At 51.1% G+C, this 126,680-nt stretch overlaps 4 protein-coding genes across 4 annotated transcripts; 2 read left to right on the forward strand and 2 right to left on the reverse strand.

Moving 5' to 3' along the window:
- Positions 1–32,032: 32,032 nt before the first annotated feature.
- LOC128972516 (BTB/POZ domain-containing protein KCTD12-like) lies at positions 32,033–36,358 on the reverse strand. The gene is made up of 2 exons (XM_054388548.1): positions 36,296–36,358; positions 32,033–33,456 (listed from the first exon to the last, which is right to left on the reverse strand). Exon 2 carries the CDS (start codon positions 33,421–33,423, stop codon positions 32,548–32,550), a length of 876 nt encoding a protein of 291 aa, XP_054244523.1. The 5' UTR covers positions 33,424–33,456; positions 36,296–36,358; the 3' UTR covers positions 32,033–32,547.
- Positions 36,359–57,335: 20,977 nt separating this feature from the next.
- Positions 57,336–82,333, forward strand: LOC128972575 (exocyst complex component 1-like). Its single transcript, XM_054388627.1, has 17 exons — positions 57,336–57,444; positions 59,473–59,605; positions 65,463–65,617; positions 66,489–66,682; positions 70,054–70,281; positions 70,723–70,855; positions 71,432–71,541; positions 72,270–72,419; positions 72,947–73,040; positions 75,775–75,887; positions 76,101–76,218; positions 76,726–76,780; positions 77,643–77,883; positions 78,425–78,608; positions 78,937–79,136; positions 81,900–82,094; positions 82,178–82,333. The coding sequence occupies exons 1-17, from the start codon at positions 57,336–57,338 to the stop codon at positions 82,331–82,333; spliced, it is 2,568 nt and encodes an 855-aa protein (XP_054244602.1).
- Positions 82,334–84,916: 2,583 nt separating this feature from the next.
- On the forward strand, positions 84,917–85,902 carry GLOD5 (glyoxalase domain containing 5). The gene is made up of 3 exons (XM_054388869.1): positions 84,917–85,075; positions 85,395–85,550; positions 85,750–85,902. Exons 1-3 carry the CDS (start codon positions 84,932–84,934, stop codon positions 85,900–85,902), a joined length of 453 nt encoding a protein of 150 aa, XP_054244844.1. The 5' UTR covers positions 84,917–84,931.
- A 7,039-nt stretch (positions 85,903–92,941) lies between these two features.
- LOC128972763 (cis-aconitate decarboxylase-like) lies at positions 92,942–98,318 on the reverse strand. Its single transcript, XM_054388870.1, is given in 8 exon segments — positions 92,942–93,860; positions 94,536–94,741; positions 95,142–95,234; positions 95,503–95,690; positions 96,343–96,421; positions 96,423–96,453; positions 97,463–97,521; positions 98,298–98,318. Coding segments are annotated over 8 exon segments (1,596 nt in total).
- Between the last annotated feature and the right edge of the window lie 28,362 nt (positions 98,319–126,680).

Raw genomic sequence — 126,680 nt, forward strand, 5'->3', positions numbered from 1 at the left:
CCTGAATCCAGTTCCCATCTGCTGCTGAGTCCGGGCTGGGACTTGCCCAGTGCCTGCCCTCAGTGGTGCCCATGGTGACATCATTGCCATCAGGGGTTGGGTTTCATGTTGGTTTTGGTGTCTCTCTCTCTATTTCATAGGATTGTTCTTCTTTCCATCCCAGCTGGTTTAGTTTCTTTCCCAGTCCATCAGTCTCTCTCCCTTCTTCCCTTTCTCTTTCCTTTGGGAAGGAGAGGGGTTCATGGAGACCCTCTGATGTTTGGTGGCCAGTCCTGCCCTGCCCCTTGAAGCCACCAAACCCTCCTGGAAATCCACTGCCCCATGAAAACCAAAAAGCTTTGACAAACAAGTAAGGATTTCTCTCTAAGGTCTGTCCATCCCTGCCCTGCTGGTGGATCTCAAAGCCTATCTGCAGGCAGAGATGGACAGCAGGGTCAAAAACTATTTCTGCTTTCAATTCATCACCCCACACTTTGTCCCCTTACAGAAGCAGAAAATGTCAAGGTGGATTGGCTTGGTTTTCTTTTTCCTTGACAAGTTTTTGTAATGACAGTTTGGTGATTGTTTGTTGGGGTGTTTCCCCCTCTTCCTATTTTATTTTATTTTATTTTATTTGTTGGTTTTTATTATTTTATTTTATTTCAGTTTAGTTCAGCTATTTGATTATTTTATTTTATTTTCACAGAATCACAGGATCAGCCAGGTTGGAAAAGACCTCAGAGATCATCAAGTTCAACTCTTCAAATCCAACCCTTTAATTTTATTTTATTTTATTTTATTTCAGTTTAGTTTAGTTATTTGATTATTTTATTTTATTTTATTTTATTTTATTTTATTTTCACAGAATCCCAGGATCAAACAGGTTGGAAAAGACCTCAGAGATCATCAAGTTCAACCCTTCAAGTCCAACCCATATATTTTATTTTATTTTATTTTAGTTTAGTTTAGTTTAGTTATTTTAATATTTTAGTTCTTTTCTTTTCCCTTTCCTTTCCTTTCCTTTCCTTTCCTTTCCTTTCCTTTCCTTTCCTTTCCTTTCCTTTCCTTTCCTTTCCTTTCCTTTCCTTTCCTTTCCTTTCCTTTCCTTTCCTTTCCTTTCCTTTCCTTTCCTTTCCTTTCCTTTCCTTTCCTTTCCTTTCCTTTCCTTTTCACAGAATCCCAGGATCAACCAGGTTGGAAAAGACCTCAGAGATCATCAAGTTCAACCCTTCAAGTCCAATTCTGTTATTTTATTTCAGTTTAGTTCAGTTTAGTTATTTGATTATTTTCTTTTATCTCATCATTTTATTTTATTTTATTTTACTTTAGTTTTATTTTATTTTATTTTTTATTTTATTTTTTTCTTCTTTTTGTTATTTTGACATTTACTTGAGCAGCTCCAGCAGTGAAACAAGGAGAGGTGGGAGGCAGAGACGTCACCCCTGGCGGAGCAGAAACCTCACAGGCTGGATTTGCTCTGGCAAATCTCTCAGGGAAGCTAACAGGGATGTATCTTTGCCCCAAATTCCTTGAGTGATGGAATAAAGTCTCTGAGTGCTTACTGCTGCTCTTAATCATCTTATCTGTGCTTCTCACAGCCATGCTCCTGCCATGGGGAGTGTAAGCTGATGCTCCCAAATTCCTGCCAGGAGCCTATGGCTTAGCAGGAAACTGACTTCAAAATTTCTTCTTCTCTAGCATCTTAGGTCCTGGACTGCAGGTTTCTTGATGCAGCACTTCCCCCCACCTCTTCCCCTCCCCCCACCTCCAGCTTTCAACACTTTTTACATCACATTATTCTCATCTGAGGTGCAGAGAAGGGAACTCACTTGTTAAGGTCACCAGGCTGAGAGCAAACCCAGGTCTGCTTCCTGCATGCTTTCCATACCAGCCCACACTGATCTCCTTTGTGTGGCTGCCACCTCCCTGCTCCTGCAATCTTTGCTCTTGCTAGGTTCCCATCACATCTGGGTCTACCTGAGATGTGTGCTAGGCTGCCCAGCTTGAGGAGAGCCTCACAGCAGTGTGGACCCACTCCAAAATAATCTCTTTCCAGAGTACAGGTTTGCTCAGGCATTATTTCTTTGCTTTGAAGCCATCAAGATCTTCAAACCATTCTGGTGCCTCTCCAAGTGACATGTGTCAGTGCACAGCTTGGACCAGAACTTCTCCAGGTACTAGAAGTGCAATTCTGCTAATTTAGGTTGGACATCAGGAGAAATTTCTTCACTGAAAGGGTTGTCAAGGTCTGACCCAGGCTGCCCAGGGCAGTGGTGGAGTCTCCGTTCCTTGAGGGGTTTCAAAACTGTGGAATTGTGGTGCTGAGTGCCATGGTTTAGTGGTGACCTGGCAGTGCTGGGTTAAGGATTAGACTTGATGACTTTAAAGGTCTCTTCCAGCCTGAATGAGTCTATTTAAGTATGAGGAGGGAGTTTAGGCCATCTCCAGGTAGCCAAGAAACTCTGCATCAAGGAGCTAATGAGCCTTAATGACTTGTCCTTGGAAATACTCATTAACTGCCCTTAACGATTCCCTTTGTTCCATCCCATTCACCAAGGACACTTTCTCTCAGCCTGTTCTGGCTGCTTCTCACACTAACATCTGTAGGCAGGATCTTGCACTCACTGAGGAATGCAGACCTCAGCAGGTTTGCATTTCCCCCCGGTGTGGTGCTGAGACAAACAACTCCTCCTGGCCAAGCATCCTGGCCCAGCATCACAGCCCAGCAGCCCACCTGCATGAGCACATGGCTTTCCAAACAGCATAGGGCTGGAGAGGACCCAAAAGTAATGTGGATTTGCAGAAGAAAAGCCAGCTCCAGGCTGGAATTTGCAGGATCCAGCATCAGACACGTCAAGGAGTGGATGCTTGTCTTGGCTGCTCTGTGCTGGCCAGCAGTAGATATCCCACAGCTGGTAGGAGGTCCTTAGGTCTAGGGATCTGTGCTTAGCCCTGTCATAGAATCATAGAATGGTCTGGGTTGGAAGGGACCTCCAAAGGTCTTCTAGTCCAACCCCCACTGCAGTAAGCAGGAGCATCCTCAACTAGGTCAGGTTGCCCAGAGCCCTGTTGAGCCTCACCTTGAATATCTCCAGGCCTTCAACCACCTCCCTGAGCAACCTGTTCCAGTGTTCCACCAACCTCACAGCAAAGAACTTGTTCCTAACATCCAATCTAAATCTGCTCTTCTCTAGTTCGAAGACCTTGTCCTATCCTCCCAGGCCTTTGTAAACAGTCTCCCTCCATCCTTCTTGTAGCCCACTTCAGGTATCCTTTAGGCTGCTATTTGGTCTCCCTGGAGCTGAACACCCCCACATCCCTCAACCTGTCTTCATAGCAGACGTGCTCCAACCCCCTGATCATTTTCGTGGCTCTCCTCTGGACCTGCTCCATCAAGTCCATGTCCTTTCTGTATTGAGAGCAGAGTCCCTCTGAGGGCAGTTAAAAGGTGGGGCTGTGCTGAGGCTGAGAGTGTTTTCTTTCTGTGTCTTTGTGGCTTAAGGAGCATGGAGACCATGTTAGCTCAGCTCTGACGTGGACCAACCCTGCCACTGAACACCCTGGACTGCCAGGCACTTTGGGACATGGTTTAGTGGCCATGGTGGTGTAAAGTTGATGGCTGGATACAATGATCTTAGAGTTTTTTTCCAACTGAAAAAAATTCTCTGATTCTAGCTCTGCCAGGGTATTCTCTTGCCAACGATCTTCTCTGCAGCTTTGGACAAAAAAACTTCATTTTCCCTTGGGCCATTTTTACCTCACAGAATGCATTGGGTTGGAAGAGAGACCCTTGAAGGTCATCTTGTCATCTCACATTCGTGTCTTTTGTCAGTGAGAGCTTCTGTGGAGCCTACCTGTGCCTGGCAATATTTGGTGTAGCTCCTGACATGAAAAGAGCAGGCTGAAGGGGGAAGTCATCAATGCTGATCAATACTTAAAGGGTAGGTGTGAGGAGGATGGGGCCAGGCTTGTTTCAGTGGTGCCCAGTTATAGGACAAGGGGTAAGGGGCACCAGCTTGAGCATAGGAAGCTCCATCTAAGCATGAGGAGGAACTTCTGTAATTTAAGGGTGGTGGAACGCTGGAGCAGGCTGCTCAGAGAGGTTGTGGACTTTCCCATCTCTGGAGAAATTCGAAACCCACCTGGATGTGTTCCTGTGGGGCCTTCTCTAGGTGAACCTGCCTTGCCAGGGGGGGTTGGACTGGATGATCTCCAGAGGTCCCTTCCAACCCCTACCACACCGTGATGCTGTGATGATACTTGGACACCTCACTGCTCCTTGGTGCTCTCCTCAGTTCCTCTGAGCTGGGAGGTCTGCTCTGTAGACTGATTTTTCTCATCCTATTTAATGGTTTTTTTTTTAGACTTTGCTTCTTCTGTGATGCTTTTCTCAGCTTCAGAGCATCAATTAAGGGCAGAAGTGGCACTTCCGAGGCAGCCCCATGGTGCTGATGGGAGCCCTGCTGAGTGCAATTAACAGGCATGAGCTGGTGCTTTGAGGGGGGAGCACACACTGTCCCCACCCCTTGCTGCTCTTCTGGAGAGCATTTCATTATCCCAGAGTGTTTGAGTCCTTATCTCCATGGGGAAGAGCTCACTGTGTGCCAGGAGCTCAGGCTTAGGTTTGCATTGCTTGGTTGGCTTCTCCATGTTGGAGCTTCCAGACGAAGGGGGATGATGAGAAATGTTTGACACTGAGGGGGGTGAGAGCCTGGCCCAGGTTGCTCAGAGAGGTGGGAGATGCCCCATGCCTGGCACCATTGCAGGTCAGGCTGTTTGAGGCTCTGAGCAAGCTGCTGTAGTTGCAGATGTCCCTGCTGAGTGCAGGGGGTTGGACTGGATGAGCTTTGAAGGTCCCTCCCAACCTAAAGCATTCTGTGAAAAAGTCCTGACACAAGCAGGTGAAGAGCAGCAGTTCATTCCTGGGGGGGTCTTCAGCTCAGACTGCTTTGGCCCCAAAGCATTTTTCCTTCCCCACCATTTGCTGTAGAGACCCAAATTTCCCCAAAACAGAAAAGGAAATTCTTCTCCTCTCTCCAAAGAAAATCCTTCTCTGAGCCTGTACCAAGGCAGCCAAGGAGAGAGCTGGCAATCAGAGAGAAAGCCTCACCATGGGTAGAAGCTGAACTTTGTGCATCTCAGATTGTTTCTGTTCATAGAATCATGGAATTATGGAATGGTTTGGGTGGGAAGAGACTTTTAAATGTAATCTAGTCCAACGCCCCTGCATCTGCAACTAGAGCAGGTTGCTCAGAGCCCCAGACAACCTGACCTGCAGTGGTTCCAGGGATGGGGCATCTCCCACCCCTCTGGACAGCCTGGGCCAGGCTCTCACCAGCCTCACAGGAAAGAACTTTAGTTTGCATATGTGTGTGCCCTGTAGAAGGGGCTCAGGGACTTAAACGCTTCCCTTCAAAGGTTTTCTTGCCCTAAAAGTGTGTTCAAAACCCAGATTTGCTCTTCATCAAGAATATTTCTCACTAACTCTTACCTGAGAGCCTGGGGGTTGCCCTGGGGAGGTGGTGGAGTCAGCATCCCTGGAGGTGTTCAAGAAATGTGTAGACATGGCAGCTGGGGACATGGCTTAATGGCCATGGTGGTGCTGGGTTGATGGTTGGACTGGATGATCTTAGAGGGCTTTTCCAAGTGAAACAATTCTATGATTCTGTGCTGCAAAGCAGCTCCTGGACCTCCATCCATTCAGGTCATCCTTAAGTCAAACTGAGCCCAAAACCTGGGCCCTGCTCTCCTGGTTAGCTCTAATTTCCCTTATTTCATCAAAGAAGGTCAAGACCTGGCACAGATAGAGTGTCTTGGACTCCCTCTGCCCTCAGCAGTTCTCTGCATTCCCAAGAGCCTCAGTCACAGTGGCTGTGCCAGCAAAGGCTGCTGCTAAATCTGTGGTGTTGGGGATGGATTAGCTGCTATGGCAACCCCAGCAGGACCTGGACAGACTAACAGCCTTTGATTTGCAAGTCCCCTGCTCAGACCTGAGGCCCTCTCTGTACCCTGTGGAGCAATATGTAGATGTTTATCAGCAGAGATGATGCTCTTGCTTTGCAGAGGATAAAAATGTCTCCTGAATGGTGTTCATCCAGCTGGAGAGCACTGGGAGCTTCACGTGCCACTGTGCCAAAGCAGTTCTGGTAATGCCCATCCATGCTGAGCTGGCTCTCCAGGGAAGCCTGGATCCCTTGGGTGGTTGGACTCAATCCTAGAGGTCTTTTCCAACCAATACAGTTCCATGATTCTAAGGGACCAAGCTCATCAGGGAGCTCCAGCTAGGCTGGTTAGCTGGGATGTGCAGGTGCAGAGAGTGGCTTGAGCCCAAAACTCATTGCATGGCTTGGCTCTCCCTCACTGCTGCTTTTAATGGCAATTTCTGCTGCTGCAACATCTCAGCAAGAACCAGGGAAAACAACAATCTGAGCAGTAAGGTGGACCTCTTGAGAGACCCAGCTCTGCAGCCTTAAAACATGGAATCCTGATTTCTGACATCATTCAGGATGTCAGAGGGAGGCAAGGGTGGTTCAGGGGACATCTCTCTCTACCACTCCCTGAAAAGGGGTTGGAGCCAGGTGGGGGTTGGACTCTTCTTCCAGGGAACAACGGACAGGACAAGAGGAAAAGGCCTCGAGTTGAGCCAGGGGAGGTTTAGTTTGGACATGAGGAACTATTTCTTCCCCTTAAGGGTTGTCAAGGGCTGGCCCAGGCTGCCCAGGGCAGTGGTGGAGTCCTCATCCCTGGAGAGGTTTCAAAGCCATGGAGATGTGGTGCTGAGGGCCATGGTTTAGTGGTGCCCTGGCAGTGCTGGGGTCATGGTTGGATTTGATGATCTTAAAGTTCTCCTCCAACCTAAACTATTCCCTGACTCTGTGCTGCAGAGCAGCTTTACTGGGCCAGGGCTCTGCATGCCTGCTTCATCTGCTGGTGCTTTCTGAGGGCACCAGCTCCAGCTGTATGGCAGGGAGGGGAATTCTGACACGTTTTGGTTTGGCAGAGCTGAGCCTTCTCAGACACAAGAGGTCACATTCCAGTGGTGCTGCAGAGCCAGGCCTTCAGCTGGGAGCTGCTGGCACTGAAGCCATCAGAGCCATGCTGGCTTCCATCAGCAACACATCTGGCCCAGGGTAGATGTTTTCATACCACACGAAGCAAAAGCAGTGCAAGATGAGTTTGGCCAGGCACTGAGGAGAGCAAACCTGGGGGGTTCTCACCTGCAGGTGCTTCTGTCGTGTCTGTCTTGAGATCCAGGATGGGCTCAGAAGAAGATATGGGTCTCTTGGGGCTGTTCTCCATTTCTGAAGGCTGAGGGATAGGCAGGTTTAGCCAGGAGCTACCTGCAAATGAACACCCAGAGAAGAAAAGGCAAGTGAGTGTGAGAAGAGGTGGGGTGTGGTGGCCACTCCCCACAGCTGGTTGCCCACAGAGTCTAAAGCACCTCCCTGAGGTTGGGGACTGGTCTGGGCAGCAGCTGCTCTTCCCAGTTCCTCCCAGAGCCCTTCTCTGGCATTGCAGCTCTGGGCAGTGCCTGTAGCCACCTCCCACAGTCTCCCACCATGTGTTGCCTTTCTTTGAAGCTCTTCTTCTGCCTCTTTCTGAAACCTCTCCATCTCTGGCTTTCAAGGTACTGCTTCATTTGCACTGAATATGCAAACATGAGGCAATACAAGGAGTTTCTCCTAAGCCTAGAGCTCCAGCTCCTCCACCTTTGTCCCTCCTGACATTTCTGTGCAGACTCTTCAAACTGCCATGTGGCAGAGATGTAGCTTTGGAGCTAACTGCAGCTCCTGCCCCATACAAGGGGTTGTCCTTTCCATGGCTGAGCCTCATTGCTGGATCATCCTCTTGGCATGCAGTGTGATAAAGCAGGAGTGCATCCAGAATGTGCTCCACCTCACCATGGGGACAAAGGGCTGTAACTAGGTGCCCCAGTCTCTGACAAATCAATGGATGATGGCTTGTGGTTGCCAGAAGGACATCAGGATCCTGCCTTGTGGGCAGCCTGGCCATGCTGAACTCCACCATCCAGGACTCCTGGGCCAGAATAAGATGCTGCCTCCAGGAGAGGGCAGCAGAATCCCAACCTGCTCCATCCCTGTTGCCACCATCAATAATTGTGGTTTCTGGCTCTTTCCTAAGCTGTAAGCATGGCCTTCTACTCCCCATAGCAGTAATCTTCACACAGAGGCTCTGGAAAAGTCTTTGTGGTCACCATCTGTCAGTGGCTCTACCAAAGGTTCTCATTAATGTCCCAAAGGAGTTATTTTTGCTCCCCAGTTAGGCAGAGGAAGTCTGCAATCCCAAAGTGAGATCTGGAGGAGGAGGTCTGAGCCAGGTTGAGTGCCACAGGACCTTGGCAAACCCTGTTGGGACCTGCGTGGGATAGACAAGGCAGACCTCAGCCACCAGCAGTGGTGGTGAGCAATCTCAAGTTCCTCCAGGGGAGGTTTAGGTTGGACATGAAGAACGATTTCTTCCTGGAATTGGCTGCCCAGGGCAGTGGTGGAGTCCCTATCCCCTGGAGGGGTTTCAAAGCCATGAAGATGTGGTGCTGAGGGACGTGGTTTGGTGGTGACCTGGCAGTGCTGGGTTAATGCTTGGACTCAAGGAGCTTTAAGGCCTCTTCCAACCATCAGGATTCATTGATTCTCTGATGTCCTGTGTTGGCAGACCTGTCCCCTCTCTCCTGAGGCTACAGATGACCTCAGCCACAGGGATCAGGGGCCAGAAGCTGCCACCTCCACATGGGGCAAAGGAACATGGCTTTTAAATTGAGGGCTTGGCACACAAGGGAAGAGCTTTCCATGGAGTAAGAACCACAACACTGACACATCTCATAGAATCACAGAATGCTTTGGGCTGGAAGGGACCTTAAAGATCAGCTTTTTTCCAACCCTGCTGCCATGGGCAGGGACACCTGCCACTAGCCCAGCCTGCTTGAGGCCTCATCCAACCTGGTCCTGAACACCCCCAGGGAGGGACAATCCATGACCTCCCTGGGCAGCCTGTTCCAGTTCCTTCCCACTCTCACTGGAAAGAATTTCTTCCTAATCTCCAGTCTATCTCCCCTCTTCCAGCTCAAAGCCCTTGCCCCTCATCCTGTCAGTACCAATGACTGCTGTCCTATCAGTTCAGCTGCTGACCCAGCCAGTAACAATGGCTGAGTTTCCCCAGGTGCCCAGCACCCAGCAGACGTTTCAGCACTCCTGCTTGGAGTCACCATCCCTGGAGGTATTCAAGAAGTGTGTGGACATGGCTCTTTGGGACATGCTGGTCATTATGGTGGACTCAATGACCTTAGAGGTCTTTTCATAGAATCAGAGAATCCTCTGGGTTGGAAAAGCACCTCCAAGGCCATCGAGTCCAACCCCCACCCCAACACCACCATGGCCATGAAACCATCTCCCAAAACGCCACGTCCACAGGGTTGTCCAACACCTTCCAACCTTCCTGACTCTGTTCCATGAATCAGCAGGGGCCAGGCCTGTGGGTTGCTGGCCTCAGAGGCTGGCAGGCAGCAGATGCCAGCGAGTGGCTGCACATTAAAGCTTTAAGAGTCAAGCTGCCAGCACTGTGGCGAGGGCGAGCCCTTCCCCTTATAGCTCCAGCCCTCACTAATGCTAATAGGATTGGCAGGAGCAGGAGGAGAAATAGCACCAGCTGAGGAGGGGGAAGGGGATTTCTCTGTGCAAGAAGCTGTGTGCAGCTTGGGGCATCTATCAAGCACAGAATGTTAGAATGGTTCTGGCCAGAAGGGACCTCCCAGGGTCATCCAGTCCCTCCTCCCCACAGCCAGCAGGGACGTCCCCAACTAGAGCAGGCTGCCCAGAGAGCCTCACCTTCAGTATCCCCAGAGGTGGGGCCTCACCAGCCTCCCTGGGCAACATGTTCCAATGTGCACCACCCTCATAGTGAAGAACTTCTTCCTGATATCCAATCTAAATCTGCCCTTCTCTAGTTGGGAGCAGCTTGGTTGTTTCCCAGCACCTCTCCTGGGTTCTCGGGGGGGATGGGTGAAGTGCTCCTCATCTGCAAGGGGAGGTGCTGGGGTCCTGCAGAAGGTTGCCCAGAGAGGTTGTGGAGTCTCCTCCTCTGGAGAGATTCCAACCTCAGTTGGCCATTGTGATCCTGGGCAAGCTGCTGTGGGTGGCCCTACTTTAGCAGGGGGTTGGACTGGATGATCTCCAGAGGTTCCTTCCAACCCCTCCATGCCAGGATTCTGGGATTCTGCTCCAGTCTGTGCTCTGCTCTGTGTCCTCTGCCAGAAGAACCACATCAGTCCCTGTTTTGTTTCTAATCACAGCTGAGTTTCCATTTTAAAAAAGATTTTTGAGGATCAGAAGCCTGGATTGGGTCCAGACTGGCATAAACCCAGAGTCTCATCTCTTCCATGCAAAGGGAGATATCAAAATCTGTGCCAGTGTCACTTCTTGAATCCCAGAGTCCCAGCATGCTGGGGGTTGGAAGGCACCTCTGGAGATCATCCAGTCCAACTTCTGTGCTCAAGCAAAGCATCCACAGCAGCTTGCCCAGGATCACAATGGCCAGCTGGGTTTGGAAGCTCTCCAGAGAAGGAGACTCCACAACCTCTCTGGGCAGCCTGCTGCAGGGCTCCAGCCTCCTCAAACCAAAGTTTCTCCTCATCTGCAACCTCTTGCATTCCAATTTGTGCCCATTGCCCTTTCAGGCTAAACAGAATCCTTCTGGTTGGAAGAGACTTTTCAGTTGCTGAAGTCCAGCCATGAACCCAGCACTGCCAGGTCACCACTAAACCATGTCCCTCAGCACCACAGCTCCAACAGCTCTGAAACCACTCCAGGGATGGAGACTCCACCACTTCTGTGGAGAGCCCTCAACCTCCCTCTTCACCCACACCCTCACCCACCCCAGGTGTACCCCAGGACATCCCTTGTGGTGTTTTTACCTGGAATGCTGCAGTGCCTGGACAGCTGCCTGGAGAGTTGGCCTCGCACAACAGGACCTAGAAACAAAGGAGAAGGTGTGGGTCTGACTCTCTGCTTTCAGGTGGCCTCTTGTCACACGAGCACACCCATTTGGTTCACCAGCTCAAACCCATCCTGCTATTTCAGATAGAGCTGTCCTTGCACTAGCAGAAACGCATGGGTTTTGGAAGGGAATCTTTCCAACATGTCCTGTAGATGCAGGGAGAAGGTAATGAGCTGATGAATCTCTTCCCCTGAGATAAGGAAGATTTTGGAGTAGACCAACTTCTTGGTTTAGGATGTCTGTCTTGTTTCTCTGGAGGAGGTCACAAGCTTGAGGACATGACTACAACCATGTCTCTACTCATGTTTATTTCCACCTGCAGAAGCAAAGGAGCTGCCTTCTTGCTCCTTGGAGAGCTGGAGGACATCCTTTAGCTGCCCCTCTGCAACCCTGTGCTGTAGAAGGGTACAAGCAACTTATTTTCTGCTTGCAAGGAGAGAAGAAATCCTGAGGAACAAGCCCAGATGGTTTATTCCTTCATTTGGTTTCACTGCAGAAGAACAGTGGGCTGGGAGATGACGTCCCCCTCCCTTTCTGCTTTCAGCTGGTTGCTATTGAAATCTTTCCCTAGAAACCCATTAATGTGAGAAGCAGGTGAAAATTACACTTAATCCTGAAATATTGTTTGAAAGGGGGAAATTAGACCATTTCATTTAAAAGCTGCAGAAGGAAATGTATTTTTCACATGCAAAGACAAAGAAAAAAAGGGGGAAAAGAAAGGATTCATTTTTTTCAGCTCTATTTCCTTCACTTCATGAGAAATTTGCACCTTGTCTTAATTAACCCCAAACCTGCATTTTTTTTTTTCTTTCAGTGAATAAATGGTTCACCTGAGCACGCTTGGAAAAGTCCATTTAGGATTTGTGGTTGGGTCTGTAGCTAGGGAGCAAATTGAAATAATAATTAAAGGCAGAATTTAAGTCTACCTGGAAGAAATAAAAATAATAATAATAAAAAAAGTAAAAATCCACTCATCTTATGTTAAATCAACAAATTCCCAGAGAATGGAGAAGAGTTAAATACATTTTCCTGAGGGCTTCTTGATAAAGGCCATCAAAGAGGCTTTTAAGAAAACTCAATAGCCAAAGGGGGGTTGTTTAACTTCCATGGAGTATTAAGAGCTTATTAAGGCAGCCAGGAGAAGAAATGGAATCAAAGGTTCATTCTCCACACATAAATAATACAATAATGGGACATCCCCCAGGGTCCATCCGAGGATGAAAGAATTTTATTAGGGGTAAAAAAAAGGGCAAACAGCCAGGTGGAGAGAGTTTTGCAGGGAACAGAATCATAGAATGGTCAGGGTGGGAAGGGACCTCTGGGGATCATCCACTCCAACCCCCTGCTCAAGCAGGGGCACCCACAGCAGCTTGCCCAGGATCACAATGGCCAGCTGGGGTTGGAAGCTCTCCAGAGAAGGAGACTCCACAACCTCTCTGGGCAGCCTGCTCCAGGGCTCCAGTAACCCTCACGCCAAAGAAGTTTTTCCTCCTGTTCAGATGGAACCTCCTGGGTTCCCCTTTGTGCCCATTGCCCCTTGTCCTGTCGCTGGGCACCACTGAGAAGAGCCTGGCTCCATCCTCTTGCCCCCCACCCTTTAGCACTTGCTCAATATTGATCAGATCCCCTCTGGGGCTGCTCTTGTCCAGGCACAACAGCCCCAGGGCTCTCAGCCTTTCATGCCCCTCACACCTGTCACAGCTTTTCAGTTTTCCTCCAGCACCACTCAGGTCTGATGTGACTACAGAAAATGTCCAGTGCTGAGTTCATATCTCTGAGAAAAGAGGAAAACTTAGATGGCACAGGAAGAAGTTCTTCACTAGAAGAGGTTGCCCAGGGAGGTGATGGTGGCCTCAACCCTGAAGATATTCAAGGTCAGGCTTGTTGGGACTCTCAGCACCCTGCTCTAGTTGGGGACAGTCCTGCTGACTGCAGGGGGGTTGGACTAGATGACCTTCAAAGCTCCCTTCCAACCCAATGCATTCTATGATTGTCATGCAGCCTGAAAGATGCCTGGGGAAGAGAAAGGGCAGGTGATAGGTGGCAAAGTTCCAGCATCAGCACAACCCTGTGCTCCAGCCTCTCCTGCCCCTGCCTGTCCTCACAGGCTCCCTCCCTACAGCTTTAGCAGGAGCAGAGTCAAGGCTGGGATGGTTTTTGTTATTTTATTTTGTGTGTGTGTTTGTGTGGAAGAATTAATCAGAAAATTGCAGCCCACCAGGCTTTAGGCTTGGAGCTAAATCCCTTGAAATCAGTGTCAGGGAGCAGCAATCCACCCAGCATTTAAATAATGGCTTGGGTTGGTGATTTTATTTGATCCTGGTCTTCAGGAGAATAAAAAAAAAACATCCTGGGGTTTGTTTCAGATCAGAGTAAAAGGGTCTGAAACAGAAAATGTGGCTTTGCTGGGTTACTTCTCCTTGCAGGCAGGGCAAAGCCAGGCTGTTAAAATTCACTTCCAGGCTGAGTTTGGTCTAGTGGTTGGGTGAAGGGCAGCACGATGCTGCTGGTCATAGAGGGGTACCCTCAGGTGGTTTGGGTTTGGTGGTCCTTCTCTATGGTGAGCTTCTCTGCAGAAATAAGGGCCTGGGTGGAGAAAATTAAGGTTATATTGCAGTTATAACCTTGTTTTGTGAAGACATGAAGGAGAAAGTGCCTGGCTCAGAAGAATTCCTCCTTCACTGCTCTTTCTCATGGGCTGCAAAGACCAGCCCATGGTCTTCACAGAAAATTTCTTCCCTAGACGGGTTCTCAGGCGCTGGAACAGGCTGTCCAGGGAGGTGGTGGAGTCATCATCCCCTGGAGGTATTTAAAAAGTGTGTGGATGTGGTGCTGAGGGACATGGTTTAGTGGCAGCTTAGCAGCAGTGGTGAGATTGTGAGCTCTAGGTGAGAGGCTGGATTTGATGATCTCAAAGGTCTCTTCCAACCTCAGTAGCTCTGTGGTGCTGGGTGCTGGGTGGTGGTGAGGTTGCAGAAGATGCACAGAAGAGGGGACACCATCACTGTCCCATGCTGTTCAGCACTTGTAGCCCAGGCTGAAGGGCATGGGGGCTGAAAAGCCAGGACCATCTGTGACTCCTTGAAGAGTGCATGGGTGGAGGCAACCCCACAAGTTCACTGATAAACATCAAGACCCTCATTTAGGTGCTTTCAGCTGCCTAGAGAGTCCTCCATCCTCTGTTTATCATGTGGCAAGGTGGTTAAATTGAGGTGCTGTGCACACCTCCCCAGCAGCTCCTTTCCTGCAGGAAGCCAACAGAGATGCCAGTTCAGATAGGGTTGTGGGTGGAGGTGTGGGCTAATGAGAGGACCTCCTAGGAAGCAGCAGCAGCAGGTGGGTGGGGGAGTACAGGTAGAGAGGAAGAGAAGATGATGTGAAACAGCAAGATCTGAGATAAGGCTGAGAAAGGAGAGAGTAGCATCTTCTCGTGGGTCCTGCTGCAGGCTGGCCTAACCCAGCAGGGTGGTGGTGCAGGCAAAGAGCATCCATCAGTGCTGGCTCTGATGGGAAAGCATTTGCATTTCAGCTGCTGGACCTGCTGCTTCTCCTGTGGCAGCACTCAGCCATGGCAGGAGATTCAGACTAGATGTTAAGATGAAATGGTTGACCCTGAGGGTGGGGAGAGCCTGGCCCAGGTTGCCCAGAGAGGTGGGAGATGCTCCATCCCTGGCACCATTGTAGGTCAGGTTGTTTGGGGCTCTGAGCAACCTGCTCCAGTTGCAGATGTCTGCAGGGGGGTTGCTGACTGCAGGGGAGTTGGACTGGATGAGCTTTGAAGGTCCCTTCCTACCCAAAGCAGTCTGGGATTGTGTGATTGATTTCAGGCTGGGGCTGGCCTCCATTGATAAAATATTGCTGATGCTTCTCCCCTTGGGACACAAAGATCTGACCCCTAGTTTTAAGGCCAGTAACTCCAGGCAGCGGGATTGGATGGCTGGCTGGCTGGCTGAATACTCCCTTCCTCAGTTCACAGATGCAGGATCCTGAGGGATCATCTCAGATGGATGTTTGTCTAACCTTCAATCTTGCAGGCAGGAGGTAGCAGTCCTGCCCCAGGGACCTGCCTCACTGGGGCTGCTGATTACTCCTGAAGCTGACAGAAAGCTTTCAGTAGTGTCCTACTCAACCCTTCACCACAGTGAGTTAATTGCTTTGATCCTCATCCTCTCTCCAGTGGCCTCCCAGTACAATTGATTAGCGTTTAATGATTAAACTTTGCCTGACTGTTTGCACATCCTTTGCTTTCCAGACAAAACAAACCTCTCTTCTTCGACATCTCCTAACAAGCTGCAGTTGCTGAACCTCATTTTATTATTCTTGCTTCCCCTCTGGACTTCCTCTAGTACATCAACATCTCTCTTAACCCATCACCCCAAAGCTGCAGGGTGTCCCAGCCTGAGGAGAACAACCTGCCCCATGTCTCAGTGCAGGCTCCTGCAAACCCATCTCTGCTCAACAGACATCTTCTTGCAGAGCCTCAGGTCCTCACTCAAGCATGTTGTTCCTGTCCTGATGCAGGAGCCTCTAGCTGCCTGCCCAGCCCAGTTTAGAGCAGGGACTGTTTGGGGCAGGAAACCTCAAAACAGCAGCAAGACAGCTGGGGAGAAGTGGTGAAGAGTGAGGTCAGGGAATGTTTGTGTGAAGAAGGCTGCAGAGCCTGATGCTGGCATCAGGATGGGGTTTGATCTCATCTGCTGTGTGTGCTCTCAGCTCCATGCTGGGATGTCTTGACTGGGATGGGGTGGGGTGGGAAATGATGGCTTTTCAGCTGGCACACTTAGAAGGCTGATACTCATGGGAGGAGGAGTATGGAGCAGCTTAGAGCAAGATAAAATCCATACTCTGGACTCATGAGAGAGGAGTGCCTGCTCCAGCTCTGGACATGGCTCATGGAAGCATCTTGGCCCAGCCAGGGGATTAAAGATCACACCTGAGAGCAGGGAGAGCCTGAGGATGCAGTGATCTGCTCTTACCAAACTTAAACTAGAGTCCATCTGGAGTACTGTGTCCAGTTCTGGGCTCCCCAGTCCAAGAAGGACAGGAAACTACTGGAGAGAGTCCAGCATAGGCTATGAGGATGATAAAGGGACTGGAACATCTCTCTCATGAGGAAAGGCTGAGAGCCCTGGGGCTGTTGAGCCTGGAGAAGAGCAGCCCCAGAGGGGATCTGAGCAATGCTCAGCAAGAGCTGAAGGAGCCGTGGGGGACAAGAGGATGTGACCAGACCCTTCTCAGTGGTGCCCAGGGACAGGACAAGGGGCAATGGGCACAAACTGGAACCCAGGAGGTTCCACCTGAACAGGATGAGAAACTTGTTTAGTAGGAGGGTGCTGGAGCCCTGCAGCAGGCTGCCCAGAGAGGTTGTGGAGTCTCCTTCTCTGGAGAGCTTCCAAACCCACCTGGACACTGTGATCCTGGGCAAGCTGCTGTGGGTGTCCCTGCTTTAACTGGGGACTGGATGGTCTCCCTATTTATTCTATGACTCCAACGGGTGAACAAGGAGTGAGGAGCTGTTATCAGACACCTTTATCTTGGAGGAGCATGTCAACAGTCTCCTCTATCTGCTGCAGCTTGGTGTGGCTGGACAAAGAGCCAGGGACTCTATTCTTGCTCATAAAAGCTGGCCCAAGCAGACAGTGTGGTGTGCACTTGGCTGGTGGCCAAAAGTTCTAAAATGTCTGTGCCAAACAGTTTTCTGGGCATCTGCACAGCCCCAAACCAAAGGGGTTTAATTTGACTCTGTGGTGTGGGATGGCTCCAGGCTGCAGGGACAGTGATAGAGAAAGAGCAGTGGTGACTCCTGCCAGATCACCCTGAGAAGCCACCCCCCTCTAGGTGCCATTTTGTGTTCAATGCATAAATTTAGCTCTGCTCTGCCTCGTTTGGGACTTGGTTTGGCTGGCAGCAGGCTGGCAGGCTGCCTGGGTGAGGGAGCCACATGTGCCATGCAATGAGACACACCTCGGGCAGAAGGCAAGCCTGGAGCAGTCATCCTGTCCCACTCCATCCCATCCCATCCCATCCCATCCTCCTCAGAACCACATAAATCATGAAGGTTGCAAGAGACCTTTAAGCTCATGGAGTCCAACCATTAACCCAGCACTGCTAGGTCACCACTAACCTCAGCACCACATCTCCAGGGCTTTGAAACCCCTCCAGGGATAGGGACTCCACCACTGCCCTGGGCAGCCTGGGGCAGGCTTTGTCAACCCTCACTGAGAAGAAATTGTTCCTCATGTTGAGTCTAAACCTCCCCTGGGGCAACTTGTGGCCATTTCTTCTTGTCCTATCACTTGCCTCTTGGCAGAAGAGCTCAACCCCCAGCTAGCTTTAACCTCCTTTCAGGGAGCTGTGGAGAGCCAGAGGGTCTGCTGTTGTGACAGGACAAGGGCTGATGGTTTGAACTCAAAGAGGGAGATTCAAACTGGAGAGAAGGGAGACATGTTTGACACTGAGGGGGGTGAGAGCCTGGCCCAGGTTGCTCAGAGAGGTGGGAGATGTCCCATCCCTGGAACCATTACAGGTCAGGTTGTTTGGGGCTCTGAGGAACCTGCTGTAGTTGCAGATGTCCTTGATGAGTGCAGGGGGTTGGATTGGATGAGCTTTAAAGGTCCCTTCCTGCCCAAACCAGTCTGGGATTCTGTGATTCCTGCAGCAGGGATGAGCCCCACAAACTCATTTCCCCAGTGGCCCAGCTGCTGACCCCAGGGTTTCCATATTACCCAGGGCTGAGCTCCTGCTGGAAGCTCCCAGACAAAGCAGCTCTCTCAGGAATTGGCGTGCTGGAAAACGGAGCCAGAGAGAAAATAAACTCCCCTGAGCCACAGCAAAAGAGCCCCAAAGCTGCAATTTCCTCCTGGCTGGCTGGAAAGGGCTGGGGCTGTGCTTTCCCAACAGTTAAAACCACAGGGTAGGGATCTGAGGAGGTTATTTTAGTGAAGGGCTGAACCTCTTCAAACCTCCCCACATGGATCTGTCCCCCAGTCCTGTTTGTGCAGATGAAGCTCTGGGCTGGGCTCCAGCTCACGTCCTCCCCCCGCAGGGAGGGCTCCAGCCTGTGGAAAAACTACTCTGGGAGAGTGGAAGAGAGGCTGTTTGGCAGGTGGTGCTGAGTGCTTCCAGGCACAGAATCACTTGGAAAAGCTCTCTAAGACCACCAAGTCCCACCTCAGACTACCATGGCCATGTACCCGTGTCCCCAGGTGCCATGGCCACACGTTTCTTGAACACCTCCAGGGATGGTGACTCCACCACCTCCCCAAGCAACCTGTCCAATCCCTGACCACTCTAGCAGGAAAGAAATTGTTCCTCACATCCAGCCTAAACCTCCCCTGGGGCAATTTGAGGCTATTTCCTCTCTTTCAATCAGCTGACAACTAGTGAGAAGAGACCTACCCCCGCCTCACTCCTTTCAGGGAGCTGTAGAGAGCCAGGCTGGACATGAGGAACAATTTCTTTGCCTTGAATTGTTTCACCACTAAACCATGTCCCTCAGCACCACATCTGCACACCTTTGAAACCCCTCCAGGGATGGGAACTCCACCACTGCCCTGGGCAGCCTGGGCCAGGCCTTGATAACCTCCAGTGCTTTACAATCGAATAATTCTTTTCCTGCTGGAGTGTTATGTGGAGAAGGCAGTGACCAAGCACCTGGGACTCACTGTTTCCTGCTGCTTCCCACCTCTCCAGTCCACCTGCCAGCTTCCAAGGCATGCTCCCTTCTTTGGCATCTCAAGACTGAACTCAACAGGCATGGTCCATTCTTTGGCATCTCAAGAACTCAACAGGAACACATGTCACTCTGCAGCTGTTCTTGGCCCCCCTCCCAGCTCTTTATCCAAGATCTTGCTAATTATCTGAGGTACACAGAGCTACTGATCTTATCACTTCTACATCTGTGCAGAAGGTCATGGTGACCATGGGCTAGCTGGGAGATGTTTAATTTTGGCCATGAGCACATGAGGAACCTCTTCTGCCCTGGAGCTGTTCAAGGCCAGGTTGGATGAAGTCTTGAGCAACCTGTTCTAGTGGAAGCTGTCCCTGCTCATGGCAGGGGGGTTGGAACCAGATGATCTTGAAGGTCCCTTCCAACCCAAACCATTCTATGAATCTATGATGGGCTGCAGGAAACCTACAGCCCCTCTGTGGTGACTGGCACTAAACCCCTTCCTTCCCTCATGTTGTAATCAAAAGATAATTTGGGGGTAAAGAATTGCTTTTGGTGGAATTTTTAGTGGATTTTTAATGGTCAGTCATTCAGAGAACCCCAAAGTTTCTGGAATAAAAAAAAAAAAAAAAGAGAAGGTTTGAAGAAAGGAGGGAAAGGAGGGAAAAGCTAGAGCTGATAGTAAGTAGAGGAAAGCTTTTAAGTTCATGGAGGCTTCAGTGTTCCTACATCTCCTGCAGGCTCTGCTTGTGTCCTTAAGTCACCTGAAGCCTCCTATAGGTTTCTTTCCAGCAGGTCCCAGTGTCACAGAGGGCCAGGGCTGGGATTTCTGCCCTCCAGGAGTGGCTGAAGCTATGACACAGGGCAGGTTAGACGTTGAGTGTACTCAGGAGCCTTCTGAAGTTGGGTCAAAGCAGCAGAAGCCTGCTGCTGCAGCATTCCATGACTGCAGAGAGCATGGCCAGAAAGATCAGGGCAGGTGAAGGTCAGTGGAAGACCCCTGTGTGTGGAGGAGGAGATATCCAGCCAGCAAAATACCCTGCTCCAGAAGGAACCAGCACTGTTGGGTGTCTGCCAGTAAAACTAAGAGGAGGAGAAGATTTCCTGGCTCCTGCCAACCCTCTGCTTGACAGGAGAGAGAGCAGCTTGTCCTTCATCACTCTGATGGATGACCTCAGCTCCTGCAGAGGGAGGAGAACTGCCTACAGGTCCCTGGTGCTACGACCTCATCACTCTTGGAAAATACAAATAGAACTCTTCAGGGGGAGGCACCTTGGCTGCCTATGGTCAGCCAAAGCATTTGCTAGGAGATGGATTTAGCAGCAAAATGAAATTGAGGGGGGCAGGTGGGATGTGAGCATGGAGATGTGGTCAGATACTGGAACAGGCTGCCCAGGGTGGTGGTAGAGTCACCACCCCTGGAGGTGTTCAAGAATGTGTGGGCATGGCACTTGGGGACATGGTTTAGTGGCCACGGTGCTGTTGGGTTGAAGATTGGACTCAGTGTTCTCAGAGGTCTTTTCCAACCCAAATATGATTCCACACTTGGCAGGAGGCACAAATCCCTTATCACAGCCTCGATGTGCTTGGTGTGCCTTCAACTTTCCAGCCAGCTGAGGAGTACTTTCCTGGCCTGTTTTTGCTAGTGTGACTCCTAGAAGACTGGGAATCCTTCCAAGCTAGGACCTGGGGACTTCAGTTCCCCTGGAGCAAAGTGACAGTTAAAAAGCTGCAGCCTGGGGAGTTTGATTGCAATTTTTTTCTTTTTTTTGTTCCATTCAGCTTTTGTCCCAAATCCTCCCCAGGCCTGCAAAAGAACAATGGTCTTTTGGCAACACCCATCAGGAAATGTTGGCTGGACCTTCGATATCTTCAGGTTTGGAGTTGCTCCATTCAAGTGAAGTCCAAAGAGAGGTTTCCATCTGGAGAAGCTGTAAACCCAGCTGTACTGTATGTGAATTTACAAAAAAAAAAAAAAGCAAAAACAACCAAAACCCAACAAAAAAAAAAAAAAAAAAAAAAAAAAAAAAAAAAACCCAAAAGTTGTACAGAAAAAAAAAAAAAGGAAAAAAAAGAGCCCAGAATCATAGAAGCATAGAATTGTTTTGGCTAGAAGAGACCTCTAAGACCATCAAGTCCAACCATCAACCCAACACCTCAATGGCCATTAAGCCATGTCCCCAGGTGCCATGTCCACACATTTCTTGAACACCTCCAAGGATGGTGGCTCCACCAACTCCCCAGGCAATGAAGCTGAATGTCTCTGTCTGCCTGCTCCAAAACTGCAGGATTGCTCCTGGATGGCTCAGGAAGACCTGGGCAGCTCTCCTCCCCATGCCAAGCCTGCTGTGAAGTGTCAAGGAACAAGCTGGCTCCCAGCTGAGCTCTGGCCCAGAGTTTTCAGATGCCAGGCTCATTTCTGCCATGGCCACATGAAGGGCACTTGCCAACCACATCCTGTGTGACCCCAGACAGCCAGGAAGCCAGTGGAGACATCCCATCCCTGGGGAGACCTCAGGACAGGCAGTGGCAAAGGGCTGAGTAGCTGAGCAGTGTGGGGATGGGGGAAGCTTTGGTACCAGAGGGTTGTGAAACAGCTTCCTGTTTACTTCTCTCCTGCTTTTCTCTGCCTGAACTACAGACTACCTACCAAACCTCAGCTTCCATGCTGCCCTGTGAGCCCCATGTCTCCTCCCTGACCACAAAATCCCAGAATCCCATCGTGGTGGGGTCTGCAAGGGACTTCTGAAGATCAAGTTCTCTTCCCCCTCTATTTTGCCCTGGTGGGACCTCGAGTATTGCATCCAGTTCTGGGCTCCTGAGTTCCAGGGGGGTTCCCCAGTTCAAGAGGGACAGGGATATACTGGAGAGTGTCCAGTGGAGGCTACAAGGAGCATGAAGGGACTGAAAATCCTGTGAGGAAAGGCTGAGAGAGCTGGGGCTATTCAGTGTGGAACAGAGGAAACTGAAAGAACATCTATCAATGTTTATGACTATCTGAAGGGTGGGTGTCAAGAAGAAGGTGCTGGGCTCTTTGCAGTGCTGTCCTGTGGTAGCACAAGGGGCAAGGGGCATGGACTGGAACACAGGAGGTTCCACCTCAGCATGAGGAAAAACTCTGGTGTGAGGGTGCTGGAGCTCTGGAGCATGCTGCCCAGAAAGGCTGTGGAATCTCCTTCTCTGGAGACTTTCAAGATGTGCCTGGACCTGTTCCTGTGTGACCTGCCCTAGGTGATCTTGCTCTTGGCAGGGGGAGGCTTGGACTTGATGATCTCCTGAGGGCCCTTCCAACCCCTTAACATTCTCTGATTCTCTGATCTAGTCCAACCCCCCTTTGCAAAAGCAGGGTCACCCAGATTGCCCAGGTTGGCTTGGAAGCTCTCCAGAGAAGGAGACTCCACAGCCTCTCTGGGCAGCCTGCTCCAGGGGTCCAGCACCCTCACACCAAAGAAGTTTCTCTTCATCCTCAGCTGCAACCTCCCAGGTTCTAGATTGTGCCCCTTGTCCCCTGTCTGTCCCTGGGCAACACTGAGAAGAGTCTGTCCCCGGGCACCACTGAGAAAAGTCTGTCTGCATCCTCTTGTCCCCCACTCTTCAGCTCTTGCTGAGCACTGAGCAGATCCCCTCTGGGGCTGCTCTTCTCCAGCCTCAACAGCCCCAGGGCTCTGGGACCATCCCCGCCCTGCAAGGACACCACTGCATGCATGTCCCCATCCTCAGCATCCCTGCACTCTCCACTCACAGCTGTGGAAACTCCATCCTCCTGGGTCCTTAATGACACTTAATCCTTTGGGTTGATTAGAACAGTCTGTTAACTGGGAGCCTGGGATGTCATGGGAATCAGGGATCCGGGCCGGGCGGAAGCGGCCAGAGGGAGCTGCCGGAATGAGCTGTAATCCCTCCTCCTCCTCCTGCTGCTGCTGCTGCACAGGGCAAGGATTACAGCATTAGCCTGGGGTTTTTCCTCTTGCTGGAAGCCTCAGCTTTCATCTGAGGAAATGATCCCCAGCTGGGGCAGACCTGTGCAGCTCGGTGGCTTTCTTGTGTACGGTGTGGAAACCTCAGGGTGGGTTGAACCAGGCTGACTCCAGGGATTGCTGGCTCCAGGTTGCCAAGTGGAGAGCAGATGTGGGGGAGGCTGTGCCCTGCATTCCGAGGGACCAGGCTCAGAAGTGAGGGAGGTGTTCAAGAAATGTGTGGATATGGTACTTTGGGACATGGTTTAATGGCCATGGTGGTCTTAGGTTGATGGTAGGACTCCATGATCTTAAAGGTGACTTCCAACCAAAACAACTCTTTGATTGTATGATTCAATGGATTTGTGAATCATAGAATCACAAAATCATAGAATGCACTGATTTGGAAGGGACCTTTAGAGGTCACCTAGTCCTAACCCTCCTGAAGTAAGAATCATAGGGCATTAAGGTTGGAAAAGACCTCTAAGATCATCAAGTCCAACCATCAAATTAACACCACCATGGCTGTTGAACCACGTCCTCAAGTGCCATGTCTGCATGTTTTTAAACACCTCCAGGGATGGTGAGTCCAGCACTGCCCTCTTCTAATGTTTGACCACACTTGCAGGAAAGAAATTGCTCCCTCTGTCCACCCTAAATCTTCCCTGGTGCAACTTGAAGCCATTATTGGTCCTGTCAGTTGTTCCTTGGGAGAAGAAACCAACCCCCACCTCACTCCAGCCTCCTTTCAGGGAGTTGTAGAGATGTCTCTCCTCAGCCTCCTTTTCTCCAGGCTGAACAACCCCAGTTCCCCCAGCTGCTCCCCACCAGAGCTGTTCTCCAGCTTTGTTGCCCTTCTCTGGTGTGTCCAACAAAGAACAGAATCATAGAATGCCTTAGGTTGGAATGGACCCTGGAGGTCATCCAGTTCCATCCCTGCTGCCATGGGCAGGGACACCTCCCACTGGCCCAGGTTGCTCAAGGCCTTGAACACCTCCAGGGAGGGGGCATCCACAGCCTGCTTGGACAAACTTGCTCTTCCCCCTTGCCTTTTTTCCCTTGCTCCTGTTGCTTTTCCCTCTGCAGTGTGCCCTGTGGGTCAGTGAAGAGGTCAGCAGCAGAAGCCCTGCTTTGGGGTTGCAGGACCTTGTCTCCTTGAGCCATAGAAGCCACCAGCTTCTCTGCTGCAAGCATCTGCTCCCTGGTGCTGATAAACTGAGGCTGCCTGGCCAAGCCTGCAGCATGAGGCTGGGAGGAGGGGAACTGGAGAGATTTCATTTTGCAGTTTTCTTTATTTACTTTTTGTTGGCTCTTGGAGCCTTAAACATTTAGGCCTGTGTTTGGCTGTTGGTTCTGAGCCCTGGTCTCTGACGGAAGAGGACCTTCAGCTAAGAAACCAAACAAACTCCACAGCTCAACTCACAGCTCCCAGCAAACTCAGGAGGGTTTGAGGCTAGCAGAGATCCTTGAGGACATCAAGGATGGGCAACACATGGGTTTGTGACCATGACATGTACCCCTGTTGTATTGCTGCATGGGTTTGGGAGTTGGTGGGACAGGACCACGAGCTTGTACCACCACAGAGGAGTCCTGAGCTGGGGCACAGCAGCAGCAGCAGCATCTTTGCAGATCAAGGAGGCTGAGCTGCACCCCATGGCATTGTCCTCTCTTTAGGGAGTCTCTGTCTTTTGGGAAAAGAGAATCCTGGCTGTGACACCTCTGCCTGGTCCCTGTCCCTCAGGGAGAGCTTTGGAGGAGGAAAACCATGGCTTTAGCTGGAAGAGACTTTTAAGATCAAGTTCAGCCCTCAAATGAGAGTGAAGGATGTGTGTGTGTGTGTGTGTGTGTAAACTAATTGTGAGAGCCTTTTTGGGGAGGGAGGTGGTGGTTCCCCTGCCCTCTGTGTCCATTGGTGGGATGCAGTAATGGGAGGGTGGTGGTAGCCACCAGCAGGCATCTCTCCCCAGGAACAAGGATGTTCCTCCTGCCCTTTAAGGGTGTAACCAACCCTGCAGCACCCAAACCTGCTCCTTGTTATGTGGTTTGGAGTAGAGATAGAGATAGTCTAAAATGCTGGGGATGAAAGGGTGGTGTGGCAGAGATGTCCACCAGCCCCTACAGAAGAAGGACATCAGCCATACCCCATGCTGAACCCTCTTTCAGGTCCTGCTCTGGGACATGGCTGATGCTGAGTGTGGAGAGGGAACAGCAAAGTCTCAAGCTGGTAATTTTTATTGCTTCTTTATATGGGAATGTTCCCTCATGCTTTGCTGGGAGCTCCCAGTGCTGCTCCTGCCCATCCCTCCTTCATGTCCTGCTCTGCTGGGAGCTCCCAGTGCTGTTCCTGCCCATCCCTCCTTCATGTCCTGCTCTGCTGGGAGCTCCCAGTGCTGCTCCTGCCCATCCCTCCTTCATGTCCTGCTCTGCTGGGAGCTCCCAGTGCTGTTCCTGCCCATCCCTCTTTCATGTCCTGCTCTGCTGGGAGCTCTCAGTGCTGCTCCTGCCCATCCCTCCTTCATGTCCTGCTCTGCTGGGAGCACCAAGGTTTTACAGTCTCCTGCACAGACCATGGACCACGAAGGTCTCTCCAAACCCCCTCAGGCTGGAGGTGGTGCCCAGTGCCAGGCTCTGGTGGTGCTCCTGGCCAGGCTGTGTGGTGGCCTCGTGGCTGCATGCCTTGGAGCTGAGTCTCTGGGAGGGCTCAGCAGCAATGGGATGTGCAGAGCTCCCTGAGGTAGCTCCCAAGGCTCCCATGCCCTCCCATTGAGCTTTACTCTGGATTTCATGTACCCTTGCCTTAAATAAAGGGAAAGTTCTTGTTTGTAGCAACCCAGACAGTTTGTCCCAGGAATTCTCCTGCTGCCTCTCCACTGGGGACTCTCATGGTTTAACTGCCAGCTGACAACAGCACAGGAACTTTCCTCCTCCCAAAGGCACCGCCACTTCCCACTGGATCCAAGCAAAAAGCAGAGACTTGCAGCAGAGTTTTGTGGCTGAAGCAGCTCTTCTGCAGGTCCACAGCTGGTTCTCCTCCCTTAACACCATGGTGTGGTCACATCTGCCAGGCTGCTGCCAGTCCCAAGGTACATTTCTGGCCCAGATGCTGGCCAAAAGCTCTGGGCATTACCCTTAACCTCTCTGATGGTTAACAGTTGGAGTTGATGATCTTAAAGGTCACTTCCAACCAAAAGGGTTCCATGATTCTATAATCCTGGGGGCTACTTGACCACATTTCTTAGTCAAACAATGGTGGGATGGGGAAAAAGCTGGTGCAAGGGAGCTGCCACTCAAGGCAGGGGTGCAATGAATGCTCTACAGGCTCAACAGAGAAGCCTCAAGCACCTCAGCATCCTTAATCATAGAACTGTTTTGGCTAGAAGAGACCTCTAAGATCATCAAGTCCAACCATCAACCTAACACCACCGTGGCCATTAAACCATGTCCCAAAGTACCATCTCCACACATTCCTTGAACATCTCTGGGGATGATGACTCATAGAATCATTTTGGTTGGAGGAGATCTTTAAGGCCACCAAAGCCAACTATTCACCTTCCAACTCTGCTCAGTCCCTCCATCTGCCTCCACAGGGGACCTGTAACTTGACCATGAACTTGACCCTGGTGTCAGCAGGCTGCTTGCCCATGGAGCTTGCAGAGGGCAAGGAGCCCACAGAGTCTGTTTTCTTGGTTGGTTTTGTTACTCTGGGCAGGGGAAAGAGGATCTGAAAAGGTCTGGGAGGGTCCTCATGGTTTAAATACTACAAGTGTGGAGTGAAACTGGCCCACAGGCTCAGATCCTTCAAGAAAAGGGAGGGAGCATGCTGTCTGAAGTCACACAAAGCTTCCTCCTTAAGAAACTGACCTAGGCACTGGGAGCAGGTTCCCCAATGTTGAAGGGCCCTGTGCTATTAGAAAGGGTTGAGCAGCCTGCAAACTGGGCTTACTGGAGGCTGGGAAATGGAGACTGGGCAGCCCAAGCTGCATCTGAAACTTGGCTTTCACTTGTGAAATGACCCCAGAATCTACAGCCCCCTTCTGCAGCTTGTGGTGGGAGGGAGGCTGATCTTCCCAGCCACAAACCCTGTGGTGGGCACCAAGGTGTCCACCATTAAGGTGTCCAAAAGCCCCTGAGTTGCTGTGGCCTGGGCAGGCTGCACCAGTCTATGTCTTCTGCTCTGGTGGCTTTGATATAGTTCCTCCCATAAGGCAAGGGTGGCTTGGACTGAGCTGTAGCATCAGCTGGGGATAACATGCCAAGAACCTCAGGTCTAGAGAAAGAGGGTGCAATGTTCTCCCCCTCTTAGAGGACAGAGGTCCTGTAAATGATGCTGGGAGAGGACCATGACAAGGTGAAACACTGGAACATGTCACCCAGGGAGGTGGGAGAGGTGGGAGATGCCCCATCCCTGGAACATGCCCTGGTTGTGTGGGGCTCTGAGCAACCTGCTCTATTTGCAGATGGCCCTGGTTGGACTAGATGAGCTTTAAAGGTCCCTTGAACCCAAACCATTCTAAGATTCTATGATTTTGGACTGGGTCTAGGAAACCATGGGGCTGAGTAAAGCTTTCTGTGCTCCAGAGGAGTTTTTGTGAAGAGCAAAACCTCTTTCTGCTGGCAAGTTGGTCCTGCTGCCCAGGGGTGCTGGGGGTTGGATGTGCCCTTTGGGGGTCACTTCGAGGACACTGTTGGCAAAATGAACTCTGCACTACAGAGGTGATGGACACAGAGGAAGAGGATTCTTCTCCACAGCTTGGAGGAGGAGAGTAAGGAAGGAGATGGAGCAGCCCTCTGGGATGCAAGGGCTGTGCTGAGGATTCCAGTATGATTTGGATGTGATCTGGCTCGCTCTGCTTGCAGGAACATATTTCAGTCAGACGTGTTCTGCTCAGCTCCCAGAGGAGGTGGGGGATGATTGCTCCCAGCCATCCCTCACCTCCAGCTAGGCAAAACTCTCAGCACTGCAAAAGCATCTGCACGTCCCCAAGTCCAACCTGCTTGAGCTCAGAACAAGCTGTCAGGCCAGGCTGAACAAGCTTCATCTGGCAAAGTGCTCCTGCAGCCCTCCTCCTCCTCCTCCACCAGCAGCCGGAACGTCTCACCCCACCCAAAGCAGCTGCTTGGCTCTCACCACTTCCAGCAAACACAAACACTGAGTGCTCAGTTGTGTTTCCTCTCCTGCTTCTCCCCAGGAAGGAGGCCCAGAGGTCTCTCCATGGCTGGCCAGAGCAGAGCTCTGTGTAGTGTCTCACCTCCTGCACGTTGCAGCCAGCTGGTGTCAGACCCTAAATTGAGCCTAAAAATCTGTGTTTTGTTAAAGCCCTTCCCAAGGGAGCACCCAGGCTGCAGTTTCTCCACCAAGAACCAGAGAACATCCATCTCTTGGGATAGTTCTCAATGGTGGCTATCCCTGTCCTTCCTAGTAGTTTTGGAAGGTAGGTTTTTCACCTTCCGCCTGCTGCTATTTCTGCCCTTGCTGTGCTTCTTCATCAGGAAGCCCTCCATCTGCTGCTGCTTCCTATGCTTCCTCAGCAAGAAGTCCATTATTTCAACACTCCCATCAAATCAGTCTTCATCTTTGTGGCATGCTGAGCTACCTGAGCTTCCCAGGTCTGCCTCCCAGGTCTCCCATGGATGGGATTTCTGGGCTGGGGACAAGGTTTTCTGTGTCTTCTCTCTAGCCTCTCTTATCTGGACCCCACAGTACCCTGCTTGTCCTCTTCCCAGGATTGATCTCCTCTATCCTTGTTGTCTCCTGGCTGCTGGCAGGATGGAGAGAGCTCAGCTTCTGGGCTGGGGCAGGACTTTTCTGCCCCTCAAGGTGGTCCCCTAAAAGGAGGGCTGAAGATAGACCTAGGACATAAAATGTTTTCATATGTTCTCTCAGGGTGGCAGAAGAAACGGAGGCAGATGGGGTTTGGCTTTTCCTTACGAGGGAAGCTTCATTCCTGAAGGTTTTTGTGGAGATTGAGATGAATGCTGAGTGAGCAACCAGCAATTTGTGGGCAGGATGCTCTCCTGGGAACACAGACCCAGCCCAAGTTCATGTTCTGCTTCCCTGGCCTGAAGGGTATGATTTTGGGATGGATGATTTTCTGGAGATCTCTAAATGAGAGGGTGAATCCCATCACCCCTCTGAGGGAAAACAAGCTTTGAAAACTTAACTCTCCTCATGAAAACATTCATAGAATCATTGAATGGTTTGGGTTGGAAGGGACCTTCAAGATCATCCAGGTCCAACCCCCTTGCCATGGGCAGGGACACCTCCCACTAGACTCAAGACCTCATCCAACCTAGCCCTGAACATCTCCAGGGAGGAAACATCCACAGCTTCCCTGGGCAACCTGTTCTGGTGTCTCACCACCCTCACTGTGAAGAATTTCTTCCTGGCAATAAGGTTCCTTGCTTTCTGTGGAGTGCAGCAGCTGCTGAGCTTCCCAGCATGACCAGACACCTTCCCAAAGGACACCCACCTGCACTGTGGTCCATGCACTTCCATGAGGGACTTGCTACCACACAGAGAACCCCTTGGGAGGTTGTGAGCTTCTTACACTGTCCTATAAACCACCTTCAAAGCCAAGGTAGGCAGTGTGGGGATGGTCCAGCTCTCAGACACAATCCCCACCTCTCATTCCCCACAGGACTCCCTCCAGAAAAGCTGATGACTGCCCAGAGCAGGTCAGATTAAAATAATCCTGGCCCTAGGCTTTGGCAGCCAATGTGACTAATCCCCCACCACACATTCCTCCCCATCCTGGGCTCCTACAGGTGTGTCCTGCAGCCTGCCTGCCCATGCACAGTCCTCATGTCCTTCCTGGGAGGCACCAACCTTCCTACACCAAAGCAAAGCCACCCATGGCCGAGCTCAGATGCCCTCCAAAGCCCTGGGCTTCACGGGCACGTGGAGGATCTTCACTTACAGCTCCTAGATAGGAGCAGGCAGCCACCAGCACCTCTACTGCAGGTAGAAGAGGAGGCTGAGGGGAGAACTCACTGTTCTTTACAACTCCCTGAGCTGAGGTTGGACTTAGGTGGGAGCTGGTCTCTTCTCCTGAGCATCAGGCTCCACAAAAAGAATTTCTTCACCAGCTAGCAGTTTCCTGAAAACCATCAGCCCCTCAAATGCTCCAGATGAAGTCCTCTGCTCTGATCCTATTTCACTGGGGGTATTGGGTTTACCAGCCTGGATCACATAACCCAGCAGATCAAACCCACCTCAAGCCTGACTTTGCCATTTTGGTTTCTCCCTCTGGTCTCTTCCTCTGAGATCAGTTTTTCTTTTGGGTCCAGTTCTAGAGGGGAAAAAGCAAAGATCAACCCCACCCCACCCCCCCCCAGCCTTTCTCACAGGGCAGCAACTTGTTCTTCTGATCACCCCTAGTTAATAACCATCAGGAAAAGCATTATTTTAAGAAAATACAAGTTTGTGCCCCCTCCTTCTCTCTTTCAGAGGTTTTAATGTGGTCCTCCAACCTCTCTCTCTCTCCACCCAGAGTTCAAGTTCCTCTTTTTCTTTTCTTTTTTCTTTTTCAAGCTGGTTATCATTTCCTCTCCAAAAAGCCGTTGCAAAGAGGAACAAACCCTCATGAAAACACCAACTTCACCTTCCTCTTCTTCAAACCATCCTCCCCAGTGACCTCCCAAAGGGAAATGTCCCTTTGGCTGCCATCCAGCTGGTGAGGAGATCTTTCAGCTCCCTGCACCAAGAACGTTGTGGGGGCTGCCTGAGAAGCACCCAGAGGTGGAGGATCAGGGATGGATGGTGGCTGGAAGTGGTAACTCAAACTTGTAAAGCAAGAGAGAAAGCAGGCAGGTGGAGTTGCAGATGTCCCTGCTGACTGCAGGGTGGTTGGACTAGATGACCTTTAAAGGTTCCTTCCAACTCAAACCATTCTATGATTCTATCAGGGCCAACTAGTTCTGCAGACATTGGCACCAAGATCTGTAGGCTGACCTCTTGAGCCAGAGCTTGCAAGGTTCTGCCTGAGTGATAGATGGGCAGTTATCTACAAGCAGGGCAGGTCTGCAGGACATGGACCTGTTGGAGCAGTACCAGAGGAGGTCACAGCAATTACAGGAGGGTTGGAACCCCTCTGCTGTGAAGCCAGACTGAAAGAGTTGGTGGTGTTTAGCCTGGCCAAGAGAAGGCTCCAGGGAGACCTTATGATGGCATCTCAGGACTTCAAGGGGCCAGAAGAAAGCTGGGGACTGATTTTAGAGCAGAGCCTGTTGTGACAGGACAAGGGGTGATGGTTTGAACTAACAGAAGGAGATTCAAACTGGAGAGAAGGTAGAAATGTTTGACATTGAGGTGGTGAGAGCCTGGCACAGCTTGCCCAGAGAGGTGGGAGACGTCCCATCCCTGGCACCATTGCAGGTCAGGCTGTCTGGGGCTCTGAGGAACCTGCTGTAGTTGCAGATGTCCCTGCTGAGTACAGGGGGTTGGACTAGATGAGCTTTAAAGGTCTCTTCTCACCCAAACCACTCCATGATTTCAGGACCTGAATCCTGTACTACAGCAGGTTGCTCCCTGGCTGTTGTCCCACTCCAGCATCACCTCTGGGCTCCCCTCACACCTCCTCAGCCCTGCCACCCTTCACCTCAGTGCACCACCATGGAAGAGAGTCACTTTTGTTCCTTTATTACACATTGCCCAGGCGTGGTGAAGCAGCAGCAGCAGCCAGCCCCAGGCCCTAAAAGTGGGGCATGGAGAGCTGTGGTTGGAGAGACCTTCACAAGGGGTGGCCAAAACATCAAAGATTTTGGGCCACAATTCCCTTGAATCTGTGAAGTTGGGGCTGCAGCTGAGCCTGACCCAGAGCAAGGCAACCCCAGCCCACGTCGTTATCATTCTCCAAAGGGCAGGTGGAAGATGAAGGAACTTTCTTCTGCCAGACCTCCAACAAGTCTGAGAGATCTAGAGGCATTTTACAGCCTACAGCATGACAAACCTTCCCACTTCCCCTCCCACCTCACAGCCCTGAACACAGCATCTGTTCACACTCCCCTCCCCAGAAACCCTCCCCCCCCAGAGCAGCAGTGACACCTCAGATCAGGGCTGCAAACGCAGGGCGAGCCTTTCTCAACCCTTCCCAAGCCCTGACAGCCTGAAGCTAAGCTGCTTACATGGGCTAATGGCAAGATAGCTGCGCTGTGAGGCTTCATCCTTCCACCACCCCCACCCCCCTCCCTGCTTCCCACCTTTCTCCATGTCCTTAAACCCCTCAAAACCCCACTTGAACCCCTTAATAGATCAAATAGAGCATCTGCAGCGTGTTCCTGAGGAGAGGCATGGTGTAAAGGGCATGAGAGCCAAGTTCAGTGTCCATCACAGACAAGCTCATCCAGCTGCAGGAATCCCAGCTTAGAGGCCAGCGTTCATCCCTCCCACCACCACCCACCCCCCTCCCTGCTTCCCACCTTTCTCCATGTCCTTAAACCCCTCAAACCCTGACTTGAACCCCTTGAGAGATCAAATAAGAGCATCTGCAGCACGTTCCTGAGGAGCTGCACAGTGTACAGGGAATCAAAGCCAAGTTCAGTGTCCACCATGGACAAGCTCATCCAGCTGCAGGAATCCCAGCTTAGAGTAGAGTCCAGTGTCCATCCCCCCCACCACCTCCCACCCAAAACATGTACATGACAGTGTCCAAGTCCACACATCCAGGGAGGGTTGGGAGCTACAGGTGGCTACTGCAGAATTCGGAGACAGGGGAGAAGGTCGGCGGTCAGCGGCTGCGACAAGGAAGAGCCCAACAGGTTCAACGTGGAGGAAGGAGGAGGAGGAGGAGAAACTCAAGAACAAACTCAAAAGGAGGCAAAAAGAGGGACGCTGGGATTCAGGGGTCGGATGTCTACCTTCTAGGAAGGAGCCAGCAGAGGGAAGGAGAGGGAGAGTCGGTGTTTGGTTGGTGGGTTGGGTTTGGGTTTTTGGTGTCACTCACGATAGAAAACATATTCGGTGTAAGAGGTCCAGATCCTGTCGTCTGTCTGGTCATGGGCGAAGGCACAGGTGCCTGTGGAGTTGCAGGCCACCATGTGGAAGCCAGCGTCGGCCAGTTTGTCAAAGGCTTGCTCCAGGAAGGTGAATTTGAGGTAGTACCTGGAGGTGTACCTCTCCGGGGGCCTGTCTGGGTCCCTGCTTTCGTTCAGGGTATCTCCAAAGACCTCCTTGGCCAGCGACGTCTTGCCGCAGACCATGATCCGCGCCACCCTGCGGAACTTGGCGTCCGTCTGGCTGTCCCTGCCCAGGGTGTAAGAGCCCCGGTAGCCGATGGTGATGAACCCTGCCCTGCGGGCATCGGCGCCGGCGGGGACGGCACCTCCGGGGCCAGCGGCCGCAGCGGCGGGCGGCGCGGCGCCGGCAGAGGTCAGGCTGCGGCCGGCATCGGCGCTGGGGGAGAGCTCCTCGGGGTCGCTTTGGCATGGGTCATCTCCCAGCGAGTTCTGCTTGCTGAGCTTGGGGGCCAGCAGCTTCACCAGCTCGGGCAGCATGAAGTACTCAGCCTCCCGCTGGAGACGGCTCCGCTCCGGGAAGTGGTCGGGCAGCACCAGCTGCTGGTCCCTCATGTAATCCAAGATGTAGCGGAAGAGGAACCCGTCCCGGTCCACGAAGAACCTGCCCTTGCTGTCGCGGGCCAAGGAGCGGACATTCTTCTGGGTGAACATCTCCCAGAGGAGCGACCCAGGCACGCTGACCAGGGTGGGGTGGCGAGTGATGTAGACCTGCCCACCCACATTGAGTTCGATGATCTCAGGGAAGGGGAAGTCCTCGGTGGGTTTGGCACAGCCTGTGTTGTCTGCCAGGGCCATGGTGAGCTGCTGCTGCTGCTGCTGCTTTCCCACCTGCCACAGAGAAAGGTCAGGTGCCAAGGTTGAGATCATCAGCAAATGCAGCCCAGCATCCCACCCCAGCTCATAGAATTAGTTCAGTTGGAAAAGATCTTTAAGATTGAGCAGTCAGGTGCCAAGGGTGAGACCACCAGCCAATGCAGCCCAGCATGCCATCCCAGCTCACAGAATCAGTTTGGTTGAAAAAGATCTTTGAGATTGAATCCAGCCATTCTCTAACTCTACCAAGGCTGGGGCTCAACCATGTCCCTCAGCACCACATTTCTGTGTCTTTTAAACACCTCCAGGGATGGGGATTCAACCACCTCCCTGGGCAGCCTGTTCCAGTCTTTTTGAGAACCCTTTCAATCAAAAAGCTTCTTCTAATGTCCAACCTAAGCTTCCCCTGTGCAACTTGAGGCCATTTCCTCTTGCCCTATCTCTTGTGTCTTGGGTGAAAAGACCAACCCCCACCTGGCTCCAACCTCCTTTCAGGGAGTTGTAGAGAGCCAGGTCTCCCTCCAGCCTGCTCTTCTCCAGACTAAACACCCCCAGTCCCCTCAGCTGCTCCTCACAAGACCTGTTCTCCAGACCCTTTGGGTCAGTGAGCAGTACAGGATGAGGTCCCCGTATCTCCAGGAGCCCAACCCTTGGCTCTTGGAACAAGCATTATTGTCTCATGCCACCTCCCCTGCCCGTGGCCTCAATGCACCATGTCCACCTCCAGCCCTCCCCACAGCCAGCTCCTGGGGCTGGTGCTCAACACCTTTGCTGAGGGAGGTGCAGTGATGTCAGTAAGAAGACAGGCAGGTCTGGTCTGTCACAGCCTGCCCTGCCAGGTGACCTGCCTGGCCCAGTGTCCTGCCAAGCATGCCAAGGGAGGCCTGCATTACAGTGGGGTGTCTCCTGCTGAGCCACTCAGCTGGAGGGCAGTTTATGGTCCTATGTCCCAGGAGGTCTGCCAGCAAAGCAGTGCTAGCTACCACCTTAAAGGATAAAGGGATGGTGCCTCTTGGCATTCCTGCTCCATCCTTGGTCCTGTAAAGTGCTCGAGGCCAAGCTGAGAGCAGGTGAGAGGTGGCAGCACCTCTTCCAAGGATCTGGGAGCAAGACAAACACTGAGCTGCTGGCACAGCTTTGGGCCAGGAGCCACGATTTGGGCCATTTTCCAAAGATGAGCTGATTCTCAAGCATCTCTTGACACTGCAAACCAACACTTACATAAACCTGGCTCAGCAGATGATGGATTTCTGGATTCAGCCTGGCCAAGCCATGCAGGAATCTGGGAGACCACAGAGAGAAAGAGGTCTCCTGTGCCACCCCTAACCCCCTGACAGGGTTAGCATTAGCTCTGTGTGATGTTAGTGCATCCCTGGAGCTGCTTTGAAGTTGGCAGCAGCTGCCTGGACCCCCTCCCCAGGGACTGGTCTCACAGCCAAGAAACATCCCCAAGTCTCTCCCTATCCTTGTGTCCTGCCAGGTGACTTCACAGAGGCAACATGGACAGGTTCTAACACACTCCAGGGAGGTAGTGGAGTCACCATCCCTGGAGCTGTTGAAGAAAACATGGACATGGCTCTTTGGGACAGGGTTTAATGGCCATGGTGGTGTTAGGTTGATGGCTGGACGTGATGATCTTAGAGGTCTTTTCCAACCAAAAAAACTCTATGATTCTATACATTTTGGAGAAGCTGAAGAGCCAAGATCAGACTCAGCAGGCACTTTTGGGTGGTGGGGAGGGCTGAGCTGCATTCCATGGCCACAACCTTCTTCCAGCTCACAGGGATGTTCAAGGGTAATGGGTTTTGAGCAAGGATTGACTTGGGTGAGCCACGGCTGGGACTGCAAAGCTCAGAGCATGGTCCAGCTGGCTTCCAACTTCTCCAACCCCCTCCTGCAGTGGCTTTTACTGGAGATGTGCCCATTCCCCTGCCACAGGGACAGCAGGCAGCAGAACCTCGCCAGGCAGGAACCACCACTCTTTGTCCCTTTGGGTGGTGGCAGCTGGGGACAGCTGCTGGACAGCCCAGGGATGAAGGGGACCCCTAAGAAATCGCACCCACCCCTACACCCCCTGCCATCCGCATCCAGGCTGCGAGCTGGGAGCAGGCACAAAGCCAGTGGGACACCTGGGGGGAGGTGAAGGAGGGACAGGGGACACCAAAGAGGGGGGCAGGACACTGAGGTGAGGGGATGGATGGGGACACCAGGGTGGGAGGACAAATACACACCACGGGGACATGACATACCGGGGTGGGGGAAACACTGACACGCTGGGGAGAGGACAAGTGCTGGCGGGGACATACGCCGGAAGTGTTGGGGGGAGGGAGGGACACGCACTTACTGGGGGGGACAGACACCAAAGGAGGCAGGGGGGACGACGAGGGGGGCACCGGGGAGAAGGGACACAGAACGAGGCGGGGGCGAAGACATGGGGACACGCCGGGGAGTAACGACAGAGGGGGAGACACAACGAAGGGGGAGGATGACGACGGGGGGCAAGACACTGGGGGGGGGGGGGGGGGGTTGTGACAAAAGGAAGAGAACAACGTTGATGGGACACGACACGGAGACACACACTCACCAAAGGGGGACACGACACGAAGGGGTACAACGCACACCGAAGGGGGGGTACCACGTGGAGGGGGACACACACACACACCCCGGGGGTAGACGACATGGAGGTGACACACGCCGAAGCGGGGGTACATACATCAATGAGGGGGACAACACACACCGAGACGGGGGACACGCCGAGTTCCAGCAGCCCTCCCCGGTATTGCGCGGACCAGGGGACCCCCATCCTTATCCTCATCCCAACGGGGCTGGGCCCCCCCGGAGCCCCCTCCGTTACCTTCACAGGGTGGCTCGACCGCTCCCTATCGTCCCTCCCGACCCGTGTCGGTTCGCACCGGTCCACCACGGCCCGCTCCGTGTCCCCGCTCTGCCCGCCGGCTAGTGGCTCCGCCGTTTTATAGCCGGGGGAGGCGGTGCCGGTCCCGACCACGCCTCCCCACCCCCCTGCCCCCGTCACCGACTCGGTGTCCGTCAACCCCCTCGCATCCATCCCAACCCCCCCGCATCGGGGCCAGGCGAGCCCACAAGGGGATTCTGGAGAGGGGTTGGGGGCTCCTCTCCCTCCCCCGGCAAAACAGGATTTGGGCTAAAAGCCATTGTCCAGCTGGGAAAAAGCCTAGAAGCATCTCGGCTTCCCCGGTAGTTACCAGTCTGACCCTCCCCCCCAGCACGTCCCACTTGAACCCTCCAGCAGGTCCCACTCCAACTTCCCCAGTAAATCTCACCCCAATCCCCTCATCAGGTCTCACTCATTCCCCCAGGCAGGTACCACCAAACCTCCCCAGTAGGTCCCACACATCCCCCCCCACATAGGTCTCCCCTCAGCCTCCCTGTAGGGCCCACCCTGACCCCCTCAGTAGGTCCCACCCTGACCCCCCCAATAGGTCCTACTAAGCCCCCTCAGCAGATCCCATCAAGTTCCCACTCAGCAGGTCTCACATTGTCCTGCCCCCTCCCCCCCCCCCCCCCCCCCCATTCCCACCCTGACTCCTCTGGCAGGTCCTGCCCCAATTCTCCCAGTAGGTCCCACTCTGTCCCCATCACATCAGGTCCCACCCCGTCCTCAGCAGGTCTCCCCCAACCCCTTTAAGCAGGTCCTACCCCAATCCAGGTGACCCCAACCTCAAGGTGTCCCCATGCCAACACTTACATAGGTGAAGACAGAGCAGAAAGGGCTCCACCCAGCAGCAACTCTTTGGACAAGGTTCTGTGGTCCCTGAGCACCTTGCCCTGAACCATTTCACCTCCCTCTCCCCCAGGTCTCTGAGCTGGCCAACCAGAGATGGTACATTCTCCTGGAGACTGACCCAACATGGCTGCAAGTTCACTGAAAAATTCCCAGTGAACCTACAGCTCTGTTGGGCTCCAACTAGCTCCAGAAGATGCTGTGACCCCAGCCATAGTCAGAGCTACTTCAGCCCATCATCCTTTTCACCCAGCCTGACCCACTGGGGACTTGCAGAGAAGCAAAGGACATGGAAAAAAGACCCCTCTATACCAACATCCATGCTTGTCCTTGGCCAGCATCCCAGTGGCAGTCTTGCAAAATCTTACCTGATGCCACCATGGAGAGAAGTGGAATGAGAAGCCCTCAATGTGCAGGAAGGGAAAGCTGGAAGGAGTCAGTTGATGAGTCCATCAGCATTTATGTGCTGGAAGCACTTACATTAAAGTTCTCTTCTACCCTGTTCACCATTTTGTCCTGCTCTGTGCTGAGATCTCCGAGTGCTCCATCAAACTTAATTGAAGTTGCTCCAAGAATTCCAAATACACAGGGAGGAGCAGATGCAAGGGCCAAGGTCTCCTTCTTAATAGCCTAGGATTGCTAATGTGTTTGGAAAGCTACAACAAGAAGGCTGCCATGAAGGTGCTCACCAAAAATACTCTGCCCAGGGTCCCTGGCAAGGTAGCATCTCTGCCTGGAGTGGGAGCTGTGGGACTGGAGGGAAGAGGACCTTATTTTGGGGTTAGTGGAGTTTGGAATCTCTTCAGAGACGAAGACTCCACAGCTTCTCTGGGCAGCCTGCTCCAGGGCTCCAGCACCCTCACAACAAAGAAGTTTCTCCTCCCGTTCCTGGGTTCCAGTTTGTGCCTACTGCCCCTTATCCTGTCACTGGGCATCACTGAGAAGAGTCTGGCCCCATCCTCTTGCCCCCCATGCTTCATCTCTTGCTGAGCATTGCTCAGATCCCCTCTGGGGCTGCTCTTCTCCAGCCTCAGGTCTCAGCCTCTCCTCACAAGATCTTCATCGTCTCCGAGGTCAATGGTGATGGTGGTTTCATCATTGCCTGAGATGATCTGCCTGTAGTGATGCCAGCAAACCCAAACCATGATCCTCATCAACTCCCACCTTTTGGGAGGAGCTTGCAACCCTGATTTTCATCCTGTCACTGACTCCTGAGGTCACTTTGCTCAGGAAACATCTAAGCTTCCATAATGAAAAGCCAATTAAAGCACACCATTAAGCAGAGCCTTTTTCCTTCCTTGTCCAAACCTATCTGTCAGCAGGAGGGTACAACAACCCTAGTGCAAGTTGGCAGATGCTGCTAAAAATGGGAAAGATGCAAGTAAATTATTGAATGCCCAGTCTGAAGTCTCCACCAGGACCATGAGAGCTGGGGACACATCTACATGGATCTTTCCCCTCAGATCTGCAAAGCCACCTGAGTTCCTCGCTGAGCAGAAGCTTTCCCCTCAGATCTGCAAGGCCACCTGAACTTCTTGCTGAGCAGAAGCAGATTAACCACTTTTTATAGAAGCCAGCAGTGGCTGGAGTTTCAGGCTACTGATCTGGATGCAGCAAGTCTGGTTGATCAATGGTACAGGGTCTAAGCTGGAAGCCTGAAGCCAGTGGTGCTCCCCAAAGGTCAGGACTGGGTGCAGTCTTAATCATAGAATGGTAGAGGTTGGAAAGGATGTCCAGAGACCATCAGGTTAACCCCACTGCTGAAGCAGGATCACCTAGGGCAGGTCACACAGGAACACATCCAGGTGGGCCTTGAGAGACTCCAGAGAAGGAGACTCCACAGCCTCTCTGGGCAGTCTGCTCCAGGGCTCCAGCACCCTCACACCAGAGAAGTTTCTCCTCATGTTGAGGTGGAACTTCCTGTGTTCCAGTTGGTATCCATTGCCCCTTGTCCTATCACAGGACACCACTGAAAAGAGACCAGCACCCACCCTTCAGATATTGATAAGATCTCCTCTCAGTCTTGTCTTCTCCAGACTGAACAGCCCCAGGTCTCTCAGCCATCTCATTCAGCATCTTCATCAATGACATGGACATTGTGATCCTGAGGAAGCTGCTGTGAGCCACCCTGCTTTAGGAGAAGGGTTGGACTAGATGATCTCCAGCCAGAAGTCCCTTCCAACCCCCACCACGCTGGGATTCCTGGATGCTGTGGAATACCATTTTGGACACCCATTTCCATCCCTCACAAGGACCAGACCCTGCGTAAACATTGAGCTCATTTCACCAGCTGGAGCCAGGAGCTGGATGACCACTTTGAAATGCCTCACCCCTAAAGCAGAGCTCTCTCACATCATTTTTCATGACCTCTTTCCAGATGGCAAATTAAAATCCCAGGAGAATCACAGAATAGTTTGGGTTAGTAGGGACCTTCAAGATCATCCAGTTCCAACCCCCCTGCCATGGGCAGGGACACCTCCCACTAGACCAGGTTGATCAAGGCCTCATCCAACCTGGCCTTGAACATCTCCAGGGAGGAGGCATCCACAGCCTCCCTGGGCAAGCTGTTCCAATGTCTCCCCACCCTCACTGGGAAGAAGTTCTTCCTAATCTCCAGTCTAAATCTCCCCTCTCCCAGCTCAAAGCCATTGCCCCTTGTCTTAGCAGTAGAAGCCCTTTCAAAAGGTCCCTCCCAGCTTTTTACATAGGAGAATGCTGGAGTAGGTCTGGAAATACTTCACCACCTCTTCACTTCTGAGAGGGAAGAAGGGTTAAGAATGGCCTGGCCATGGCAGAAGCATCTTCTGGGAAGCAGCAGAGCAGCTCTGAGCAAGGGAGACATTAGCAAGCTAAACACTCTCAATGCATCTTTGCCTTGAGATCACTCTGGAGGATTTTTTTTGCCTCCAAAGTGAATTCTCTAGACCAAATCCTGCCCTCAGTAGAGCTGACAAGTCAACCAGTAGAACCTTTTGCTGTAGCTTGGCCTTTGCCTTGCCATGATGTCACTCTCCAGTAGGTACCTGGGTACCCACTGCCAAAGCAAACATCCTGCCTCCCCTGTTTCTAGGCTGCAGATCACTTGGACAATGAGAGGGAAACAGCCTGGGCAATAAAACCTGCCACGTACACCCTGGCTGCCACACACAGAGGCTCCAGTAAGCCCCAAGCTTGCCTCATACAGCAGGGAGGTGTGATGAGAAGAGGACCTGAAGTCCAAACCAAGGTGGATAGCAGATGGGCTGCAGGAGGAACCTGTGTCACACTCCCTGCAAGATGGTCTGGGTGTCTGCACCCATTCCTGTACAGCCTCATCCAGGCAAACCTGCTTTAGCAGGGGAGCTGGACTGGATGATCTCCAGAGGTCCCTTCCAACACCCCCCTCCACACTGGGATCCTGTCAGCCTCGTTGCAAACGGTCTGTTCTTCAGGCTCTGCCAACGCGGTGCCCTGGGGTGAAGATGCCATCTGGCTCAGCAGAGCAGCCAGCCTGAGGATGGGGCTGGTGTGAGGAGGATCTACTCCAGCACATGCCTGGTTTAGAGCCAGGATTTCTGCAGACCTGACTGGCTGGTTGCATCCCTGCAAGGGGCTGAGGCTGAATCAGGGTAGGAGAACATCAAATCAGATTGTTTGGGTTGGACCTTAAAGATCATCTAGTTCCAACTTCTACTAGATCAGGTTTTTCAAGGCTCTGTCCAGCCTGGCTTTAAACAATTCCAGGGTTGGAGCTTCCACAACCTCCCTGGACAACCTGTGCCTCACCCTCCTCATGGCAGGGAACTTCTTCCTCATGTCTAATCCAAATAGAGCTTCTTCCAGTTTGAACCCATCAGCCCTCATCCTGTCACTTCATGCCTTTGTACAAAGTCCCTCTCCTGTAGCCCACTTCAAACACTGGAAGGCTGCTCTAAGGTCCTGGAGGTTCTCTTCTCTAGACTGAAGAACACCAACTCTCTCAGCCAACATGGGGTAACCCAGAAATGCCATCCCATCTGCTCTCTGAAACATCTGAGTGTTGTTCTTGAAAGGATTGAGCTGGTGTAGATCTCTGTGGGCCATCAAAGAAGGCTGCTGGTCCAGGGTGCAGAGCAGCAAGTCACAGCAATAAATCCAGGGTACCCCAAAGCAAGCTCCTGTGGTTGCCCTCCCCAGACACTTCTGCACATGGGAAAGGTTTTGACCTCAGATCTCCATGCCTCCTAGCTTAGACAACTTTCTAGTGCTGTATTAACATTGCAGATGAGGGGGAAAATACCCTAGGTTCTTTACATAATATGAGGACACCCTGAACATCACAAAAGGACAAGAGGAGCAGAAAACCAGAAAGCTCACTTTCAACCTGGGATGCAAAGGAAATGGCCCCAACACTCTGAGATCCACCTGGAAAGTTCTTTGTCTACATGCTGCAGACCCTTGGAAACTGGACACTCCAAGGGTTTGGTCTGCCTCTGGCAGAAACATCATCTCTCACATGGTGACAGCAATGCAGTGTTGTAAACCTGCCAGGAATATGACCCCCAAGGTCATCTGGTCCCATCCAGTGCTGTCACACCAGCCTCAGCACTCCAACCTGAAGGTATCAAATTCCACCTAGAGTGGCCAGGATTTTTACCTTCACTAAAAGAGGTCATGTGAGAGCCTTCTCATCTCCAGCTCATGCCACCATCATCCTTTAGCTCAAGCAGGTCTTGTCCCTTCTGCCCCTGTACAAGAGGCCTGATTCACCAGCAGGTCAAAGCCAAGTCAGGACTGAGACCCAGAGTCCAGAGACTTGGAGTATGTTGGTGGTGCCAAGGCTCAGCAGAAAAAGAGGGGTTCAGAAGAGAGATTTCCTCGTGCTTAAAAGCAGAGCACAGCACTGACTTCTCCAGCTCAAGCTCCTCAGATCTAACTCCAGGTCAGGAAAGCTTTTCTCATGAAGCTGGTTTTGAAGACCAGACCCTGCTGAGGACTTAGAGGCTATCACGCAGGGCTTCCAATCACCCTTCAATGGACTGCAGCATGGCATGGGGATAGACTGGTGGAAACTGCCATCTGAACACTCATTTCAGCCTTTCAAAGCTGCCAGGACAGAGGATGGATATGCAGGTGACAGTCAACACCATGGGGCTGCCCCAGCAGCTCAAACCCCAGTGCCAGGAGAAGCCATGCAGGAGAATGCTCAGGAAGAGGGTAACAGAGGACTGGTTCCAGCTCCTGCAGGCTGCTGGAGCCCTCACACCATTCTCTTTGCCATGGCAGGGACCAAAAGCAGACAGGACAAGACCAAAACATCAGCTTGCCTCCCCTGTGGGGTTAAACCATGGAGGAGTTGTGGTTGTTCTCTTGCCCTACCACCATGAACACAAGCAGAGAGCAAAGTGGGATGTGAAGTTCACAGTTCTTTCCCAGAGGTGGTTTCCACCTTGGAACCCCATCTCTTCCCTGAAACCTCATCCTCCTTCAGTGGATGAATCCATCTCCCTTATTTTCCTCTCTGCAAGCCTGGGTGCCAGAGCTGATGAAGATCATGGAGCCTCATGTCTCCCAAGCCCAACCTCAGTTTTAATTCACCCTTTTCTCATCCAGCCTTTGGGTTCTTCTATTAGCAAAGTGCCCCCTAAGAGCTGTTTGATGAGTGGATTCCACTAGAAGTGATCAAAACCCAAAGAGATCCTTTGGCAGCATGGAATTGTTTGTTCCCTGCCATCTCCTGACTGCTTGCCATTGTGTTACCATAGTGAGCATGGTGACAGCCATGGGTCATGCTCCCACTGGAGTAGGTGACTCAGACTTTGCCCTCATGTTACCTGATGGAGCTGCTCAGCTGTCAGCCCTGCTGTGCATTCAGCTTGAACCAGGGCCAGGAATGGTGCCATGGCAATGCCAAGGCAACCTGGAGCCAACCATGAGGGGTAATGACGACTTTCAGCACCTTCATCCCCAAAATGCCAGCAGGTTTTCCAAACACAGCTCAGTGACCTCTTTTGCCCTCATAAACAAGAAAGTGGGGTCACCATTTACACCTCGAGGGGAAATCATGCTTGGCCAAGCTGAGAGCCTTGGACAATGGTGTGAGTGATCTGGCCCAAAGCTGCTCAGTAAAACCCTAACAGGCATGGAGGGCATGAAAGGCTGAGAGCCCTGGGGCTGATGAGCCTGGAGAAGAGCAGCCCCAGAGGGGATCTGAGCAATGCTCAGCAAGAGCTAAGGGGTGGGGGGCAAGAGGATGAGGCCAGACTCTGCTCAGTGGTGCCCAGCAATAGGAGAAGGGGCAATGGGCACAAAGTGGAACTCAGGAGAATCCATCTGGAGATGAGGAGAAACCTCTTGGTGTGAGGGTGCTGGAGCCCTGCAGCAGGCTGCCCAGAGAGGTTGTGGAGTCTCCTTCTCTAGAGAACTCTCAACCCCACCTGGCCATTGTGATCCTGGGCAAGCTGCTGTGGGTGACTCTGCTTTTAGCAGGGGGGTTGGACTGAATGATTTCTAGAGGTCACTCCAACCCTCACCTTGCTGGGACTCTGTAACTTCTCTATATCCCAGTCTGCTGGACTGGTGAAGGAGGACTCGGGAGAAGGCCACCAAAGCTACCAGCATCTCTCTTATACCCACAGCATGCCCATTCCAGCTCTGGCTGGAAAGGATATTTGGTATTTTTCTTATTATTTCCCTTCTTCTGAAAATCCAAATTGTCTCTCAGGCAGAAGCCTAAGCTGACACTTGCAATATTTAAGGAGGCTTGAGAAGAAACACGCTTGCTGGCATCCTCCTCCAGAGGAGAGTGTCAGGCAGCAGGCCAAAAGCACAGCAGCTGCTAAGGCCACAGCAGTGTGACCAAGGAACCATGAAAAAAATGCTGAATGGGCATTAAATGGGAGGCAGGAATTGAAAGGAAGCCAACTGTGATTACCCTGCAGCACATCTGGCTGTAACATCTGGCTTTACCCTCCACCACCACTTAGCTCCTGGCAAACCCTTGTTCTGTGAGCTCTTGTCTCCTCTTGTCCCTCTCAGCTGAAAGGAGGTTGCAGTGAGGTGGGTGTTGGTCATTTCTCCCTAGTATCAGGTGATAGAATGAGAGGAAATGGCCTGAAACTGTGCCAGGGGAGGGTGAGGTTGGAGATCAGGAAAAAAAAAAAATTCTTTCCTGCAAGAGTGGTCAGGCACTGGAACAGGCTGCCCAGGGAGGTGGTGGAGTCACCATCCCTGGAGATGCTCCAGAAGTGTGTGCAGGGTAATCAGGCCCAGAGCCCTGTCCAGCCTCACCTTGGATATCTCCAAGGATGGGGCCTCAGCCACCTCCCTGGGGAACCTGTTCCAGTGTTCCACCACCCACATAGTGCAGAACTTGCTCCTAATATCCAATCTAAATTTGCTTTGGTCTGAAGCCATTGCCCCTTGTCCTGTCACTGCACCCTTTGCAGTCTCCCTCTCCAGCCTTCATGTAGCCCCTTCAAGTACTGGGAGGTCACCATGAAGTCTCCCCAGAGATTGACCTTTGGCATGTGGACAAGGCTAAGCTACAAAATGCACTGATGGTGTTAAACCCAAGTGATTTAGCTGAGAGGATCCCTTTCACAACACACTTCCTCCACAGAGGGTTTACCCTTCCCCTGGCAGCTTTCCTGACCATGAGTCCCTCCCTGCACCTATTTTGTCACTCCTCTTCAAACCAGATCTTATCAATACATTTTCCATCCTTCTACCAGGCATTGGATAAAGAAAAGATTCAATTTGATACAACTCCTTTTAACTTCCCTAGGGCAAGTCAATTAAAAAAAGAAAGCTCAGATACTTCTAATTAGGACTCCCTCATCCTTCAGGGGGTAGTGCTTTGTGATAACAACAACATAGGTATCTACTTGAGCCATAAACATGCTACTTATCTCTTCCTCAGGAGGAAATGCCTACAGTAGCTGCTGCTCCCCCACCATCACCTCCCTTCACCTTCCCAAAGCAGCTCCTGCTCCCCCTACACCATCCTCCACCCTGCCTAAACAGCTCCTGCTCTGCCATCACTATTTCTGCACCCACCCCAGAGCCTGGGGCAAGACCCTCAGCCAACTAATGCACCACACAGATGGACAGAGCCCCAGTAAGGAGGCTCAGACAGCAGCCTTAGAGAACATTGGAGCAACCATCAGCCCTCTCCCTACCTAAACCAGGGGGGCCACCAGGCCCCCCAGCCTTTGTCCCCCACCCAGTGTGCACCACAGGTACTCCCCAGGGATGAGAGGAGGATCCTCCAGCCCAGATGGGCTCAGCTCAGGGCTTCTGCCTTTCCTGGATTAAAAAGGGGAGCGGGTGGGGAGGGAAAGTGGCCACACCTGGGGTGGGAGGAGACTCCAATAGAGCCCAGGTGCTCTGGGATTTGAGGGGAAAAAGAGGGATAATGGGGCAGGTGGGGTGGAAAAGGGGCAGAGATGGTGGAAAATGGGAGGTGGTTCTGGGCTGATCCCCAGCACTGTGGGCAGCAGGGGCAGGGAAGGGATTCTGCTGTGCTCTACTGAGACCCCACCTGCAGTTGATGGGGTAGCTCTGGAGTCCTCAGCACAGACATGGACCTGTTGGAACGGGGCCAGAGGATTCTCCTTTTCTGGAGACTTTCAAGACCCATCTGGATGTGTTTCTGCACAACCTGTGCTGGATTCTATGGTCCTGCTCTGGCAGGGGGGTTGGACTGGATGATCTTCGAAGGTCCCTTCCAACCCCTCACATCCTGTGAGCCTGTGTGTGGACATGGCACTTTGGGACATGGCTTAGTGGCCACGGTGGTGGTATGTTGAAGGTTGGACTTGATCTTGGAGGTGTCTTCCAATCAAAACTTTTCTGTGATTCAAAGTGGTGCTCTCCTCTCTCCCAAACTCTGCTTTGGAGTGACTACAACCTAATGGCCAACCAGGATCATTGCCCTTGTGCTATAAACAGGCACTGAGGGCACACAGAGGTCACAGCTTCAGAGGTTGTGGAGTCTTCTTCTCTGGAGAGCTTCCAAACCCACCTGGGTATTGTGATCCTGGGCAAGCTGCTGTGGGTTGGACTGGGTGATTTCCAGAGGCCCCTTCTGCCCCCCACTGTGCTGGGATTCTGGGAATGATTTCCTCATGGTCAGAGAATGACGAAGGAGGAAATGTCTGGCAGTCCTTTGGGGATTCAGAAATGTTGCAGTTCAGCACTGAGCAGAAGCCAAGATCATAGAATCATGGACTCATAGAAGGTTTGGGTGGGAAAGGACCTTTAAAGGTCATCCAGTCAGCAGGGAGCTCTGCAACTGGAGCAGGTTGATTAGAGCCTCAGACAATCTGACCTGGAAGAGGTCCTTTTCATGGGGCATCTCCCAGGTCTCTGGGTGACACATCCCAGTGTTTCACCATCATGTGTTGGATTTATCCATGCACAAAAGTGAAGACCTTCCCAGCCTGAATGTTTCCATCCTTGATGTGAGGCAGCTATGATAAGGATCTGGGCCTGGCTCTTCTGCAGCTCCTTGTCATGTCCAAACTAGGAGAGGACCAGCTGCCTGCAGGTGGTTGGTGCTGCTCTTGAGCAGTTCTTCCACTCTGAGTCCAAGACACCTTCACCAAGGAGATGTCCCTCAAAACTTCTCCCCCAACATAGAAACCTTGGTGCCTGTGACATGTTTTCTTGAATAAGTCCCAACCATCTCAGAAAATGGACCAGGGCCACCACCTGAGCCACAAGGTTTATCCTCCCCTTCATTATCTCTTCTCTCATAAAGCTCATCCCATGCTGCCAGTGAAGGTTTGGCATCACAACCGACCCCCAGCCATGCTGATGGCAGCAACTGGAGTGGGAAAGCAAGGACAGAGAGGCTGTCCCACTGCAGAGGGACATAGTTTGTTGCCCTCTGGCACCACACAGACCTACTGTCAGAGAACAGCAAAGCAGCTTCTGACAGGGGATCAATGGAAGCTTAAGGAGCAGAAGCAAAACTCCATGGATTGGATGTTGAATATTTCATGTCAGTGGCTGAGCAAAGAAACTCATTCTGCCATGCTGGTGGAGTTATCACCCCTGGAGATGTTCAAGAAATGTGTGGACATGGCACCTTGGGACATGGTTTGATGGCCATGGTGGTGTTAGGTTGATGGTTGAACTCAATGCTCTTAGAGAGCTTTTCCAACCACAAGAATTCTGTGATTCCATGAAGTAGTTTTAAGGTAGATGTTATCTTGCAATGGTTGCTTGGCTGGGAGACACCTTGGGTCATGGCTGGAGCATCTCCATCAGCTCCTGCACATCCATGCTCTCACCTTGACATGTGAAGAGGAGAAAGAACCATCTCTAACATGCAGCAGCATTATGAATGGGGCTTTGCACAGAGCAAACAGTGGTGAAGGACATGTGCTAGGATGTGCAGGTCCAGACATGTCCCTGGGATCCCACCACTTGCCCTTGTGCTGTTGTCATTAATATGATATCAGGCTGGAGCAGACAGCCCTTGGTGTGGGGTAGATCCTGGGTCTCGGGGCAAGATCTGCTTCAAGTACTCTACAAGGACTTTAAAAGCCATGGAGATGTGGTGCTGAGGGCCATGGTGACCTGGCAGTGCTGGGTTAAGGGTTGGGCTCTATGATCTGAAAGGTCTCTTCCAAATGAAATCATTCTGTGAGTCAATGACTAACAATTGCCAGTGGCCAACAGCTGGACGTGGTGCTTACTCCAGTGACAACTACCAGGAAGAGGACAGCAGCCTGCTGTCTCCTAAAGCCCTGGAGCAACCTGCATGTGTGGTCCCTACCACACTTGGCACTTCAGAGCAAAGGCAAGGATAAAAACATGAGGCAGACTCCCTGCAGTCCCCCTGAGGACATCTAGGCATGGGAGACATGCAGGACCTATGAGTCTGTCTTCTAAGATGGTCCAGAGGTAGGTACAAGCCTCACTCTTGCTATTTGGTACTGCTACAGGTCCTGAGGTGGAGAAGAAACCTCTTGATGAGGGACAGGCTCTCATTTTGCTGGGTGTGAAGTGGGGTGGGAGTGTGGCTGCTCTGTAACCTCCCTCCCTCACCTGGACTCCCTTTGGCTCCTTGTGTTTACTCAAGGGCAAAAAGAAGGAGCAGGTCCATGAACTCTGGAGGAGTTTGTTTGTCCTGCTGCTGGTGACAGTCTGTAGCAGTGACACAACACTCACAGTGCTGGAGAGAAACCAGGAGGGAAGGGAAGACAGCAAAGGCAGCAGGGCACCAAGAGCTACCCGGGATGTTTGGAGGCTTCGGAGCAAGCAGAGCCTGCAGGTGTTCCCCAGCAGAGCTGGGCAGCACCCTCTAGTGGGATCTCTGTCGAGGCCAGCGCTCCACAAACAACCTCTAAAACCACAGCTATCCAGGGAGGATGAGGATGTGCAGCCTTTTCACCCACCGGTGGCTTGAAGGTCCACTCAAGAACTCACCAAGGTCTTGCATGGAGCCTCAAGTCAGCAGTGGCTGAAAAGGCTGCACGTCCTTGGCATGGAATGTCCCAACTTCTGCAGCTTCCCCAGATCCCTGGGCATGTTTCTTTCTGGCTGCAGAGCAAGAAATGTGGAGGGCTCAAAAAGCCACCCTACAGGGATTTGATATTGAAGGACATCAGGAGAAGCTTCTTTGGAGTGAGGGTGCTGGAGCCCTGGAACAGGTTGCCCAGAGAGGTTGTGGAGCCTCTTTCTCTGGAGAGCTTCCAACCCCAGCTGGCCATTGTGATCCTGGGCAAGCTGCTGTGGGTGCTCCTGCTTTAGGAGTGGGTGATCTTCAGAGGTCCCTTCCAGCCCTCACCATGCTGGGATTCTCTGACATGGGACAAAATACATCCCCACTCCTCCCACAGCAAACCAGTGCCTCACTTGGCTGATTTTCTCCATCACCAACAAATCATAGAATCCTAGAATGGTTTGGATTGGAAGGGACCTTAAAGATCATCTAATTCTAACCCCACTGCCATGGGCAGGGACACTCCCACCAGACCAGGTTGCTCGAAGCCTCATCCAGCCTGGTCTTAAACACTTCCAGGGATGAGGCATTCACTACTTCTCTGGGCAACCTGTTCCAGTGTTTCACCACTCTCATATTGGAAAATATTTTCCTAATGTCCAATCTAAATCCACCCTGCTCTTGTTCCAAACCATTCCCTCTTCTCTTATCACCATGCTGGGTGCTGTCCTACCATCACTGGATCAGTGTGTCCACTGAGGTGATCTTCCAGGGAAAAGCCTGCCCCTACCTGGATCCTGCCCACCAACTCCATCCCTCCTGACTTATCTGGGACAATTCACAGAATGCTGGAATCAACCAAACCTGGAAAAGACCTCAGAGATCATCAAGTCCAACCTATTGCCTAACACCTCCTGACAACTAAACCATGTCTCCAAGTGCCACATCCAAGCTTTTTTTGAATACCTCCAGGGATGGTGACTCCACCACCTCCCTGGGCAGCACATTCCAATGGCCAACCACTCTCTCTGTGAAGAACTTTCTCCTCACCTCCAGCCTAAACCTCCCCTGGTGCAGCTTGAGACTGTGTCCTCTTGTTCTGGTGCTGGTTGCCTGGAAGAAGAGACCAACCCCCACCTGGCTACAGCCTCCTTTCAGGTAGCTGTAGAGAGCAATAAAGTGTCCCTGGAGCCTCTTCTTCTCCAGGCGAAAATTCAGGAACAATTTCTTTCCCTTGAGGGTTGTCAAGGCCTGACCCAGGCTGCCCAGGGCAGTGGTGGAGTCCCCATCCCTGGAGGGGTTTCAAAGCTTTGGAGATGTGGTGCTGAGGGTGATGGTTTGGTGGTGACCTGTCAGTGCTGGCTTCATGGTTGGACTCCATGAGCTTAAAGGTCTCTTCTAACCAAAACCATTCAATCATTCTGTCTTTAGGGACACTTGTACTGAACTTCCTAAGCTGTGGAGCAATTTCCCTGACCAGAGTGCTGAGGCATCAAGTTCCTTGGGGCAGGTAGAGGTGCCCTACAAAGGTGATGGTTTGTGTCTTTTAATGCTTTGCCTCTTTGTTCACCTTTTGTTCCCAAGTCGTTGTGCTGCCGAGCACCGCTGCCACCATCAACCCACAAATAACTGCTGGAGGGTTTATGGGACAGGGAACAGCCCGAATGGTCTCACCCAAGATACTTTCCATCTGTCATAAATCTCAGTTATGTCCCTAGATCCCTCCTGGACACGGCCAGCTGCTCTGAACCCAGAGAAAAAAAGGCAGTTTTGGTGGCTTTGTTCTTCAGGCCTACATGGAATTGCTCTGTGGGGAAGGGGGTGAAGCAAAGCTGCACCAGGCACGTGGTGGGTGTGCAGGGACAGCCCCTGGCAGAGCTGCTGGTGGTGTAGGGACCTGCTCTGCTGGGTCTGGACATCCATCACTTCAAGGAGTAGAGGAATAAGGGGTGCTGGTAGGGCTGCACCTGAAATCCTGGGCTCAGTTTGGGGCCCTTCACTCTAAGAAAGACACTGAGGGCTGGAGCAGGTCCAGAGAAGGGCAAAGAAGCTGGTGAAGGGTCTGGAGAACAGGGCTGGTGAGGAGCAGCTGAGGGAACTGGTTGTTCAGCCTGGAGAAAAGGAGGCTGAGGGGAGACCTTCTGGCTCTCTATAGCTCCCTGAAAAGAAAGTTAAGGCCAGATGGGGGTTGGTTTATTCTCCTAATGTCACTTCAACCTCCTTTCAGGGAGTTGTAGAGAGCCAGAAGGGTCTCCCGTCAGCTTCCTCTTCTCTAGGCTGAACAATCCTAGGGCCCTCAGTTGCTCCTCACCAGACCCTTCACCACCTTTGTTGCCTTGCTCCAGCCCCTCAATGTCCTTCTTGGAGCTAGGAGCCCCAGACTGACCCTAGGATTGGAGGTGTGGCATCCCCAGTGCTCAGTACAGAGTCAGAATCCCTTGCCAGTCAGCAGTGTGTGTGTCCATCCATCTTCTTAGAGAGACAGTGCCATCTCAGCAGACAGGAGGGTGATGAATTAAACATCATGCCCTGCTTTCCCCCACTGTTCTCACCTCCTGTGCTCTCCTCTCACATTTTTGCTGGGCTGATGGGTTTCTTACATGCCCCAGATAACTCATGGAGTTTCATCTCCCCTGCTCTCCCCACCCGCCTGCTCTTCTTTCATTTTTTATGAAGGCTCTTGCCTGCTCTGCTAACATCCTTTTAATCTCCCTGGTAAATCAAGGGGGCTGTTTGTCTTTAGCTCTCTATTTGCTTTCCTGAAGATGAAGATAAATTCAGGCACTGTGCTGGAGCTAGACCAAGACCAAGAAGGAAGCTGATCTGCTTCCCTTCTTCCCTCCCCAGCTGTGCACCAAGCTGCCCTTGGCATCTAAGAATGCTCCATTTCCTGGGGTGAAATTGTTAAATGGAATGGCCAAGAAATGACCTTTCCCAGGTTCTGCTGGGTGAAACCATGCTGCAGGAGGCTCTCAGAATCATAGAACTGTAGAATTGTTTTGGTTGGAAAACACCTCTAAGATCATCGAGCCCAACCTTCAACCCAGCACCACCATGGCCATCAAACCATGTCCCCAAGTGCCATGGCCACACATTTCTTGAACACTTCCAGGGATGGGGACTCCACCACCTCCCTGGGCAGCCTGTTCTGGTGTCTGACCACTCTTGCAGCAAAGAAATTGTTCCTAATGTCCAACCTAAACCTCCTCTGGCACAACTTGAGGCCACTTCCTCTGGTCCTGTCACTTGTTCCTTGGGAGAAGAGACCCAACCCCCACCTGGCTCCAGCCTCCTTTCAGGGAGTTGTAGAGAGCCAGAAAGTCCCTCCTCAGCCTCCTTTCCTCCAGGCAGAACAACCCCAGTTCCCTCAGGTGCTCCTCACCTCACCTGTTCTCCAGACCCTTCATCACCAGCTTCATTGTTCTTCTCTGGACAAGCTCCAGCTCCTCAATGTCCTTCCTGGAATGAGGGGCTCAAAGCTGAACCCAGGGTTTGAGGTTTGGCCTCATCAGTGCCCAGTCCAGGGGGACAATCCCTGCCCTGGCCCTGCTGGCCATACTACTGCTGATCCAGACCAGGATGTTGTTGGCTTCCTTGGCCACCTGGGCACACCAGAAGCTAATTTATGCTTAAAGCTAAATTACTCATCATGATGATGCACCTTGCTCAACCATCAGCATCCTGCTTGACTCTGAGATCTCTTCAGGATGGCTGAGACTCTTTGTTGAAGGAGGACTAAGGAGACAGCATCTGAGCAGGTTTTGGACCACAGTTGTTCTTCATTCAGCAAGTGGAGTCTCTTTAATGGAACAGAGAGGAGATGGAGGACGGTTTGACCTTGGTTTAATCAAGCCCCACTTCATCTCCAGCTGCTCTCAGCTCTACCTGATCTCCACAGAGTTTGCACCGGGGATTTCCTGCCCTGACCTCAAGCTGGGTGGCTTTGCTCAGGTTTTTCAGGCTTCCTGTTTTGCTCTTCAGGCTTTCATTTTACCAGCCAACTGCTTCCTGCCCCGAGGCTTCTGCGACTGAAATCCCACGCTTCACCTCCCGCAGGACGTGGCCGGTAAAGTCTTGGGATGCTCTTCCTTCATCTAGGGCTCTCCTCCTCACCATCAGCTCCCCTGATGGATGAGGTGAACATTTCAAGGAGGCTTCACTGAGATCTTGAAGGTGTCTCAAGGAAGTGGGGGGTGATTACCCAGCTCTGCTAGTGACATTTTCTCAAGGGCAGTGGTGGGAGGTGCTGTGCTCTCTGCATTCATGTCTTTGGCTCTCAATCATTGTCCTGTTGCTCAGGTGCTGATAGAAAGGAATTAGGGAGATGGAAAGCAAGAGCTGGTCAGGTCTTTGGGCTGGCATCCTGGCGTCTGGAGCTGATGCCACTAGGGATGAGAAAGCAAGATAGAGAGGGACCATTTGTAAGAGTGGTGATAGGATGAGGGGCAATGGGTTAAAAGTAGAGCAGGGGGGATTTAGGTTGGACATTAGGCAGAAGTTCTTTACTCTGAGGGTGGTGAGACACTGGAACAAGTTGCCCAGAGAAGTTGTGGATGCTTTATCCCTGGTGGTGTTTAAGACCAGGCTGGATGAGGTTTTGAACAACCTGGTCTCTAGTGGGAGATATTCCAGCCCATGGCAGGGAGTTGGAACAAGATGATCTTTAAGGTCCCTTCCAATTCCAGGAGAGACCACATCCAGAGAGATACTGCAGGGACAGAACCATTTTAGCTGCCAATTTATTTCATTTTGCTTAACGTTTGGTCACAGATGTGGTAGAAGAAGGTGAAATAACTGCAGATGTGACTTTGAGCTTGGTAATTACATGGCTGAATTGAAAGCCCCATGGCTGTGGGGAGGAGGAGCTGCTGGAGATTTCAGTTGTTGCCAGTAGAGTAAATTTCAGTAACAACAAATTCCTGGTGACAAACTGTTTCAAAGTGCCTCTCCCAAATATCAGTGTTTTCCCACAGGCTAGGTTTTGATTTAAATATTATTATTTTCCACCAGTCTCTGTTATTATTTAAATATTATTATTTTCCTACACTGTATATTGTTACTTGTTCTGAAAATATTTTGGTGTTAAATGCAACCTTGTAGCTGTAGCCACCTGGCTCATTCTGTCAGCACCTGGATGGAAGGCTGCACAGGGACATCAACTGCCATCTCTGCCCTGATCTGACTTGAAGGCCATGGTGTCTAGGTCCAGAACATTGTCTCTAAGTCTAGAGCATGGGATCTATGGCCAGAATATTGTCTCTAAGCCTAGACCATGCTATCTCTGTCCTGAATATTGTCTCTGAGTCCAGACCATGCTATCTCTGTCCTGAATATTGTCTCTTCAGTCCAGACCATGCTATCTCTGTCCAGAACATTGTCTCTTCAGTCCAGACCATGCTATCTCTGTCCTGAATATTGTCTCTGAGTCCAGACCATGCTATCTCTGTCCAGAATATTGTCTCTTCAGTCCAGACCATGCTATCTCTGTCCTGAATATTGTCTCTAAGCCTAGACCATGCTATCTCTGTCCAGAATATTGTCTCTGAGTCCAGACCATGCTATCTCTGTCCTGAATATTGTCTCTGAGTCCAGACCATGCTATCTCTGTCCAGAATATTGTCTCTTCAGTCCAGACCATGCTATCTCTGTCCTGAATATTGTCTCTAAGCCTAGACCATGCTATCTCTGTCCAGAATATTGTCTCTGAGTCCAGACCATGCTATCTCTGTCCTGAATATTGTCTCTGAGTCCAGACCATGCTATCTCTGTCCAGAATATTGTCTCTTCAGTCCAGACCATGCTATCTCTGTCCTGAATATTGTCTCTAAGCCTAGACCATGCTATCTCTGTCCAGAATATTGTCTCTGAGTCCAGACCATGCTATCTCTGTCCTGAATATTGTCTCTGAGTCCAGACCATGCTATCTCTGTCCTGAATATTGTCTCTGAGTCCAGACCATGCTATCTCTGTCCAGAATATTGTCTCTTCAGTCCAGACCATGCTATCTCTGTCCAGAATATTGTCTCTTCAGTCCAGACCATGCTATCTCTGTCCTGAATATTGTCTCTGAGTCCAGACCATGCTATCTCTGTCCTGAATATTGTCTCTGAGTCCAGACCATGCTATCTATATCCAGAATATTGTCTCTGAGTCCAGACCATGCTATCTATGGCCAGAATATTGTCTCTGAGTCCAGACCATGCTATCTATGTCCAGAATATTCTCTCTAAATCCAGAATATTGTCTCTTCAGTCCAGACCATGCTATCTATGTCCTGAATATTGTCTCTGAGTCCAGACCATGCTATCTCTGTCCTGAATATTGTCTCTTCAGTCCAGACCATGCTATCTATGTCCAGAATATTGTCTCTGAGTCCAGACCATGCTATCTCTGTCCTGAATATTGTCTCTGAGTCCAGACCATGCTATCTCTGTCCTGAATATTGTCTCTTCAGTCCAGACCATGCTATCTATGTCCAGAATATTGTCTCTGAGTCCAGACCATGCTATCTCTGTCCTGAATATTGTCTCTTCAGTCCAGACCATGCTATCTCTGTCCAGAATATTGTCTCTTCAGTCCAGACCATGCTATCTCTGTCCAGAATATTGTCTCTGAGTCCAGACCATGCTATCTCTGTCCTGAATATTGTCTCTTCAGTCCAGACCATGCTATCTCTGTCCAGAATATTGTCTCTGAGTCCAGACCATGCTATCTCTGTCCTGAATATTGTCTCTGAGTCCAGACCATGCTATCTCTTTCCTGAATATTGTCTCTTCAGTCCAGACCATGCTATCTCTGTCCTGAATATTGTCTCTGAGTCCAGACCATGCTATCTCTGTCCAGAATATTGTCTCTTCAGTCCAGACCATGCTATCTCTGTCCTGAATATTGTCTCTGAGTCCAGACCATGCTATCTATGTCCAGAATATTGTCTCTTCAGTCCAGACCATGCTATCTATGTCCAGAATATTGTCTCTTCAGTCCAGATCATGCTATCTATGGCCAGAATATTGTCTCTGAGTCCAGACCATGCTATCTATGGCCAGAATATTGTCTCTGAGTCCAGAATATTGTCCCTTCAGTCCAGATCATGCTATCTATGGCCAGAATATTGTCTCTGAGTCCAGAATATTGTCTCTTCAGTCCAGACCATGCTATGTCCAGAATATTGTCTCTTCAGTCCAGATCATGCTATCTATGGCCAGAATATTGTCTCTGAGTCCAGAATATTGTCTCTTCAGTCCAGACCATGCTATGTCCAGAATATTGTCTCTGAGTCCAGACCATGCTATCTATGCCCAGAATATTGTCTCTGAGTCCAGATCATGCTATCTCTGTCCAGAATATTGTCTCTGAGTCCAGACCATGCTATCTATGCCCAGAATATTGTCTCTTCAGTCCAGATCATGCTATCTCTGTCCAGAATATTGTCTCTTCAGTCCAGATCATGCTGTCTATGCCCAGAATATTGTCTCTGAGTCCAGGCCATGCTATCTCTGTCCAGAATATTGTCTCTTCAGTCCAGATCATGCTATGTATGCCCAGAATATTGTCTTTGAGTCCAGACCATGCTATCTATATCCAGAATATTGTCTCTGAGTCCAGACCATACTATCTATGCCCAGAATATTGTCTCTGAGTCCAGACCATGCTATCTATGCCCAGAATATTGTCTTTGAGTCCAGACCATGCTATCTATGTACAGAATATTGTCTCTGAGTCCAGACCATGCTATCTATGCCCAGAATATTGTCTCTTCAGTCCAGACCATGCTATCTATGCCCAGAATATTGTCTTTGAGTCCAGACCATGCTATCTATGTACAGAATATTGTCTCTGAGTCCAGACCATGCTATCTATGTCCAGAATATTGTCTCTAAATCCAGAATATTGTCTCTGAGTCCAGACCATGCTATCTATATCCAGAATATTGTCTCTGAGTCCAGACCATGCTATCTATATCCAGAATATTGTCTCTTCAGTCCAGACCATACTATCTATGCCCAGAATATTCTCTCTGAATCCAGAATATCATCTCTGAGTCCAGACCATGCTATGTCCAGAATATTGTCTCTTGAGTCCAGACCATGCTATCTATGTCCAGAATATTCTCTCTGAGTCCAGAACATTATCTCTATGTCCAGACCATGGTCTCTGAGTCCAGACCATCATCTCTAAGTCCAGACCATGGTCTTACAGCCTTATGTCAGACTAGGAAGCATGTCTCCAGAAGTCACCTCCTTCACCTTTCAGGTTAATTAGCTGATCAGCTTGGAGCCAGGGAAACTTGAGAGAGCAGGAGGTTGGGGGAATCTCCTTGGGGGTTTAGGAGCTGCTGGCTCTTAATATTTGATTTACTACTGAATAAAGTGTGTGAAACCTGTGAGTGCTTTCACAGTCTGTATAGGGTCCTCTCCTGCTGCTGCTGCTGGTGGTGGGCCCAAGGCCCATGGATTGAGGCAAGGGGGTGGGGAAGGCAAGGTTTTGGGGATACATCTGCTGTGATCTGCATGGCTGCAGGAGAGCAGAGGAGGACCCATGGTCCTTCTGGCCTCAGGCCTGCAACAATTCCTTCACATTCTTGATGTCTGCAAGACCAGAGCAGTGTGAGGGTAATGTATTCTACAGGAGGGTGTGTGAGGACCATGTCTCCATCTCTTCTTGAGTTCCACAGGAGGTGACAAGGAGGATCAATAGGAGGCCACTTCAGGTCTCACCATGGCTTCTCTTTGGAGCTCTCTGGAGAAAGATATGTTCAACCAGCTGGAAACCATTCGTGTCTGGAGGGCAGGGAAGAAGAAGAAGATGTTCATTCTTTCCATTGTGGGTGAGAACTCCAGGGGATGATGGGACACAGGTTGGGTTGCAAACCTAGGAAGGTTTTCTGCAGCTCTAGTCAGAGAATTTGGGCTCTTTTTCTGACTTGGGAGAAGGGAAAGGACCACCATTGGAAATCTAGAATGAAATGAAGGAAATTTCAATCCAAAACTAGTTGCTGTGCCAGGTCAGTGTGACATCTCGAGATCTGGGAGCAGAAGCACAATTTCCCTCTTGTGGGGACCTAGAAGAAAGCTGGAGAGGGACTTTTTAACAAGAGCTTGTAGAGATGGGAAGAGGGGCAATGACTTGGAGCTGGAAGAAGGGAGATTGAGACTGGAGATTAGGAAGAAATTCTTTCCAGTGAGGATGGGGAGACACTGGAACAGGTTGCCCAGAGAGGTTGTGGATGCCCCCTCCCTGGAGGTGTTCAAGGCCAGGTTGGGTGAGGCTTTGAGCAGCCTGGGCTGGTGGGAGGATTCCTGCCCATGGCAGGGGGGTTGGGCCTGGATGACCTTGAAGGTCCTTTCCAACCCAATCCATTCTGTGATTCTATGAGTGCTGGATGATTTTGGGTGGCTAGGGAGAGCTGTGGTCTGCAGGATTGCTCCTTCCAGCAGTGTAAGATGACAGGGCTTACCCTTTGCATCAAATCCGTCATTAGAGGTCAGCAACAGCCCATTCTGACAGGACAAAGCATTACAGCCTCGATCTGTCTCTGCAGAGCTTTGGAGACCAGACATTGTCTGCACCCAGACACTTCAGGAGTGTGGAGCTGCTGGATTAGGATCAAAAGGTAGCACTGCTCTGACAAGTTTTCCATTGCTTTTGATCCAGCCTTTTCTCGTTGTTCCCTCACTCCTCAGAAGCTGTTAGCATGGATTGTTTGGACAGACTTGCAGTGGAGACTCCTTCCTGCCAATGAGCTTCTGGACAGGGTAGTCACCTACTGCAGGATTCCTTTCTGACAGCCTTAGCCATAGGATTTAACCCGAATGATGTGCTTCAGCCTCCTCTGTAGTCAGTGGAGGGCAGGAGGAATACCTCCAAGGGATCCCAGACTCCCAGCATGGTGGGGTTGGAATCTGCTTGAAAACAGAGAAGGATTCTCCCTCCTAGGGCAAACATTTACATTTCACAGAATGGTGAGAGTTGGAAGGGACCTCTGGAGATCATCCAGTCCAAGCCCCCTGCTCAAGCAGGGGCACCCACAGCAGCTTACCCAGGGTCACAATGTCCAGCTGGGTTTGGAATATCTTTACAGAAGGAGACTCCACAATGTGCTCCAGCACCCTCACAGTGAAGAAGACTTTCCCTCATGATGATGTAGCCACCTTGTAAGTAGCACCTAAAGCATGAGTTTCCCCTGGAACTCTCCTTCCTGGAGTTGATGTGGAAGACCTAAGTGCTAACAGGCAGAGTGATGTACAGTGAGCACTCTCCAGATGAAGCAGGAGGTGGCTGTGAGCTGGCTGGCACTGGAATTGATGTTTGATGGGATAGCTGAGTGTGGGTATCTGTCAAACAATGCTCTTGGAGCCTGTTGTAGCATCATCAGTGTGGAATGTAACCATCAGATCTTACTGCACCCTCTCTGGAGGTGTTGAAGGCCAGGTTGGATGAGGCTTTGAGCAACCTGGTCTAGTGGAAGCTGTCCCTGCCCATGGCAGGGGGGTTGGAACTGGATGATCTTCCCAACTCAAACCATTTTATGACTCTGTGATACTGCACTGGGTCACCCTGATCCCATCACGTTTGGATCCTGCTGAAAGATCACTTGTCCCTTGTGAGGAGACCTGGTTTGAAACTCATGACATTGTTGGGAAGCCCTCCATAGACTTCAAACTTCTCTGGATTAGAGTCTGGAGAGCACATCCAGTGTAAATGTTCAGTGAAGGGATAGGTCAGGAGAAACCCTGTAGCATCCACCATGCAAAGTGTCTGTGTTCCTCTTCCTGTCCACTCACTCTGCCCTCCTGCCTGCTGGCCTAACAAGAACACTGTGGCTTGTTTGTTCTTTTTTCCCCCTGTTCCCCAGTGCACACCTTTTGGCCAATGCAGCTGCTTCTGGTGAAGTTCAGAATGGAGCAAGGAGAGCAGCACAAGATAGGTGGCTGGTGGCCTTTAGAACAGCTGAAGCTGGTGGATGGCAAAGCTCTCAGTCAGGTAGGGTCGATGCTCCTCGTGTGGCTGTGGCCAGAACTGCTCATGGGAGGTGATCAGATCAGAACTGATCACGAATATGAAGCTGGAGAGACAGGAGCCAGGATCTACAGAGGGATTTGTGTCTTCTGGAGCTCAGCCCACACGTTTAGGTGGTGGGAAGAGCAGTGTGGTGTGTGGGGGGTGTGATGTCTGATATAGAAATGGACCAGCCTGACGTTAAATTCATGGAATCATAGGATGGGTTTGGTTGGAAGAGACCTTTGAGGTCATCAAGTCCAACAATTAACCCAGCACTGCCAGGTCAAAAAGGCTAAAAGCCTTCTGCCCAGGTTAAATGCTCTCTGCTTGCCCTCAGAGCCCTTTTCCAGAGTGAGGTCCCTGGTCCCTGAACCATCCCATCATGGATGGTTCCTCCATCCTTCACCAGTGCTCTCAGGCTTCTCATTTATCCCAGGGAGGTGCCTGTGCCCAGGATGCTGAGGCTGGAGTGATTGTCCCTCTCCTGAGTCAACCCTCCTGAAGTACAGAAGTACCAGGCTGGCCAAATTACTGCCCAGGGTGAGCAGTGGGTGTTTAACCCTGGTGTGGACACAGCTTCTGTCCAAATTCATGTTATTAAGGTGCTGGAGTGAGTCCAGACAAGGGCAACAAAGCTGGAGAGCACATCCCCTGTGTAAATGTTCAATGAAGGGATAAATCAGGAGAAACTCTGCAGCATCCACCATGTAAAGTGTCTGTGTTCCTCTTCCTGTCCACTCGCTCTGCCCTCCTGCCTGCTGGCCTAACAAGAACACTGTGGCTGCTGGAGTGACTCCAGACAAGGGCAACAAAGCTGTGGAAGGGTCTGGAGAACAGATCTGGTGAGGAGCAGTTGAGGGACCTGGAGTTGTTCAGCCCGGAGAAAAAGGAGGCTGAGGGGAGACCTTCTGGCTCTCTACAACTCCCTGAAAGGAGGTTGGAGCCAGGTGGGGCTTGAACTCTTCTCCCAAAGAAGTGATAGGATGTGCATCAGGGGAGGTTTTGGATGGACATGAGGAACAATTTCTTCCCCTTGAGGATTGTCAAGGCCCTGTCTCAGGCTACCCAGGGCTGTGGAGGAGTCTCCATTCCCGGAGGGGTTTGAAAACCCTGGAGATGTGGTGATGAGGGCTGTGGTTTGGTGGTGATCTGACACTGCTTGGGTGCTGGTTGGACTTGATGATCTTAAAGATCCCTTCCAACCAATATGATTCTATGCTTCTATGATTCTGAAACCAGTGGTCACACTCTCCTTGTTCCTCAAAGGACATCCTGAAGCTCTCTGCAGCATCCCTCAGAGGCTAGAGAGATTGAGCTGCAAAGCTCTGCTTTTGTCAGGTCTCCAGCTTTTGCAGAACATGTTGTCAGACCCATCTGTCAATCCATGTTGACAAAGCTTCTTGACAGACATTTGCTGGGGGTATTTCAAGATGAATCAGAGGTGTTTACCAAAAGGAGGACTGGGGAGAGCTGGAGTCAGCCTGAGTCTGAGTTTCTAGGGTGATGTGGAGGTTTTGGGGAAGGAAAGCGTGGACAAGACATTGCCTTTGTGCTGCTGGGGCTGGCAGAGCGTTGTTAAAGTTGTTCTAATGAGGTTTTTTTTTTTTTTAATGAATGTGGATGTTCCAGGGGCTCTGGCAAGGTGCCTGGGCTTTCACAAGCATAGAAATGAAAGAGGAAAAGTACAGCTTTCCACTTCTCCATCCAGGACAAATAAAGTCCATCTGCACAGCATGTCTGAAGGGGAACATCACCCCTGCAGGTCTGCAGAACATCATGATCCTACAGGCAGAACTGAACTGATGGCTCATTGTCCTGCATTTCCATGTCCACAAGGAAACACAAGCTTTGATTCTGCAGGAGCTTGCTTCTAGCAGGCAAGCCTGGCTCCACCAAGTCTTCTAAACTGCTTTGGCTCCTGAGGACTTGGGATTAGAAGATACCTCCAGAATTTTTCAGTCCTTTCCCTCTCAAATCCCATCCTAATGAGATAAATGGATTATGCTCCAGATCCATCCCGGATGGATCATGCTCCATCTGCAAGCATAGTGTATTTTTGAGCCCACTCCTAATGGGAGGCAAAAGAACTTGGTTGTCCCCATGGCTAGAGCTTCCTTATGACCCCCTGCCTGTGTCCTCATCTCCTGCCCATTTGTGCTTAGGTTGTTCAACCCAAGTTCTTCTCTTCTGCAGATATGTTTTCAGATTGCAGTCACCTCCACTATCAACCTTCCTTCCCTCTTGGTCTCCTCTTCTGCATTGACTTCTCTCTTCCCTTCATCAGGGCTGGAGCCCCCTTCTTTGCCTCTTCCAGGCCTAATGTGGAACTATAATCATCCATATCATTCCTAAAACAGGATCTATTCATCAGCTGAAGCTGCTGAAGCTGCTGCCCCAGGTGCCCAGGCAGGGGAGAGGTTGAGCCAGTAGGTTGCAGCCAGGGCATGTTGCCATGTCTCATGGTCCCACCACACAGACCCCAGCAAGCTCCCCAGTGCAATCCAGTGCTCCAGTCAGTACAGTCCTTTAGTGGTGCATAGCTTGGCAGGCCCCTGGGCAGCAAACCAAGGGCTCTCCTGTTGCTTAGCAGACTGTGTTGACTAAATGCTGGAACAGGTTGCCCAGGGACATGGTTGAGGCCCCATCCCTGGAGACATTCAAGATCAGACTTGCTGTGGGACTGGGTAGCCTGATCTAGTGAGAGATGTCGCTGATCCCTGCAGAGGGGTTGGACAAGATGACTTTTGAGGGTGCCTTCCATCCCAATGCATTCTGAGATTCTGTGACTACAGCCAAACCTCTGGGAGATGCCAGGTGGAGCAGAACCCCTGGGAGAGGTGCCAGGTGGAGCATCTGTGATACCACAGTGCTGCTGGAACCATTTCAGGGCAGCTCATGGGAGCCTATTTCTCTTTTTTTTTTTTTTTTTTTTTTCCCTCTGGATGTTCGCAGTTCTGGGGTGGAGAGAAGTTAGAGATTTCAGGCTGGACAAAGATTGCAGGGGGGTCAACATTCAGCACACGCAGCATGGGCTTGGTCACCAGATCTGCTCTGGGGCTCTGGGAAGCTCTCAGCTCCCTGGCACCAGCAAAAGCCTGACACTGCAGGTCCAGTAGCTCTTGGAGCTACAGCTCCCTTGACCAAAACATCATTAATATTTATGAAGCAATTAACAGCTGCCTCCCTGCTTTAATAGCTGCTCATAAAGCACGTTAGGAACCACGCGCCGTAAATTCCCCGGCCCTGCGCCGCTGCAGGGGCTGCAGAGCAAGGCAGGAGGAGGGCTTGGTGATGGATTTCTTCCAGGGGTTTGGAAAGCAGCCCTGGAAGTGTCCTGGGACTGCGTCAATCCTGGTGAGCTCCACGCCTGTTAGGATGATTGCTATAGGAAATTAAAAGCTCAAGCTTCTAAGTTCTCCAGCAGGTGAGATCAGGCTGTGCTGCAGAGCTAACCAGGTGGGGTGGGAAGGGATCAGAGAATCACAGAGTTGTTTGGGTTGGAAAGGTCTCTAAGATCATCAAGCCCAACCATCAAGGAGTTTCTTGCTGTGGGATGATCCCAGTTCAGTCACCTCCCTTATTCTCTCTGCATATATCTCAGGCTCCCAGCAGGGTGAGGGTTGGAAGGGACCTCTGGAAATCATCCACTCCAACCCCCTGCTCAAGCAGGGGCGCCCTCAGCAGCTTGCCCAGGATCACAATGGCCAGCTGGGTTTGGAGTTTCTTCAGAGAAGGAGACTCCACAACCTCTCTGGGCAGCCTGCTCCAGTGCTCTGGCACCTTCCCAGTGAAGAAGTTCTACCTATATCACTTTATATCCATACACTGATGAAGTCTCCTGTGGCTGGAGCTTCCCTCCATGAGGCCACATCCTTTGAGCAGGGATAGATGTAGAGATGTTGACACTTACTATGGATTAAAACAACATGAGGAGATGCCCAGGCTGCTTTCTTCCAGCCCATGCTGCTGTTATCTCGGGTGCCCTTCCCCTGCCAGAGAATGGGGCCACTGGGAGATGTCAGGTGAAGCATGTGTGGTACCACAGAGCTCTTGGGGCCATTTCAGGACAGCTTAGAACCACAAAATCACTTTGGCTGGAAAAGACCTTTAAGAACATTGAGTCCAAGCATTCTCTAAGTCTACCAAGTCAGGTGTTAAACCATGACCCTCAACACCACATCTCTGCATCTTTTAAACCCCTTCAGAGATGAGGATGCAACCACCTCCCTGGTGAGCCTGCTCTTTGAGAACCCTTTCAGTGAAGAATTTCTTCTAATGTCCAATCTAGACCTCCCCTGGTGCAGTCTTAGGCCGTTTCTTCTCATCCTAGCCTGTGGAAGACTCTTTCTGGTTTTTCTCTGGGTGTTCCCAGTTCCTGAGTGACTCAAGGTCCAAGTTTTCAGGTTGCAGAGGGAAACATCTGCAGTGGGAAGCAGGGTGGCTGCTGGGCTTATCCCAAATGCTCAACCCCAGCTGACTGGAGCTTTCTCATCAGCACATCATTACCCTGCAGAGCTTACTGCCACAGGATGCTGTAGATGCCAACACTATGAATAAGTTCAAAAAGCCATTAGAGGAGATCAGGGACAGTAAGCCCTTCAAGGGCTGTTGAACACAGAGCTGTGGATACAACCTCTGGCTAAGCAGGCTGCTAGATCAAGGGCTGCTGGAGGCTGGCAGAAGATCCTGAAGGGAACATAACTCTGAGTTTACCCTTTAAGTGCTTTTTCTCCCAAGCATCTGCCACTGGCCATTGTCAAAACTCATCAGTGCTCAGTCCCCAGGAGCTGCAATAAAAGATGGTGGTGCTTGGGGGGGTGTTACATAATCCAGACAGGAACCAGCATGCTGGAGCAGGACACTGGGACTGGTTGGTGGCTTGGTCTGACTCCTGATGAGTGTTCTGGTGTCCGTTTCTGGGGTCAGTATTGCTGCCCAACCCTTTACACTGTGCTTTCATCCTGTCTGTGATTGTTTGCCAAGTGCCATGAACATGCCACTCAAACCCTCTCCAGTTGCTTTGGAATGGCAGCAGAAGTCCAAGGAGAGGTGATTGGAGTCATAGAATCAGCCAGATGTGGCTTGGGGCACATGCACAAGGCCCTGGAGCACTGGTTGGAGACAGGAGCTGTGTTCCACTGCTGATCATCTGCAACTGCAAAAGCCTTGGTGAAGAAATGATGTATTCATAGAATGGATTTGGCCTGAGTAGACCTTTAAGATCATCAAGTCCAACCATGAACCCAGCACTGCCAGGTCACCACTAAACCATGGCTCTCAGCACCACATCTTCACAGCTTTGAAACCCCTCCAGGGATGGAGACTCCACCACTGCCCTGGGCCAGGCATTGACAGCCTTCATGGGGAAGAAATTGTTCCTCATGTCCAACCTCAACCTTCCCTGGGGCAACTTGAGGTCATTTCCTCCTTGTCCTTTCAGTCTATATCTGCAGGGGGATGAATGACTTGCAGTTATATAGAGAAATCACCTGTCGTCAGGGTGGGAAACCATAGACTCATGAAACTGTTTCAATTGGAAAGGACCTCTGCATTGAGTCCATGGAGACCATGTCAAGGTCTCCATTGATTGAAAGACTCCACATCAAACTTCTGATAAATTGCCCTGGGCATGGTACAGTTGGTGTCCATCACATTAGCAGCTGTGGAGATGTAGGGAGATTTAGCCCATTTTAGCTCTTCATCAGACCTGAGGCACTTGGGGTCATGGAGGTGTTGGGTAGAAGGTTGGACTTGATGATCTTAGAGGTCTTTTCCAACCTCAATGATAATGATTCTAAGTGGTGTCTAGCTGATGTGCCAATTAACCTCTGACTTCTAGGCCAGCCTGGAGTTTGAGCTGCATTTCAATAAGGTCTACCAGTGGACAGCAGGCAGCTTTGATGAGAAGCAAAGCTTTCTCAGATGCTTGTGGAAGCTGAACCAGCACTTCCTCGCCAGCTCTGTCACCTTTGTCAACGTCTCCTCCTGTGCAGCAGAAGGTAACTCATTTCCTTGTCACCCTCACAGGGTGCTTTGGGGTTTTTCCCTCATCAAATTGTTTTGGTTGGAAAAGACCTTTAAGATTATGGAGTCCAACCATCAACTTAAGACCACCATGGCCATTAACCCACGTCCTGAAGTGCCATCACCCACACTGCTGTAGGAACAGGAGGTGAGTCTGTCTCAGCCAGTGAATGTGGATGGTGGGAGAGGCTGAAGTGGGGAGTAGGGGGAGAGAAGCAGGAGGGTGCCTGGTGTGTGTAGCTGGAGGACACAGCCACCTGATTTATCTGCCCCTTGTCACAGAGACATGGTGTGAGGCTGGGAAATAAAATAGATGGAGACTTTATTCTCTCTCCAGAGATGCTGTCTGCACTCTGGGGTGAGGTAGGTGAAAGTGACATGTTGGCCAGGAGAAGTCTGGTGGCCTGCCTGCTGATGTTCCCCAGTGCTGTATCAGGGAACACAGAGATTTGGTTCTAAACCCACATTTGACTCTCCAACACATGGCCATCAGTGGACTGGATCAGGAGAAGCCTCTCCCTCTCTGAAATTTGTCTTAGCTTTGTGTTGCAGACACATCCACATGCCCAAACACATCACCCTGGAGAGGTGAGCAAGCAAAACCATCACCAGAGCCCAAATTAAACTTCAGATGTCCATTCTGTCCCTCTTACAAAGCTCTTCCTTTGGCCCATGCCCATCTTTGCTTGCTCCATGCCATGACCTTGCTCTAACCAACCCGTAGACTCCTGCCTGCACTCATGACATTTGACTCATGTCACTTGGATTCAGTGGGTCCTCTGAGGCTAGTGAAAAGACTTAACTAGAAGGCTTTGGCCATCTCCACATCTCCTTTTGGCCACACAGGGAGGCAAAGCCCCCAGCAAGAAAGGAAGGACACAGTGGAGGCTGAGAGTCAGGAGGAGCTCAGTGCCTACCAGGAGATGACACCAAAGGAAGCTGCTGATGTGTTGAAGCTGATGGAGGAGTACAAGCCCCTTGTGAACAACTCTGTGGCCTTTGCAGAGCAGCTGAGCAATGATCTCCAGATGCTGGATGAGGTAAGAGAGCTGAGAGCTGTGAGTCAGCCACAGAGGAGGTGCCTGGTGTGTAGGGACACTGGGCTGCACCTCTGGGTGTCACCAGCTCTTTCCCTTGTTGTGAGCACTTGGTCTGAGAGAAGGTCATCTCGATGTTGTGTGTCCCCAGTGAAGATGGTGAGTGACCAGCTCAAGGAAGATGAAGACCATTGTCCACAGCTGCAGGGAAGGATGTGGAGCCTAGGGGTTAGCACAGGCATGGGTCAGGGTCTAACTGTGGGGGAAAGTGGAGCTGGCTGCTCTGGATGGTGGATGAGCCAGGGGAGCTTCAGGACCTCCTTCACATTGTGTAAAAGGTCTCTGTGTCCCTCACAGCACGAGCTAGGACCATCATTTCTGTAGTCACCAGTGAAGAAGAAATTTGTCTTAGGGTGTTGCTTCTGGCCCATAGCCCTAGGTCTACAAGCTGTGCCTCCAGCCAGGGTAGTGGTCAGCAGTGATCCTGAGCAATCCCACAGCCTCATCTTCCTCTGGAAATGCTCTACAGGAACTGTCCCAGGGTGGAAAGGCAGTGATGATGATCCCCATGCTGTCTGTCTTCCTCTGCATTGCTGCTGTGCCTTGTGGTGAGGCTTAATCCACCAGACACCTCAGGATTCTGAGAGCTGCCCAGGTCTTCAGCTCATGACATGCTTGCTCCAGTGTGGCCACCCACCAGCAGGAGATGCAGCAGCAGTGGGGACAGGTCCCACCACGTTGCCATGAGGACCACAACATACACACCTCAAATTCCTGTTACTTCAGGTGTTTTTTTTTTTTTTTTTTTAACTTGACTCTGGGATGGGAGAAGAAAGAAAGGTGGGGTAGGAAGGACAAAGGCTGCTGAGCTGGGATGATAGTGGGGGGTGATGAAGAGCAGAAAGCATTATCTGAGAGATGGAGATGCCTGGAAGAAGAAGAAAGGGCCAAAAACGATCCCCATGGAAAGAAAAGCAGCAACAAGGGAGGGGGGAAAATTAAAAAGAAGAAATGGAACTGGAAGGAGCAAAAAGCAAATGAGAAATTTTAGCAGAAAGGGCTGGTGCAGAAGACAGATGGAATTTCTAGAGTAATGAGCTTTATCTGCTGCATTTTGTGGCATTTCTGGGGAGGAGACCTTTCTTTGGGTGCTGGAGCCAGACAACAAGCATTTCTCTTACACCGACACCTTTAGCGATGGGATTTTCTGGGGGGCAGCTGAAGAAGAGAGAGAAATGAAACCCCCAAAGGTTTATCCTAAAGCATATGAGAAACCACAAGCCCTAAATCCTACCTCCTTTAGCTCCAGGATTTCATAGAATTATTTCACATGGAGAAGACCTCTAAGACCATCAACCCACCACCACCATGGCCACAAAACCATCTCCCAAAGTGCCTTGGTTTGCTGTGTTCCCAATTTATATTTCTTGATGGCTTGGAGACTTGCTAAAGACCCAAACTCCTGTGGTCTTCTCCTGCTTGCTTCTGGCACTTGGTGAGTGTTTCCCAGCTGTAAATATGGGATGAGAGTCACCAGTCAGTCCCTGTTAAGTTGCCTGAGATGAGAGGTGCTGTTGAATACATTGCTTTAATGCCCTCTAACGAACAAAAGTCACTCATTGCTAATAGAAATTAATTAATGAGCTGTTTCCATTTCCCAGGTTTAATCTGTGCCATTAAGCACCATTAATCCCAGTGAGCTAGACCAGCACATGAATATATTGAAATGGTTTTCCCTCCATCCCAGTGATCACACCTTGTCCTCCTCTCACAGCTCAAATGACCCTCTGCTCACCCAGCTCTTCTGGGTTCCCATCACACCAGCAGCAAGAAAGCTCTGACCAGCTCTGGGGGGATGGAAATCATGGCCAAGGCACCTGGCAGGCTGCAAGCTCTGATTCTCACATTGGTATTCCCATGGACTTGCAGCATCCTAGCACCTGCTGGAACACCAGCATCTCCCTGAATCTCTGTCCTGCTTCCAGCAGCATGGTTATTACCCACCAGAGGTTCTCCAGAGAGCCCTTTCTGCCAGCACTTTGTCCTCCCAGTGATGTTTGGCTCTGGACAAAGCCCTGTGGGGCTGTTCAGCACTAATGAGATGATCTTCAGGCATGGTGGTGGCAGGCTTGCAGGAGGTTTATGGCTGTAATTGAGGAACATTTAATAAGCTGTGAAGCTCTGGGCAGAGCTGGGGTCACTGGTGTGAGGCTGGAAAGCAGCAGTCTGGGAGCAGGGCTGTTTGCTCCTGCCCAGGTCCCTCTGGGCAGCCTTTGAAGGTTGGTTGGGCTACAGGTGAAAGCAGCATTTGCTTAGGAGGGTTTGGGGATCAAAAGCAGCATGGGCAGCAGGTCAAGGGAAGGGGGCCAGGCTGAGAGATTTGGGGTTGCTCAGCCTGGAGAAGAGAAGGCTCCAGGGAGACCTTCTGGTGGCCTTTCAGAGCTTCAAGGGGACAGAAGAAAGCTTGGGACAGATTTTTGAGCAGGGCCTGTGGTGACAGGACAAGAGGTGATGGTTTGAACTCAAAGAGGGAGATTCAGAGTGGAGAGAAGGAAGAAATGTTTGACACTGATTGCACAGGTCAAGCAAGACTGAGAGTGCCCATGTCTGCATGCTTCTGCAGGGGTGGTGACTCCACCACCTCCCTGGACAGCCTGTTCCACTGCCTGACCACTCTTGCAGGAAAGAAATTGGTCTTCATGTCCAGCCTAAACCTTCCCTGGTTCAGTTTCAGGCCCCTTCCTCTTGTCCTATCACTTGTTACTTGGGTGAAGAGATGAGTCCCCACTGGAGTGGTGCTGGACACGATGTGACAGGCACTTGGCATGGCCAGGATCTGCAGAAATGAGTCAAATCCAGGCAGAAATGGCCAACTCCTCACAGCTGGTGTGTTTCCTTAACAAATACTGTGGAATGGACATCTAGGTCCTATGGAGACTTTCCCAGTTGTGGGGTTTAAGGGCAGGAGACTCCATCCAGTGTCCACTTAGGACTTCCCTAGTGCACAGAGGGCAAATTGGGATGTAGAAGCCAAAAGGGCTTGCTGTGGTCTCCAACCCTACAAAGGCTATTCTGCTCAGGGTCATATTTTCCTGGTGACTCCCCAGTAACTCCTTTGCTGTGGCAGCTGAAAGTCCTCTGAGTGTTCATCTTGCTGAGGGAAGGGTTTTGTCCTGGCTGGCACTTGGGACTTGCTGATGTTTAGCCAAGTGGAAAGGTAAGACATGGACCTGCTGCAGGCAGTGGGGAGGACAGCTTGTCCTCACCTCTGGAATGGGTCTCTGCTTTGACTTGGGTGGGTGCAGGCCAGGCTGTTTGAGCCAGATGGTGATGACCAGTCCCTGCTATGGTGCTGAAGCTCCTCCATTTCACAGGCCAACCTTAGAGCCATCATCTCTTCTGAGAAGCAGGTGACACAGCTGATGACCTTCATTGACGAGGCCCTGGCAGAGGTGGCCAGAGTGGAGCAGACCTTGCAGGTCTGGGATGAGTTGCTGGGAGGTGTGAAGCAGCAGATGGACCAGATCTGCCAAGAAAACTCCTTGCACCACTGCATCATTTCCAACAAGCAGAGGCTGATGGATGAGATCCTCTTCCTCGTGGTACGTGGATCTGCAGAGACAGAAACCTTCAGCCTCTTGAATCTCTTAGAATAAGCTTCTAGTGGGCCTCAAACCCCCTGAGAAGAGGCTACAGAACTTCTCTGGCCTAGAAATGAGGCACCTTGTCTTGATGATACAAGGGTGGCCATACAGCTGGGATGGGCTACAAGTAAATGGGCTACAGCCACTTTGCTGCCAGTTGTGATCCCAGCCCTCTGGAAATTCATGTTGAGGTCTGCCAGGGCTTCCTTGGCTGCTGTTGTTAGTGGGCAGACTTTTGATTTTGGGGGATAGAGCAGGAGGATCTTCTTGATGGACACATGCAACCTGGCAGCTAAAAGTGGCACTTGGTTATTTCAAGCTAGTAGCACTCTGGGTGGGATGAGGTGGGATGAGAAGATGGCTGTGCTTCAACCTGCCCTCCTCTGGCTTTGTTTCTAGACCCACCTGGACCTCAGCAGGGAGCACTGTGATGTCCTCAGCCAGGCAGATCTTTCCAGCCCCAGCAGAGTGGAAGCCTGCACTGCTGCAGCAGAGGCTTTGGCTGCCTGCATGGACATCCAGATACAGCCTGGTGAGAAGACAGCAGAGAGTGCTATCTGCAGACAGCAGAGCCACCAGCTCATCCACAACCTGTGCTGCACACCCAGCACCACTCCCCCCTGCCTAGGCTCTGTAGGTGCCCCCAGACTGGTGAAGCTGGAGGAGGTGTTCCCAGGAATTAGCTCACACTCCTGCTGGGCAGCAAGGGGACAAGAAAGAGCAGGCTGGAAGGTGTGGAGGGGACAAGGGCTGATGGGTTTGAACTAAAAGAGGGAGATTCAGAACAGGGAGAAGGAAGGTATTTTAGACAATGAGAGTGGCAAGGCCCTGGTCCAGGTTGCCCAAAGAGGTGGAACTTGCCCCATCCCTGGCACAATTGCAGGTCAGGTTGTTTGTGGCTCTGAGCAACCTGCTCCAGTTGCAGATGTCCCTGCTGGCTGCAGGGGGCTGGACTGGATGACTTTTAAAGGTCCTTTCCAACCCAAACCCATCCATGATTCTATGATTTGTGAAGATGTCCTGGAGGTAGCTGGGGTGGATGGTGCAGAGCTACAAACACATCTCATGATGCTCACCACCATGAGGCCTTCTCTTTTTCTCCCTGAAGGTTACAGGAAGCTTCAGGCTGTGGCCGAGCAGCTGATCATGTTTGAAACCCTCAAGCAGAACCTGGAAAATGCTTTCATCACTCACATCACCAACATCTTCAAGCTCCAGGTGGGCTTCACCCTTCATGTAGCAGCTCAAAATCCTGGGGAATATTCTGGTAAAACAGTAGCAGGAGTAGGGGGAATGCCACCAGGAGAGGGTTCTCCAGAAGTATCTCCTCAGAGAGGGCTTTCCACATCCCTTCATCCTGCTGCTCCCCTCTCCACAGTTTTGCAGCCATGCAGGAGAAATCCAGGACAATTCTGTGGCTATCAGCTTCCCACCCATGACAGGCATTAATCCTCTCATGTCATGTCAAAAAGTGCTTACACCTGAAGATTTTTGCTTTAGATTTTCTTGGTTTACTTCTCTTGTTCTACTCTGTACAACTCCCTGAGAGGAGGTTGGAGCCAGGTGGGGATCGGTCTCTTCTCCCAAGGGACAAGTGATGGGACAAGAGGAAATGGCCTCAAGCTGCACCAGAGGAGGTTTAGGTTGGGCATAAAGAACAATTTCTTGCCCTTGAATGTTGTCAAGGCCTGACCCAGGCTGCTCAGGGCAGAGGTGCAGTCCCCATCCCTGGAGGGGTTTCAAAGAGATGTGGTGCTGAGCACTGCAGTCTAGTGGTGCTGTGGCGGTGCTGAGTTAGCGGTTGCATTTGATGATCTTAAAAGTCTCTTCCAACCCAAACCATTCAGTGATGCAGGGGTGGTGGAGGTGGTTCACCTGTGTGTAACACCAAGTCCCTGGATCAGGCCAGTCTGGCTTTTTTGACTCTGCCGTTCCTGTTGCTGCAGGGAAACCTTCAGGGGTCTCCTCCCAGCCAGCCCACTGACAAGCTGTGTGCACCAAGCCATGGACTGCACCACCAGGAACTGCTGCCCTACACCCCACTCATGGCCTGGCTGAGGAACACCAACCCAGCTCTGTTCTGGGATCTCCCCAAGGTATGGCTGAAACCCTGAACAAAAGCTGCAAAGCATCCACCAGCAGCAGCAAAGAAATTGTTTGTTAGAAATTATTGTATTAGAGAGAAGCTCTTGGCAGGGAGGGTGGGGAGAGACTGGAACAGATTGCCCAAGGGAGGTTGTGGATGCCCCCTCCCTGGAGGTGTTCAAGGCCAGGGTGGATGAGGATTTGAGTGACCTGGTCTAGTGGAAGGTGTCCCTGCCCATGGCAGGGGGGTTGGAACTGGATGATCTTGAAGGTCTCTTCCAACCCAAACCATTCTCTCATTCTATGAATCTCTGCATTTGTGACGAGAATTTGGTTTCACCAAGGCCACATCACCCCCAGGCTTCCAGCATTTGGCCCTTCAAGGGTCACACATGGCCAGTTTGACCACATGAAGCTGGTCCTCTGTGCTTGACAAAGCAATCTGGGACAGGGTGGCAGATGTTGTGTTGAAGGAGAAGGTCTGAAATGTTAACCTTTGGTCCTTTTGCTTCCCTCTGGCCATTCCTCTACTTTGCAGGTCTATGCCCAGGACCTCAGCAGACTCTATGACCAAGAAATCAAAACTTTCTTTGAGCATGCCCAGACCTTCTTGTTAGGAAGGAGAAAAGGAAGTGAGTGATTTACAGACGTGCCCTTTGTGCTCCTGCCAGTGAGTTGTTTGTAGGGAACATGGCAACCATCCCCTCTCACAGGTATCTCCCCCAGCTTTCCTGCCATGAATGTGCTTTCTCCTCCATGGGCTGGGCCTGCAGCTGGCAGCAGAAGGCCAGCCTGGCTTTGCACCAGGCAGTGTTTGTGTGAGTCTTGGCTCCATGTGGCAGCCAGTTTGGCTGCTTCTCACAGCTGTTAGCTTTTTTGCACCTTCCCTTTAGAGGACTCAGGAATCACAGAATGGGTTGGGCTGGATGGGACCTTTAAAGATCATCTAGTCCAAGACCATAGATAAGATTCTAGGCTGGAAAAGACCATGGAGTCCAACCCTTAACCCAGCACTGCCAGGGCACCACTAAACTGTGGCCCTCAGCACCACATCTCCATGGCTTTGAAACCCCTCCAGGGATGGGGACTCAACCACTGCCATGGGCAGCCTAGGTCAGGACTCAACAACCTTTCTAGGGAAGAAAGGATCATGAGGAGCTGTAAGAGAAGAGGATGTGGGACTGCCTGGCTAAGTCTGGTCCAAATTTCCTGCAAGCAGAGCTCATCATGAACTCCTCAGAGCCACTTTTCCCTGTAAGAAGATGGCACCAAGCCTGACCCTGAAGACACAAGCACATTCACAGGGCTATTTGTGAGAGTAGACTGTGGGGCTGCATGGTCCCAAGGTGATCATTTCAACAGAAATCCACTGCATCTGAGTCCAAATATTCCAGTCAGGTGTTCCTGAAGATAAAAAGAGAAGCTGATCTGTCTCCTCTGGAAGCTTTTGACTGCACAGGAATCACATTTTCCCCCAGCAAAACAAAGCCCTGTAATGGAAAGTTCCATGCCAGCTTGGCCCAGCTTGAATGTCATAAACCACTTCTCCTGGTGTGTTTAGTCTATCAGAGTCCTAGCCCTGCTTCTTCCAGCTTTGCACCTACTTCATCAGTCATGTCCAGACTCTGAAGCCAGAGGATGAAGGAAACAGGGCTGAGGGATCATGGAATCAGAGAATGGTTGGGTTGGAAGGGACACCTTCCACTAGACCAGGTTGCTCCAGGCCCCATTCAACCTGGACTCAAACACCTTCTGGGAGGAGGCATCCATGATCTCCCTGGGCAACCTATTTGAATGTCTCATCAGCCTCATTGTAAAGAATTTTTTCCTAATCTCCAGTCTCTATCTCCCCTCCTGAAGCCTGAAACCCTTGCCCCTCGTCCTATCACAACAAGCCCTTGTAAGAAGTCCCTTCTGAAGGAGCTTGGCAGCAGGGGGCACTGAAAACCAGCAGGACCCCTCCCAACTCCTAGGGACCTTCAGAGACTCCTGCTGAAATATTTTCTGCCAGCCTGGTTGCTCTCAGGCTGTTTTGCATAGGTTAGGTATGATGAAGCTCTGCAGAAACCCCATCCAAGGTCTTCCCTGACGTTTCACCTGCTCACTGGGGTGAGCTGCTGCATGGATGAGAGCCCAGGCTGCAAGGACACTTGCTTCAGAACATCTCTCATCCCCCACCCTCCCTGCTTCTTTCTTTCTCCTGATCATGATGGCAGTGAATTTTTTGGGTTGATTCCCTGTCCTCATAAAGGATTATTTAGGTGGAACGCATCAGCATGCACCATCTGATGATTTATTGCCTTGTTCCAGCATTAGGGGAGAGCTTAGAAGACAAATCCCAAGCTGGCTGTAATTAATTAAGAGCCTCGTTTGCTCATTCCCTTTGCAACACTAAAATTTACAGCCTCATAAAAATCATAGGATCATAGATTTTTTTTTTTTTTGGTTGGTTGGAAGAGACCTTTAAGCTCATCAAGCCCAACCCTTAACCCAGCACTGCCACAGGACCACTCAACCGTGGCCCTCAGCACCACATCTGCAGGGCTTTGAAACCCCTCCAGAGATGGGGACTCTACCACTGCCCTGGGCAGCCTGAGCCAGGCCTTGACAACCATTGTGGGGAAGAAATTGTTCTTTATATCCAACCTACACCTCCTTTAGTTCAACTTGAGGCCATTTCTTCTTGTGCTACCACTTGTTCCTTGGGAGAAGAGCCTCATCCCCACCTGGCTCCAGCCTCCTTTTGGGGAGTTGTAGAGAGCTAGGTCTCCTCTCAGCCTCCTCTTGCTGTTTTCTGTGGGGAGGTTTTTTTTTTTTTTTCCTCATTTTCCAACTTTCCAGTTAGTGAAATGATCATCACCCAGCACATCAGGTTGGGAAAAAGAGATGGAGAAGCAGCTCATTAATTTTCTCCATGGTTTCAGCAAGGCTGAGGTCAGGAGCAGGGCTTGCTGTCATCTCCCATCCCTGCTCAGTATGTGGAATATCTGACACATCCTTTCCAAAGGTAAAAGCCCTGCAGGTAGTGGCTCAAATAAGAATATTTTTAGATGTTAGGAGACATGGAGAACTGGCCTGACTCAGATGGGACCTCTGGGGTAGGTAGAATGCTCCCAATTTTTAGCATTAATTAGATAATAAAATAAATGTTTTCCCACTAGTGTCCTTCCCCAGTGAGGTTTTGATGGACACTTCTTCAAAGGGATTTTTCAACTTTCCCAGTTAAACTTTGGTGGTGTTTGAAATGGATCTTCCTACAGAAGATCAAACAACAAAGGAGAACTTCAAGTCTGTCAAAATGATAAACAGAGCTGGAGAGGACAAGAGGGATGGAGATATCTAACCACCTACCACCATTCCATGCAGGTCTTCAGGAAAGCTTGGAGAAGCTGATGGGGATCAGGCAGCAGTCTCACTGGAGTCTCCCTGGGAGCAGAGAAGACCAGAAAGACACATCAACCAAAGGCAATGTCATCAAGGTAAGGAGCTGAGGTGTTTGCCAGAGTTAATTTGTACCTCAGGAGCTGTGACACTGCTGTGACCCATCCATGGTCCTTTCTCTAGTACCTGGAGCATAAGCAGGGATGTTCTATACTGTTGACGTTGTTTAGATGTTCCTTCAGGTGGACATGGACATCTACTCCCTTATCTTCAGCTAGAAGGGTTTTCTAACATCCCTGATGGTTTCCAAGCAGATATTGGGGCAGGTGCTGAGAGAGCTGCAAACCCTTTGCACTGCAGAGCAGCAGTTCATTGAGAAGTTCTTCCAGCTAAGCCACAATGCTGCAGACCTTCCGGTGCTGGAGGTAAGTATGAGGACTTTGTCCTCTCTCCAGCTTGAGACAAGCCTCAGCAGGCACAAGGGGGCTGGCTGCTTACCTCTCTAAACACCTGAGCTCTCCTGGGCTCTCATCCTCTAGTAATGATCAGTGGGGAAGCTACAGACCTCCTGCTGACAGAGGGGGATGGAAGTGAGTTTGATAGCTCCAGTAAAAGCACAGGATCTCCAAGCAGGACCTCCAGTATCTCTGAATGGTTTGGGTTGGAAGGGATCACCTAGTTCCAAACCCCCTGCCATAGGCAGGGACACCTCCCACCAGCCCAGGTAGCTCAAAGCCTCATCCAGCCTGGCCTTGAACACCTCCAGGGAGGAGGCATCCACAACCTCCCTGGGCAACCTGTTCCATTGTCTCATCATCATTGTGGAGAAGGGAGTGAAGTGCAAGGTAGGAGGGATGAAACCCAGGTTTTGCTCTGACAAAGGGCAGACATCATCATTCCCATCCCATTCTTTCTTTCAGGCAACTGCCACTCCAGGAAAAGAGATCACAGCATCTCCAGAGGACCCTCCTTGCCCTGAGCCTCAGAGCCAGTACGTAGATGGTCATAGAATCATTAAGGTTGGAAAAGGCCTTCAAGACCATTGAGAGTCCAACCTTAACCTAACTACCATGACCACTAAACTGGAGCTATTCAAGACCCACCTGGCTGTGTTCCTGTGTGATCTGCTCTAGGTGATCCTGCTGTGGCAGGGAGGTTGGACTGGATGATCTTTTGAGGTCCCTTCTAGCCCCTAACATTCTCTGATTCTGTAAAGTGATGATGAGATACAGATGGCTGCTCTGACAAGGTCATGGTCTGGAATGTCCTACAGGCACTGCCTGAGAAACTGATTGAAGGGGTTTTTTCCCCACCAAGTGGTCTCAGGTTTGCACCCTGGATAGCCAAAAAACCCCAGGAGGCATCATTGCTGGGTATGCAGAGAGGAGGAGCAGAGCCTACTGGTCCTGGGTCTGCTTCAGGGTGGATCAGAAAGTGAGGTTTGTGTTTCATGGAGAACTGTGGTTGCATCAGGTTTTTTGTCCTTAGTATCACAGAATGGTTTGGGTTGGAAGCGACCCTCAAGATCATCTAGTCCCAACCCCTTGCCATGGGCAGGAACACCTTCCACTAGACCAGGTTGCTCGAGGCCTCATCCAATCTGGCCTTGAACACTTCCAGGGAGGGGACAATTATTATCTCTGTCCTACAGTAGAAATAGTTTGTGGAACAGAAATCTCCTTAAATGTCAGCACAAACTGAATTTATCATTTGGCTGCTCAAACAGCACAATCCTTCCACAAGCAGAGATGGTGAAGAGCTGAATGATGACCCAAGTGGTACAGAAGGCCCTGCAGATGACCACAGGGCTCCGGACCCTCCCCATTCAATCACCATTGTGTTTTATTTTCAAGACTAGAAGAGGCTACCACGCAGGTGCTGAGTGAGGTCTTCAGTTGCCTGGAACCAGAGCTGAGAGGATTTCTAGATGCCTGCAATAAGGTTCACCCATTCAGCTGCTTGCAGGTCCTGGTTACCTTGAATGATTTCATCTTTGAGAACTGGGGCTCTTCCTCAGCTTTCCACTGCTCCTTCCTCAACACCATCCTGGGCAATGTGCTGCTGGTGGCCAAGAGCAACTTCACAAGATGCATTGTGAGTGGCAGGAGGAATAAGGCCAAGTAGACCTGAGTGATGAGTAGATGATGCCAAACTGGGAGGGATTGTTGATCTGCTGGAGAGTAGGAAGGCTCTGCAAAGAGATCTGGACAGGCTGGATGCGTAGGTCAGGGTCATTTGTATGAGGATTAACAAGGCCAGGTCTTGCACTTGAGTCACAACCACCCCAGGGATGCTCCAGGCTGAGGGCATAGTGGCTGGAAAATTACTTGGTGGAGAAGGACCTGGTGTTGGTTGACAGCTGGCTGAAGATGATCCAGTGTGTGTGCAGGTGGCCAAGAAGGCCACCAGCATCCTGGCTGGATCAAAAATGGTGTGGCCAGCAGGGATTGTCCCTGTGTCCTGGGCACTGGTGAGGCCATCCAGCACAGCTCAGCATCCAGCCTCCAACAAGGAAGCTCAGCATCTCCCCAGAGATGAAGAGGGTGGTCCACACAACCGATTGCTTTGCTGCTTTTCTGGCCTCAGTGCATCATAGGCTGGGGCCACATCAGCTCTGTCTTGCGTGCATTGCCAGGGGACCTTGTGCAAAGAGATGGAGGAGGCAAAGATGCCCAGCAGGACGAGAGGGGGGATCCTGCCCTCCGTCAGCCGCTTCGAGGAGCTGGTGAACTTCTCCGAGGAGCTGTGCAGGGCAGCGCGGGGGAGGAGGGAGCTGGACAGAGCACACCTCAGGCTGGCCAGAAGTGTCTTCAGCAGCAGTGAGTACAAATCCTGCTGGCTCCAAAGCACGGGGGTTGTCAAGGCTGCCCAGGGCACTGGTGGAGTCCCCATCCCTAGGGGGACTTCAAAGCCATGGAGATGTGGTTGCTGAGGGCCATGGTTTTGTGGTGACCTGGCAGCGCTGGCTTCGTGGCTGGACTCCATGAGCTTAAAGGTCTCTTCCAACCACAACAGTTCCATGTTTTGATGATGCTCACCTGAGCTCTTGATGAAACTTTCCATTGGTGACCAAAGCCTGACAGCATCTACATCTCCTGACCCCTGCAGGGTCTTCTCTCCACACCTGATTTGTTCCTTTCTTGTAAGTCAATAGCTTGTCCTCAGCAAACCTGAAGGTGAGCACAGATATGGTCATGATGGAAAATTTCCACCACATTCACTGCTTCCTGTGCCAAAAGGAGATCCCCTGCCTGGAGGACATGAAGAGAGAAGCCAAGCAGAGGTATAGTGAGCACATGGAGAAATACATCATCCAGAACCTGGGCCAGCCACTGGAGAAGCTCCATGTGAGTACAGGACACAGACCCTTGCCTGTATCTTGAAGGGCAACTGCACTTCCCAGTTAACTGGTGTTCAAATCACTCCTCCCCAGATCCAGTCTGGGATCATATTGCCTTGTTGTCACATCCCCAGTGCTCCCACCCCTCCTCTGACCAGTTCTGGCTGGGCTTCACCACAAAGTAAAGCCCCATGGCTCAACAGCATGAGAGATGGCACCAAATTAGGTGAGGGTGCTGATCTGCTCAAAGAGAGGAAGGCTCTGCAGAGGGATCTGGCCAGGCTGGATCAGTGGGTCACAGCTCAACAAGGCCAAGTGCTGGGTCCTGAACCTGGGTCACAACAACCCCAGGAAGGCTCCAGTCTTGGAGCAGAGTGGCTGGAAACTGCCCAATAGGAAAGGACCTGAGGCTGCTGGTTGACAGCAGCTGAGGATGAGCCAGAGTGTGCCCAGGTGGCCAAGAAGGCCACCAGCATCCTGGCTTAGATCAGCAACAGTGTGGCCAGCAGGACCAGGACAGGGATTGTCCACATCTTGAATCCTGGGGTCAGTTTTGGGCCCCTCACTCCAAGAAGGACACTGAGGGGCTGGAGCAGGTCCAGACAAGAGCAATGAAGTTCATAAAGGGTCTAGAGAGGAGCAGCTGAGGGACCTGGGGTTGTTCAGCCTGGAGAAAAGGACACTGAGGGGAGAGACCTTCTAGCTCTCTGCAGCTCCCTGCAAGGAGTCTGTGTTGTCCTCCCACTTGCTCCTTGGGAGGAAAGAGGAAACAACCTCAGGCTGCATCAGAGGAGGTTTAGTTTGGACATGAGGAGCACTTTCTTTCCTGCAAGAGTGGTCAGGCAGTGGAACAGGCTGCCCAGGGAGGTGGTGGAGTCACCGTCCCTGGAGGTGATCAAGAAGCATGTGGACATGGCACTTGGAGACATAGCACCTGGGCCATGGTGGTGTTGAGCTGATGGCTGGACTCCATTCCAAAGGCCTGTTCCACCCTCCTGTGATGCCATGCTGGGCTCAGGTGCCGCATGGTGGCCTGGGGACCCGTCCAGAGCCCGCTCTGGGTTGCGTGCCTATGCCTGGCAGAGGCTGGCTTCTCTGCATGGCTGTCTGGGTTCATCAGCCCAGCACAGCTTCACCCTTCCCCTTGGGCTGCTCTGTTAACTGAGCTAAGAGCATCTGGCTTTGCTAACTCCAACAGATATCCCTCTTCCTCCCAGAGACGATGGCTCCTCAGAGCCCTCCTTGCTCCTCTCCTCTCTGGCCTAAAACATCTCCCAGACTGGGAGCAGCCTGAATTATTTATGGAGCCTGTTCCTTTCGATTTGTTTCCAGTCTTCACTGGCAAACATCCTGTAGGCTTGCCTAGATGATCAGCCTGGTATCTTATCCTACCTGCAGCCCTGCTGTGTTGGTGGCCTCAAATTCTTCTGCTGGGAGGGAAGATATCATTTCACAGCTCACAACAAAGCAAAGCATGTCAAAGATGAGGATACTTGGATTGAATTCTGCTCTGGGACTTCCAGAGTCCTGAGGTGGCCTCCTCCAGCAGACCATGTAGTTCTTCAGGTTTGAGGACAAATCACCAACATCAAGAGATGTTGGAAAGGGACTTAAGTAATGTAGGAGCCCAATTCTGGTCTGGAAATCAGCTTATACATTGAGGAACCTCTTTCTCTCCAAAAATCCTTGGGATTTGGGGTATTTCTCCAAATATTGCAATGGAAATACCCAAGACAGCAGATTTTGGGGGTGCAGGCACAGGAAGGTGGACAGCAGCCTTCATTGAACCAGATGTGGTACACCACATCCAGCTGTGGCAGAGACAGATTGATTTCACATCTATCTCTGCTAAGAGGTCTTACTAAACCGGAGCAAGGGTAATGGAGGGCCACCAGCGTGGTGAGGAGAGGCTGAAGGACCTAGATCCACCTTCCCTAGAAGATTACTGAGGTGCACAGCAGGATGGTGAGAGTCAGGAAGTGTCAAATGGAAGATTCCAGCAGGACAGAAGGAGAAGAAATTACTATAAAGGATACTAAAGCCTTAGACCAGTTTGGCCAGAGAGGCTGCAGAGTCTTCATCCTTAAAGGTTTTCAAGACCTACCTTGAGAAATGCTCCAGGAACCTTTGTTTGAATTCATTGTTGAACCTGATGTGAGCAGGAGGTTGAACAAGAGACCTCCTGAGGTTCATTTTCAGGCAATCTGTGCCAGAAAAGCTCATGCAGAAAAAAAGATGCTGGTATCTGGCTTTCAGTGGAGCTACACTGCTCCTTGTAGCCTTCTGAAAGCTAGCAGAGGTCTGTACCCCTTGGGTTGGTGTAGCTCTGGGCTCTCAAACACCAGCCATGCTTGAGGTGGGACATAGGCTCCTTTTGAACCTCCTCCCTCCCTTGTTTGAGATGAGCTCCTGGAAGAGCTGAGAATACTTGAGTTTTGCTTCAGATGCTTGTGTACCCCAGTCCCACCTCTGGCTCCAAACCTTCTGTATGGAGCAAAGCTGTGTGAAGCACCAAGGACCAGGAGAGGTTTCTCCAGAAGTCCCACTGCTTCATGGCTCTGCAACCCTTGGAGAGGCTGCTCACTTTGTAGGGAGGGGAGAGAACTGATGAAACTCCCCCAGGCTCTGCTTTCCTGGAGGATAATCAGCCTCCAGCACTTCATTGCTGCTTAGACATTGGAGGGGAACTGGGGAAAGAGGTCAGGTTTCAACCATGGTGCAGGAGTCCACCTCAGGGCAGCTCTCAATTACTGTTTCTTTGCCTTCCCAGCACGTCTTTGAAGGGGTGAAAGCTCGTGTTGCTCAGGGGGTGAAAGAAGAAGAGGTCAGCTTCCAGCTGGCCTACAGCAAGCAAGAGCTGAGGAAGGTCATTGAGAAATACCCTGGCAAGGAGGTGAAAAGAGCCCTTGAGACCCTCTACAGGACAATGCACAAGTGTCTCTGCCCAGAGGAAAACCTTCTGCCGGTAATGGGGTCTGGGTTTGACCCCATGGTGTTCTGGGGGGCTCAGAAGAGTGTCATGGGACCTGATGGTCTGTGTCTCCCTAGGTGGTGTGGCATGCCATGGAGCAGGAGCTCCTACGTCAGTACCAGCAGTTTGAGGATCTGATCCAATGCTGCTATGCAGGGTCAGGGATCACCATGGACTTCACCAGGGAGGACTTGCTGAGCTACTTCAACTCCATCACTCTGTCCAACACGTAGAGGCAGCCCTCTCTGCATGGCTGCTGGGAGCTGCTCAGAGGCCCAGCTCAAACCCCTTCCCAAGCTGAAGGCTGATACATAAGGGTCTCATCCTGACCTTAATATCCAAGTACCCCTGACTGCTTGGTCTTGGATCTCCCTTTGGGAAGTGGAGCTTTTAGGTCCAAGCTACAGCTTCTCTGCTCCAAGGAACTGTTAGACAGCCAGCAAAAAACCCTCCCAAAACCTCAAATGGCTGCCAGAGTGCAGCAAAGAGCTGGTTCTTAGCCTCTTCAGGAGACCACTTCCCACCACAGCTGGGCAATGAATACTATCTTCTCTCCAGGAGCTTTCTCCTTTTGATCTACTCTCAGGCTTCCCAGTGACCCTGTGCTGAAACAAGAGGTTTAGCACATCTGTTGGGACACTCAGACACATGCACACTTATTTTACCCAGGTGTCAGAACATGCCCCAGTGCTCCCCCAGCTCTCCAGGGGAGACAGATGAAAGCCTCTAAATGAAAAAAAGATGTACTTGCCTGGAGTGGAGCAGATCCAAACTGGTTTGTGTCCCCCTTCCTGAAGTAGCTCCTCTACAAACATCACAGCTTGCTAATACATTTGTGTTGTTGAAATGTGACTTCTGTATCCTGTAATCATTGTCATGGGGCTAACAAAACATCCATCATAAGCCTCTCTCCAAAAACCTGGAGAGCCTGAACTCCTTGGTTCAGTACAAAATAACAATCAGGTCCATCATGATGACAGAGGGTGGAGGACCAGGACAGACCAGCAGGGTCATTGATCACTTAGAAGCACATCTAGGAGCAAGCTGGAAATCAGCACTTCTAAACAAACACTCAGCTATGAAGTGAAAGTCCTGAGAAGGCCCTTAAATATCCTCAGGGCTCACTGATGTGGGGGGAAGCCCCCAGCTGAGGCTGGTGAGGGCCATTAAGGCCAATTAATGCTCTCAAAGCTCTGTCAGGTGTCAACATCCATGGTCCTATTACTAACACCTGGGAGAACAGCTATGGAGTCTTAGTTAAGAAAAGATGTGAGGATTTTCCCCCAGGACATGAGATTTGGGAGGTCCACCTGCTGCTTGTCCCTCTGTCTGCCAACCCCACTGCAGAGCTTTGGAACTTTTGCCCTTCAGAGAGTCAGTTTCTTCTTTCAAGAAACAAGTGAAAGGACAAGAGGAAATGGCCTCAAGCTGCCCCAGGGGAGGTTTGGGTTGGACATGAGGAAAAATTTCTTCCCCTTGAAGGTTGTCAAGGCCTGGCCCAGGCTGCCCAGGGCAGTGGTGGAGTCCCCATCCCTGGAGAACTTTTAAAGCCATGGAGATGTGGTGCTGAGGCACATGGTTTAGTGGTGACCAGGCAGTGTTGGGTTAAGGGTTGGACTTGATGACCTTAAAGTCTTTCCCAGCCAAAATGATTCCATGATTCTCTATTGGCTGGTGGCATAGCACCTGCATCTCATCCAGCTTTGACTGCTGGGACCTTGCAGTGCTGCCAGACAAGGTAATTGCCTCACAGGGCAGAAGGACCTCAGCGTGTTGCCTGGTAGAGAATAAACTCAGAGGCAAAGAGGTCAACAGGCACAGCTGCCTGCTGCCAGGGAGGTGGGGAACATACTGCAGCTGCTTGCCACAACTCCTCCAGGGGACATCCTTGCTTCTTCTTACCAGTAAGTCACCCCAGTCTGAGGACCACCCTCAGCTGTGCTTTGACAGAGAAGATTAACATTAAGTGGTTAAAATATTCAGACTCTAAGGATTGGACTTTTTTTTTTTTTTTTTTTTTTTTGAAGCAGCTCCAAGTAGTTGGACTTTTATGTCCTTCAGGTCAAGGTACAGCTCTGCTGGCAGCTCTGGTTTCTAATCTCCTTGGCTTTTCCCCCTCCTTTTCCTGTGACGTTGCTGCTCCCACGGCCCAGCTCCGGGCTGCAGGAAGGGGATGGTCATAAAGGAACCATCTGGCACCAGCTTGCCCAAGCTCTTGGTAGTCTCTTGCAGGTACTCAGCTGACTTTATGCTGTCTGATCTCCCTGCAGTTTGCTGAGGGGCTGGTGTGGGAGGAGAAGTTTGGGAGCTGTAGGCTTTGCCATGAGGGCTCTGCAGCTTGGGAGCAGCCAGGAAGACTTCCTGGGTGGATAGGACTTTGCAGAAGGACCAAGTTGCTTGGAGGTGAGGTTGCTAAACCTGAAAGGAGCTTGGAGCCAGGTGGGGGTTGGTCTCTTCTCCTGAAGAACAGGAGACAGGAAATGGCCTCAGGTTGCTCAGGGAAGATTTAGGTTGGAACATGAAGAAAAATTTTTTGCCCTTGAGGGTTGTCAAGGCCTGAACCAGGCTGCTCAGGGCAGTGGTGGAGTCCCCAGCTGGTCCTCCAGATCTGGCCCTCATAGGGGCTCTGGAATGTTCAGGTCCCACCAGAACAAGACAGGGGTCTGAGGCCCTTTCAGGAAGGAGAATTTATTGCTTCTGTGCTTGTGCCACCTGCAGGCCAAAAGAAAACCTCTTTGATCTCCATTCACATTCTCCACGGTCACTCCCTGGACCATGTCCCTGAGTAGCTGGATGCTCCTAAACTTCATGTTCTGGTTCCCAGCCCTGAGATGATGTCCTGGAAGGAGAAGCAAGTGAGTCCACCCCCATGTTTCATCCAGCGCCTGGACCACCTTGTGTTGACTGTGAAGAGCATTGAGGACACTGTGGACTTTTACTCCAAAGTCTTGGGCATGCAAGTGGTGACTTTCAAGGTAATATGGGGCACAGGCTCAGCTTCGGTCTGGGGGACCTTCAGCTGCAGTTCTAGGCCAGAATGCCCCAAACTGAGAACTTACCTCACTCTGGTTTGGAAGTAGCTGCCTGTGGCTGTAGGATGTTCTTGGGCCACTCTGCATCTTGAGGGATGTCATGGGAGCCTTGCACTGGTCAGTTCTTGTCCACAGCAAGAGCCCAGACTCAGCAGGACTACAGCCAGGTCCTCAGGGCTGGGAGGACCACACAGATGAGTAGATGCTGAAGGCTTCCAGCCCTGTAAGTCCCATCACACTTTGAGTCTCTCCTTTGGGACAGGGGAACCGCAAAGCTTTGCACTTTGGCAACCAGAAGTTGAACCTGCATGAGGCTGGGAAGGAGCTGGAACCCAAGGCTCAGTGTCCAGTCCCTGGTTCTGCAGATATCTGCCTTATCACAGAGATGGCCCTGGACCAGCTGCTGGATCATCTGAAGGTGAGGAAGGCACAGAGTGTCCCCAGTGCAGTGTGACCCTCAAGAGGCAGAAGCCAGAGCCTCCTGAGTGACGCTCTGGGGGCGATGTCAGAACTGTCTCCTCCAACACCTCATGTTCTCAAGGCTGGGGTGAAGAGCATACAATACCCTGGTGGGACTACCTGCAGCATTAACCCCCTGCTCTTATGTCTCCTCCCAGGCCTGTGGGGTGACTATTGATGAAGGTCCTGTGGCCAGAACTGGTGCCATGGGTCCTATAACATCCATCTACTTCCGAGACCCTGATGGGAACCTGATTGAGGTCTCCAAGTACTGCAGAGACGTGGCTGCAGGCAACAGAAGTGAACCCTGACCACAATCTGTACCCTGCCCATTTGCCAGCAGAAGCCACACTTTTGGTGGCCATCTTAAATGTTCAAGTTTTTATTTGGCATACCTAGGACAGGTTTCAAATGTCAGTCATAAAAGTAGGATTTCTGTCTTTAGTTAATAAAAAACAATTTCAAGAATCAAGAAGGTTGGAAGAGACCTCAAAGATCATGGAGTCCAACCTGTCACCCTACACCTCATGCCTATCTAAACCATGGCACCAAGTGCCACGTCCAATCCCCTCTTGAACACCTCCAGGGATGGGGACTCCACCACCTCCCTGGGCAGCACATTCCAATGGCCAACCACTCTCTCTGTGAAGAACTTTCTCCTCACCTCCAGCCTAAACCTCCCCTGGTGCAGCTTGAGACTGTGTCCTCTTGTTCTGCTGCTGGTTGCCTGGGAGAAGAGACCAACCCCCTCCTGGCTACAACCTCCCTTCAGGTAGTTGTAGACAGCAATGAGGTCACCCCTGAGCCTCCTCTTCTCCAGGCTAAACAGTCCCAACTCCCTCAGCCTCTCCTCATAGGGCTTGTGCTCAAGGCCTCTCACCAGCCTCGTTGCCCTTCTCTGGACATGCTCCAGCAATTCAACATCTTTCCTAAACTGAGGGGCCCAGAACTGGACACAGTACTCAAGGTGTGGCCTAACCAGTGCTGTGTACAGGGGTACAACGACCTCCCTGCTCCTGCTGGCCACACTATGCCTGATGCAGGCCAGGATGCCATTGGCTCTCTTGGCCACCTGGGCACACTGCTGGCTCATGTTCAGCTGCTGTCAATCAGTCCCCCCAGGTCCCTTTCCACCTGGCTGCTCTCCAGCCACTCTGACCCCAGCCTGTAGCTCTGCAGGGGGTTGTTGTGGCCAAAGTGCAGCACCCGGCACTTGGATTTGTTGAATGCCATCCTGTTGGACTCTGCCCATCTGTCCAGCCTGTCAAGGTCCCTCTGCAGAGCCCTTCTACCTTCTAACAGATCAACACCTGCTCCCAGCTTGGTGTCATCTGCAAATTTACTGATGATGGACTCAATCCCCTCATCCAGATCATCAATAAAGATATTGAACAGGATGGGGCCCAGCACTGATCCCTGGGGGACACCACTAGTGACAGGCTGCCAGCTGGATGTGGCACCATTCACCACCACTCTCTGGGCTCTGCCCTCCAGCCAGTTCCTAACCCAGCACAGAGTGCTGCTGTCCAAGCCACAGGCTGACAGCTTGGCCAAGAGTTTGCTGTGGGGGACAGTGTCAAAGGCCTTGCTGAAGTCCAGGTAGACTACATCCACAGCCTTTCCCACATCCACCAGGCTTGTCACCTGATCATAGAAGGAGATCAGGTTGGTGAGGCAGGACCTGCCCTTCCTAAATCCATGTTGGGTGGGCCTGATTCCTTGGCTATCCTTCAGGTATGCAGTGATTGCCCCCAAGACAATCTGCTCCATGATTTTCCCTGGCACTGAGGTCAGGCTGACAGGCCTGTAGTTCCCAGGTTCTTCTGTCCGTCCCTTCTTGTGGATGGGTGTCACACTGGCCAGTTTCCAGTCTTCTGGGACCTCTCCAGTGAGCCAGGACTGGTGGAAAATGATGGAGAGAGGCTTGGCCAGCTCATCTGCCAGCTCTTTCAGCACCCTAGGATGAATCCCATCAGGTCCCATGGACTTGTGAATATCCAAGTGACTCAACAAGTCTCGAACTAATTCCACATGGATTTCAGGAGTACAACACTGCTCCTTGACCCCATCGACCAGCTCAGGAGGCCAGTTATCCTGAAGTCCTCCTGCCTTACTGTTGAAAATGGAGGCAAAGAAGGTATTTAGAATCTCAGCCTTCTCCTCATCCTTAGTTACAATGTTACCCTCCACGTCCAATAAAGAGTGGAGGCTCCTCTTGCCCCTCTTTTTAGCATTAATATATTTATAAAAATGCTTTTTGTTGTCCTTCACGGAAGCGGCCAGTTTAATTTCTAACTGTGCTTTGGCCTCTCTAATTTTTCTTCTACATGATCTAGCAACATCCTTAAACATATCACTAGTTGCCTCCCCGCTTTCCAAAGGCAATAAACCCTCTTTTTTTCCCTTAAATCCTTCAGGAGCTGCTTGCTCATCCAGGCCGGTCGTCTTCCCCGCCGGCTCGTCTTACGGCATGTGGGAACTGCCAGTTCCTGTGCCTTTAAGAGCTCCTGTTTGAAGTAGGTCCAACCATCCTGGACCCCTTTCTTCTTAAGGGCTGTTACCCAGGGAACTTTCCGAATAAGTTGCCTGAACAACCTGAAGTTTGCCCTCCGAAAGTCCAAAGTGAGGGTTCTGTTACTGCTCCTCCCTATTTCCCTGCATATTGAAAACTCCACTATCTCATGGTCGCTGCACCCTAGACAGCCTCCAACCATCACATCTCCCACCAGCCCTTCTCTATTTGAGAACAGCAGATCAAGCAGAGCCTTGCCCCTGGTAGGTTCACCTAAGAGCTGCATCAGGAAGTTGTCATCCATGCACTCTAGGAACCTTCTGGACTGTCTCCTCTCTGCTGAATTAAGTTCCCAGCAGATGTCTGGTAGGCTAAAGTCCCCCACAAGGACAAGGTCTGATGATCTTGAGACAGCTTCCAGCTGCTTATAGAATATCTCATCGGCCTCCTCATCCTGGGTGGGTGGTCTATAACAGACTCTAACCAGGATGTCAGTTTTGTGTGGCCTCCCTCTGGTTTTAACCCACAAGCATTCAATCCTTTCATCTGCAACCTCAAGTTCTGAGGCATCAAAAGATTCCCTAATATACAGGGCCACCCCTCCTCCTCTTCTCCCTTGCCTGTCTCTCCTAAAGAGCTTATAACCCCCCAGTGCAGTACTCCAATTGTGAGAATCGTCCCACCACGTTTCTGTGATGGCAACTACATCATAGTCTTCCTGGTGAACCAAGAGTTCCAGTTCATCTTGTTTGTTGCCCATACTGTGTGCATTGGTGTACATGCACTTCAGCTGGGCTGCTGATTTCACCAGTTTGTGTGGTCCTCCCTCCTCTCCAGGGAGACTGGTTTCCACACCCACCCCCTTCAGACAGTTTCTTCCCCAAAAGACTTGTCAAAGCCTGGCCCAGGCTGCCCAGGGCAGTGGTGGAGTCTCCATCCTTGGAGGGGTGTCAAAGCCATGAAGATGTGGTGCTGAGGAACACGGTTTAGTGGTGGCCTGGAGTACTGGGGTAGTGCTTGGACTTGATCATCTGAAAGGTCTCTTCCAACCCAACCAGTTCTAAGTTCTTAAGATTCTAAAAACCTCTGAAGAAGGATTCAGAGTTCTTCAAGAGGAGCAGTTCCCCAGGTGGCCATGCTGTGGTAGCACCGTTAAGAAGGGCTGGAAGGCAGAGAGGTCTCTTCTGACATCTACAGTCCCCAAAAAAAATTATTTTTTTTTTTCTGCTGCTGGTGGTGGCCCTAGGGATGAAGCTGATTCCAGTTGGGATTGAACCACTTTGGGAAGTGGTTAAAGACCAGAGCTGCCATGGGACAAAGCCACAGACATCTCAGATCTTTCGTCTTGGGAATGGAGTTCGAGAAGCAACCCCCCAAAGAGGGCCTCCAAGGGGAGTGGAGCTGCCGAATGCTGTCCAGGGTGCTGAGAGAGGGGTCCGGTCCTGATCCCCAAGGGTGGGTCCCAATGTCTGTGGGTGGGTCTTGCCTATGGGAGAGGGTCAATGGCCACGGGAGAGGGCTGACATGGCCTCCTGCTCCCACCAGCACTGCCTCACCTTTTCCACTGCTCTCCACTGGTCAGGGCTTCTCCTTGGCCAAGGGCTTGTGCTGGTGGAGCCCTTCACCTAAGGAACAAATTCCTGACTAGAGTGAGCAGTCAGTGAGTGACCATTGTGTGGACACAGCTTCCAACCAAATTCATGACACTGAGGTGCTGGAGTGGGTCCAGAGACGGACAACAAAGCTGAGGAAGGGTCTGGAGAGCAGATCTGGTGAGGAGCAGCTGAGGTACCTGGGGTTGTTCACCCTGGAGAAAAGGAGGCTGAGGAGAGACCTTCTGAAAGGAGGAGAAGTGAGACTCTGAAAGGAGATTGGATACAGGTAGGGGCTGGTCTCTTCTCCCAAGGAGCAAGTGAGAGCACAGGAGGAAACAGTCTCTAGATGTCCCAGGGGAGGTTTAGGCTGGGCACAAGGAGAAATTTTTTCCCCTTGAGAGTCATCAAGGGCTGGCCCAGGCTGCCTGGGGCAGTGGTGGAGTCCCCATCCATGGATGGGTTTCAAAGCCATGGAGACGTGGTGCTGAGGGCCATGGTTTAGTGGTGCCCTGGCAGTGCTGGGTTAAGGGCTTGGCTGGATGAATTCCAAGCCAAAAGGATGTTGTGAGCTTATGAGTCCCTGAATTTCTGGTGTGGGATTGCAGTTACTGCTTGATTACTAACCCAGACTGAGCCTGGCTCTGCACTGGAGGTGTCCTTACATTTATTGAGTTCCTACCATAAATATGTTTGGGGAGAAACATTTCCTTTTCTTAATTTTCAGTGTCGTTTACCTTGGAACGGCAGCAGCATGAAGGACAGTGGCTCTTTTCTTATTCATCCAGAGAGGAGAAGTCAGGGACTTTGGTGGCACTATATTAATCACCCGACACCCTCGGTGTCACACGGGCTGGTCTCTAATTTCACACAGGCCATTTATTCCCTTGGCTCTTGTAAGGCTTCACTTCCCTTGCCAGGGGTTTGGGCCTCCTAATTCCCTAAGGATGTGACACATCTGCTGTTTGAGACTGGAAATAGGGAGTGAGGCACTCCCCTGGGCTGGGATGCTGGAGGTGTTTTCAGGGCCCTGAGTTTTTAGAGGAAATACCATGAATGAAACACATCTGAGGTATGTCTGTAGCTCCTGGTGCCCAATTAAAGGACAAGGTGCAACGGGCACAAACTGGAACCCAGGAAGTTCTGTCTGAACACGAGGAGAAACTTCATTGCTGTGAGCCCCCCCAAAGCAGCTTTGTTTCATATTAGAGGTTTAGCTATGAGGAGACATGGTTCTGGGCTTCCCAGTTCAAGGGAGGCAGGGAACTACTGGAGAGATGCTGAGGGGCCTGGAGCATCTCTGTGAGAAGCAAAGGCTGAGAGCCCTGGGGCTGTTGAGCATGGAGAAGAGCAGCCCCAGAGGGGATCTGATCAATGCTTGCAAGAGCTAAAGGTGGGGGGGCAAGAAGATGGAGCCAAACTTTTCTCAGTGTCCTGGCTAGTGACAGGACAAGGGGCAATGGGCACAAAGTGGAACTCACTAGGAGTTCCATCTGAACAGGAGGAGAAACTTCTTTGTTGTGAGGATACTGGAGCAGGCTGCCCAGAGAAGTTGTGGAGTCTATTGCTCTGCAAAGCTTCCAACCCCACCTGGCCATTATGATCCTGGGCAAGCTGCTGTGGCTGCTCCTGCTTTAGCAGGGGAGTTGGACTGGATGGTCAACCCCCTCTATGCTGAGATTCTGAGTTTCTGTGAAGTAAAAGGAGACTTCTCTCTGTTGAGAGCTCATGTTCAACCACAGCCAGGCTTTGCTGGGTAACATCTGCTGCTCTCATCAGGACAAGCAAGAGCCTGAAGTGCTCAGTGTAAATATCTGGCTCTGAAGAAGTCACTGGCTACAAGCCAGCCTTCTAGCTGGTAGTGTCCTAGCCTTTGCTGGGCTCCCACCTCTTGCAACAGCCTTTATTGTGTAACTTCAGAATCAAATTGAAAACCTGGTGGTCTACAGCATGCAGCATGAAATCTTAATGCAGAAAGTGGATTTCCTTCATTTCTTTATTCAGAAAGATTCAGTGTGGACATGATGGACAGTAGGAGAGTGGACAAACAGTTTGGCTCTGGCTGGGAAGTTCTCTGCATAGACCACTACCAGCAAGCTGAAGAGGAACCAGCCCATGTTCTCTCTTGCCTGTCTCATCCCACCCTCACTTCAGCAACAGGTTCCCTTCCTACACCATGATCATAATGGAAGCAATCACAGTGTCTGGTAAATGTCCAGGGTAATGTTCTTATGGTTCTCCATCTCACTGCTCAGAAAGGACACAGAACGAGGAAGCCTTTTGGTGGAGCACAAGTACCAATTTCATCCTAGATGAGCTAAGAGCTGAGCCTCAGTCAGCTGTCCCTCCTCTTCCAATGTCACTTACAGCAGGTATGTGCCCAAGTCACCATCCAGAGATGCCCATTGTGCACCAAATATAGAGATCCCCCTCTGGTGAGCCAGCTCTGAGGAGATGTCTGGGCAAAGCCAGGAGGGATGATGTAGCCGAGCCCTGGTGCTGGCAGGGATCACCTCATGGGAGACATGGGATGTGGGTGTAGGACTGAAGGTGAGCTCTTTGCCTACCCATTGCCTTTCGTTCAGAAGAGACAAAAGGTTTTGAGGGTCCTGGAACCAGCAGAAAGGTGACAAACACTTCCAAAGGTCTGGGGAGCTGGGAGGATTTACTGGAAGAGAAAAACATTCCCTCTCTGCCTGAGACTTTTGCAGGCAGAGCAGTCTGCAGTCACTGATGGGTTGTCCCTCTGGCCAGCATGACCAACCAACCATCTGAAGAGTGCCCAGAAGAGCACTGAGAAAAGCACCCACTTAGCAGTTGAACCTCCTTTTCTCCCCAGAGCTGGTGGTTCTGCACAGAAGACAAAACTTGAAATGCACCTTCCGAAACCATCCGAGACAATTCCTTCTGGAGAAGTAGCTTCCAGATGGTCCCTCAGCATCCTCAGAGATTCCCATGGGATTTTTCTTTCTTTCTTTCCTTTTTTTTTTTTTTTATTTTGTTTGTATTTGTGGTGGTTCTTCAGCTACTCAGCATCAACCATGAGCTGAAATTTCATCTGCATGCTAATTACTGCCAGAGACACTTCTCCTGCCTCTTGGGCTCCTGTGGTATTGAAGCATCTACTTTGGCTCCATAGGGTGGGAACTATCCTGTCGTGGGAAATCAATGGTAAAGCACCAATGAAGAAAGGAATCAGAGTTTCACCAGGACAAGTCTCTCCTCGACCCCCTACTTGCTGTTCCATCACAGGCTGCAGGCCAGCTGGGAACTGTCTGACAGGGTCTCCAGGTTGTCCACCATGGTGATGATGGTCTCTACCTTTTCCTGCGGAAGCACGTGAGAGGCATTGGATCGAAACTTCTTCAGGAGCGATTCTTTGCTCAGGGGCTTCCTCCAGTGGCCATAGAAAGTGTCACATTTGCCTGTCAGGACATCTCCGCTGTGCAGGAGCAGCGCTACCTCTCCATACATCTTGTCGAAGTTGGCCACGTTGTCTTCGGGGTGCTCCACCACCACTTTGTCCAGCAGCTCCCTCAGCTCCTGCCGGTGGATGCTGGTCTCTGCGAAGGAGCTGAGCCCCACCTCGCCATCCAGCAGGGCAGCACAGGCATTGAACTGGAAGGAGTGCCTGGCCTGGTGCTCTGAGCTGGGGAAGGGCCGGTTGATGTACTTGGACACCGGGATCTTCAGCACGATGGTGCGGATCAAAGAGGGAGAGAAGGAGCCTGCGTAGTTGATGAAGAGGTTCCGGACAGACAGGGCAGCATCCACCACCCAGTGCATGCCCAGGTGGGCTGGGAACCTCTTGAAAGCAATATCCTGCTTCTCCAGGAGGAACTCGTGGTGCTCGCTGGGTGTGGAGAGCAGCTTGGGTTGATAGACACCGTAGAAGACGCTGAATCCGGAGCAGCCAGGGATGTCATCCAGGATCAAGGGGCTGGCCTCCATGCCCCGGGCAGCCAGCAGAGCTGCCTCGAAGCCCAGGCGGGTGGCGTTGCCAATGTGCAGCGGCTTGGCCTGGGTGGCAGCGTTGGCCATGGGTGCCCCCGCGAGCGACGCAGCGATGCCCAGAGCGTGGGTGCACTGCGCCGTGCTGAGGGACAGCAGCTTGGCAGTGGCTGCGGCACTGCCCATGGTACCCACCACCGAGGGAGGGTGGAACCTGAAGGGGAAATGGCAGATGTGAGCATCTCGAGAACCTCACCTCGGCAGCACCCAAGGGCCTCACCTACCAGCCCTGCCCTATGGGAATGGGAAGGAGCAGCCAAGTCAGCCCCTGGAGAGTCCTCATGGCTCTGGTGCAGGTGGGATTCACCTGACTCTAAATGTAGCCATCAAAACCCAGGTGTCTACTTGTTACCCCACAGTAGACAAGGAGTGAGCTCAGGTCCAACCCTCTGCAGCCAGCAGGGACATCTGAAACTGGAGCAGGTTGCTCAGAGCCCCAAACAACCTGACCTGAAATGGTTCCAGGGATGGGGCATCTCCCACCACTGTGGACAGTCTGGGCCAGGCTCTCACCACCCTCAGTGTCAAACATTTCTCCCTTCTCTCCAGTCTCTCTCTTTTAATTCAAACCATCACCCCTTGTCCGGTCACAGCAGCCCTTGCTCATGATGATGACACTGCAGACTCAATGGTAGTCCTCTTGGTGGTTATTTCTGAGGCAGCATCACTGGAGGCTGCCAAACGAATATGTGGTTCCTCACCAGCTCTGCTAGAACTGGCATTTGGCTCTCAGTAGGGCTCTATCCTGATCCACAGTGGTTAAACCCTTGAACAGACCAGAACAACTTCACCAACCCTCTTTCTGCTGGGTGAAGAAAAAGAGGTTTACCTTCTTGGGATGTCGTGAGCCTCAGTGGAGAAATGCATGAGCCTTCCTTGAACTTCCAGGCCCACGTTAAATGCCAGCAGGAAATCCATGCCACTGGGTTTGGTGCCTGGAGGTAACATCTGGGAAGCTGCCAGAAGAGCTGGCAGCACAGCGCCTGAGGGGTGAGTAGCAGGGTGCCAAGTATCATCAAAGTCCATGGAGTGAGTCTGTCAGAGAAATGGAGATAAGAACATGCTGGTGGGAGGGGCTGGAAGCTGAGGGAGCTTGGGGTCCTTGCTGATAAGTGTTGTCTACAACAGACTGGATATGAGGGACAATTTCTCTCCTGAAAGAGTGGTCGGGCACTCTGGCAGGGGAGTTGGGCTCAATGATCTTCAGAGGTCCCTTCCAACCCCTATCATTCTGTGATTCTGTGACTGACTATTTATGAACATCCACCAAGTCACCTCATGGTCCCTCTGGTGGCTGTTTGGTCCCTCTAAAAGGACTTCTTCCCCCCTGCCCCTCCATTTCCCCTCCCAGTCACCCATCTGCTTCCTGCAGTACTAACTGATGTCTTTGAAGGCACCACAGAGCAGAGCTTCTCCTGGAGGAGCCTTGCCTTACCGCAACTCCATTGGTGAAGGCAGCCAGGGTTGGGGACAGCTTCACACCTGGCTTGCCATAGACTGAGCTGACAGCAACTGGAGAGTAGAGCTCCTGTCAAAGGGAGGGACAGTCAGGTGAGGACCTTGGGTGAAGCAATGAGTGTGTGGTGCCAGATAAAGCCTTGGTGGTGGTGGTGAGTGTAGAGGTTGAGTTTGGTGGTGGTGGTAGGGAGGGTAGTAGAGATGATGGTGGCCGTGGTGGCGGGGGTGAAGGGCTGGTGGTGGTTGTGATGGTGGTGGTGATGATAGCAGTGGTGATGGTGGTGGCAGTGGCATTGGGGTGGGGGTGTCGCCATAAGGCAAGGGGAGGCTGTCCCTACCTGGCAGTACTGCAGAGCGATATCGAAGACAGGCGTGGTGCTGCCCACAAGGCCAACCCCGATGCTGTCCAGGATCATCCTCTTGCTTCTGTGACAAACAGTGTTGGACAAGTGCTCAGGTCGAACTGCATGGATGAAGGAGGCAAAGCTGCTGGTCACAGACTCCTCTGGCGCGCTCCTGGCCACCACTGCAGCATCGAGAGAGGGAAGAGGCTAAAAACGTGTGGGCCATGTGCTGATGGTTCTCAGGTCTTCACTACCTGGTCTCAGTGTATTTATGGATGGGCAAAGGTAGATGAAGAGAGCAGGCTCAGATAGGTAGAACAGTAGTACGAGGTGACAGAAAGAGAGGAAGTGGCCTGGAATTGCTCCAGCTAGAGCTTTCAGTTGGAGATTAGGAAAAATTTCTTTCCTGCAAGAGTGGTCAGGGATTGGAACAGGCTGCCCAGGAGTCACCATTCCTGGAGGTGTTCAAGAAATGTGTGGCCATGGCACTTTGGGACATGGCTTAAGGGCCATGCAGGTGTCAGGTTGACGTCTGGACTTGATTATCTTAAAAGTCTTTTCCAACCCAAACACTTCTCTGATTCTATGAAACTCAGCAGATGAATAACTCATGATGAGCGAAGCGAGAAAACCAAAGCCCTTTGTTTCAACATCTTACAGGAAAGCTCCTCAAGATCAGCAGGTACAGATGACACTTGGTGTTTTTAAAGCAGAAAAGAAGCCAATTAACTAATAATAAAAACAATGACCCTTCCCTCATTTCCCTTGCTCAGATTCACTCTAAATGTCATGCCAACTGACTCACAGTTTGCTCGCCAGTGGATTTGGACTCACCTAGAGCCCAGGAGTCTAAAAACCGCTTGTAAACACAGCTGAGAATGTCATCATCACCATGACTCACGGGGAGAAAATCCACCCCTTGCAGCAGCTCCATGAAATACATCTCTATAGGAACCCACACAGCTCAGCAGAAACCAGCTGCTGGTGAAAATCAGTGTCCTCCAAAATCAGTGTCCTCCAAAATCAGTGTCCTTCTTGAGAGTTTTATTCACAAAGGAAGGCACCAAGCCTCTCGAGGAGAAGGAAACAGTGAAGCCAGGCTGGACTGGAGAGGCAGGAGGAAAATCTGCTCAGAGAAGCTGCACTCAGAACACTAAAAGTCCTTCCTTCATCCAGGACATTAAGAATGTTTCCTTCACCCAGACATTGAGAGTCCTTCCTTCCTTCAGAACACTGAGAGCCCTTCCTTCACCTAGGATATTGGGAGTTTTTCCTTCACCCAGGACACTGAGAGGGTTTCCTTCACCCAAACACTGAGAGCCCGTCCATCACCTAGGATATTGTGAGTCTTTCCTTCACCTAGGACATTGAGAGTCACTTTGAGCAGTCCTAATAGGAGGATCAGATGTATGAGAGAACCAGAAGGTCAGAGACTCAGAGAATCATGGAACCAAAGAATTATGGAATTATAGGCTTATGGAACCTTAGAATTATGGAACTATAGAGTCATAGGATCATGGAATCAGAATGGTTTGGGTTGGAAAGGAGCTTTACAGAACTAACAACAAAAGAATTTGAGGATCTGAGCAGTCTGTTGATAGTTACAGTTTCAATATCTTACATTTATGGTCAAAGAGGAAGAATTTGGAAAGCCTGGTTCTAAAGCAGTTGAAGGTCCTGGTTTAGCACTGGCTTAACCATCAACATTTTCCTCACCTGGTACTTCTCTCCTGGTTTTTTAGCAGCTGAAGGCAAGCACCACCACAAGACCCCATCCCCCAAAGCATGCTTCTCCTCCAACAATCTGAGTGGTTTCTCTCACTTCCCTAAGCCCAGAGCTTGCTGCCTTTTTTTTTTTTTTTAATTTTTTGTTGTTGTTGTTTTAGCAGTGAGATGGATTATTTGGAGATGGTCTCTAGGAGAAGGCAGGGACTGCTGTCCTGCAGAGGGATACGAACCGTGAGCAGCAGTTTTGTGAAGTTGCCGGGAGGTTGCCAAGACCTTCTGGGATTTCTGGAAGAGAGAGAGAGAGAGAAAGGGAAAAAAAAAAGAGGACATTGGTCACCAGAGCTGCTTGAACTATTTCAGAGCTGTTTTACTGGTCGTGCCTCTAAGGTGGCACCGTGAGCCACCTCCAGATCAAACGAGAGGATTAAGCTACAGATTGAAAGGAGAAGAAAAAAAAAAAAAAATCATATTTTCCAGAGCTGAGTCCAGCAGAGGTGCCAAGAACAGCCAGGGAAATCAAGCAGTACAGTAGGACAGGCAGCACAGCCTCTTCAGACCATGAAATCCTCCCACAGCTGTGAGCAGGACCAGCTCAGAGGGGATACCAGGAGAAAAGAACCACCCAGAAGATCCCAACAACACCGAAGATCCCAACAACAACACCCCCCTGCTGTGGGAACATGCAAAACATCTGTTTGGGATGCAGAAAAGGCACAGGCATGGAAGGAGCAGGTTAGTATCTATGAGAAAACTGTGGGTGAAACCATCTGATCTTGTTCTTATTGGGGCAAGTCCTCATCTCATGATAATTTGGACCAGTTGAGGAACCACCCAGAAAATGACTTTATCTCCTGAAAGTGGGAAAGTGAGGAACCACCTGGAAAAGGACTTTCTCTCCTTAAAGTGGAAAAGGAAAGTGAAGGACCACCTGGAAAAGGACTTTCTCTCCTTAAAGTGGAAAAGGAAAGCAAGGAACCACCTGAGAAAAATGTTTTTGTCTCCGTAAAGTGGAAAAGGACAGCTCAGAGATGGGTAGGTTTGGTTCATGCAATGGTAGTTACCTGCAAGGTTAAGTAGACCATGCTGGTAGCTGCTCCCAGATCTTCGTCCCCAGTGTTGTGTGGCTTGATTGGAGGGATGGGAGAGGAGAGGTGGTGTCTGCAAGGTGCTTTGGTGGCAGGGTTTATATATGCTCCTGAAAGGCAATTTGCTTTCTTGATTTGTGTTTTTTTGGTGCAACTGAATTTTTAAGTGTGATGACATCAGCCCCTGGGGATGGAGAGGGTGGGGGGAATAGATGAGGATGGGTGGTTGTTGCTCTGCTGAACAGAGGAGAAACCCCCCCTGGTTTCAGGAAATAAGGGGAAAAAAAATCAGGACAGTAACTGACAAAGTTCAAGGAAATTCCTATCTCCAAAATGCTCCAGGTGCCAATGTGTGAAGCAACCAGCCCCAGGCTCCTCCTCCAGAGGAGCACTATAAAACTGGTCCTCACCAGGAAATGAGAGGGACAAGAGCATCCTCCCATTGAGCTGAAGTGTCACCAAACCAGGTAAATCCAGGCTGCAGAGGGAGAATGTGGCACTGGTGGCTTTGCTTTGATGCTTTTCTGGAACCCACTCAGTGTGTTGTCCCTTGGCTGGATCTATCCTTGGCTCTCCTTCTTCTCAACGCTCTGCTCTCTGCTGCTGCTGGGTCAGGAAAGTGTTAGTGAAGAGGTGAAGCTACAGAGAGATTCCAGGAGACACTGGGACATTCCCAAAGGAATGCTTGGATCTGGGGGGAATGCCGTGGCTGGTTGCTTTGTCCAGCCATGAAACCTGGGGACACTTCACATGCTGCCTATTTTTTTTCTGTAGAGTAGCAGTGTGGTAGGACTCACCTGGCTTCCAGACCCAGCCTGAGTAAATATTAGGTTGGAAATTAAGAAAATTTTCTCTGTTTGTAGAGTGGTCAGGCATTGGAACAGGCTGCTCAGGGAGGTGGTGGAGTCCCCAGCCCTGGAGGTGTTCAAGAAATGTGTGGGCATGGCACTTTGGGGCATAGCTTAGTTGCCATGGTAGGCTGAAGATTGGACTTCATGATCTTAGAGGTCTCTTCCAACCTTAATGATTCTATAATTAGGCTTGATTTTAATTCTAAACTCTAAAATACTTCTAAAATTCTACTAATTGCTAAATAACTTGGGCACTGTGAACATCAAAATGTATCTCAGGCAATTGTGAGCTGCTTTTCTGCCAAGGAGAGGCAAGGCTGTGAGATTTCTTCTGGTGGTGGTGTGCATCTTGCTGGGGGCTCATCCCCAAAGAGCTGCTCTTTGTCCTCTTCATGTGCTCCTATTGAGATGTGCAGGATTTCCTCAGAGCTCTATAAACATTTGTTCTCATTAATAAGGTGGAAAACTAATTGCAAAATGACACCAGGGCTGTCTGAAAATGTCCCATTTTGGTATTCAGACCTGTGTCCCAGGGCATGCTGAGCCTTGGTTCAACCTCCTGGGGAGGCAATGTCCATGCACCAGCCTAGTCCTGTTAAAATTGGTCAAGGTAAAGAGCAGGCAGCAGACATCAAGGCAAAGCAGATGCTTGTGGTGATCCCTGCAAAGCCCAGCATGGGAAAGGGGTGCAGAGGGAAGGACCTTCTCTGGAGGGAGTGAAAGGAAGCTGTTGTCAGCAAGGTGGTGAGGGCAGATCATAGAATGGTTTGGGCTGGAGAAGACCTTCAAGATCATCTAGTTCCAACCCCTCTGCCATGGGCAGAGATACCTTCCACTAGAGCAGGTTGCTCATTGCTCCATCCTGCCTGGCCTTACTTAAAGGAAGAGGTGTTCAGAGCCTGCAACCTGGCCACATGGGCATGGCTCAGAGGTCATACTGAGGGGAGAAGAGCCAGGATGAAGGGAGGACCTCACAAATCATCCCTGCCAACCCCAGGATGAAGAATGTCAGTGGCAAGCAAGAATAGGGAAGAAGATGGAGGAGGATGGGTGAGGGGGTGGCTTTGGCTTTGCCCTTCATGCATGAGGAATTTGTTTGAGGGAAGGATCACCCCAAGCTGTCTCATCAGCTCTCTGAGGGGTCTGGCAGCTCCCCAAGTCTCCAGGTGCTTCCTCAGCATGGCAAGGTCTCCATCCTTGTGGCTTTCTGTACAGTGACACAGTTATGGTAGGAAGGGACATCCCATGGATTTCTCTGCTCCCGCACTGCATCACCTGTACCTCCTCTGCCGAAAGAGCCACTTTGCATCACTCCCAGTTGGGGTGGCCCAGCTTGCAGACCTGCAAAGGAAGGACTTGGTGGGAGGTCCCTCCTGGCTGTGTTGCAGGGAGCAGACCTGTCACCTTTGCAGTTTTCTATAGTGATGTGGAGAAACAGGTCCCTAGAAGTGCCAGAGGCAGTGACTGCACAAGGAAGAAAATGACAACAGCGATCAGAGGTTTTGCCCCAGGGACAACCAAGGCTTGGGCATGCTTGGAGCAGAAAACACCTCTGAGTGCTTCCACTCAGACCCTGCTTCCACCAGGTCTTGGTGCAGCCCATGACATCTCTAGTGCTGCTGCCCCTAAGACTGGAGAGGATTCAATGTCAGATGTTTCAAGGAAAAGAGGAGGGAAAGCAATGAAGAAGAGGTCTCAGGACGAATGCTGTAGGCAGGTGTGAGCAGAGCAGGTCTGCAGCTGTTTCCAAAACCTTCTCCTCCCATGGAAGCTCCTTCAGCCTCCTCCTTTTCCATACCTTGGTCTAAATCTTCTCACAGCCTTTCCCTTTACACCTCTGTACAGCATCTTCTGGCATTTCTCTTCCCTCTTCTGAGGTGTCCTGTGAAGGACTGTGCTGCAAGCAGGGGTAACCAGCCCTCTTAAGTTGTGTCTCTAGGCCCTTCTCAATGGTCAAACATTGGCACAGGCTGCCCAGGGAGGTGATGGAGTCACCATCCCTGGAGGAGTTCAAAAAACAGGTGGACGTGGCACTTTGGGACATGGTTTAGTGGGCAGGGTGGGGTTCAGGTGATGGTTGAACTCGATGATCTTAGAGGTCTTTTCCAACCTTGGTGATTCACAAACCCAAGCTCTATGCTGCAGGCTCCCTACCCCCCAAGCACAGCTCGTTGTGCAGGACTGAGCTTTGGCTCACTGGAAACCACTTCTGTGAGTCAAGCAGTCCCCTGGCCAATCCATCTTCCTCCAGAAACCCATCTCTGCCTCCTCTAGAGACCGCCCCAACCCAGGGGCTTGTTGCAGCATGCCTAGAAAGCCACTGTCTGAGCTATTTCAGAGCGAAATATCTGGAGGAGCTTAACCTTGTGGCCCACCTCCAAGTCCAACCATTTAAACCAAACTGCTTATTTATAGCTGAATGGCAGTGAAATGAAAGAGACAACCTCCTGGATTCCACAGGTACCTGCTCAGCTCCTCCTAAGGCTGCACCACTTCTTAGGGACTCCTTCAAGTCCTAGAATCATAATATTGTTTCAGTTGGAAAAGACCTCTAAGATCATTGAGTCCAACCATCAATCTAAGACCACCATGACTATTAAAGCACCTCCGTAAGTGCTATGGCCACACATTTCTTGAACACCTTCAGGGATGGTGACTCCACCACCTCCCTGGGCAGCCTGTTCAAATCAGTGGTTTATAGAGATGGCATTGATGCTAGAAGAGTGTTCCTCCTGTGGAACCATGATTTGGTGCATCTCTCGTTCTGAACCAAGAAACCAAACCCTTAGCATCACCAAATAATTGAATGAATTAATTGTCCCCCAAATGTGCATAGATTCATAGAATGGTTTGGGTTAGAAGGGACCTTAAAGATCAGGAAATTCCAACCCCCCCTGCCATGGGCAGGGACACTCTTCACTAGACCAGCTTACTCAAGGCCAAATTCACTTGGAAGTTTTTACCATTCCTATATTTCACCAGAGCTTGGATGGCTGTGAAGCAGTTCAGAGCTGGAGGAGTGGATTTGTCAACTCAGCACTCTTCCTTTGTGTCAAAACTCCTTCAGAGAAGGAACATTTGGGGGTTTTAGGGGAAGAGGAGTCCAGAGGCCACTGATGTGTGGACAATGTCCATGTAATGTTTCAGAGGAGACACTGGGCTTTGGGTTCTTTAATATTCCCAAGCCTCCGTCTTCATTGGGTGGTGCTTCTTCACTCCTCCTCACTTCTCATATCAACAGTAGCTCTGTGCACTTCCTCCCCTGTCCAAAAGGCTTTTTTCTTTTGGAATGGCTGAGGACAGAATACATCACTTTCTCCTTTTCCAGCTCTTTTAGGTCATCAAATGGTTTAAAAATACCAAAACAACAAGAATGTTGCTGGTTTATTTTCATCTGTCTTTCCTAACCACCCCCCCCCAAAAAAAATAAAAACCCAAACAACAAAAAAACAACCCTCCAGAGAGCAAACCCCAGCTGATGGTCCCCAGGAGTAGAAAAGGGGGGGCTGCCTGCAAATAGAAGAGTTCATGGTCGAAGTATGAAGGGTTGGAAAATAGACTATTTAGTCACTGGGGGTTTGAAGAAAGGGATGGAGCTGGAAAATTCCGTCTGGAAGGGAGACTGTGTGAGCCTTGCCTGCCTGTTTGTCTGCAAGAGTGGATAAGAAATGACCTGGAATGGCTCAAAAAAGAAAGAAAGAAAAAAAATACCTTGTGGGTTTTGCTGGATGTTTGTTGGTTTGTGTTGGGCTTATTCATTCCTCACCATCTCCAGCAGCTTGGAGAAGAGGAGGCAGGAACCATCCCCACCACCTGCAGAGCTTTGGGGCACCTCAAGATGTTTTTGCCAGAAATCCTTGCCTCCTAAATAAAGTTGTGTGTGTTTTTTCTGGATGGGGCACTGGAAAGTAGGAACCTAAAGCTGTGCTTTGAATAGAGCCTTTGTCTGGAGCGAGGAGTGGGGAGGCACCATGGAAACACCTGAGACTGTCACCAGTTTCTCCCCTCTCTGTGGAGAAGGGGCATGGCTCTGAAGGTTGGCCAAGTGCCCAAGCCAAGGCAGCCTTGGTCTAGACAGGGAGGTTGTGGGGACAACCACCAATGCTCTTGTTTTGTCTGGAAGGGCCATGGCGAGCGCCGTGGGCTTCGCCGCCGTCTTCTACAGCGAGCCGGCGGTGCTGGGGCTCCTGGCCAACGTGGTCAGTGCCTTCCTCCTCAGCCTGCAGAACTTCACTGTGGTGCACACCGGCCTCAGGCCACAGGCAGCAGAGGACATCCTCGCAGGTGGGTGAGTCATGGATTCATAGGATGGGTTGGGTTGGAAGGGACCTTCAAGATCATCCAGCTCCAACTCTCCCGCCGTGGGCAGGGACACTTCCCTCTAGCCCAGGTTGCTCAAGGCCTCATCCAGCCTGACCTTGAATACCTCTAGGGAGGGGGCATCCACAACCTCCCTGGGCAACCTGTCCCATGTCTCCCCCCCCATAAAGAATTTCTTCCGAATCGCCAGTCTAAACCTGTCCTCTTCCAGCTTCATTGCATTCCCATCCAATCTATTCCATCCGTGATGGTGCTCGTGGGTGGATACTGGAGCTGCTGCTCAGAGGTGAACTTCAACAGAGAGAACCAGGCAGGACTGACTCTTCAAGAGTCATCTCCATGAGTCCATAGGCAGCCTTGGTGGGACAGGTGGGGGAATGTGGGCTTTCTCCAATGTGCAGAAGGTCTGTGAGGATGGCTGCTCCTCCTTCCTCAGCAACTCTACCAGGAATCTACTGGTTCAAATCATAAAATCATAGAATGGTTTTGGTTGGAAGAGACCTTTAAAATCAAGTCCAAACATTGAACCAGCACTGACAGGTCAACGCTAAGTCATGTCCCTAAGCACCAAAGCTTTCATGTGCCATTCCCCTACCTTCACAGATCCAAACTCCTCCTGGACCTGCTCACCAGACTGAGCCTATCAAGGGGCTCAAAGCTCAACACCAAAATATGTCATCAAGGTGGGAAGGGAGAGGGAGACAGAGACTGTAGGGCTGATCATCAGGAGGCTGTGGAACCTGAGGTGGAGTGTCCCTCAAAGTTTGGGAAGGCACCTCTGCTTCTTGCAGCTCAAGCCTTTTTGTGGTTTGCTTCCTGTCTGACCTCTTCATGTGTCTCTCAGGTGTCCACCTCGTCCTGATTGGAGGCTTTGTCCAGCTCCTGGCAGGATTTCTTGCCTTCAGGAAGTATGACCACCTTGGAGGTGCAGCCTTTCTCACCTTCTCTGCCCTGTGGAGTAGCTACGGGGCTACACGCATCATAGCAGCTGCTCATCTCTCCCTGCAGAACATAACAGTGCCCCTGGGGAACACCAGCCACCTTCTGCCCACCAGCACGGCCCAGCTCTCTGCCAGCCAAAGCGCGGTGGCCGGGCTGGTGGCCTACATTTCCATCTCCTTCATCCTCTCCTTCTGCTCAGCCACGGTGAACTACATCATGCCCTTCATCTTCGGGGCCATCGCTCTTGCCCTGGTGTTTGAAGCAGTTGCCCTCTTTGGCCAGTGGGCCCTGGTAGTGTCCGGTGTCATCGAGCTCCTCATTGTCACCTGCGGGTTGTACGGGGCTGTGGCTCTCCTCTTCAAGGGCATCACGCAGCGGTATGTCCTGCCAGGCTTTGGTCACCCTCTCTTCAATGTCCTGCTGCTGGGCTCAGCACAGAAGAGCTCTTCCAAGGCCATTGGAGAGGAAAAGAAGAAGAACACCAAATACGCCGAGCCGATGGCGCTCGGCAACATCTGCGACACCGTCGCTTCCTTTCTGTTTGCCTTTTACTTCTTTGGCTACGTGAAGACCTTCTGTGTTGGAGCAGCCTGGATATCCATCATCTCTGGCTGCCAGCTGCTGGCCAGCTTCTACAGCTATCTGAGAGGGGATGTCTACCACACTACCAAGTTTGGTGTCCACAGCCTCTACTGGTTGGTGATGTCTTGGGAAGAGTTTACACTCACCACCCTCCTCGGGCTGGCAAAAGCTCAGGACAGCAGGCTGGGCATGTTTGGAGGGTGGTTCTTCCTGGCCCTTGCCTGCATGCTCCTTCTGATGTCAACCCATAAAGACACCCTGGAGATGCTGCAAAATGCCTCCTTCATCATCCTCAGCACCGCCTTCATCCACCAGATCCCACTGCCAGGTGCTCACCTAGTCCTTGGGGCTGCCTGCAGCCTCTGCACCTCGCTCTCAATGTATTCCACCTTTGCCAGCCTCATCAACTCCATTGGGGAGAAGGCTTTGATTCCAGTTGGTGCCCAGGCTATGCCCAGCTCAGCTCTTCAAACCCTGCTGATGGCTGCCAAAATTTTCTTCACTCGGTCCAAGGATTCCTCAGGTGGCACCAGAGCAGAAGTACCTGATGCCTTGTTCTACATCTGCAATGGGCTGGCTGCAGCCTCTGCCATCCAGGGTAGTCTCAGTGACCTCAGCAGGCAGCAGCTCTCCCTCCCCTCTGTGCTCATCCCAGGAGCCATCATGCAGCTCTATGTCTGCAGGATCCAGGTTCAAGGAGGGAGAAGGTTTGGTTGCACCCTTCCATTCTGCTATGCTGCCTTCTGGGGAGCGTGGACCTGGCTTAGGTTTGCAGGTAAGGCCAGGCCAGGACTGGTGTTCTGCTACTCAAAAAAAAAAAAAAAAGGAGTGGGTGTGGGAGGGATGGTTTGAGAACATTTCTGATTGTCTTGTCCAATGAAATTCCTTCTCCCAGGAGATTTGATGACCCCAGGCTTACCAATATTCCTCCTTGTAGAAAGATAAGGACCAAACACCTCAGTTTGTATTCAAGTAATTGATTGTCCTTGCTGCACTCACTTGGTGCTCTCACAGCTTGAGGTGTCCAAGTTGTGTCCAACAGAGGTCAAGGTTTCCCCATTGAACTGTTATGAGACAGCATTTGGGCTCTCAGCTCAGAATACCAGTTCAGGAGATGCTTTTGAGGCATTGGAAGACTCCAGCTTCTGGATTTATCCTTCAGAAGCCTGGAAAAATTCATCCTAGTCGGTCAGAGCCATGGAAGAAGATCTGAGCATGCTGAGCCTGGGCTTTAAATAGCCTTCTTGAGCTCCAGGTGGGCAGCATGTCCATACAGCCTTCGTGCCAGGTCCTAGTAAAAATGAGCACCTGCAGGGAGAGTTAAAGCCATTGCTTAAGAGGAAGCTACTGATGTTCCCAGCCAGACCTTGTTTAACAACCTGGAGTTAAAACCCTCAGCTTTTTTGGACAACCACCACCAGTCCTTCAGTTAATAGCTCAAATGCTTGGCGTTGCAGAAGCAGCAGGTTTCCATCTGGGAGATTTTCTTTACAGTGGTCACCCTCAGTTAGCTAGAGTTGTAGTCATCATGCAGCTATGTCATTCTTCTGGTTAGGCTGCTCCTCACGGTTTGCTCACAACCCAACCTGCTGGTCCTGTTTCAGGCCACTTGGTGCCCACTGGTGTGGGGAAGAGTGAAGGATTTGCTGCTGGTTCCGTTGCCTTTTTGGTGCTCAACACTTTCTTAGTGGTTTTAGGTAAGTCTCAGTGCCACCAGTTCATTGAGGGCTATTTGGGGTCAGGTCATGAATGGCATCTGTGGTCACTTTGTGGTGGAGGTGCACAAAGGAGGGAGTTTCAGCTGGCTCTGTCAAGATGAAGCAAGAACTGAGATGTTTTGCCCACAGCCTGTAACAGGAGCTGAGTTGGGCTTTAGAAGAAAGAGTCAGGAGGGAAGGGAAGAACATGTCAAAGAAAATAAAAGGTTCAGTTAAGGTGACAGTGTAAGAGGGACTGGGCCACTGGCAGATCTCCACAGATCTTCCAGCCCAGCTGCTGGACTCAGAATCTTCTTGGCTGCCCAAGAAGTGTTTTCCATGCAAGCAGGGTGTGCTGGCAGAGGAAGGGCTTGGCAGCTCCTCTCATGCAAGCCAGGGGCTGAACAAACGGTGGCTGGACCTCTCTGTTCCTCCACGAGCAGGGGAGTCAGATGATGGACTGTCCAGTTTAACCAAACAAGACTGGGTTGTTGTTTCCCATACATTTTCATAAGCCATTCTCTGATGTGGTCCCTCTTGTTTGTGTTGCTTTTCACAGCTTCCTCTCTGAATGTGGTGCTTCTCTGCATGACCCTTGCCATGGAGCTCTTGGCTGTTTGTTTTCTGCTCTTTACACTGGAGAACCTCCCATTGCTGTTTGAAAGTGAGTTTTAGGTGAATTTGCTCCTCAAACCTTCACCCACAGAGCGCAATGAGTAGGTCCCAGGTTGGAGAGCAATGTTCTGCACAAGCTCTTGGAAACAAGCAAGGAGATTGTGTTGTCTTGCCCTGAAAGAGTGGTTCATAGATTCATGGAATTGTTTGGGTTGCAAGGGACCTTCAAGATCATCTAGTTTCAAGCCACTGCCATGGGCAGGGGCACTCCCACTAGTCCAGATTGCTCAAACCCTCATCCAACCTGACCTTGAACACCTCCAGGGAGGGGGCATCCACAGCCTCCCTGGGCAACCTGTTCCAAGGTCTCACCACCCTCACTGTGAAGAAGTCCTTCCTGGTGCATGGTTTGGCTCCATGACTGGAGGAGGAAACCTGTCCTCATATCATCCCCAGCTCCTTGAGCTCCCTAATTAGCATTTTGGTGACACTGCTGAATCTCCTGAGGTTCTGGAGGCCTACTTAGTCCTCCTTTCTAATAGCCATTCAGCGAGCTAAAGACTTGCGATGGACTAAACCTGCCACCAGTGTTGTAGTTCTGCTGAAGCTTTGGCTTTGTAAGAAGGGAGAATTTCATTTGCAATTACACAGAGTGGTTTAGCAAGATGCTTTGTGGAAGGTTTTCCACCAGGGCACCCCCCTCCCAGAAAAAAGCCATGTGGCCAAAGGTGTACAGGTAAACAAGCCTGGAAACCACCTTGGCCTTGTAGACCCACAAATGCTGCATGACAGGAAGGACTGAAGTAAGTTTGCAATGTTGAGAAGTGATGAGACACAGAAGAAAACACAACTTTGTCCTCACCCTTCCTGCCTTTGAATCTGTTGTGTTGTTTGTTTGTTTGTTTTTTTTCCAGCTGTGGTGCTCAGCATCTTCAGCATCATCTGCTTCTATGGAGCAACAGCATCACTGGCAAACAGCATGTTTGGGAAAGATCTCATGATGATGGGACCTCCTCTCTTCACAGTAAGAGATTTGTTGCATGATGGTGTAGCTTCCCTGGTCAGAAGGAGCAGACAAGGCATCAAGATGGGAAAGGACCCTTGAAGGTCATCTTGTCCAACCCCTCAGCAGTGAGCAGGGATGTCCCCAATTAGATTAGGTTGTTCAGGGCCCCATCAAGAGGGTTATTGGTCCTGAGGTCCTTGGTCTTACCAGATTTCAAGTCCTTCATTTGAGTCATAGAATCATGGAATGGTTTGGGTTGGAAGGGACCTTTGAAGGTCATCTACCCCTAGCACCATTCAAAATCCCAGTCACAAGGTCTCCTCCATTATGAACAACATGTATGGAAACTTGGAGGAAGGGCAGGGACCTTCAGAAACCTCCCACCTCACTCCAAAAGACCCACCTCCATGATCCTGTGGAATTAGCCACCTCCAATCCAGGAACTGTCGACCAGCTGAAGTTCTGAAGGCCATAACCTTAGGGGCAGGGGAGCAGGGACTTAAAAGTCTCCCAAAGTGAACAGCAAGAGCTCCCCAATGTTATCTGTTAACTTCAAACATCTGTTGTCTTGACCAAAGTGGTTCCACCTAACCGGGTTGACTGTCCTGATAGCTCCAGTTCCTGCTGCAGAGAAACATGTCCATCAAACCAGTGTTTCCAGCCATGAGGAAGCCCTTTGAAACTTGATCTTCCTCAAGTTTCTCTGGATTTAAGATTCCCTAGCAGCTTCCTTAGAGCATTTTGGAGAGCAGTCATTTCTCCAGGCAGGAGAATCTCCAGGAATCACTGTGCTGGGAGGTTCAGATGTCCACATCTGAGCTTGTCTCTGACATTATTACCAGGACAGACTTAGCTCTTCTGCTCTGTAATTCATCTCACCTACTTTAGGTGAAGTGTCCCCAGAAGTGGTTCATCTGCCCTTGGACAACCAAGGCAGCATGGCACAGTGAAACACTTCCACTGGGTGCACAGAATCACAGAATCAGAATCATAGAATGGGTTGGGTTGGAAGGGACCTTCAAGACCACCTAGTTCCAACCCCCTGCCATGAGCAGGGACACCTCCTGCTGGACCACATTGTTCAAGGGCCCATCCAACCTGGCTTTGGACACTTCCAGGTTTGGAGCTTCCAAAACTCTACTTCACTACATAATAATCCCACCCTGTGTTTTCTATGGCTCCTTACTCCCACCATAATGGATTTGTTGCCTTCTGATTATTGCCAGGCCAAGCGCTTGAAGAAGGACGCCCAAGATCCTCCACCCTGCATCTGCCCCAAGTCCCACTGTACGAGTGGCCTGAGGACCATTGCTGACCTGCTGAACACAGGAGCAGTGTGTGGAGTCCCAACAGACACTGTGTATGCTTTGGCAGCCTCCTGCAAACACCCTCAAGCCATCGAGAAGGTCTACAGAATCAAGGTGCGAGCACAAGGCTGTCATCATCTCCCCTGGATCCTGCTTATGTCCTACAGAGGAGTTCTGTATGGAAGCAAAAATTGAAGCTCCTTGTTTCAAGTTGTCCTAAGACTCAAAATTTGACCATGGATAGAGCTTATAAGCAGCCCCATCAAAACATCACAGGGACCTGGACCAGGGTGCACAGGGAGGTTGTGGAGTCTCTTGTCTGGAGAGATTCCAAACCCAGCTGGCCATTGTGATCCTGGGCAAACTGCTGTGGGTGCCCCTGTTTTAGCAGAGGGGTTGGACTAGATGATCTCCAGAAGTCCCTTCCAACCCTCACCATGCTGGGATTTGGGGATTTTCTGAGCTGAGGAACCTGGGGTAGAGCATGATGCCCAGAGATGTAGTTGAGATCCTAACCTGGAGACATTCGAGGTCAAACTTGACGGGGTCCTGAGCAACCTGATATGGTTGGAGATGGCCCTGTGGACTGCAGAGGGTTGGACAAGATGACCTTTGAGGGTTCTTCTCAACCCAAAGCATTCTGTGATGTATAATCATAGTTGGACTTGATGATCTTGAATGTCTTTTCCAACCTAAATGACTCTGCTCTGGCCACGGGGCAGTGGAGGGGCAAAGCCCAAACTCAAACAGGAACAGCTCCCACACTAGTCACAGCTGGGTCCAAAACTGTCTTTGTCCTCCCTGTCTTACCAAGTGCTGAATCAGAATCCCAGCTCTAAATTTCTCCAGCCTTTTGGAGACCATCAGTGCTGGAATCAGACCCAACATTTGCACCTTCAGTACAACTTTTTCAGCCTGGCCCTGTCTGTTCTCCATGAGGCAATTTCCTGGCTAGGCTGGGGAAATCAAGCACAACAGACTATCTCAGCTGCCTCTTGGTGTGAACATCAACCACAAAGGCAGACTCTTCTGGCCTGCCACCCTGCCAAGGTTGACCTTCTCTGGCCATGAGATCACATAAATAGAATGTAAACGCGTGCCCAGTTCCTGAGTCACTTGGCCCAGCTGAAACTGATGTCAGTTGAGGACTGAACTGACACCACTTTGGGACCTCTTTTTGTTTTCCTTTCATAGCTCTGCTTGGTTTAGAGTGAACTTACTGCAAGCACCAAAAAACTGCAGAAGTGGTCATGTAGGTAGAACCACAGCATGGTTTTGTTTGGAAAAGACCTCCAAGATCATCAAGTCTAAGCACTACCAGGCCACCACTAAAACATGTCCCTCAGCACAACATCTCCATGACTTTAAAACCCCTCCAGGGATGGGGACTCCACCACTGCCCTGGGAAACCTGGACCAAGCCTTGGCAACCCTCACAGGGAAGAAATTGTTCCTCATGTCCAACCTAAGCTTCCTCTGGGGTAACCTGTGGCCATTTCCTCTCATCCTGTCACTTGTTCCTTGGGAGAAGAGACCAACCCCCACCTTGGTCCAACCTCCTTTCAGGGAGCTGCAGAGAGCCAGAAGGTCTCCCCTCAGCCTCCTTTTCTCCAGGCTGAACAACCCGAGGTCCCTCAGCTGCTCCTCACCAGCCCTGTTCTCCAGACCCTTCATCAGCTTTGTTGTCCTTCTCTGGACACACTCCAGCCCTTCAATGTCCTTCTTGGAGTGAGGGGCCCAAAACTGTCCCCAGGATTCAAGGTGTGGCCTCACCAGTGCTCAGTCCAGGGGGATAATCCTTGCCCTGATCCTGCTGGCCACACCATTGCTGGTCCAAGCCAGGATGCTGGTGGCCTTCTTGGCTACTTGTGCACACACTGGCTCATCTTCAGCCAGCTGTCAACCAGCACCCCAGGTCCTTCTCCACCAAGCAACTTTCCAGGTGCTCTGCCCCAAGTCTGAAGCATGCACAGGGTTGTTGTGACCCAAGTGTAGAACCCAGCACTTGGCTTTGTTGAGCTTCATACCACTGGCCTTGGCCCAGCAAGCCACATGTTGTTTTCCAGGGGGGTAGACTCTTCCTCCATTATCCTGTCATGACCTGGTAGGTCTGACCTGGGGTTAGACCAGCATAAGTCAGAAGAACCTCAGTTCCCTGGTGCAGAGGAGGGTAAAAGCACCAAGAACGTGCAGAACTTTGCTGTCTCTCCATTGGTTGTGTCCAGATCAGGAGATCTGGATGCATCCCACCAAGGTTCCAGGAGCAGATCCCAAGTGCAGCCCCTTCCTGCACTCAGCAGGTTGTGCAGATCGAACATCTCTCTTGTTTGGTGCTCCTGGTCCCTGGGAAGCTCACACAGTAGGATTCCGCTGGACTTCTACCTTCTCAACCCAAACTTTCCCTCTTCATCTGTGTTTATCCCTTCACCTCTCTGTGTTTTGTGCAGGACAGGCCTCAGGAGAAGCCCATCTGCATCTTCATTTCCAACCTGGAGCAGCTGCGAGCGGCTGCTCCCCCCATCAGCCCCCTGCTTTGGCAATTCATGGAACACGTCTACCCGGGGGGCATCGGCTGCATTATCAAGAAGGGAGAGTGGCTCAAGAAGTTAGGTGAGATGCCCAGGATGGACCTTCTGTCCCTCTTTTTGGGTTGTCCACACAGGTTTTTGGATGTGGATGGGAACAGACTGCGTCCATTTGTTCTGGATCAGGAACAGTGTGGCCAGCAGGAGCAGGGAAGTCATTCTGCCCCTGTGCTCAGCACTGGTTAGACCAAACCTTGAGTCCTGAGCCCACTTCTGGCCTCCTCAATTTTAGAAGGACATTGAGATACTTCAATGTGTCCAGAGAAGGGCAACGAGGCTGGGGAGAGGTCTGGAGCACAGCCCTGTGAGGAGAGGCTGAGGGAGCTGGGGGTGTTTAGCCTGGAGAAGAGAAGGCTCAGGGCAGACCTCATTGCTGTCTACAACTACCTGAAGGGAGGTTGTAGCCAGGTGGGGGTTGGTCTCTTCTCCCAGGCAACCAGCACCAGAACAAGAGGACACAGTCTCAAGCTGTGTAGGGGAATTTAGGCTCAAGGTGAGGAGAAAGTTCTTCACAGAAAGAGTGATCTGCCATTGGAATGTGCTGCCCAGGGAGGTGGTGGAGTCACCGTCCCTGGAGGTGTTCAACAAAAGATTGGATATGGCACTTATGGTTTAGTTGTCAGGAAGTGTTAGGCAATAGGTTGGACTTGATGACCTTTGAGGTCTTTTCCAGCCTGGTTGATTCTGTGATTATCTCCAGAGTGCTTACAGAGCTTGGGGAGAGCTGAGCAGAGGGTGGTGTTGAGCTGGGATGACTCACTGGCCTGGTTTTGTCCTGCCTTAACCTACAACACTCATTACCAGCACAACCCAGCACAATGGCTGCTTTAACTCAGAGCTGAGGGAAGGGTGGGTCATCACCATGGGAGGGTCACCTCTTCCAAGCCCATAGCTCCTCTGGATGGAGCATGAAAGACAGGTGAGAGGTTCTGGGGAGGTGGGGTTCTCAAGGGCATTCTTCTCATTGCCTCTTCCTTCCTCCCATATGGACAAAGTCAGGGCATCATGATTCAAACCTGGCTCCTAGGAATCAAGGAGGACTTTAGAGACTGAAGGACCAGGAGGAGTTGAGTGCATTTTACACAGAGGGCTGGGATGGGGGGAGAGGAGGCAGTGGGCAGAAGAAGGTAGACTTTGTGGCAGACCTGTGATCTTTCAGTCACTCTTCAGTGGTGTCCAGGGACAGGACAAGAGGCAAGGGGCACAAATTGGAACCCAGGAGGTTCCACCTGAACAGAAGGGGAAACTTCTTTGCCATGAGGGTGCTGGAGCTCTGGATCAGGCTGCCCAGAAGATGCTCTTCCCTGGAGAGGTTCCAACCCCAGCTGGCCACCATGAGCCTGGGCAAGCTGCTGTGGTGGCCCTGCTTGAGCAGAGGGGTTGGAGTGGATGATCCCCAGAGCTGCCTTCCAATCCCACCATGCTGGGATTCTGAGATAGTGTGATACAGGTAGATCCTCTGTCCATAAAGGCACCTACACTTGATCTCCAGCTGTTCATCTCTTCCTTCTGCAGTTAGGCCTAAAATACTGTAGTATTTTGGACTGCTCTTGTGGTCTTCTGGTCAAGACACTTTCCTGGAGCTATACACAGAGACTCATGATTTTGTTTGGAGTGTGCATCAGGGTCACCTGCAAGGAAACTCTCCCTCTGATGCCACTCCAGATACTGCACCAGCCTGGCCTCTGCCGATGTCCTCTGTCTGTCTTGCCAGGGGTTGGAGCAGGTTACAGCCGAGTGGGAACTCAGGACAGCATCATGATCAGAGTGCCTGACCTGACTGTCCTGGTGCACCTGATTGACATGACAGGACCCCTGGCAATCACATCTGCTAATCCTAGTGGAGAGGTTGACAGCACCCACCACGACATGGTCATCTCGTGAGTACTCTGGCCACTGGCAAGGTAGAACCCCTTCCAGGTGGCTGGCAGCATGCTCAGGGGGTGTGCAGACCACAAGCTGATGCCCTGCCTTGAGGAGAACTGCAGCATGATGCAACCTGAAGCTCTATGTGGTGGTGGTGGTGTTTCTTTTCTCTCCTCCAGACGTCTTGGCCATAAGCTGGAGGGTGTCCTCTGCGATGGTGAATCTGATGAGGTGGTGGCATCCACTGTGGTCAACTGCACAAAGATTGATGAAAGTGAGTGTAAGAACCACCCTTTCCATGTCAGCAACTCCATTTTCCTGGGATCTTTCCATCCCTCTCAATAGTATCAGGCTGGCAGCACAGTGTGCTCCCAGAGTAATAGCTCTTGAGTGCCTGGATGTTTTGCAAACATGTTGATGAAGGAGGAACAAACAAAAGATGTCCTTGGAGGACCTCTGTGTTGACAGAGAACAAGGCAGTGAGGAGAGACAGGGTTGTGCAAGCAAAATCTGCCTTATAAGAGCAAAAAAAGCTGCAAGTGGGAGGGTGGATGCCTCTGAAAGGAAGGGTGTGTGCTCCTTGTAGACCACCAGCAGAAGGTGTTACAGGAGCTCATCCACAATGATGTAAGAGCACAAGCCAAGGTGGTGTTAGCTGGATCTGGGTTGTCATCTGAGTGGAAAACTAAACTCTCGAACAAAGTGTGAGGTCAGTGTTGGTTGATGGTTTTGGTTTCTGACAGTTTCTGGTCCTCTTGCTACAAAGCTTGATTATTTGGAAGTCCTGAGCATTTGGATGGCTTTACTGGTCCAAGATGTTCCCTTATCACAGAATCCCAGCACAGAATGGTGGGGATTGGAAGGGACCACTGGGCACCCCATCCTCTTGCCCCTCACCCTTTAGCTCTTGCTGAGCATTGATCAGATCCCCTCTGGGGCTGCTCTTCTCCAGGCTCCACAGCCCCAGGTCTCTCAGCCTTTGCTCCTCACAGAGATGTTCCAGGCCCCTCAGCATCTTTGGAGCCTCCACTGGAGTCTCTCCAGTAGTTCTCTGTCTCTCTGGAGCTGGAGAGCCCAGAACTGGACCCAGTACTGCATCTGTGGCTCACTAGGGCAGAGTAGAGTAGAGCAGAGCAGAGTAGGGCAGAGCATATCCCCATCCCTTTCCTTCACCCTTTGAGGATCATCCTAACTCTCTTATTCTCCCCCTGGGCAGGTGGCATCACCATTGTGAGGGAAGGCTGCATTCCAGCAGGCAAGGTGATGCAGATATTTGAAAGAGTAAAGAACAGAGCAGTCTGAACCCAAGGAAACTTCTCCTGAGCAAAGAAAGGAACAACATCTGTCCTCACTGGGGGACATGGGACATCCCATGGCTTACTAGAGCAGGTGGCCTCCTGAAAGCCATATATACCTTCTCTAATCAAGCCTCACCTCCTTGGGAAACAGCAGCACTTCCCACCCAGCCTCTCTCCTGGGAGCTTCCTGTGGCTATTTATGGTTTATGTCCAGTTAAGTGGCTGAAACCACTGGAAGATGTGCCCAGAGAGGAGCAGCAGGACCAGGAGATGATGCTTTCCTGCAGGAATTCCCAGAGTTTCCTGAAAGCTTTGACCTGTGAAGGTCATGGATCTTCTATCTCCCCTTCCACCACACTCAGAAATGTGTATTTTCAGCTCCTAAAATCCACTCAATAAATCCTGGGTTTGGAACATCAGGGATGGGCTTTGAGTTTCATTTGGTTTCCACCAAGCTATTTGTCTTCCAGAAGCTGGAAAGCCTCATGGCTTACACTGGAGAAAGGAACAAATATTGGAAGGTGTGGTTTTGACAGAGGGTTGCAGCAGGAAGCTCACCCTGTGGCCTTCCCTGGCATCTTCACAGCCATTCCCTGCTTGGCCAAGGTGAGCTCCCAGCTGATCCTGGGCAGCTCAGCTCATGCAGAGGCTGATGTGGGTCCATGGCCAAGATGGGAGCTGCTGGAGTCATCCCCATGGTGGTCCCCAAGCACACAGACCTGTGTTACCCACTGTGGAGGGGAAGGAGTTTCCTGCCAGGAGCAGAGAGCAGAACTTTGCTCTCCTGAAGGAAAGTAAACAAGAGCTGGTGAGGAGTCAAGGATGAGGGAAATTCGCTCTTAATAAGGATAAATCTCAACCAAGGTGACAGTGTGATGGGGTCTGAAAGCAAGAGGCTGCCTGCAGACCTCTGAGCTGTGCCTTGCTGGTTTGGAGGCCTCCTGTAATGCTTTTTCCTGTCCTGGAGGCAGTGTCCAAGCAGCAGACCTCTGCCAATTCCCTCCAGTTTTTCCTTCTCCTCCCTCCTGCTCTGGGCAGGGAGATTGCTCCCAGTACCACCTCCCACTACCCAAGGGACAATTCCCTTCTCTTCTTCCTTACCATTGTTTTGGAGCATTTTATGTCTTGGTGATGAAGTTCTCCCTCAAACTACATCCCCCTCTACACAATCAGGCAGGAGCTCATTCCCTCCCAACACTGGGGTGTGAACAGCCAAACCTGAGAGCTTCTGGAGCTGGATTCCTCCCACACTTCCTCACTGACATGTAAACAGAAAGTCCACTTTTAACCATGCTCAGCTTGCTTTGGCTCTGGGCTTGTTGTCCAGCAGAACCTCCAGGAGCTGTGACCTGCTGTTTACTCTGCACTCAGCAGTCACCATAAATAGCAGCTTTGACTCCAGCCCTGGGTGAGAGATTTGTTTGACTCCAGCAGCTGCCCAAATTCCTGATTCAACCCCTTTGGCAGCCCTTCCTGGGGTCTGGACACAGGTTCTCCTTCACCCTGCAGCCTCCTGACCTTGCAAACCCACCTGCAGCCTCTGCCCCTGGGCTGGGGGCAGTCGCTGCTCTCTCTGCTCAGGCATTCCCAGCCTCCTGTGGTTTTCCAGCCTGTGCCAGCACCTGTAAGTGGAGTGAAGTCATCCTCTCCTCCCTGCACATACCTTAGCCCAGCTGAACAAGCCCCAGCAGACATTGGGACCTTCTCTCCACACCAGCACGTACTCTGCCTTGCTGAGCCACGGGCCAGGGCAGTCCCTCTATGATCAGTGCCTGTGTCAAGAGCTCCTGGTCCTCCCTGGACAGCACATCCTCATCACCCCCACAAAGTGCTGTGCCTCCTCCCTTGCTGCCTGCAGAACTGGAGCAGACATCATGGAATCACAGAATCATTTAGGTTAGAGAAGAGCTTTCAGATCATGGAGTCCAGCCCTTAACTCAGCACTGCCAGGTCACCACTAAAACATCTCCCTCAGCACCACATCTCCAGGGCTTTACAATCCAAAGCAGGGTGGGCAGTGGGTGAAGGGAGGAGATCCTGCCCCTCTGCTCTGCTGAGCCCCCACCTGCAGTGCTGGGGCCAGCTCTGGAGTCCTCAGCACAGCACAGACATGGAGCTGTTGGAATGGGGGCAGAAGAGGCCACAGCAATGATGGGAGGGCTGGAAGCCCTCTGCTGTGAGGCCAGGCTGAGAGAGGTGGGGTTGTTCAGCCTGGAGAAGAGAAGGCTCCAGGGAGACCTTGTGGTAGCATTTCAGTGCTTCAGAGGGCTGATCAGAAAGCTGGGGACAGACTTTTGAGCAGGACATTTTGTGACAGGACAAGAGGTAATGGTTTGAACTCAAAGAGGGAGATTCAGGCTGGAGAGAAGGAAGAAATGTTTGACACTGAGGGTGGTGAGAGCTTGTTCCAGGTTGCCCAAAGAGGTGGGAGATGTCCCATCCCTGGAACCATTACAGGTCAGGTTGTTTGGGGCTCTGAGCAACCTGCTGTAGTTGCAGCTGTCCCTGCTGACTGCAGGGGGTTGGACTGGATGACCTTTGAAGGTCTCTTCAACCCAAACCATTGCAGGATTCACCTGTATCTGACAGAAGGGGAAGGTCAGCAGCACCACATTGCCAAGGTGAGTGGCACCAGCTAGGAGGGGAGCAGGAAACCAGAGGATACTAGGGCAAGCTGAAAGTTACTGTGGGATTTCTGAAGGACTTTTCAAACATCATGTTCCTCTCTGGCCTGGACCCAGAGAGGCACAGGACAAAGTCATCCATAAGCCAGTGCAACAGAACTCTGCTGCTTCACTGGTGATGCCAGCTGCAGATGCCACCATGGAGTCTTTAAGTTCAATTTGGGTTAAATGTCCAGATAAATGGATGAGATTGCTCCATCAGCCAGACAAGGTGAGGAAGCCACCACTGATCCCTGGTTATTAGAGCAGAGCAGAGCTGTTCACCTTCTGCAAGCTCCAGCACAATGAGGCTCTTATTCAATAAACATTTTGGTGCCAGCTGAGGTCCACCACCATCCAGCAAAGGCTTAACCTTAAGCATGTGGTGAAGTCCCACAACATGGAGCTCCCCTCATGTTTTAATACTTGAACAGCTCCTTGAGCTTTCCAAGCAAAGGAAGTTTCTTACTGTTGGCCATAAACTGCTGGAAGAAAACAAAAGCAGAAGGTCCCTTCCTGACTTGTCACCTGTGTGATGTGGGTCTGTTAGATCATCTCCATGGTGGTGGCACAGGACATTTCAGATCCAAGGAGGCAAGTGGAGTTCTTCAGCCTGTAGACATGGCACTTTGGGACATGGATTACTGGCCATGGGGGTCATAGGTTGATGGTTGGGCTCAATCCTCTTAGAGGTGTTTTCCAACCAAAACAAATCCATGATTCTATGATCTTGTAGAGATCTGAGACATGGTTTAATGGGCATGGTGGTGTTGGGTCAAGAGTTGCACTCAATGATCTTAGAGGTCTTTTCTAATCTTAATGATTCTATGATTCCATGATCTGCTTTGATGACACAACAAAATGCCCAGGATTTGGGAAATCAAAGCAAGTTTTGGCCTGGATGGAAAAGTTACTGGTGGGAGTTGTGGGACAATGCAGAAGGAGTAGGTCTTGCCTTCTGCTGCTGCTGTCTGGCAGGGGAATCTAGATTGGATGTCTCAGCCCTTGAGGGAAGCACCTGAGAGCATCTTGGTGGCTGGAGAATCAGGGGTTAAAAAAAGAACCTATTTTGCAACTTCAGAGCTATGGAAACCTCTGCAATTTAGGTTAAAAATGGAGCAAGATAAGAAAATACAGGAGCCTCCTGGCTTCAGAGAAGGCTTTGTCTCAGTGAGAGCCATAAATGGTATTTCCTTTGACAACCTGCAGAGAGCTGCCTAAGGACAGTGCCCAAAGAAATCAATTAACTGTCTGTAGGGATGAGCAGGGTGGGAGCAGGAGATGGAAAGATGGAGAATATTCTATGCATGAATGGAATTTCTGGAGTTTACTCAATGAGGAAGCAAAAATTTAATGTTACAGGGGGAAAAAATCACTATAATCAAAGTTTCTTAGCCTGACACTCACTGGTGAGCTCCCCACAAGCCAGCAAAATGCTCCTGTGACCAAGAAGGGCAGTGGTCTCCTGGGGTGCATGAAGAAGAGTGTGGCCAGCGTCTCAAGGAAGGTTATACTCTCTGCTCTGCACTAAGGAGCCCACACCTGGAGTCCTGGGTCCAGTTCTGGGCTTCCCAGTTCAAGAAGAGACAGGGAACTGCTGGAGAGAGTCCTGCAGAGGCTCCAAAGCTGCTGAGGGGCCTGGAGCATCTCTGTGAGGAGCAAACACTGAGAGCCATGGGGCTGAGAGCCTGGAGAAGAGCAGCCCCAGAGGGGATCTGATCAATGCTCAGCAAGAGATAAAGGGAGAAGAGGGCAAGAGGATGGGGTCTGACTCTTCTCAGTGGTGCCCAGGGACAGGACAAGGGGCAAAGAGCACAAACTGGAGCCCAGGAGGTTCCACCTGAACAGGAGGAGAAACTTATTTGCTGTGATGGTGTTGGAGCCCTGGAGCAGGCTGCCCAGAGAGGTTGTGGAGTCTCCTTCTCTGGAGAGCTTCCAAACCCAGCTGGCCATTGTGAGACTGGGCAAGCTGCTGTGGGTGCCCCTGCTTTATCAGGGAGGTTGGACTGGATGATTTCCAGATGATCCCTTCTGGGATTCTGAGATTCATGCCTGGGACTGTAGCAAGCTGCTATGTCTGCTCCTGCATTATTCCTCCTCCACCTCTGCTGCTATTTCTACATCCCATGAGAGACTCTTCCAGCACCAGTCAGGACTTGAGTTATTTTGCAAGTGAGCAGGGCTCCTGGCAGCCACCAACAAGAAGGGCCTGGAGCAGTTGTAGAGGGTGATAAGAAGGAGGACAGGGGCTGTGGTACCCCTTGGGCCATGGGAGATCTGATAACCTGTTGTGGGAGAACATAGACATTAGCAAGATTGCAGGGAAAGGGATGCCAGAGCCTGTTAGGGGACTTACAGGGATTCTGAGCAGGTGAGGTGAGCTTGGTCAGGGGCAGAGTTGGTGCTGCTGGGCCTGAGCCATCTTCCAGCTTCTTAGGAGATCAGTGAGAGGAAATTGGGGCACAGCTTGCTCCTTTAGGGAGTTGTCACTGACTGCAGGTCAGGGTGGAACCCGTGGCAGTGAGGAACTGGTTATGAGCATTCATCAAAGAGCAACCCTTTGGTGTGAAGCAGTGGTCAGGTCCAAGGAGGAAGGTTGTTGTAGAAGCTCCCACACTGGGTGTTGTGTCAGAGGTGGAATTCAGAGCTGGTTAGTGACTGAGACTCAGCAGCTAACATCTCACCAGGAAAGGTCCACACTAATTGCTGCTGGGTGGACAGGGTCTGAGAATGAAAGTGCTCAGGTAGAGAATGTGCCTGAGTTCAGGATGTGATCCCACAGTCCCTGCTCCTCTGAGAGCTGCACAGAGCCTTGGCTTGTGAGATGCTCAAAGAGTTTACTGCAGCAGCACATGGAGAACATGAGGTTCCTTAAGGGTGCCTGGTCCTGCAGGACTGCAGTGTCTCTGTCCCACAGCTATGTCTATCTGAGGATAACCATCTGAACCCTGACATCCATCCCACAGCCAGAGCAGAAGAATTTGCTGAAATTCCTGCTTTTTTGGTATCTAGGAGGAGATTCATAGATAATGACATGGGCAAGATCTTTGTTTCCCACATAAGGAGGGATGAAAAGGTTCCCACAGGAGCTAACTGAGGCTCTTCAGCTGAGGTATTCATTATGGCTGCTGGACCATGGCCAGAGGCAGGGCTGAACTGGACCTACAGGACAGAACTCCCCATCCAGCCCCCCAGCATGACCCCTTGACCTGACTGCTCTGCAGCTCTCTCTGCCTTTCTTCTGGATGACCCTCCTGTAGCAGGGAGGTTGAATTAGATGATCCCCAGAGGTCCCTTCCAACCCCACCATGCTGGGATTCTGGGGTTCCTCTATTCAGTCCATGGGGCTGGGGAGTTGGGGACCCATGGCAGTGCTGCTGTGGGACCCCTTAGGTGCTGAGACAGGAACCAGTGTGGAGAGCTGGATCCTGGGCCTGGTTGTCTTTGTGCACAAGCATCACATGCTGGATCTGAACAGAGAATAGGTTTGGGCATCACCACTGACAGAGCAGGGTTGCTTGTACCAGAGGTCACAGACACACTCCATGGAGCTACCAGGATGAACTTAACCCTCAAACACATGGTTGGTTATTAACTGAGCTCTGTTGGTAGTGAGATGTCACCAATCATGGCATGACAGTGATCTGATGAACCTACCAGTCCCTGCTCAGAGATGCAGCTGCTATGGAGTCCTTCCAGCCCCAGCTCCTGCTGTGACAGTGCTGGACATAAAGATGAAAGTCTTGGAGCCACAGGTGGTTTTCTAAGTGGGGCAGAAAAGAAGAACATGATGGAGTCACATCTGGAAGTTAATCTTGTTGATTGCCTCCAGAAGATGAATTTCCAGACCACTGCTTTTCCCCCCAAGATTGTTTTACACAAGCAATCTCATTCCCTGAGTGGATAAAGTCTCTGTCTGCTGGTCCGCACCAGACAATTTCAGGTGCATCAGGAATTAACAATGAGGGAGACCCAAAGCAAAAGACAAACCCAACAGAGTTAAGGAGGTTGGAGCCAGGTAGAGGTTGGTCTCCTTTCCCAAGGAACAAGCAATAGGACAAGAGGAAATGGCCTCAGATTGCCTCAGAGGAAGTTTAGGTTGTACATGAGGAAGAATTTCTTCCCCCAAAGAGTTGTCAAGGCTTGGCCCTGGCTGCCCAGGGCAGTGGTAGAGTCTCAGTCCCTGGAAGGGTTTCAAAGCTGTGGAGATGTGGTGCTGAGGGACATGGGTTAGTGGTGACCTGGCAGTGCTGGGTTAACGCTTGGAATTGATCTTAAAGGTCTCTTTCAACCCAAATGATTCAAAGTTAGAACCAGCACCAATGCTGGGGACTCCCAGCAGGTTGCAGACCGTTTGAGGTTGGCCAGCTCTAGGCTGGGCACCACAGCTCAGCTCTCAGGTACGTAAATCCCAGTTGTGTCTCATGGAGCAGCTGAAGGTCTTGGCCCAGGGTTTGAAACCTTCTGTTTCTTTGCTGTTCTTGGTATTTCCCCCAAAAGCAACAAACCAGACTGTCTGGTCCTTTTGTAGCAACAACCCCAGGCCCTTGATGGTAAAGGGCACCTGGAAGAATGCAGCAAGGTGAGTATGACAGAATACCACAATGGCTTGTGTTTGTAGATGCTGTGCCCTCAACAGCACCAAGATCAAAGGGGTTTGCTTTGATTGATGAGCACCCAATTAAGCTTCTGCCTTTTCCTCCACATAGAATCATAGAATTGTCTGGGTTAGAAAAGACCTTTAAGATCATCAGGTCCCACCACCAACCTAAGACCACCATGTCCCAACTCAAGCTATGGGCAGACTTTGACTTTTAGATTGCAGGAATCAATGAGGAGAAGGCTCCATCTCCCCAGAGCTCCTAGTTCTGGTGTTTCCTTAAGCTGGAGGTGGTCGAGGGGCAGACTTTGACTCTCATATTGCAGGAATCAATGAGGAGAAGGCTCCATCTCCCCAGAGCTCCTAGTTCTGGTGTTTCCTTAAGCTGGAGGTGGTCGAGGGGCAGACTTTGACTCTCATATTGCAGGAATCAGTGAGGAGAAGGCTCCATCTCCCCAGAGCTCCTAGTTCTGGTGTTTCCTTAAGCTGGAGGTGGTTGAGGGGCAGACTTTGACTCTCATATTGCAGGAATCAGTGAGGAGAAGGCTCCATACCTCCAGCCCACCCTGTTCTGGTGTTGCCTTAAATTGGAGGTGGTCAAGGGACAGTGATGACTCTGCCTGTGTCTGACTGCTTCTGCTCAGCTGGTGTCACTCAGGGGGTGGTTGTGATGCCACCCTTCCTCTCTGAACCACTCTGCCCACTCCAGTATCAGGTCCACCCGCTAGACCAACACGCACCCTGGAAGACGCCGTTGAGTCAGTTCCTGTTCCTATGGCCCAGCTCTATTCTCAGGAGGGTGAGCTGGCTCCTTCCTGCCACTGGAAAAGCCACCACTCGATTTTCCATTCTTTTTTTCCCTTTTTTTTCTTTTTTTTTCCATTGACACAGAGGTCTGGACTCCACAAAGGGCAAAATCAAGGTGGGACAGTTGTTCTTCCCAAGTTGTTTTTAACCCCAGTGGGACAAAAGTGGTGGCCACTTCACAAAGAGACCCATTCAGGAGATTATTTTGTCTCCCAGGGTGACCTTTCAAGCCTAAAGGCCTCCAAGTCGTTGACAATGCATCCAAAAATTGGCTCTTTCTCCCAAGTCTTGGATTTTTCCTCAGTCATTTCAAATTTCTCCTGCAATGGAGGTCTGAGCACCTCACGTCCCCTCTGTGCTCCTCATCTGGACACTGCAATGGAGAGATTGCTTCCCATGAAGCAGGAGGGGAGATGGGCAGAACCAAAAGGGCTCAGTGCAAGCCTCTTCAGGGGAGGGCTGGACAATGCTTTTTGAGCAAACCCTGCATTTGGAGCGATGAAAAGAGGTGATACATTCTTGTCAGCACCTGAAGATGGGTTTGATCTGTGCCCTTGCAGAAGACACGCTGGAGAGCCCTCACGTCTTTGTCCCAACCCTTTCATAGATGCACAGAATGGTTTGGGTTGGAAGGGACCTTTAAAGATCATCCAGTTCCAAGCCCCCTGCCATGGACAGGAACACCTCCCACTAGACCAGGCTGCTCAAGGCCTCATCCAACCTGCCCTTGAACACTTCTAGGGAGGGGACATCCATCAACTCCCTGGGCAGCCTGTTCCAGTGTCTCACCACCCTTTTCACACCAAAGTGGTTTGGATTTGCCACTTCCAACAGAGGCTTTTCCTCCTTCTCCACTTCTCCAGGTGTTTTGCTTCACCTTAAATGTTGGGAGAACTCTGAAATATTAGCAGCCTTGATGTCACTGAACCACCCCATTCACATCACCTCCTCCCCAAACTCTTGCTTTCCAGTTTGCTTGCCCACAGGAGAGTCATGACTGGGGTAAAACAAGGACTGATCTGAGCTATCTCCCCACTTTGCACCTCACTCAAGAGAGTGAGAAATGGTTCCTCAGCATGTCCTCCCCATGTTCTGGTTCTGAGATCAAACCTTCTGCAGGCACCCTGGAGAGGGCAAGAGAGAGAACGGAGCCAGGTGTGGCATCTTACCATAGAATGCATCAGGTTGGAAGGGACCCTCAAAGCTCACCTTGGTCAGCCCCCCTGGATCCAACCAGATCAGGTTGCTCAAGACCCCATCAAGTTTCACCTTGAATGTTTCCAGGCATGAGGCCTCCACCACAACCCTGGGCAACCTGTTCCAGTGTTTCACTATGCTCATTGTGAAGAACTTCCTCCTGATGTCCAACCTAAATCTATGCTGCTCCAGTTTCAAGCCATTGCCCCTCATCCTCTCACCACAGGCCCTTCTAAATAGTTCCTCCTCAGCCTTCCTGTAGCTCCCTTCAGGTACTGGAAGGCCCCAAGAAGGTCTCCCCAGAGCCTTCCCTTCTCCAGGCTGGACAGCCCCAAATGCCTCAGCCTGTCCTCATAGGAGAGGTGTTTCAGCTTCTCTTTCTCACCCTGGGAAAGGATACAATTTGATTCCCTCTAATCAGATCCTTTCTCCACGGGCAGGAGCATGCTGAAATCCACAACCTTTTGACCCACCAGGATTTTTCCAGGTTCACAGAATGGTTTGGGTTGGAAGGGACCTTCAAGATCATCCAGTTCCCACCCCTTTGCAATGGGCAGGGACACCTCCCACTAGACTAGACCAGGGTGCTCAAGGCCTCATCCAACCTGGCCTTGGACCCCTCCAGGAAGGTGATCACAGAAACATCCTGGAAAAGACTTTCAGATGATCAAGTCCAACCATATCCTAACACCCCCCTGTACACAGCTCTTAAACCATGTCCTCATGCTGCTCATCCAAACATCTTCCAAAGACCTGCAGTGATGCTGCAGATGCCAGCAGAGCCCCACGTGACAGATGATTAATTGGAAATATTTTATTGCTTTCTAAAACCCAGTTGGAAGAAAGCCCCCAAGAGATACAGTGAGTAGACAGCAAAAATGATTGCCCCAGTCTCAATGATCTGGAGTTTTCTTTCTCTGCAGGAAGAGAGCCAGCTCTGTGAGAACAAGCTTGAGAAGATCTGGTTGTGGTCCCAGTTGGTAGAGGGTGAGCTCCTCTGACTGCACAGCATTTATGTTTCAGCAGAACTTCAGGTGAAACCAACACAGCAGCTCATTGGTTTCAGCTGGAGTTGGGTCAGCACCTTGCACCTGACTCAGGTGAGAGTAAGATCAACAGTTTTCAGAGGTCAAACAAGCCACCAACAGCAAGGACAACTCCTCATGTTGCTTTGAAAGTTCTTTCCACCTTCTCCTGGTCGGCAGCTACCACTCAGCACTACATCTGCAGCCTGGAGGAGAGGTACCATGAGATGTGGTTATGCTGTCAGGGAAGAGACCAGCTTCTAGCACCCTCAAACACAGTGCAGATGATCCTCCTGAATTGGAGACTCCACAGAAGAGACTATGGGAAAGGAGGGACCTCCAGAACGCTCCACGACTTCTAAGGGGATATTATGGGAGTCAGCAGATGGGTAAGTCCACCCCAACTGTGAAACAGAGAAAATGGTGTCCCAGCTAATGGCAGCTCTGCATGATGTTGGGTTCTGTGGCCTCCATTTTGACAAGATCAGAAGATAGCTCCAGCTCATAGAATCCCAGACTGGTTTGGGTGGGAAAGGACCTCTAAAAGTCATCCAATCCAATGCCTGCAGTCATCAGGGACATCTGCAACTAGAGCAGGTTCCTCAGAGCCCCAAACAACCTGACCTGCAATGGTGACAGGGATGGGACATCTCCCACCTCCCTGGGCAACCTGAGCCAGGCTCTCCCCACCCTCAGTGTCAAAGCTTTTTCCCTTCTCTCCAGTCTGAATCTCCTCCTTCGAGTTCAAACCATCACCCCTTGTCCTGTCACAACAGGCCCTGCTCAGAAGTCTGTCCCCAGCTTTCTTTTAGCCCCCTGAAGTCCTGAAAAGCCAGCAGAAGGTCCCCCTGGAGTCTCCTCCAGGCTGAACAACCCCAATTCTCTCAGCCTGGCCTCACAGCAGAGGGCTTCCAGCCCTCCCACCATTGCTGTAGCCTCCTCCTCTGTCCCAGTTCCAACAGCTCCATGTCTCTGCTGTGCTGAGGACTCCAGAGGTGG

The sequence above is a fragment of the Indicator indicator genome, chromosome 17, assembly GCF_027791375.1.
Source record: "Indicator indicator isolate 239-I01 chromosome 17, UM_Iind_1.1, whole genome shotgun sequence".
Lineage (NCBI taxonomy): Eukaryota > Metazoa > Chordata > Aves > Piciformes > Indicatoridae > Indicator > Indicator indicator.

Bases quoted from the DNA above. Each gene is read 5' to 3' on its own strand.
- LOC128972516 (XM_054388548.1), bottom strand. From the start codon at position 33,423: ATGGCCCTGGCAGACAACACAGGCTGTGCCAAACCCACCGAGGACTTC.
- LOC128972575 (XM_054388627.1), top strand. From the start codon at position 57,336: ATGGCTTCTCTTTGGAGCTCTCTGGAGAAAGATATGTTCAACCAGCTG. The intron at 70,856-71,431 runs GTGAGAAGACAG...TTCTCCCTGAAG, and splicing joins GGACATCCAGATACAGCCTG to GTTACAGGAAGCTTCAGGCT. The intron at 76,219-76,725 runs GTATGAGGACTT...CTGCCACTCCAG, and splicing joins CCTTCCGGTGCTGGAGGTAA to GAAAAGAGATCACAGCATCT.
- GLOD5 (XM_054388869.1), top strand. From the start codon at position 84,932: ATGATGTCCTGGAAGGAGAAGCAAGTGAGTCCACCCCCATGTTTCATC. The intron at 85,076-85,394 runs GTAATATGGGGC...CCTTTGGGACAG, and splicing joins TGCAAGTGGTGACTTTCAAG to GGGAACCGCAAAGCTTTGCA. The intron at 85,551-85,749 runs GTGAGGAAGGCA...GTCTCCTCCCAG, and splicing joins AGCTGCTGGATCATCTGAAG to GCCTGTGGGGTGACTATTGA.